The sequence below is a fragment of the Phaseolus vulgaris genome, chromosome 4 (assembly GCF_000499845.2).
Source record: "Phaseolus vulgaris cultivar G19833 chromosome 4, P. vulgaris v2.0, whole genome shotgun sequence".
Lineage (NCBI taxonomy): Eukaryota > Viridiplantae > Streptophyta > Magnoliopsida > Fabales > Fabaceae > Phaseolus > Phaseolus vulgaris.
In genome coordinates this window covers 6,496,672-6,640,850 of record NC_023756.2, presented here as the reverse complement: position 1 = coordinate 6,640,850, position 144,179 = coordinate 6,496,672, and the positions used below count along the sequence as shown (strand labels likewise).

At 36.7% G+C, this 144,179-nt stretch overlaps 7 protein-coding genes and 1 long non-coding RNA gene across 9 annotated transcripts; 3 read left to right on the top strand and 5 right to left on the bottom strand.

Annotated features, from left to right (window-relative positions):
* Positions 1-27,461: 27,461 nt before the first annotated feature.
* LOC137838223 (uncharacterized) lies at positions 27,462-27,806 on the bottom strand. Its single transcript, XM_068647478.1, has one exon. The coding sequence runs from the start codon at positions 27,804-27,806 to the stop codon at positions 27,462-27,464; it is 345 nt and encodes a 114-aa protein (XP_068503579.1).
* A 20,578-nt stretch (positions 27,807-48,384) lies between these two features.
* LOC137836402 (protein VAPYRIN-like) lies at positions 48,385-50,448 on the bottom strand. The gene is made up of 2 exons (XM_068645127.1): positions 49,448-50,448; positions 48,385-49,333 (listed from the first exon to the last, which is right to left on the bottom strand). Exons 1-2 carry the CDS (start codon positions 50,355-50,357, stop codon positions 48,639-48,641), a joined length of 1,605 nt encoding a protein of 534 aa, XP_068501228.1. The 5' UTR covers positions 50,358-50,448; the 3' UTR covers positions 48,385-48,638.
* Positions 50,449-64,901: 14,453 nt separating this feature from the next.
* On the bottom strand, positions 64,902-66,659 carry LOC137837100 (protein SRC1-like). Its single transcript, XM_068645955.1, has 2 exons — positions 65,922-66,659; positions 64,902-65,094 (listed from the first exon to the last, which is right to left on the bottom strand). Exon 1 carries the CDS (start codon positions 66,307-66,309, stop codon positions 65,950-65,952), a length of 360 nt encoding a protein of 119 aa, XP_068502056.1. The 5' UTR covers positions 66,310-66,659; the 3' UTR covers positions 64,902-65,094; positions 65,922-65,949.
* Positions 66,660-74,446: 7,787 nt separating this feature from the next.
* On the bottom strand, positions 74,447-112,180 carry LOC137837098 (cleavage stimulation factor subunit 77). Its single transcript, XM_068645954.1, has 23 exons — positions 112,028-112,180; positions 111,884-111,949; positions 111,747-111,809; positions 111,502-111,611; positions 110,658-110,758; positions 100,140-100,201; positions 99,902-100,042; positions 99,673-99,801; positions 98,960-99,006; positions 97,078-97,141; positions 92,670-92,790; positions 92,195-92,253; positions 91,920-91,988; positions 91,384-91,524; positions 90,617-90,681; positions 85,201-85,297; positions 84,105-84,164; positions 83,389-83,535; positions 82,004-82,070; positions 81,830-81,925; positions 79,739-79,831; positions 78,915-79,166; positions 74,447-75,110 (listed from the first exon to the last, which is right to left on the bottom strand). The coding sequence occupies exons 1-23, from the start codon at positions 112,028-112,030 to the stop codon at positions 74,947-74,949; spliced, it is 2,217 nt and encodes a 738-aa protein (XP_068502055.1). The 5' UTR covers positions 112,031-112,180; the 3' UTR covers positions 74,447-74,946.
* On the bottom strand, positions 89,755-90,420 carry LOC137837099 (uncharacterized). Its single transcript, XR_011085362.1, has 3 exons — positions 90,283-90,420; positions 89,923-89,987; positions 89,755-89,805 (listed from the first exon to the last, which is right to left on the bottom strand). It is a non-coding gene; the product is annotated as an uncharacterized lncRNA (long non-coding RNA).
* A 4,109-nt stretch (positions 112,181-116,289) lies between the features above and the next one.
* LOC137837096 (membrane steroid-binding protein 2-like) lies at positions 116,290-119,025 on the top strand. The gene is made up of 2 exons (XM_068645953.1): positions 116,290-116,794; positions 118,358-119,025. Exons 1-2 carry the CDS (start codon positions 116,475-116,477, stop codon positions 118,638-118,640), a joined length of 603 nt encoding a protein of 200 aa, XP_068502054.1. The 5' UTR covers positions 116,290-116,474; the 3' UTR covers positions 118,641-119,025.
* A 1,087-nt stretch (positions 119,026-120,112) lies between these two features.
* LOC137837095 (chaperone protein dnaJ 72) lies at positions 120,113-124,504 on the top strand. The gene is made up of 3 exons (XM_068645952.1): positions 120,113-120,693; positions 122,747-122,816; positions 124,172-124,504. Exons 1-3 carry the CDS (start codon positions 120,296-120,298, stop codon positions 124,247-124,249), a joined length of 546 nt encoding a protein of 181 aa, XP_068502053.1. The 5' UTR covers positions 120,113-120,295; the 3' UTR covers positions 124,250-124,504.
* A 3,024-nt stretch (positions 124,505-127,528) lies between these two features.
* On the top strand, positions 127,529-138,935 carry LOC137837094 (binding partner of ACD11 1-like). Of its 2 annotated transcripts, none has more exons than XM_068645951.1 (8): positions 127,529-127,691; positions 127,838-127,941; positions 128,422-128,497; positions 129,819-129,896; positions 129,975-130,037; positions 130,369-130,709; positions 138,167-138,290; positions 138,724-138,935. In XM_068645951.1, the coding sequence occupies exons 1-8, from the start codon at positions 127,686-127,688 to the stop codon at positions 138,742-138,744; spliced, it is 813 nt and encodes a 270-aa protein (XP_068502052.1). In that variant the 5' UTR covers positions 127,529-127,685; the 3' UTR covers positions 138,745-138,935. The 2 variants fall into 2 exon arrangements, with proteins under 2 accessions (XP_068502052.1, XP_068502051.1); XM_068645950.1 differs by having other exon boundaries at positions 138,164-138,290.
* Positions 138,936-144,179: the final 5,244 nt, after the last annotated feature.

Here is a 144,179-nt window from a genome sequence, read left to right as displayed (position 1 = left end):
GCCATCCCGATCTTGTTAAAGAATGTCTTCTCACGATGCTTCCTCCAGGGTCCGTCCCAAAGACTTGTACCCTTGGGCCTCGAGTGAACTTCTTGATGAGTGTTCATGCTTGCTCTCCACCAGGGTCGTACGGGAACACAAAGGGGAGTTATGTTCTTATGACCACCGGGCCTTCGCAAGGAGGCACGATGACGACATCGCTGTGCTCCCTTGCACTCTGGGGGAGCCAGTGTGTGGAGACGAACGGGCCAACGACGGGGTCCCTTTCTTTTACTTTTACCAGGTGGCGTTCAAGACCATCGGGGTGCGCTTACCCTTCTCCTGGTTCGAGAAGGAACTGCTGACGGAGATCAACGTTGCTCCGGCCCAGTTATACCCCAACAGCTGGGCCTTTGTCAAAGCCTTCGACGTTCTCTTCGGGTTTCTGGGTTGTGCACCCTCGGTTGACCTCTTTCTTCACTTCTTTGAGGTGAAGAGACAGAGACACAACCTCTGGGTAACTCTCAGTAACGTGCCCGGGAGGGTTCTCTTCACACCCTTCCAGAGCTCGTTCACCGGGTGGAAAGGCCGGTTCTTCAAGATCTGTCATACTGACCTTGTTCCCGACGCTCTGGATGGGTTTCCGCTGTACTGGGTGAGAGAGGAAAAGGCCCTCAAAGCCAAACCCCTCAAGAATCTGGCTCCAAGTGATCAAATAGCTTGTCGGATTCTTGCTGAGGCGGGAGGCTTTGACTCTGCTACGGTGATCAGCTTGGAGTTCAACGCTAGGACTCTTGAGAAGTACATATGTGAGAACCACTGCCTTGGGCAACTTCGGCCTTCGTTACTTTCTAACTGTGCCTGTCTTTCTTCAGGGTGTCTCTAATACATCTGTTCCCTTTGTGCAGGTTCGAAAATAAGCCAAGAAAAGAGGACACGACTTACTCGAGCGCTGCGGGCTGGGAAAGGGGCTTCGCCTTCCTCCAGTGATGACTCTGATGAGCGCTGAGAAGTGGCTTGTTTGTGTTTTTGCATTTTGTACTGAACATTGCTTGTAACAACAACTTTTCAATATCATAATTCTTTACAACGCCACTTTACTTTGCATATGCTTCATATACCGCGCGACTTCCTTTCGTCTCGTTCTGCCAACGATGCATGCTTTTACTTGGGCGACGCCTTCTTTCTGGGCGACGCCAAGACCTAGGCGACGCCTTCTTCCTTCGCGACACCATGGCCTAGGCGGCGCATCACATTACTTCTAACAAGGAAAGATAAAGGCTGAAAACCAAGGCACTTCTTTTTCTCAACTGGTTCTTCCATTTATTAGGGTGACCTCATTAAAAAACCCCCCGAAAGGGAAAAAGAGCGTCCCCTTCAACTAAATTGTTACATGCTGCTTACATAAGTCAACTGAAATAAAATTTTAAGTTGGCTGCATTCCAACTGCGTGGGATAGGCCTCCATCTAAAGTCTCCAGGTTGTACGAACCGTTGCCCTTAGCCTCAGTAACTCTGAAGGGCCCGGTCCACTTGGGAGACAGCTTATTCTCCAACTCGTATGGGTGAGCTTTCCTCATCACTAGGTCGCCCACCTGAAACTGTCGCGGCTTTACTTTAGAGCTATATTGCCGCTCCACTCTTCTCTTCATCGCTTCAGCTTTTATTCTAGCTTCTTCCCTGGCCTCTTCTAGCAGATCCAGGTTTACCCGTCTCTCCTCATTAGATTCCTCCACCACAAAGTTTTGAAAACGCGGTGAGCTTTCGTGTATTTCTACTGGAATCATCGCGTCCGACCCGTACACCAAACTGAAAGGCGTCTCCATAGTAGAGGATTGGGGCGTGGTGTGGTATGCCCATACAATCCTTGGCACCTCTTCCGCCCACGCCCCTTTGGCCTTCTCTAACCTTCTTTTTAACCCCCTCAGCAGAACTCTGTTTGCTGACTCTACTTGTCCATTGGTCTGGGGGTGTTCGACCGACGCGAACACTTGCTTGATTCCCACTTCAGCGCACAGATTTCTCAACTGCTGACTGGCGAACTGGGTCCCGTTGTCAGATATCAGGCACCTGGGTACGCCAAAGCGACACACGATGTTTCTCCACACAAAATGCTGTACCTTATGCGCAGTGATTTGTGCCACGGGCTCTGCCTCTATCCACTTAGTGAAGTATTCTATGGCGACGATCAGATACTTCATCTGCCTGATTGCCAGTGGGAAAGGGCCCAGGATGTCAATTCCCCATGTGTGGAAAGGCCACGGGCTGTATATGGACCGCAACTCTTCTGGCGGCGCCTTGTGCCAGTCGGCGTGCTTTTGGCATTGCTTACACCGCTGGGCGTGCCGTGCGCAATCCTCTTTCACTGTTGGCCAGAAGAAACCTGCGCGTATTACCTTGGAGGCTAAGGACCTTCCTCCTACATGGCTTCCGTAGATGCCTTCGTGTAGCTCCGCCATTATCCTGGTGCACTCATCGCCATTGACGCATGTTAGGATAGGGTGAGTGAAACCGTGCCTGAACAGCACCCCATCCACCAAAGTATATCTTGCGGCATTTCTTTTGATTTTCTTACCCTCTTCAGGGTCCACTGGAAGGGCCCCATCCGCCAGGTATCGTTTATAGGGCGTCATCCAGGTGTCTCCCTTGGACAGGACACAGACCTGCATCTGCTCTTCCTCAGACACACCCGCGTATATACTGATGCGGGGCGCCCTCTGCGTATCTTGGGTCAATGAGGAATGACTCCTCGGCCTTCCCCTTGATGCATAAATCTAGAGGACATCCACCCTGTTGTCTTCCACGAATCGACGCGGAGCTTTGAGAGTCTCCTGGATCACTGTCCTCTGTCTACCCCCCTTGCCTGAGTTGGCCAGCTTTGCGAGCAGGTTAGCTCTGGCATTCTGCTCCCTCGGGACGTGTATTAACTCAAGAGCGTTGAACGCCCCTCTCAACAACTGGACGTATTTTAGATACGCCGCCATCTGTGGGTCCTTCGCCTGGAACTCACCCGACACCTGCCCCGTAATCAACTGAGAGTCGCTCTTCACTAGGAGGTTCTGTGCGCCCATCTCCTTGGCCAAGAGCATTCCTGCAATCAGGGCTTCATATTCTGCTTGATTGTTACTTGCCTTGAAGGCAAAACGCAAGGCCTGCTCGATCAGTATGCCGTCGGGTCCTTCCAGCACTATTCCCGCACAACTCCCTTGTTGGTTTGAGGAGCCATCAACCGAGAGCAGCCACTGTGAACTCTCTTCCACCTCTTGCTCACCTCCGGGCGAAAGTTCCGCTACAAAATCCGCGTACACCTGCCCTTTGATGGGTCCTCTAGGCTCGTACTATATGTCGAATTCTGACAGCTCCACTGCCCAGCGTACCATCCTCCCTGCCACATCGGGTTTCTGCAGCACTTTCTGTATGGGGAGATTGGTCATCACTACCACCGTAAAACTGTGGAAGTAATGACGGAGCCTCCTAGCAGAAAACACTACCGCCAGCGCCGCCTTCTCCAGTGCTTGGTACCTTGTCTCAGCCCCCTGTAAGGCCTTGCTTACAAAGTAGACGGGCTTCTGACTCTGGTCCTGCTCTTGGACCAACACAGAACTGATGGCCCGCTCTGTTACAGTAAAATACAACCGGAGGGGCACGCCCGTTACCGGCTTGCAGAGAACCGGTGGCGTCGCCAGGTACTCCTTCAGCTTAATGAAAGCCGCTTCGCACTCATCAGTCCAGGCAAAGCGACTGTTTCTCTTGAGGCACTGGAAGTACGGGTACCCCTTTTCTCCTCTGGCGGAAACAAACCTCGAGAGCGCCGCCATCCGCCCTGTCAACTGTTGCACCTCCTTTACCGATGTCGGACTCCGCATGGCGATAATAGCCGCACATTTGTCGGGGTTCGCCTCTATTCCCCTCTCGGTGAGCAAAAAACCCAAGAACTTACCGGTCTCTACCCCGAAAACACACTTTTCGGGGTTCAACTTGAGGCGGTATTTGGATATTGTGTTGAACAACTCCTCGAGGTCTGCCATGTGCTGCACCCTACTCTGCGACGCCACCACCATGTCGTCGACATAAGCGTACACATTCCTCCCAAGCATTGGCGCCAGGACCTTATCCATTAGCCTCTGGTACGTGGCGCCCGCATTTTTCAGCCCGAAGGGCATCACCTTATAACAGTAACTGCATGTCTCCGTCATGAATGCAGTTTTGCTCTCGTCTCTTGGGTGCATCTTGATTTGGTTGTACCCTGAGAAGGCATCCAGGAAACTCAACACCTTGCTGCCGGACGCGCTGTCTACCAAGGCGTCGATGCTGGGCAGCGGATAGGAATCCTTTGGGCACGCCTTGTTCAGGTCCGTGAAGTCAACGCACATTCTCCACTTTCCGTTCGCCTTTTTCACCAAGACGACATTGGCGAGCCACTCAGGGTACTGAATCTCCCTAATGTGGCCAGCACTCAGCAGCTTCTGCGTTTCGTCTCTCACCACCTGTTGTCGTTCCTCATTGAACTTCCTCCTTCTCTGACGCACGGGGCGGACCGTGGCGTCCATGCTGAGGTGGTGACACAGGAAATCAGGGTCGATGCCTGGCATATCCGAGGCGGACCATGCGAAGGCATCCAGGTGGCGCGAAATCACTTCTACCACCCCTTCCTGTTCTTCTGGGCTTAGCGAGCTTCCTAACCTGAAAGCTTTGCCGCCAATCTCCCTTTCTATGGCGTTAGCTGCAGGCTGCTCCCTGCTATCATCTTCGACGGACGCCGCCTCTTCGACAGGCGCCGCCTCTTCTACGGGCGTCGCGTCGTCAGGGCCTTCCTCCATTGGCACACCTGCTTCGGGCCTCGCCCTCTCTGCTATGGCCGCTTCGGGCGTCAGCCCAACGGGCGTCGCCTCAACCATCGGCGTATCCGCTCTTGGCGGACGTTCATACACCATAAATACGCCTCTCTTCGTCTTCAGGCTGTTTTCATAGCATTTCCTCGCCTCCTCCTGGTCTGACCTGATGACTATCACCCGGCCACTGAGGTCCGGTAGCTTCATCTTCATGTGACGGGTGGAGGACACTGCACTCAGACGGTTTAACGCCGGTCTGCCCAGCAAAATATTGTAGGCAGAATTGGCGTTCACGACGAGGTACCGAATGCTCTCTATAATGGAGGCCTCTCCGTCTGTGAACGTAGTCCTCAACTCCAGGTACCCCCGGACCTCTACCTGGTTATCCCCAAACCCATACAAACATCCCGTATAGGGACTCAGCAGATCGGGGGACAACCGTAACTTATTAAAAGTCGACAGAAACATGACGTCTGCCGAGCTTCCTTGATCAACAAGCACTCTGTGGACCTTCCTTCCAGCTGTGACGACTGAGATGACAACGGGATCGTTGTCGTGGGGCACCACATCTCGGAGGTCTCTTCTTGTGAACACAATATCTGACTCCCAGGGCTCCCCCGAGAGCCTCTCTTCAATTGAATTCACCCCCCTCGCGTATTTCTTTCGCTGGGAGGCGATGGGTCCTCCGCCGGAAAAACCTCCAGCAATGGTGTGGACCTCGCCAAGCACAGGCATCTCGTGTGCTGGCTCATCTGCCGGCGGCGGCAAGGTGGCGGTCGTGGTGGAATCTGCGACATAATCTTTCAAAAACCCAGTCCTCACCAGCTCATCTAGCTGGTAGCCCAACGACAGGCAATTATCAATTTGGTGCCCGAAAGCCTCGTGAAATTCGCACCAAGAGTCTTTGCGGGGACCTAACACCTTGTCGGTCTTCGCCGGTCGCCTCAGCCTCTCGGCTATGTTGGGTATGGCGATCAAATCCTTCAACTCAACTACGAAGTTGTACCTCACCGGTCTTGCACTTTCTCTGGCGGGGCGTTCGCCTCCTGCTGGGCCCCGGGGCTGGGGCTTTCTGGCCTCGTAGGGGCGTCTCGCCTCTGGCTTCTTTCTCCCCGTCGTGGTCTCATTGACTCTGACGGGTTGAACTCGCGCCGGTCCCCTCGAGCGTGAGGGCACGGCGCTGGTGCGCTTCACACATACCTCCCCTTCCGAAGCAATATGCTCTACTGCTCTGCGCCGTAATTCAGCGAAAGTCCTAGGGCGATTACGGATAATGGATTCTCCGAAGGGGCCGGGGCATACGCCTTTCACAAACGCGTACACGATCATAGGCTCTTCTGTTGTGCCAACCTTCACGACCTGGGCCCCGAAGCGATTGATATACTCCTTCAGGGTCTCCCCCTGATATTGCTTCACGTCGAACAGGTCGTAGGAGACCGGCGGCGGGGCCTTGTTGGCTAAGTACTGTTCTCGGAATAACCGCGACAATTGGCGGAAGGATGTGATATGACCTTCTGGGAGGCTAATGAACCAGTCCATAGCCATCCCGGTCAGGGTGCTCATGAAGAGCTTGCACTTGGCAGCATCAGAACCGCCTATCAGGACCATCTGCGTGTGAAATGCAGCCAGGTGCGTCTCTGGGTCCTCCATCCCGGTGAAGATCACCTTGGGTCCCGCGAACGTGTTCGGGATTGCTGCGTCTAGGATCTCCTGTGAGAAAGGAGTGGAAAACTCCCTTGGTGGGGAATGGTTCTCCGTCTCGTCATGCCCAGGCCGCCTCCTATCGTTTCTCAGGCCCTAGCGCAACTCCTCATTCACACGGTGGAGCTCTTCGTTCCGCTCATGCGAGGCGTCAAGGTCTGCCTGCATGCACTCCTGCTCCATTTTCGAATCCGCCATGTCCTGCTGCAGCCCCCTCATTATTTCCCGGACCTGCTGCATGGATAGGTCTGCTGGGGCTGCGCGCGCTGCTCTTCGTCTGGTGGGGGCCATTGTCGCTCCAAACTCCTTCAACGTTACTGTAACTTGATAAACCTTCTCGAACTTGTGATGGGACTGATGTTTTATATCTGCCCCACGGTGGGCGCCAAATGCTCCGTCCGGTTGACCGGGACGTCTTCGTGCACGACCTCAACCGTCAGTTGGGGTCTCCTTCCCGCTGGTTGCCCGCGGATTCCTGCAAAAAAGGGGACAAAGAGGCACCCTAGCGGCCGTGTGCACTCCGACGCTCAAGTCAGCCAGCAAGAAACACCAAAAAACTGTCCACCCCCGTATCTGAGCACCGCGTGTGGCACTCTGAAGGTGGTAAAAGAACTGTGTATATGTGTGTGTGTTGTCTCCTTCAGGCAAAAATACTCTCCAGTCACTTGTACGCAATCTTAAAGCACGGGCAAGCAACCAGAGAGTTTCTCGTAAATTTGCCAAAGGTTCCAACCCTTTTTCCAACATTCTCCGCGCTATTTAAACTACCCTAGCATTTAAAGCGCCTTAAAGCGCTTTTAATCACAAACGTAACGCACTCATTAAAGCGCTTAATTAGAAAACGTAGCGCATTTAAGACGTTTGAAACGCTCGGGAGCCATTATAGTACCTGAATTCTCGAAAGGGAAACGGTATTGAATAACTTTTAATTACCTGGCACCTGACTAAAGGGTGTTTCTATTCTGGCATGGCTGTCGTACACGTGGAGGGCCTCACGACGCCATGACCCCATCTGGGGGCGCTTCGGCCCACCTGGGGACGTTTCTACGTGTGAGTCCTCCTGCTGGGAGTGCTATTGCGCTAGGGGTGGCTTTTTGGGTGCCAACTCATGCCCCCAAGTATCTAGCCACTTACTCTGAGAGCGTATATGCCTTCCTCTCGCAACCTGCACCCGGTTATCCTGGGCGTGACCTTCCTCTTGGGTCGTATCTGTCCCGAAGGCGTCTCTGGGGCGGCAGGGGTACTTCACGAGTCAGACTGCCCTTCACTGGTACTATCACTATGGCCTTGAAGCCACCTTTTCCTTCTCTTTAACACTTTCCCGAGATATCGGGTCCTGAGGCTTTCCCACGGCGTCGCTCCCTCCATGGTCTTGCCTACCCATGGGTATCGGGGAACCATACCGTGATTGCCTTACTTTTACACTGTTTGATCTGGCTACGCCCTGGTTGGGCGACGCCTCCACCCAGGCGACGCCTTGCCTTGGCGGCGCCTTGTCCTATCTTGGCGACGCTTCCTCTTGGCGTCTCTACACCTGGGCGACACCTTGAGTTGACTTTGACTTTCCAGTCGTTGACTTTGACTTAGTCATCGCCCTGATACGGGACAGTACAAATCCCTAGTGGTGAAATCCTACCCTTACTCAAAACTGAAAGGTTTAACTCACTAGTACAAAATATTTCATTAACGACACCCTTTAAAAAAGGTTTGGAAACAACCATCGTAATAAGTAAGGCGGTGGCAGTTTCGTAAATTTTTTGAATTGTTTTTTTCATTTTTAACGACGGTTTCTGCCTGAACCGTCGTTTCGGTGGGACCGTGAGGATACAACAACGGTTCGCACCAAAACCGTCGTTAAAAGTAAGGCTTCCACGAAGGTTCTCACAAAATCGTCGTTAAAGGTGGTGTTTTTTTTTATTTTTTCAGCACCAACACTTTACCTCCCCTTCATTTTGACACAGATCCCTCTTCATTCTCACAGATCCCTCTTCATTCTCACCGATCCCTCTTCTTTCCCTCCTCCTTGTGTTCCTGTTTGTTAACAAAGTTCTCGCTCGTACATCACCACATCCATGAGTAAGTCCTTATTTATTAAATAAGTTATACTAAATTTTTGACATAAGAGAAACTAATTGATTTGTTATATAGGTTTCATTGGCAACTATTGATCATATATGTTCAAGATCATACCGCTACATGGTCTTGCTCTTTGCATAAAAAACCCCCTACTTATTTTAAACACATTATAGATAGGTATGACAGTTTCATTTAACATTTATTATTACCTATATATTATATAATGTTATGTATTTTAACATGAAATCTTATTACTTTAGTGCTTACTCTGGATATAACATGTTGAGTGGGAGGAGAAGTGCAAACGCACAAAGGCTCACTAGGATGTACCGTAAGGTATTTAAAGTATATTTGTTCACTTAATTTAATATGTCTCACTCATTCATTTAATACATTTATTTTCACATGCAGTCCAACAAGCAGTCTGGAAGTTATGAGTGTGGTTATTATGTTATGCAGTGGATGTTGAATATTGTGCAAGCTGCAATTAATAAAGGTTGGGATCAGGTAATACTTCAATACAATAAACACTCTAAAATTTGGGGTTTGTTATTCATGTACTAATTCAAAAATATTCAAATGTACAGTTTTTCAACGACCAACACCCGCTAGATTCGTAAGCATTGGAGTATGTGAGAACAACATGATCAAAGTATTTTGTAATCATGTATAACACCTTAGAATAGATAAATCATTAAAATGACATACTTTTTCATATTTTAGGAAAACTTTTTGTAGAATGTTATAATTTGATGTATGTATTTTTCATATTTCAAATATGATTTTAAATGTTTTGATTTTCTGGAATTGGATATTTTATGCAGGTTTGAGGTTTTTTAAAAAACAAAATAATTTTTTTAAAACCCACATATAACGACGGTTCCCATGGGAACCGTCTTTAAATTTTTTTTAATTTTTTTTATTAATATTTAGCCTTCACTTATAAAGTCGATTAAATTATATAACAACATTTCAGCAATCGTCGTTAAAAATGATTACTTTATAACGACGCCCGCAATAACGAGGATATGGGATCATCTTTATATATCCTTTTTAACCGTCGTTAATGTACCTTTTTGTACTAGTAACTGTAGGAAAAATATTTGACTATAAAACAAGCATTCATGATATGGCAAGTAGTATTAGGGAGTTTGTTATAGAGTTTTGTTTGTACAGAGAACACACAAAACACACAATCTAACGCACGGGAAGACAACCACCGAAAGCAGAGCGACCAACCGAACAAACGGATGCACACCATACGATCCTTGCACCACACACAACCGCAACAAAGAACAGTAAGAGAAGAGCAAGAGCAAAGTGAAAGAAAAAGAACAGAACACGGAAGACGAAAAAGGTAGGTGAGCGGGAATAAAAAATTGTCCTCAAATTTTGATTTTGTAGTGTAATTGTCACGTCGTCCAACATAAGTCAGGTAAATCTATCTCTGACATGCCTCGTTGTAGTATGAAAAATGTGTGTTAGTTGATAGTGGATGTTAACATATTGTGATCCTTATATTGACGAGATTTAAAAATGTTTGAAAATATAACATTTCATTTAAACTATGAAAAGGGAAAAAATGTTTTTTTATTTTATTTTAATATATATTAATAGAAATAAAATTATCAGTATTCCTATGATCATAAATTATAATTAATATTACTATTATAAATAATTGAAATATTCACTTTCAACTTCTTTACTAACACAATATTTTTTTTTCTAATATTTACTCTACCAATTACTTTTTAGTCTACACTTTCCTTTCAAACAAAGAAACCCAGGAGATGAGATACAAGCAAGAAACATATTTCTAAGATTGGAAACAAATTCTTTTTAAAATTATAATAATATAAGTAAACATTTAATCAGGGTAATAAATTTACATAGTTATTTAAGTATAAATTATTATTTATAATAAATTAAAAAATTAATTTTATTTATAAATTTTTAGATCAATGGCCTTTAACTTTAAGACAATCATAAACTATATTAACTTTGCACACAAACTTTGGCTTGAATTTGTCATTTTTCACATTTAGGTCTTTCTTTCTTAAAAATGATGATGATTGAAATATGTAATTGTGAGGACAGAATAAAAAAAATTATTGTACCGCCCTGGTAGTCGGGAGTGATGACGTGGCATCCTGCTACAGTATAGGCGTGTTGGCAAAGCGCCAGGCTGGCAGAAGGGAAGGAAGTCGGGGGGCTCGTGAAGCCGCCAGTTATTAAGTTGGCGTGTTCCGATCTCCAGCATATCAGAATAGGTGATCACCGGGTTCGAGATGAAGTCGCCAGATGTGAACTCAGGCGGCCAAGCGATCGGAGATCGCCAGAGAAAGCACATCGCCGAAGATGAAGGAGAAGCAAATTATGAAGGCGGCCGGCGAGACCACAGGGAAGGTGTATGAGGACACCCTAACTCGCCAATTCCAGTAGAGATCGCACTCCCAAGTTAGTTATGCATTGGGCAGTACCATGCATAAGTAACTTAGCCAAAATGAGAGTAGAAGCAGCGCCAAGTCAAGGAGGCTCCAGATGATGGCACGTGTACGACTGGATGCGAGCCACGTGTCCAGGTCTGTAACTGCCAGGAGAGAGAAAACAACCAGGTATATAAGAGTTCTCAACAAACTTTCTGAGGTACGCACATTCAGTTTATACTTTTTACGCTTGCGAGTTATAGAGCTGACTGTGAGAGAGGATTTGCACGGTTCTTGTTCTCTTAGTATTTGGTGATTCGGTCACTGACTTGGGCGTTGGAGTGCGATCGGCCGCAGCGGCGCCGCTCTGTTTCTTTGCAGGTTCTTGAGGTGGATCTCGAAGAGGAACGGAGGTGTGAAGCGGTGTGCACGTCGATCCTTTGACGAGGCAGTTTCCAGCGTTCCGGTCAACAGGCAGGATCATCAGGCGCCCACCGTGGGGCCGTGTAAAACTTGCTCCCATCCACAGCGTGAGTTCTTGGAGGTTTTCGAAGTTTTCTGCGTGGTTGTGTGCTGGTGCAACCATCGCTCGCTGTTTGCTTGAGTTTCGTTCGGTGAATTCGCGTTTTATACCGTTCGTTTGGGTTTTCGATCGGTGGAGTGAGGTTTCCTGCTGTTTACGCGTAATTTGTTCGGTGGAGTTGAGTTCTTTCGCTCGATTAGTTATCCGTGGGAAGAGCAGTGGTTTCTTTGGAGGTTGCGGTGTTCTTGAATTTTCTTGCGGGATTTTGCACAGTTTTTTTTCGATTGATCGCTGAGTCGATCGTAGCTGAAGTAAGTGTTGCTTGCTGCATCCTGTGATTCGCTGAAGTTCATGAGAAAAATGAGAAACAATCGTTCAAGCCCCGTGGCGCCTGTCGCTGCTGAAGGCGACGCTGCCATGACCATGGCCCAGATGGCAGAGATGATGCGTTCGTTGCAGGCAACTGTGGAAGCCTCACGCGTAGAGCAGGCAAGAATGCATGAGGACCTGGTCGCCTCTCGCGCCAGGAACGAGGAGCTCAGCAAGGTGACTGAGGAGCTGCGTCAAGCTCTTCAGGAGCAGCAAGGGCGTTCTTCTGCTGAAGAGGTGGCGCCGTCGATGCCACCTCGTGTTTTCCCTATGCCTTTTGTTCAGGCGATTACTGACACGCCTATTCCCACGAGCGTGGTTCCGGTTAAGGCTGTCTTTACCGGCGTGGAGGATCCAGAGGCTCATCTAACCACGTTCCATACGCAGATGATGTTGTCGGGAGGGTCAGACGCCATCTACTGCAAGATGTTCGTGAGTACGCTCCAGGGAACGGCGATGGAGTGGTTTGTGAGCCTGCCTAACGGCCACATAACCAATTTTCAACAGTTCTCGAAGATTTTTGTCGAGCAGTACATCGTGAATAAGGCACCGCCCAGGGTGTCTTATGATCTGTTTGATATAAGGCAGTACCAGGGAGAGTCCCTCAGAGATTACCTGAATCGCTTTGGAGCGCAGATGGTCAGATCGTCGGTCAAGGATGAAGAAATGCTGGTCTATGCCTTCAAGAAGGGCGTGCAGCCAGGACCATTCTGCGAGGCCTTGATCAGGGCTCATCCCGCGACGTTTGCTGAAGTCAGGCGACTTGCGGTGGCTCACATCGCCGACGAGAGTGAAGTCGCCGAGAAGAGAGGAAGCGTGGCTCCCGCCAGGCCACGCGCCCAGACCAGGATCCAGCCGCAGAGGGTGCTGGAAACAGCGGCGGCGGCCAGGAAGGACCAGAGGACTCGCCATCCTTACGATAGGAGGAACAAGGGAAGGAGCCAGGGGCGCCAGCAACCAGCACGCCGGGAATACAATCGCCCGCCTAAGCACAAATTTGTCATGGGACTAGCGGACCTGATCGCCATTCCTAACATATCTGCTAGGTTGAAAGCGCCTGAGAAGGTGGGCGACAAGGTGCTGGGGTCAAAGCCGGATGCCTGGTGTGAGTTTCACCAGTGTTTTGGCCACACTTTGGACTCGTGTTTGTCCCTGGGATATCAGCTCGACGATCTGGTTAAGAGCGGGTTCCTAAATGACTATCTGTTGGACAGGAGGACGGTGGGAGCGTCGAGTTCCCAGCCAGCAGGTGGAGAAGCCCAGCAACACGAGATGCCTATCCACGGGGAGATCCACACCATTGCAGGGGGCTTCTCAGGTGGTGGATGCACCGCATCGCAGAGGAAGAAGTACGCGCGATCGATAATGACAGTGGATATGTTTGAAGATCACTCGCCGGAAGTGGACATTACGTTCACCAAGCAGGATCTTCGGGACGTTGTGCCTCATGACAACGATCCCATAGTCATTTCGTTGGTTACGGCGGGAAGGAAAGTCCACAGAGTTCTGGTGGACCAAGGAAGCTCGGCAGACGTGATGTTCTGGCCGACTTTCACGCAGCTGGAGTTGCCCCTTGACCAGCTAAGGCCCTATGGAGGGTGCCTATATGGGTTCGCTGGTGACCAGGTGGAGGTCAGGGGGTACATTGAGCTGAGAACCACGTTTACAGATGAGGCTAGGTCGAGGACGGAGAAAATCAAGTACCTCATCGTAAACGCTCCTTCAGCATATAACATCCTGTTGGGAAGGCCCATGCTTAACAGGATAGGCGCCATTCCGTCGACTCGGCACATGAAGGTAAAGTTGCCGTCCATGGAAGGGGTGGTGATCACGATCAAGTCTGATCAGAAAGAAGCGAAAAAGTGCTATGAGAATAGCCTGAAAAACAAAAGATCAGTGAGTTATGTAACAACCACCCCACCTCCCGGTGTGAAGCCCAGATCGACGGTAACAGAGGAGGCTGCCGGAAGAGATGTGGAGATGGTGGACACTGAGCTGGGGGAGAGGAATGTTGGTCTGGAGGAGGAAGAGGCGCGGAATCGCCCTGAGGAAGCGAGGGAACAGGGAATCGCCAGGGCGGTGATCGCCAAAGAATCCAGGCCAAAACCTGTCGAGCAGTGGCTCGAAAAGGAGATCGGAGGAAAGATCTTCAAGCTGGGAAGATCTCTGGAGGTCGAGCTCCAGGACCAGATCGCCAAGGTGATTGAGCGGCATCTGGACGCGTTTGCATGGTCCGCTTCGGACATGCCCGAGATTGATCCCGACTTCTTGTGCCATCATCTGGCGATGGACAATTTGGTGAGACCAGTGCGACAAAGGAGAAGAAAGTTCAACGAGGAGAGGAGGCAGGCGATCAGGGACGAAACACAAAAACTCCTCGCTGCAGGACACATCAGGGAAGTCCAGTACCCTGAATGGCTGGCAAATGTCATGCTGGTGAAGAAGAGTAACGGGAAATGGCGCATGTGCGTCGACTTCACCGACCTGAACAAAGCTTGCCCAAAGGATTCATATCCTTTACCAAGCATAGATGCCCTGGTCGATAGTGCTGCAGGGTTTAAGTTGCTGAGTTTCCTGGATGCCTTCTCGGGATATAATCAGATCAAGATGCATCCCATGGATGAAGAGAAGACAGCCTTCATGACGGAGAGATCATGCTATTGCTATAAGGTGATGTCGTTTGGGCTGAAGAACGCGGGGGCCACATACCAGAGGCTGATGGATCGAGTACTTGCACTGATGCTGGGAAGGAACGTGCAAGCGTACGTCGATGACATGGTCGTGACCTCGCCGGAAAAAAGCGAGCACGTTGCAGACCTGGAAGAATTGTTCACGACGATCGCCACGTTCAGGTTAAAACTCAATCCGGAGAAATGCATTTTCGGCGTTGAGGCTGGAAAGTTTTTGGGTTTCCTCTTGACTGAAAGAGGAATAGAAGCCAACCCAGACAAGTGTGCCGCCATCTTGGCGATGAGGAGCCCAGCTACGGTGAAAGAAGTCCAGCAGCTAACAGGTCGGATGGCAGCCCTATCTCGCTTCGTGTCAGCTAGCGGAGAAAAGGGGCATCCCTATTTTCAGTGTCTGCGGCGCAATAATAAGTTTGTTTGGACGAAAGAGTGCGAGGAAGCTTTCGTCAAGCTGAAGGAGTATCTGGCGAGCCCGCCGGTTCTATGCAAACCGCTGGTGGGAATCCCTCTCAGGTTGTATTTTGCTGTAACTGAGAGGGCTGTGAGTGCGGTGCTCGCCCAGGATCAAGATCAGGCTCAGAAGCCTATTTATTTTGTGAGCAAGGTGTTGCAGGGCCCAGAAACGAGATATTAGGCCCTGGAGAAGGCTGCGCTGGCTGTGGTATTTTCGGCGAGGAGGTTGCGCCACTACTTCCATAGTTTCACAATACTGGTGATGACTGACCTGCCCATCCAGAAGGTCTTGAAGAAACCTGACGTCGCGGGAAGGATGGTGAAGTGGGCAGTAGAGTTGTCAGAGTTTGATATTAAATATGAGCCCCGAGGCCCGATCAAGGGGCAAATCTTTGCAGATTTCGTGGTTGAGCTCTCATCAGAGGCGACGCGGGTTGAAGGAGACGATTTCCGTTGGGTACTTTCGGTGGATGGATCGTCGAACCAGCAGGGCAGCGGTGCTGGAGTCATATTGGAAGGACCCAACGGCGTGCTGATCGAACAATCTCTGAGGTTTGCCTTCAAAGCCAGTAACAATCAAGCAGAGTATGAGGCGCTGATCGCCGGAATTTTGCTGGCCAAGGAGATGGGAGCTAGGGTGCTGATGGCTAAGAGTGACTCGCTGCTAGTCACGGGGCAAGTAACAGGCGAGTTCCAGGCTAAAGATCCACAAATGGCGGCTTACTTGGCGTATGTGCAGGAATTGAAGAGTTCCTTTGCCTCTTTTGAAGTAGTACATGTACCCAGAGAGCAGAAATGCCCGAGCTGACTTTCTTGCTAAGCTCGCCAGCTCAGGCAAGGGGGGTAGGCAGAGGACGGTGATTCAAGAAACTCTGAAGACGCCGAGAGCATTTGTGGCAGATCACCTGGTTCTTCAGATCAGCAGGTCGACGGAGAAAGCCGCGAGAAGCCATAAGTCCCAGACGCAAGAAACTCTGAGATCGCCGAGAATTAGAGCATGTCGAGGAGAGAAGGTGAATGTGATGCAGGTCTGCGCTACCCATGAGCCAGACACTTGGATAACCCAGTACAAGCGGTGCCTGGCGGATGGCCTTCTCCCGCTGGATCCTACTGAGGCTAGGAAGGTAAAGAAGAATTCTAGCAAGTACACCCTGATTGATGGCGACCTGTACAGGTTCGGGTTCACTCACCCGCTCCTGGAGTGTATACACGGCGAGAAGTGCACGAGAATCATGGCGGAGCTCCACGAAGGTATATGCAGAAACCACGTTGGGGGTCGAGCTCTGGCCGCGAGGACTCTCCGTGCAGGATACTACTGGCCATCCATGAGAGAAGATTGCAAGAAGTATGCCCAATGTTGTAAACAATGCCAGCAGCACGCCGATTGGCATAAGGCGCCTCCCGAGGAGTTGAAGTCGAGTTATAGCCCTTGGCCATTTCATACCTGGGGAATCGACATCCTGGGACCTTTCCCGCTGGCGATCAGGCAGATGAAGTACTTGGTGATGGCGATTGAATATTTCACCAAGTGGATCGAAGCAGAACCAGTGGCCCAGATCACCGCACACAAGATCGAAGGTTTCGTGTGGAAGAACATCGTGTGCCGGTTTGGAGTGCCTAAACGCCTGGTGTCGGATAATGGGACTCAGTTTGCAAGCCACCTGTTGAAGAAGCTCTGCGAAGGGGTGGGAATTCAACAAGTGTTTGCATCCGTCGAGCACCCTCAGACAAATGGCCAGGTGGAGTCAGCTAATCGGGTGTTGTTGAGAGGTTTGAAGAGAAGGCTAGAAAAAGCCAAGGGAAGCTGGGCTGAGGAGGTGCCCCGTATAGTCTGGGCGTACCACACCACCGAGCAGTCAGGAATCCATGAGACCCCGTTCAGCCTAGTCTATGGATGTGATGCGATGATTCCAGTAGAGATCCAGGAGAGCTCGCCGAGATTCCAGAACTTTGTAGAGGAAGACTCGAATGAAGAGAGAAGGCTGAACCTGGATCTACTGGACGAGGTCAGGGAAGAGGCGAGATTAAAGGCTGAGGCGGTGAAGAGGAGGATCGAACGAAGATACAACTCGAAGGTGATGCCAAGGCAGTTTAGAGAGGGCGATCTGGTGATGAGGAAGGCCCACCAGTATGAGATGGAGAATAAACTGTCGCCCAAGTGGACTGGACCGTTCAGAATAACTGAGGCGCTCGGGAACAGCGCCTACCGCTTAGAGACGCTGGAAGGAGGGGCGATTCCTCGCACCTGGAACGCCACGCACCTGAAGTTGTACTATAGTTAAGAGCTTTGTAAGTAAAGACAAACACAAAAGTCATATTACAATGTCTCTGATGAAACAGTTTGAAGGGGGCACTCTTTTTTCCCTAAGGAGGGTTTTTAATGAGGCCACCCAATAAAAGAAGAGTTTTCGAAGTATAAGGCGTTTTCTGATTGCATGTTTGCTATTTTCCAAAAGCTTTGAAGAAAGACCTTGTCACTTGTACGTGATTTAAGGCAAGAAAAGATATATCGCATGCTTTCTAAAAAGTTTTTAAGTCCTCATCGTTTTTCGGCGATTGGAGGCGCCAGTTAAAGTTTTTAAGTCCTCATCGTTTTTCGGCGATTGGAGGCGCCAGTTAAAGTTTTTAAGTCCTCATCGTTTTTCGGCGATTGGAGGCACCAGTTAAATTTTTAAAGTCCTCATCGTTTTTCGGCGATCGGAGGCACCAGATGAAAGACCTCAACGCCCTCGCGCGTTCTGAGGCGAGATAAAGACCTCCTCGCCGTCGAGCGAGTGCAGGCGAGGAAGAGTAAAAAGTCCTCCGTGTTTCTGGGGGCGAGAAGATGTAACCCCTGGGGCAATGTAGAGGCACCAGTAAAAAGTCCTCCGTGTTTCTGGGGGCGAGAAGATGTAACCCCTGGGGCAATGTAGAGGCGAGTTAAAGACCTTCTCGTTGATAAGCGAGTTCAGGCAAGTTAAAGACCTTCTCGCCGATGAGCGAGTTCAGGCGAGTTAAAGACCTTCTCGCCGATGAGCGAGTTCAGGCGAGTTAAAGACCTTCTCGCCGATGAGCGAGCCTGGGCAAGATAAAATCCTTCTCGTCTCGAACGAGTTCAGGTATGGTGTAGAGGGTGGAAGAAGTTTGGAAGGTGGCTAGGGTAGGTTCGAAGAGAACGCCTAGTCACCCGATCTTTTGTTCTGAAGTTCAGGGAGGTAAAGAAGGATCCCAAAAGGCGTTTCTACCCCCAGACAAAGAAACAATGGCCAGAGCATGAGGCTAGAAAGAAGCTGATATTCCCAAGAGTCTGTGGCGATCAGGAAGAGTTCAAATAGCGGCGAGAAGGTTAAAACACCTGTTTGATGAAGCAGGTCGAGTGGAGCGGTGTTTAAACCAGTAACTGAGTTACAGTTCATTGCTTGAGGGATATTTTTACGATAAGGTTAATTGCCTTAAGATTACGAAATGTTAAGTGTTTGTTGCTTAAGGCTGAAGTGATCCGAAGCAGTTAAGTCAAAGGTTGTACCTACGGTTTTCCTAAGTCATTTCTTTGAAATTAAACAAGCAAGGAAAGTTGAAGCGAGTGAAGAAGTTATAAAAGGAAAAATGTAGCCTTTGTCATTAACAATTAACAGTTCAGAGCATATACACGAAGGGACATAAAGTTTATTACAAGTTATAACACAAGGGAAAGCACAAAGGTAGCAGATGAAGAAGAGTTGATTAGTCTTCAGCAGGAACGACTTTTCCATCCACCACTTTATTGTTCAGCGACACCATGCTGAGATCCAGATCGGGGAACAGGCAAGCGAATTGTTCCCGCGCAGCTTCGAATCCAGCAGCCAGAATTTGAGTAGAGTTCAGCTTGAGTTCTTCAATTTGCTTCTGAAGTTCCTCAATCCGCTTCTTGAGGTCTTCAGTTTGCTCTTTCAGCTCTTTATTCTGTTGCTTCAGCTCTTCAACCTGTTTCTTAAGTTGTTCATTGGTCTCTTGAGCCTGGAGAAGGTCTTCAGTAACCTTCTTGGATTCCGCTTGTGCTTGGGACAATTCAGCAACTGCCTTTCCCTTCTCTTCGTTGGCTTTGGCGAGATCAGCTATGGCGTCGTCCTTCGCCTTTTCCACCTGTCCAAGGAGGGTCTCTCGGTCGGCTGACCTTTTCTCTAGTTTTTGCACCTTGACGGCGTCGGCCTTCATGAGAGCCTCTAGGTCAACCACCCTGACGCGAAGAGGCACAATCTTGCTCTCCAGTTCGACCTTCTCTTGAGCAAGTTGATGCACCTTGTGGCGAAGGTCAGCGGCCTCCTTGCGCGCCAGCCTGAGCTCGGTGTTCATTGCATCCTCCACTCGGGAGTGTTCGATTTCTGCGAGCGTCAGGTTGAAAGACAACTTCTCCACCTCGACCCTCATGGTGCTGTTTTCGGTTTTGAGGTTGAAGAGGTCGTCTTGGAGCCTCCTGGTTGAGCTCTCCACAGCTCTGGTTATGATCGCCGGGATATCTTCTGCTATGGTCTTCAGCTTGGCAGTTAGAGGCTCCCACATCCTTGTGACCTCCAAAGGGAGGTTTGCTGCTTGGAGAGGCACCAAGTGAGCCTGTTGTGGGTTCTCGTCGCCACCTTCCTTAGCAGGTTCTTCAGTAGGTGCTTCTTGGCGTGGCGACGGAATCGGGGATTCGGTGATCAGAATCGGAGAGGTATGAGCAACCTCATCCCCGATTGGAGCGTCTTCTGCAGTTGAGGCATTTGAAGGGGGACCCCCTCCAGCTGACACATATGGTATAGAGGCGCTTGGGGGGTCCTCCATGAAGTTTGGCTCTTGGGCCTCAACTGCAGGTGGCGCAGTGGCCAGTGGGACCGCTTGGACTGGTGAGGCAAGAGCCTGTGGGGGTGGCGATGATGGAGGAGGAGCAGGCGTCGATGGACGTGTTGAGGTTGGAAGAGGGGGTGGAGCAGGCGGTGAAGAAGGTGCCACCCTCTTCCTCTTTGAGACCAAACCGTCTTCGGTGGCCTCGTCATCTTCTTCCTCTTCCTCGTGGATCACCCGAGGGGCTTTCCTTTTAGGTCTCTTGAGGACCAATTTCTTGCGTTGGGCAGGTTCCTTGGGTGGTGATCGCCCGTGGACGATGGCCGTCTCCACCACCGAGTTGGGCACCGTTTGAGAACCCATCGCCAACCCGTGGTTTCGGGCGAGCGCCTTTAGTTCAGCGAGCATGCCTTTGCCCAACATGTTATCTGCATGGAACGAAAATGCATGGGTCAACTCAAAGAAAAAAAATAAGTGCATAAGGTAGTACACAAGCAGATGATATGTGCAGGAAAGATAAAACCAAAGTCTTGCGCATAACGCGCAAGACGCCCAGAAACAGTTAAACAGAAGCAGTGTTAAAACACAGTTTTTAATGTTCTAACCTATTCGAATTTCTAGCTGGTCTTCGTAGAATTCGAAGCAGATCAAGGTGGTGGTAAGGAAAGTAATGTTGGCGTCCGCCACCCTTTTCCAGAAGAGACAGAGATCTCTGTCCAATGCTCCCATGCTGTCAGGACTTCTGGGTCTCCTGAAGCAGCTCTTGGACTCTTTCTTCCCCTTGTCCACCCAGTACAAGGGGAAGCCGTCGAGAAGGGAGGCGTCCTTGTCATTAGCGCGCACTTGGACGAACTTTCCCTTCCAGTCCTTGTAGGATTGCTGGAAGATAGCAAAGATGGACCTCCCAGCAATCGCGTTCAAGCTAACCCACAGGCGGTCTCCTGGGTGCTTGGCTTCGAAGAGAAATAGGAATACATCCACGGATGCGGGCAACCCCAGGTGGTCGCACATCACTTGAAAAGCTCGAACGAGCGCCCAGCTGTTGGGGTGAAGCTGGGCGGCGGCAATGTTGAGCTCGGTAAGGAGTTCCCTCTCGAATCGGGTGAAAGGGAACTTGAGCTTCACCTTCTTGAATAAGGTCGTGTAGACGAAGCAGAAGGGCCCGTCGGCGCACACCTTGTCATCGGCACAAACAGGCAGATCGGGGGGGCAAGGCAGCACCATCATCTTTTCGTCGTGCTCCTTATGAAACGATTGATGAGGCTCATCCCCCTTAGTCAGCCGCAAAACTGCTCCCGCAGTGTTCACAGAGGATGTCTCCCTCAGAAGGGTCGAGTTGGCCCAGGGATACAAGGTTTTGAAGTCTGGCAAGGGAACGGGAGCTCCTCCGGCGATGGGTGGAGTCGCCTGGGCCAGGACAGGACGGGAAGACGCAGGCCTCTCAGCCTGGGAAGATGAAGCGCCACGAACTCGTGGTGGATCGTGTGCTTGAGAAGGGGGGTTTCTTGATGAAGGAGGAGGATTCGGGGTGATCTTTGTGTGAGTCATGGTTGCAGCTGCAAAGGAAGAAGAAAAGGAAAAATGATCAGGGGTTACAGAGGCTGACTCGATCATAGAAGGAAGGTGAAAAACGAACGAATGTAGGTTCGTTGCGATGATTGACGAAGCCCTAGGTTACGCAGAAGGAGAAATGGAAAAGCAACCCACAGCGTATGCACCAGGCAGTTACAGGATGATGAGAATCGGTTAAAATGCAAGGAAAACCAGCAGAAGAAGGAAAGTAGGTACCTTTTGATGATCAGGAAGACGATGAAGGTTGATGGTGATTCAGAATGCTGGAGAGCGCTGAGAGTTTTCCGCAGAAGAAAGTTAGAGCGTTCGCGAATGCGAGGGAAAGTGATGGAACAGTGTTGAGTGAAAACGGGTTTAAGGGTTTTTTCGAAATGGGTTTAGGAAGCGCAAACGGCAACTGAAGAAAGCCGTTGATGAAGCCACGTGTCGAGCGATGAGTGAGGGGTTTGGTGGAGCGTCAGAGAAGCAAAAGGTACAACCGCTTGGAATTCTGCGTCAGTGCCATGTAGACCGGTGTTGACGTGACTCTTTCAGTCTTTTCGCTAGACAAGTCCTCGCTTAAGACTGGGGGGCTTGTGTACCGCCCTGGTAGTCGGGAGTGATGACGTGGCATCCTGCTACAGTATAGGCGTGTTGGCAAAGCGCCAGGCTGGCAGAAGGGAAGGAAGTCGGGGGGCTCGTGAAGCCGCCAGTTATTAAGTTGGCGTGTTCCGATCTCCAGCATATCAGAATAGGTGATCACCGGGTTCGAGATGAAGTCGCCAGATGTGAACTCAGGCGGCCAAGCGATCGGAGATCGCCAGAGAAAGCACATCGCCGAAGATGAAGGAGAAGCAAATTATGAAGGCGGCCGGCGAGACCACAGGGAAGGTGTATGAGGACACCCTAACTCGCCAATTCCAGTAGAGATCGCACTCCCAAGTTAGTTATGCACTGGGCAGTACCATGCATAAGTAACTTAGCCAAAATGAGAGTAGAAGCAGCCAAGTCAAGGAGGCTCCAGATGATGGCACGTGTACGACTGGATGCGAGCCACGTGTCCAGGTCTGTAACTGCCAGGAGAGAGAAAACAACCAGGTATATAAGAGTTCTCAACAAACTTTCTGAGGTACGCACATTCAGTTTATACTCTTTACGCTTGCGAGTTATAGAGCTGACTGTGAGAGAGGATTTGCACGGTTCTTGTTCTCTTAGTATTTGGTGATTCGGTCACTGACTTGGGCGTTGGAGTACGATCGGCCGCAGCGGCGCCGCTCTGTTTCTTTGCAGGTTCTTGAGGTGGATCTCGAAGAGGAACATAGGTGTGAAGCGGTGCGCACGTCGATCCTTTGACGAGGCAGTTTCCAGCGTTCCGGTCAACAGGCAGGATCAATTATAAAAAAAAACACAGATGATACATAGTTGTTAGGAAGAGAATAAATAAATTTTTAAAAAAAAAACAACTTTTCACACTTCCATATAAATAGATGTCAAGGTTCATTTCACAAAGACAAAGGAAAAACACAATTATTGTTAGATTTGATGGCTATAACAACAGTGGGTGAATTGTTTTCAAAACGTTTTCACAAATATTTTGCACAGGATGAATCTTTAACCATCAACTCATAAAAGCAATTCAGACAACCAACTCTTTAATACTTCAATACAGAAACTGATACAGATATTCAATCGGTTAAAATAGCGATTCAACCGGTTGTTTATGACAGCGGAAAACAGTTAATGAGAGAAGAGTTAGAGAGAATTACACACAGAGATTATACTGGTTCACTCAATCACAAAGTTGCATCCCTTCCTCAACTAAACCACTGAGTTTTCACTATGCAATCAATCACAGATTACACAAACACCACACACAAAGAGGTGACTTTGAATCCCACGAAGCCTACTCACCCTTCTTGCACACAACAACCACCTCAAGCCAGAATCCCACTGACTTTACAAGATTTTACACAGTTATACAGAATGTTGTAGGAACAATTACAAAAACTTGAACAGGATTAGAAAACACCTGGTAAAACACAATACACCAGCACCCTATTGATCATTTATTTGAACCACAGCAAAGCACAAAGCAATCTTGCTAAAACTTAGTGAAAAACCTTTTCACAAACAGTTTGTAATCTATCAAATCAATCTCAACTCAGAGTATCAAAAGTTTCTGTTTCATCAATCTTTTTAAATGTTTGAAACAACACTTTATTTATAACACGTGAAATGCTAACGTTGAAGCAAATCTAAACAACCAAATCAGTTAAAACAGATTTTCAAAAAGTTGTTACAAAGACATACATTTAATCGGTTAAAATCACGATTCAACCGGTTGAAAGCATTTATCAGTTATAAAACAGTTTCAAATAACAGTTTCAAACTCTTTTCCAGCTAAGTGACAAACAACCGATTATTTCGAAACTTTAATCGGTTGTTTTTCCCTTTGCATGGCAAAACACTTTAATCTTTTAAAGCTGATTGAAATGAGCTTTGTTCTGAATCAAAACTGATATTTACAAAGATTCTAAACCCCATACCAAAACCTAAACCTAAAACATCACACAGCTTCAGGCTTCATGAGGATTTGGCACATCAAAGATTCCCATCTTCAACAATCTCCCCCTATTTGATTGAGACAAATCCTTGGGATGCTTTTAGGAATGTTCTTTGTTTAGAATCTGTTGAATCCTGCAAACACTGAACAAACACAGTATAGTCTAGTCCAAACAAAATATGCACTATATATCAGTTTTTAAAATAAGTAGAACCATACAAGAACAATCAGTTATAATACAAAGATAACCGGTTGAAATTCTGCTAAAACAGAAATAACAACTAAACAATAAACTAGTTACAGTAGTTTATAAAAGCAAGCAATATAGCAATGTTCAAAAACAAATAGAGCAATATTAAGAACATTACAAATCCCAATACTTAAATCCCAATACTTCTCCCCCTAATTGTCTCATCAAATAGACAAATGGTAGGATTAAAAACAACATATATAAAAAAAACATTAAAGCTAAAAAGAAGGACTATTCTCCCTTTGAAATTGCAGTTCCAGAATCTGCATTTGGACTTCTTCAATCTGTTCATCCAAAGTAGAGAACCTTGTGTCCATTTTGTGAAACTTTGACTCGCACATTTCATAAAGGTTCCTTTGATATTCCGCAAATGTGTCCATTCTATTAATCATCAACCTTTCAAAAGGTGACATGGTAGTCATCATTTCTCCCAAGTGTATGTCATTGTGATCATCCTCTTAAGTTTCAGCAGCTGGATCATCTTGCGTTGCTGCCTCTTTAGGTTCATCATCATCAATTGTTCCACTTGGGCTAGCATGATCACCTTCTTTGCTTACCCATCTTCCACCAATCTTAGTAAATCCCATCTTACTTAGGGATCCACTATTGATTTCACTTGAGGGCTTGATAACTTCTAATAGTTCTCCTTCTATATCCACTTCAAAATAGTGAAGGAACTTAGAAATGAAAATGGCATAAGGATAATGAAAATCACATAACCTCATGGCTTTTTGCATGTGCTCTTTAATAGTGTGAATCCAAATGATCTTCACTTTGTTTATGATGTAGTAGATCATGAGAAGGTCTTCTTCAGAAAGAGTTGAATGGTTGCTCCCGCTAGGTGTGAGAATCCATGAGACTATGAAGGCCACAAGCCTTTCATCAAGCTTCAATCCTCCAACAGAAAAATTCCTCACTTTGGAGTGGGGATTCTTGATACAACCTTTGTAAATTTGGATTTTGTTGAAATCTTCCACTACTCCAAGGTTTCCTCTATTGATTCTTAGTCTCGAAGACTTCAGCCCGGTCACAACAGACCATACTTCACTTGTGATAATCATATCTACACCTTTGACATGAGAAACAAGTGAGTCGCCATCAAAATGAAGGTTAATGTAGAATACCTTTACTAAATCAGGATACATGTTCCCTGTGAGTTCTAGAAATTTCTTCAGCTTTTGTTCTTTGACCATACTCCTTACAGAATCCAAATTTTGTTGTTTCATCCAAGTGAAAGAAACCACTTTTGGTGTATTCACATTCTTTCTACTAGTCTCTAGTGGAAACTTGTTGATGAGATTGGTATCTCCAGCAAACCATCCTTCAAGCTTTCCAGAGCTTTTGACACCCCTGGACTTCATCCTTTTTGCAGATGGAGGAGTTCCAGACATTGCTTAAACCAGAAACACTTTCTCCAAAGAAATATTTTTAGAGAAAGATAGAAATAGTAGGTTTAGGTTAATCGGTTATTTTTTAGTGGAAACAACAGCTAAATGCATTGGGTTTTATAGCAGATAACTCCTAGTTGTATTCAACACAAAAACGAATCAAAACTGAACCATAAAGCTGACATAGTCAGTCAAATCAGAAAGTACATATTCACATGTGATATTTGACCAAGCATTTAAGACATATTTGATTTTCAAGATAGGTAGAGATCTGATCTATTAAAAGCAAATATACCATAGTTAAACTGTATTCAAACGTCAATTAAAGCATGTTTGACCATACACGTCACTAGGTTTAACTGAATCACAAACTACAATTAAAAAACAAAACACAGATTCATCCAGAGCTTATCAGATACGAAATAATCGGTTGTTTCGAAGAAACAATCGGTTAAATTTCTGAACTGAAGAAAAACACTTGTTTCAAATCAAAAGCACATGTTCCATGTGGTTATCATGTTTTCACATATTTCCAAGTTATAAAATATATGAATAGCAGATGGAGCACATAAAAATCACTCAAACAAACATAGAAAAAACATATTGAATTGAATTTTGTACATTGATAGTTCTCAACAAGGAATGATTGTTTAATTCTTAGATACACTGATTTTCTAATTACAGAGGTTCAAGACACCAGCACAAGATTCTGATATGTTGATATGTACAGAACATCCAGTCCTTGGTGAACCTTTCAAATGAAATTAGAAATCTACAAAACAAAAACTTTGTCAAATATTAAGATTTGATCCCTTAAAGAATTTGGGACCTTCAGTGTTAGATTTATCCTTCCTATTGTTAATACATCTTGGAATCCACTTATAAATGTCTTTAGGTACAAGAGATTTACGAAACCTGCAATACCTAACAGAATGACCTTTCTTCATGCAATAGAAGCATGTAACAACCGGTTGAAACGATACTTTAACCGATTGTTTTTTTAGAAAATTTGAAAAAGGTTTTGCAATCTTTTTTTCTTTGCTTTGAGGATAAAATCCCAAACCTGCTTTTCCAAAAACACATATCTGTGAGGCTAAAACATCTTCAAAGTTGGACTTTCCAGTTGTAAGTTTGTCCAAGGTTTTCAAAAGATAGCAAATCTTCTTTTCAAGAAGTTCACAATTTTCACAATTTGTTTTCTCACAACTGCAAGATGAATTCTTGTAGATTAATTCCAAATTTTCTAAATCTTCATTTGTTTTGCACAGCTCTTCTTTTAAATCCTTAACTTTCTTTTCTAACCAGTTATTTAATCCTTTCAACCAGTTGAGAGAAAGAGCCAATCGGTTGGCTTCATCATGAGTTTCATAAAATGCATTAAGTAATTGATCTTAGGTGGTACCTTTACTTGTTGAAGTTGAATCCACACTACTTGTTACTGATGCTAGAAGGCAAAGATTAGTTTCCTCATCATCTGAAGAGCTTGAGGATGAGACATCATTGTCATCCCATGCTATATATGCTTTCTTAGTTTTTCCCTTTTTCTCCTTTCTGAAGTCTCCCTTTTCCTTGACTTCATTGTTTGGGCATTCAGACTTAATATGTCCATGTTCACCACAGCCATACAAGTATATTTGTTAGAATTAAATTCACTAGACTTTTTCGAACCATACCTTTTAGAAGCTTGTTTCTTTCTCAAGAATTTGCTGAATTTTCTTGATAACAAACTTATGTTTTCTTCTTCACTTTCACTGGAAACGTGTTGTTGTTTGCTAGCTTTAAGTGCTATGCTCTTGTTGTGCTTGTCTTCACTTTCTTGAACAACAAGCCTTTGAATCTCAATTTCATGTTCTCTTAGTTTGCCAAAAAGAGATGCCACGGTCATTCAGGTGAGATCCTTTGATTCTGAAATGGTAGTGACCTTTGGTTGCCATGTTCTATCAAGACACTTCAGTACCTTGATGTTGAGTTCTTCTTCATAAAATTTCTTACTAAGACTCATGAGATGATTCACAATGTGAGAGAACCTCTTTTGCACATCACATATTGATTCTCCCTTCTGCATTCTAAAGAGCTCATATTCTTGGATTAGAGCATGCTTCCTAGCTCTCTTTACATCATTTGTGACTTCATGTGTGACCTCCAGGATGTCCCACATTTCTTTGGCCGAGTTGCATTGCGAAACCCTGAAAAATTCATCACTACTCAAAGCAGATGTTATAATGTCCATTCAAATTTAGCTTTCTTAGATTCTTCCTCTGTCCATTCAAATGAAGGTTTATCAACTAAAACATCATCTTTCTTTACTTGAGGTACAAAAGGACCATTTTCAATTGATTCCCAAATGCCTTTGTCGGTTGAGTGTATAAAGATCTTCATTCTAACTTTCCAAAACTGGTAATTAACTCCACAAAACAAAGGTGGCATGTTTATTGAGGCACCTTTCCCAAAGGGCATTTTATCAACCATCAAAAGATTTTCAAAAAACAGAAATCACAAAACTTGAATAACTTTCAAGAACCTTGCTCTTGATGCCAATTGTTAGATTTGATGGCTATAACAAGAGGGGGGTGAATTGTTTTCAAAAAAATTCACAAATATTTTGCTCAGAATGAATCTTTAACCATCAACTTATAAAAGCAATTCAGACAACCAATTCAAAAGCCAAACAGAAACTGATACAGATATTCAATCGGTTAAAATAGTGATTCAACTAGTTGTTTATGACAACGAAAAATACAAACTGTTAATGAGAGAAGAGTTTGAGAGAATTACACATAGAGATTATACTGGTTCACTCAATCACAAAGCTACATCCAATCCTCAGCCAAACCACTGAGTTTTCACTATGCAATCAATCACAAATTACACAAACACCACACAAAGAGGCGACTTTGAATCCCACAAAGCCTACTCACCCTCTTTGCACACAACAACCACCTCAAGCCAGAATCCCACTGACTTTACAAGATTTTACACAGTTATACAAAATGTTGTATGAACAATTAAAAGAACTTGAACAGGATTAGAAAACACCTGGTCAAACACAATACACCAGCACCCTATTGATCAGCTCTTTGAACCACAACAAAGCACAAAGAAATCTTGCTAAAACTTAGTGAAAAACCTTTTCACAAAAATTTTGTAATCTCTCAAATCAATCTCAACCCAGAGTGTCAAAAGTTTCTGTTTCATCAATCTTTTTAATGTTTGAATCAACACGTTATTTATAACACTTGAAATGCTAACATTGAAGCAAATCTAAACAACCAAAACAGTTAAAACAAATTATCAAAAAGTTGTTACAAAGACATAATTTCATCGGTTAAAACCATGATATAACCAGTTGAATCCTTTTCTCAGTTATAAAATAGTTTCAAATAACAGTTTCAAACCCTTTGCCAGCTAAGTGATAAACAACCGATTATTTCGAAACTTTAATCGGTTGTTTTTCCCTTTGCATGGAAAAACACTTTAATCTTTTAAAACTGATTGAAATGAGCTTTGTCTGTGAATCAAAACTGATCTTTACAAAGATTCTAAACCCCATACCAAAACCTAAACCTAAAACATCACATAGCTTCAGGTTTCATGAGGATTTGGCACATCAAAGCTTCCCATATTCAACAATTATATGGTGATTATGATGACAAATATGGTGCCAAATTGAATAAGCAACAAAGGAATTAAAGAGAAGATCGAATTGATTCAAAGAAGCAAAAACTAAGAACAGGTTTATGATTGAATGGAATGGAAATGGATTAATGGAAGAGATGATGAAAGAAGAACTTATGGATGTGGAGCTATGGTGTGTCACGCCACTTGATGGGATGGAATCACCAAGATAAGTGAAAGGAGGCCGACACTTGAGAGCATCATGAACCCAAGATATGACCAATTTAGGAGAAGACTCACTCACTCACAACTCACACAAAAAATGTGCAGAATTTCTTTACTATAATTTCAACTTGTAAAAGACACTAGGTAGACCTCCTATTTATATATGAAGGATCCTTGGAGAACAAGCTAAAGGGATATGATGAGAAAAGGGAAAAAACGGACAGCCTTAGGGTTTGACTAAGTCAATCCCGTATCCTTGGCTTGTACTTCTAGAAACTAGGTCAAAATACTTTCCAAATGGGCTAGGAACAAGCTAAAATTCTACCCACACCCCCTATTATGCTAAAGGCACTTTATTCTAGCTTATTTCTACTATTTAGACCTCTCAAATGAGCCCAACTTATTTACAACATTTTCTAAACATTTAAGAAGACCAGCAGGAAGAACTTCTGATATTCTGGTTTGTAGCTTCTTCTTTTATTGATGCTTCATCGAGGTTTGGTCGGGTCCGGTTTTGTATAATGAGATGACTGACCTTTTTGTTAGGTGCTCGATTTGTCCTTAGTCATTCTTTGTTTGCTTTGGTTTGTATCATGCCCCCCAGGTTGGAAAGAATTTGTCCTCGAATTTAGAACTCCTGCAAATAACTTAGTTAGTTTGTTCCAAGAGAAGAGATTTCTAAGTTGAGGTTGTGAAAAAAACTTATGTTCATGAAGCTTGGAGAGTTTACATGGGTGAATTCTAGATACAGGCCATGGTTGTAGAGAATGTCTAGGGAAGAGATGATTTGTTTGTGAAAATCCTTTTAAAAGTGGAGAACCTTTAGGAGGTTTTGGAAGATCATCCCTAAACTTCTTTAACAAAGATGTCTAGTATTTAGATTTATTGGGAAATGAAAAAGAGAAGGAAGAAATTTACCTAGGTGGTGCAGTGATTTTCGTAGGAGTCAACAAGATGAGACCCACTTTACTTTCCATCTTCTTTTTTATTATCTTTGTTAGCTTTTGTTTTAATTTGGTCTTGATTTTCTTTTTGTAACATGGTGGTTCTTTTATTTGGACAATTGGCAGCTATGTGCCCAAAACCTAAACATTTATAACATTTTGTGCTTGAACTTTTGGTGGGTGACTTAGGGGTAGAGGTAGAAGGATTGTGTTTAGAAACTTTTTGGTGAGAAAGTTGTGATTCCACCTTGATGGCTAGGTGGATCACTTTCTTTAAAGAAGAGTACTCATATAATTCTACAAGATCTTTAATTTCTCTTCTCAAACCACTTACAAACTTAGCTATCTTGGACTCTTCATTATCATGCATATTAATTCTAAACCTACAAATCGCGCGCGCATACATACTTTCAAATCATACCAAAAGACCATGGTTGGCCTCTTGTTTAGCCTAATTTCCATCACAGTTTGTTGTCACCATTGGTTGGCATAGTCTAAAAAATCTAGGGAAGCTAACCTAACCTTTTGGTCCTCGGCGACCTTATATACATTAAAGAGATGTTCAACCTTAACTTCCCAATCTAAATACAAAGAAGGGTCATTGGACCCACTAAAATTAGGTAACTTTACAAAATCAAAACAATAATGTGATTGGTGTTGATGGTGTCGTGCATCAAAATTGGGCAATCTTTATTCCTCCTTTTCTTCTTGATTTTTCCTTACTTGAGCTTCTTCTAGTCTTTGCAATCTTTGTGCAAATTGGCTTAGTTTCTCATTTTTGTGGACAAGTTGCTTCTTGACCTCCACAAGTTCTCCCAAAAGGTGGGCTTTGTGATAAGATTGAGGTTTGGAAGAAACACCACTTTAAATATGAGTCATAACAAACAAGAAACATAAGAAACAAACAAGTTAAAGAACAGAAGTTAGTGATAAATGTAAAGCTTGCGACAATTTGAATAAAAGCACTTTAAGCACTTAACAAACAAGAATTCCTCCTTTAGCAAAGGCTTTCTTGTGGATTAAGAAAGTCTCAGGTGAAAAATGCCAAAGCCTCAACACTTCCTCAAGGTAATTCACCACAAAACTTGAGGAAAGAAAGAAAATGCTAACCCAAATTTGAAGTAAAATAATGTGACAAAACTTTGAAAAAGATGACAAGTAAGAAAAGACTCACTAAACTTTTAACTATGAAACTTTTGTCATTAGAAAAATGCTAAAGCAAAATGATAAAAAAACTCCACAAAGTTGAAAACAATTTGTCAATCAAGTTGAATCCATATTTTTGGAAAATGATTTTCTTTACAAAGTAATAACCAAAGATGCCTTGTAAATTCTTTGTTGTTTTGTATTTTGCGGTATAGTAATGTACTTGAAGTATTAAGTATCGCCATAAACTATTAATTTGAAGAAGTATTAAAAATAAGGTATCACAATACACAATTATGAAATAGAAAATGATTTCATGATGTGCACTACAAGAAAATCATGAAATAGAAACTAATTTTAGAGATAAAAAATAATTAGTTGCAATAGTAACTAAATTAGAGACCATTTTAGAAACTAAAAAAAAATGGTTTCTAAATTAGTTTCTATTACTTTTAAATAGTTTCTAAATTGGTATCTAATTAGCTACGATGATTTTAACTACCAATTATTAAACTAATAACTTGCGTTTGCATAATAAGAATACATATGTGTTGGAAATGATCTTCATAACCATTCCTATTGAAGTGAACACATCATACCAACTCCCCTTCACTAGAATATAATTAGAAGCAAAAATAGTCCAACAAGAAAAGGTTTCTACATACCATTTTGAATCAAAGGAATCAATTGAAGCTAGCCTAGTTATGTGACCAGTTCCATCAGAAGATGTAGCGCCATCAAATTGTCTAACCGAAGCCGCAAAACCTTCTCCAATGTGAGAAGGACTCTATGATGAATCATGCACATCATCAACTGCTTGGACAGAGTCTACAAGTTTAAATTATACCATTCTTAGAAACTTTATGTTGATATATAATAAACCATTTTCAAACTTATTAATTTTGAAAGCAACCTGGGTTAATCTCAAAAACACTGTCTGAATTGGTTAATTGATTATCAAATTTAAAAGCTTATACTAATATTGAATTTAAACTAATTATGTAGTCCTTACTGATTCAATGAAAATAATTCTATAACAATAATAAAAATAGAGGGCTTATCTTTTAAAAATAGAGATAAGTATAGTAATAAAAGTCTATAAGTATTTAATATTCGAGATAAGATAAAGATTGAATGAGAAAAACTTGAGTCACCATAATAAGAATATTCTTATTATTAACAACCTCGGTTTTACATTGTCATTGGTTTTTCATAGATTAGATCAAATTGACTTGCGCTAACACATTGGGCCATAAAACAATAAAGTCATCCTTGGGCCATAAAACAATAAAGTCATCCTTGGGCCATTACACTTCCTGCACATACCCAGTGAAAATTTGAAGTGAGTGTTTGCGTTGGGCATGATGTGGGGAGAAAGTGTGTTAGATCAGGTCTTTAGAGGCCATGAGTGTAGGGCACTGTCAAGTGTGCACAAAATTCACTCAACTTAGAGAGTAGTTGATGGCATTTCATGTGTTCTTCTTGAATCAAAGTAGTGAAAAATGGGGCGGAAGCAATGGGTGAGTGAAACAAAGCCCTCCTAGGAGTTGTGATGGCTTTGAAGGTGCATGATGAGTAGGGATTAGAGAGGTTCGGCCAGCTCTATGAAGAAAGGTGAAGGGAGTGAAGTTTATAGCCTAGATTTCTAGGAGAAGTATAGCTAGTGCACAAAATGGGCAGCATAACAATACTCAAATAAACTTGAAAATACAAGGTGTAGGCTCCTCCTTTTATAGGCTAAGGAGGACCATAATGCAACCCTAATGCTAGCCAAATGAAATGTAAATGTGAAGCACATGGGTGCACATGGCACATGGGTGCACAAATGAGCACATGGGGAGGGGTGTGTCTAGTTTTTATGCTCACCCCCTCCATGGGCTTTTCTAGACCGGCCTTGGTAAATTTAGAGGTTTTTTTAGAAACTCTAAGTTTACCTAGGTTGGTGTTTTAGGTGCCAAAATTAATTCTAAGAAAATTACAAATAAAGTTCCTATGCTAATTTTGACAAGAAATTAAAGTCTACTCTACACTAGAGTTTATGGCATTTGAACATGTAAAAGAACGTCTTCTTGGATCCTCTTGGCCATAACTCTATGGTTGGCCCAAATCTACCCTTTGGTGGGCTTGCATGTGGGCTTGTGCTTGGGCCTCTTCCATCAGTAGTACTATGTGGTGACCCTAATAAGAATATGTGGTGACCCACATTAGACTTCCTGCACAGAGGTAGGGAAACATTTTTGGAAATTTGAAGTGAGTTTTTGTGTTTGTTGGGGTAAGGCATGAGGTGGGGAGAAAGTGACTTAAATCAGGTGTTCCTGCACACACATTTATAGAATACATTCTTTCTTCACTGGTTTATTTCTTTCATGGTTTATGGTTGAAAAGAAGTTAGTGAATTGTTGTTGTATTCGATGAATTGGTTGATATATTTTGTTTTGGAAAGTTTTGAAATAGCTTCTTCCAGTTCGATGGGAAAGTATGACAGTCAAAGGTTTGATCATGAAGGAAGGAGAATGAAGGTTTTATTTATATTATTACTACGTTGCTAATATTTAATTTTGAAAATTTGAAATTATATTCAATTTAAACATTTTCCTTTCATGGTTATTTTGTAGATTCGAGTAAGGCACAGAGTGCAGACTGAACATATTGTTCAAATCAATAGAAATTTGACATTGTTGCAGTTACAAGAAGAGTTGGACATATCAAGTCTCGTTCTTCGGGAACTGATTAGTAGGTGGAGTGTCGGTGATAATTGTTTTAGGATAAGACAACATTTAATGCCTTTTAAGCTTCTTGATGTGTGTTTTGTTGTGGGGTTGCCAGTGGTGGGTCAACAATTATCTTTGGAGGATGATGGTGGTGGGTTGGTGAATAAAGTGTTTGGAGGAGACGACATAAAATTAGATATTCTTATGGAAAAGTTGAGGAACCAAGTTTATAGGGAAAAAAATGTTGATGAATTCTATCGATTGTACATACTTCTTTTGTTATATGTTTTCTTTTTGCCTAGGACTTCTAGAACTTTTTCTTCTTTTCCTTTTAAGGTTTTAGATAATTTATATGCACTATAGACATACAATTGGGTCGGTGCAGTATATGACTTAATAGATTCGAGTTTAACACGGTCATCAGAGGTATATAACAACCAAATGAATGGTCGTGAAATATATTTGGTTGGTTGCATTCCTGTTTTGCAGATTAGTGGAAATGACTATGTACTTCAACTTTATTAAATTTGTGAAGTTTTGAATGACTAACATTCCTTTTTTGGCACCAGGTTTGGGTTATTCAACATCTTGGCATTGGCATCCCTGTTGTGGATAGAATATGTTTTCTGCGGTTTTTGTAGTGGTCCTGTGTAAAGATTCGATCAAGTAGTTTAAATGAAGCGTTCTGTGTTGTTGATGTATTTAATTGTGTGTTTAAGACCTTAAGGGACGTTGGTGTATTTTTATATCTTCATTAATTCAAAAAAGTTGTTATTGTAGATTGTATGGGATTGGGTAGTGACTGATGTGGAGGAAGAATTGAACATTGTTAAAGAAGCACTTGAAATTGGATAGGAACATCATGAATATAGTGGTTATTATTCTTTTAGTGAGTGTGAGAAAAGTTCATAACGAGCATAAATTGTGCAAAGACCTACTTTTATAGAATAACAAGAGGATACGTGATGTTCATAATCAATTAAGAGTGCTTCAAGAAGAGTTGCACAAAAAAAAAAACCATTGGTCATCTTCCACGGGTGTACCTAAGGATAGTACTAGGTCACGTCCTCGAAGGTCACCTCGTCCACACTCAAGTGGTGGGTGGAAGCCCACATCCTATTGACATGCTTAAGATGAATACAACATTGTGTTCGTTGGTCGAAATGGATAGAAACCGGTAAGATAATATTGTGAAGTACCATAAATTATTTATTTTTTGTATGGTGATGAATTTATCTTCTTCTTTTAGTGTTGTTTTTGACATTGAAGGCAACATATTGACCAGTTTGGACCTGCAGTCTTTATCTCCGGAAGTCAGAGTTGACAACATGGTATAATTAGAAGTAATAGTTATGTGTTGTATTTTGTAATTGTTTGAAAACTTATTTCATTGGAATATGTTTTTAGGTTATGTTGTTTGCAACGGGGTTGTTCATGGTTGATCAACTTCAAATGAATGGAAGGGTTCAACGTTTTTCCTTTAACCCTTTTTTTGCTGTGAGTGAATTGTCGATTTAAATTTTGTTTTGATATGTATAGTTTTTGTTAATAGCACTAAATTGTTTGCTTCTTAAAGGATCGTGTTATTCAAGAAATGAATACAATTTTGGAAAAGAAAGAATGGGACAAGAAGGATTATTGTTCATTTGCAAAAGATTTGATTCCATTTGAATCACTAGCACATTGTGATTTTGTAAGTTTGTATTATATAATTTTCTATGATGCTTAAGGGCATAACTTTTGATGTGTTCAATTAAGTTATAGTATTCACTTTTAGGTGTTCATCCCAATGGCGCACAATGATCATTGGTGGGTGTACGCTTTTAATTTTCATAGTAGGGAATTGTGTGTCTTGGATCCCCTCGGTCATAGAAGGGGACGACGCAACAAAATTGATAAAGTCATAGTAAAGACTACAACATGATGTTTAGTAAATAATGAATCCATGAATTTGGTATTTCCTTTGTGATGTTCTTGTATTGTATGTTGCAGGCTGTGCAAGTTGACCATTTGTACAAAATTCTTCAGATGTTTGGTGGAATGAATAGTCCCCCTATAAAAGTAGTGAAAGAAAAATTTCCTATGCAGCCAAACGGGTTAGTATTTCAATGAAAATTATTCTTATTTTGATGCATATGAATATGTAATTTATTTTCATGTGCCGTCATTTATGCAGTTATGATTGTGAAGTTTTGGTCTTGAAATATATTGAGCTTTGGAATGGTATGGTTGACTATCAGGGGAAGATGATGCCTGAATACAACACCATACGTATTTGTTCCCTTTACTATTGGACTAAAAGTTGTCAGTTTTATTGTTAATTGAAAATTTATTTTGACAATTTTTTCAGGTTGAACTTCAACAATTCTGTCAGGAAATGGTTTGCAATTAGGTGCTAGATGCACGTAATGCAGAATGCAAAAGTGTCTCGAAGCAATTCAACTTTCGTGGTAGTTCAGAATGACGATGGTTCAGAGTCCGCTGTATCTGAAGTTTCATGTCGTGCAATTGTGTACTTATTTGTTAGATGTCTTAGAGGATGTCAACATGTTTTTACATGTACTTTGTAATAAAATGTGTATGCAGTTGTTCAATGAATTTTTGTAAATGTTGTATGAAGTATGTATTAAAAGACGTAGTAAGGGTCCCATGAGCATTCAAAAATGTACAAACACGATGCCTTATATAGACTTGCATTCATTTGAACAATGTTACAAATTTTTAATGCCCAAAATGAAAATCAACATTGTTGTAGCATCACATGCAGCAGGGCTTCCAATTATAGTTAATATTACTTTCCATCATTTCCGATTATGATGACATGGTTTTCCACAAGTGGTTTTATTTGTATTGAACCCAAAGGGTCCATTAGCAGGTGTCATATACTTTGGAAGGTAACTGTTATGACCGTCCCTGATGAAGGATGCCTTCGTTCTGACTTCCTTGGACTGAGTGAAAATAAACTTATAAATATTTACATTTCCCCATTTTGTTGCACTATAATAATTGTAAAATGAAGAATATTAAGTTAAGGTAGAAAATTTGTTCCCTTTTTTACCAACTATTTGGCTAAGATATATACAACAAGGATCCAAGCGAGGAAGAAAAAAGTTAATGATACTATGCATAAGCCACATTGGATCCAAAAGTTGAACTTAATGTTTCTGAAAAATTAATCATATTTACAATTTAAAATAACAAACAGAACAAAATTGTTGTCAAGTGGTAGGAAATAAGTGGTAACCTCTAAAGGAAAATGTGGTGACCTGTCACAGTGTTTCTGCACACACACTACATTTTCGTATTTTGAGTGTAGTGCTTGAAAAGGGCGAAGCATGAGCATGATGTGGGTGTCAAGTGAGGGAGGAGTGGGCCACCTATATGGATGTGAACAATTAAAATCACAAATGTGTTAGAATATATGGCTTTAAACTAGAAGGGGTGAACGGTTTAAAGAGGGATTTCAAAAACTTTTAAGCCTTGAATGAAATTACTTCGAGAATATCTTGATTAAGAAATCAATTTTTTTTTAAACACGAAGCTAAAAGCACAACACCAGCAAAACAATTGGTTGTTTCGCAGAAACAATCGGTTGTTTATACCAGTTTACAAATATCAAAACTGAATTTAAAGAGTTAAGAGATAGAGAAAATGCACACAAAGATTTATACTGGTTCACTCTAAATCCAGAGCTACGTCCAGTCTTCTCAGAAACCACTAAGGAACACCACTAAGCAATCAAACCTAGATCACTTACAACACAACCAAGAAAGTGACCTTGATCCCCTCAAGACACACACTTCTCTTGGCCAACACACCAACACTAAGAATGCTGATCTTGATCCTCTCAATAACACACAGCACTTCTCAGCAAACACACAAAGATTCTTTTTCAACAGATACAAGGATTACACTTGTTACAGAAGCAAATCTGAAATCAATACAAGCAGAAATCCTATCTCACACACTTTGATCAATCTCAATCTCTAAGCAATCTCAACTCTTTGAAAACTCAAAACTTTTTGTTAAATCTTTTTCTCAAATCTGTTTTTCTGAATATATTCAAAGATGTTGTTTGTTATCAAATCTTCACAAACTTATTCATTGCATTTAAAGATTGGTCAAAGCATTAAAGACTGGAGCGTAATCAGTTAAAAACATTTAAAGCTCAGTCAAAACAAAAACCATTTTTCTGTTATGGTACCAAAACAAACAATCGTTTGTTTCCTCGAATCAATCGGTTGTTTTGGTTTTAACAGCTCAACCATTTGAAAAACAGTTTTCAATATTTTCTAAAAACACCTAAGTATAAAACAATCGGTTCTTTCGACAAAACAATCGGTTGTTTTTCACTTAGTTTGAAAAACACTTTTCTTTTAAAAAGATTGAGAATGCCTATGCTTTGGATTCGATCAAGGGTGAATTACAAAACTCAATCTACCCTAGATCCTATCTAAGACAACTCAGCAACAACAAGCACAGCCCTTCAACATCCTTCAAAGGGGTTTTGGATTCTTCAAAGCTTGAACACCACTTGGTTCAACAAGATGAACTTGGCTCATGTCAGACTTGGTGGTGACCTAGTAGGAAATAAGTGGTGACCTATGAAGGAAAATGTGGTCACCTGTGACAAAGTTTCTGCACACACACTACATTTTTGTATTTTGACCCACTGTGAAAAGTGGAGTGCTTTAGAAGGGTGATGCATGAGCATGATGTGGGTGTGAAGTGAGGGAACATGGGCCCACCTATATGGATGTGAAGAAGTGCAATCACAGATGGACTTGGCTCATGTCAGACATGGTGGTGACCTGGTAGGAAATAAGTGGACCTCTTTAGCAATTGACCATTTTCGCTTAATCCAAATAATTTCTTGCAAGCTAAATTGCACCTCTTCAGCACTGGACCATTTTCGCTTAATCCAAATTATTTCGTGCAAGCTAAATTGGACAACTTCAGCACTAGACCGTTTTCGCTTAATCCAAATTATTTCGTGCAAGCTAAATTCGACCCCTTCAGCACTAGACCGTTTTCGCTTAATCCAAATTATTTCATGCAAGCTAAATTCGACCCCTTCAGCACTTGACCGTTTTCGCTTAATCCAAATTATTTCGTGCAAGCTAAATTGGACCTCTTCAACACTAGACCATTTTCACTTAATCCAAATTATTTCGTGCAAGCTAAATTCGACCCCTTCAGCCCTTGACCGTTTTCGCTTAATCCAAATTATTTCGTGCAAGATAAATTAAACCTCTTCAGCATTGGACCATTTTCGCTTAATCCAAATATTTTCGTGCAAGCTAAATTGGACCCCTTCAGCACTGAACCGTTTTCGCTTAATCCAAATTATTTAGTGCATGCCAAAAAGCATTAGTGCTTAAATACAAGTAATGTTTGCCTTTGAGTATACTGAAATCAGGTGTCTCAAGGGAAAATGCATCATTGTTAAAACTACACACATAATACATCGATTTAGAATAAATTTACCGCATTTTGGGGATAACCATGTACACTATAATCTTACAAAATATTTTGAATACGGTCATACAAACATATACAACCAGTCATTGCATGTGGGTGGCTGAACATCTACCACAATTGTTCAAGATTACATAACAAAGCTGTACATATGTCATTTATAAACTCCATCCTTAATACATTGTCACATCCGTCAAAATTTACTGAGTACATTATTTTTTACCTGCAACGGAATAACAAACATGACTTCAAAACATCTTCATGTATAATAAATTTACTGAATAACACATTGGAATAAATTATAGTACAAATAACCAAATGACCTGATGTGCACTTCAGTGGTGTCAAATATTCAAATTACTATCTAGTCTCTTTCAATTATGACTAACAAATTTGTTTTTTTCCCCTTCCATACCTAGTCCATTGTGATTTCATCACAGCCGACTTCACACATTTCCTTGCTCTATGCTTCAATCGGGTGAATATGTTACTTTTTTCTTCTCCCCCATCTTGGTCTTCGGATACGTCTTGCTATAGGGGTACATCTTTCTCTTCGAGTACGTCTTGCCCTTCGGGTACGTCTTGTTGTTCGGGTACATGTTGCTCTTCGAGTATGCCTTGCTCATCAGGTATGCCTTGCTCTTCGGGTACGCCTTACTCTTCAGGTATGCCTTGTTCATCAAGTTTGTCTTTATCATTAACGTAAGACGTCTGCAGATGTCATTATATCGTACAAAACATAAAAATTCAACAATAAATACACTATTCAAAACCAAACAACAATTAAAGAACATCAATCTTTAAAAAATCAAACAGTTCACAGTTAATGTATTCTGTAAATGTGCTTCTGCAATAAACTGACTTTGGGTCAACACACGGAACATAAGAAGGACAAAAACCTTATATTATTCCCCACCCTACCCTAACTAATAACAAAACAAACCTAACATTTATAAAAAAAAAGTTACCCTGCCTCTGTCATAGAACTATAATGTGGGTATATTCCCTCTAGGGTCACCACATTCTGCAACTGTCTAAGTTGAGTGAATTTTGTGGTTAGTTCGCACTTTCCTACTCTCATGGGTTCTAAAGAACCCATTTAACCCACTTTCTCCCCACCTCATGGCCCACCCTTCACCAACACGAACACTCACTTCCCATATCGAGGAAAAAGTTTCCCTGGGTCTGTGCACGAAGTGTAATGTGGGTCACCACATATTCCATATAGGGTCACCATTTGATGATATTCTCTTAGTTGGGTGAATTTTGTGCCCACTTCACACTGCTCTAAACTCATGGCCTCTAAAACCTCAATTAAACCATTTTGTCCCCAACTCATGCCCCACTACAACCAAGACGAACAGTCACTTCCCATTTCTAAAAAACGTTTCCTTGGGTATGTGCAGGAAGTGATGTGGGTCACCACATATTCCCTATAGGGTCACCATTTGATTATATTCTCTTAGTTGAGTGAATTTTGTGCCCACTTCACACTACTATTCACACTGCTCTACACTCATGGGCTCTAAACACCTCAATTAAACTACTTTGTCCCCAACCCATGCCCCACTACAACCAACATGAACACTCACTTCCCATTTTCAGAAAAAGTTTCCCTGGTTATGTGCAGGAAGTGTAATATGGGTCACCACATATTCCCTATAGGGTCACTATTTGATGCTATTCTCTAAGTTTACTGGATTTCTGCTCACTTGACACTACCTTACACTCATGCCCTCTAAAGACCTGATCTAACACACTTACTCCCCACATCATACCCATTCCAACAAACATGAACACTCACTTCATATTTCCATAACAACTTTCACTTGGTTTGTGCAAGAAATGTAAAGTGGGTCACCACATATTCCCTGAAGGGTCACAACATATTGTCACTCTCTAACTTGACTGAATTTTTTGGTTAATTCACACGGTTCTACTCTCACAGCCTCTAAATAACTCATTTAACCCACTTTCTCCCCACCTTGTGTCCCTCCCTAACCAACACGAACACACATGACACTTCTAGAAAAAGTTCCCCTGTTAGGTCTGTGCACGAACTGTAATGTGGGTCACCACATACTCCTACTAGGGTCACCACATACCGCAACCCTCTAAGTTGACTGAATTTTTGCTCACTTCACACTGCTTTACACTCATGCCCTCTAAAGACCTGATCTAACACACTTACTCCCCACATCATTCCCATTCCAACAAACATGAACACTCACTTCAGATTCCCATAACAACTTTCATTGTGTTTGTGCAGGAAATGTAGAGTGGGTCACCACATATTCCCTGAAGGGTCACCACATACTGTCACTCTCTAACTTGACTGAATTTTTTAGTTAATTCACATGGTCCTACTCTCACAACCTCTAAATAACTCATTTAACCCACTTTCTCCCCACCTTGTGTCCCTCCCTAACCAACACGAACACACATGACACTTCTAGAAAAAGTTCCCCTGTTAGGTCTGTGCACGAACTGTAATGTGGGTCACCACATACTCCTACTAGGGTCACCACATACCGCAACCCTCTAAGTTGACTGAATTTTTGCTCACTTCACACTGCTTTACACTCATGCCCTCTAAAGACCTGATCTAACACACTTACACCCCACATCATTCCCATTCCAACAAACATGAACACTCACTTCAGATTCCCATAACAACTTTCATTGTGTTTGTGCAGGAAATGTAGAGTGGGTCACCACATATTCCCTGAAGGGTCACCACATACTGTCACTCTCTAACTTGACTGAATTTTTTGGTTAATTCACATGGTCCTACTCTCACAACCTCTAAATAACTCATTTAACCCACTTTCTCCCCACCTTGTGTCCCTCCCTAACCAACACGAACACACATGACACTTCTAGAAAAAGTTCCCCTGTTAGGTCTGTGCACGAACTGTAATGTGGGTCACCACATACTCCTACTAGGGTCACCACATACCGCAACCCTCTAAGTTGACTGAATTTTTGCTCACTTCACACTGCTTTACACTCATGCCCTCTAAAGACCTGATCTAACACACTTACTCCCCACATCATACCCATTCCAACAAACATGAACACTCACTTCATATTTCCATAACAACTTTCACTTGGTTTGTGCAGGAAATGTAAAGTGGGTCACCACATATTCCCTGAAGGGTCACAACATATTGTCACTCTCTAACTTGACTGAATTTTTTGGTTAATTCACACGGTCCTACTCTCACAGCCTCTAAATAACTCATTTAACCCACTTTCTCCCCACCTTGTGTCCCTCCCTAACCAACACGAACACACATGACACTTCTAGAAAAAGTTCCCCTGTTAGGTCTGTGCACGAACTGTAATGTGGGTCACCACATACTCCTACTAGGGTCACCACATACCGCAACCCTCTAAGTTGACTGAATTTTTGCTCACTTCACACTGCTTTACACTCATGCCCTCTAAAGACCTGATCTAACACACTTACTCCCCACATCATTCCCATTCCAACAAACATGAACACTCACTTCAGATTCCCATAACAACTTTCATTGTGTTTGTGCAGGAAATGTAGAGTGGGTCACCACATATTCCCTGAAGGGTCACCACATACTGTCACTCTCTAACTTGACTGAATTTTTTGGTTAATTCACACGGTCCTACTCTCACAACCTCTAAATAACTCATTTAACCCACTTTCTCCCCACCTTGTGTCCCTCCCTAACCAACACGAACACACATGACACTTCTAGAAAAAGTTCCCCTGTTAGGTCTGTGCACGAACTGTAATGTGGGTCACCACATACTCCTACTAGGGTCACCACATACCGCAACCCTCTAAGTTGACTGAATTTTTGCTCACTTCACACTGCTTTACACTCATGCCCTCTAAAGACCTGATCTAACACACTTACACCCCACATCATTCCCATTCCAACAAACATGAACACTCACTTCAGATTCCCATAACAACTTTCATTGTGTTTGTGCAGGAAATGTAGAGTGGGTCACCACATATTCCCTGAAGGGTCACCACATACTGTCACTCTCTAACTTGACTGAATTTTTTGGTTAATTCACATGGTCCTACTCTCACAGCCTCTAAATAACTCATTTAACCCACTTTCTCCCCACCTTGTGTCCCTCCCTAACCAACACGAACACACATGACACTTCTAGAAAAAGTTCCCCTGTTAGGTCTGTGCACGAACTGTAATGTGGGTCACCACATACTCCTACTAGGGTCACCACATACCGCAACCCTCTAAGTTGACTGAATTTTTGCTCACTTCACACTGCTTTACACTCATGCCCTCTAAAGACCTGATCTAACACACTTACTCCCCACATCATTCCCATTCCAACAAACATGAACACTCACTTCAGATTCCCATAACAACTTTCATTGTGTTTGTGCAGGAAATGTAGAGTGGGTCACCACATATTCCCTGAAGGGTCACCACATACTGTCACTCTCTAACTTGACTGAATTTTTTGGTTAATTCACACGGTCCTACTCTCACAACCTCTAAATAACTCATTTAACCCACTTTCTCCCCACCTTGTGTCCCTCCCTAACCAACACGAACACACATGACACTTCTAGAAAAAGTTCCCCTGTTAGGTCTGTGCACGAACTGTAATGTGGGTCACCACATACTCCTACTAGGGTCACCACATACCGCAACCCTCTAAGTTGACTGAATTTTTGCTCACTTCACACTGCTTTACACTCATGCCCTCTAAAGACCTGATCTAACACACTTACTCCCCACATCATTCCCATTCCAACAAACATGAACACTCACTTCAGATTCCCATAACAACTTTCATTGTGTTTGTGCAGGAAATGTAGAGTGGGTCACCACATATTCCCTGAAGGGTCACCACATACTGTCACTCTCTAACTTGACTGAATTTTTTGGTTAATTCACACGGTCCTACTCTCACAACCTCTAAATAACTCATTTAACCCACTTTCTCCCCACCTTGTGTCCCTCCCTAACCAACACGAACACACATGACACTTCTAGAAAAAGTTCCCCTGTTAGGTCTGTGCACGAACTGTAATGTGGGTCACCACATACTCCTACTAGGGTCACCACATACCGCAACCCTCTAAGTTGACTGAATTTTTGCTCACTTCACACTGCTTTACACTCATGCCCTCTAAAGACCTGATCTAACACACTTACACCCCACATCATTCCCATTCCAACAAACATGAACACTCACTTCAGATTCCCATAACAACTTTCATTGTGTTTGTGCAGGAAATGTAGAGTGGGTCACCACATATTCCCTGAAGGGTCACCACATACTGTCACTCTCTAACTTGACTGAATTTTTTGGTTAATTCACATGGTCCTACTCTCACAGCCTCTAAATAACTCATTTAACCCACTTTCTCCCCACCTTGTGTCCCTCCCTAACCAACACGAACACACATGACACTTCTAGAAAAAGTTCCCCTGTTAGGTCTGTGCACGAACTGTAATGTGGGTCACCACATACTCCTACTAGGGTCACCACATACCGCAACCCTCTAAGTTGACTGAATTTTTGCTCACTTCACACTGCTTTACACTCATGCCCTCTAAAGACCTGATCTAACACACTTACTCCCCACATCATTCCTATTCCAACAAACATGAACACTCACTTCATATTTCCATAACAACTTTCATTGTGTTTGTGCAGGAAATGTAGAGTGGGTCACCACATATTCCCTGAAGGGTCACCACATACTGTCACTCTCTAACTTGACTGAATTTTTTGGTTAATTCACACGGTCCTACTCTCACAGCCTCTAAATAACTCATTAAACCCACTTTCTCCCCACCTTGTGTCCCTCCCTAACCAACACGAACACACATGACACTTCTAGAAAAAGTTCCCCTGTTAGGTCTGTGCACGAACTGTAATGTGGGTCACCACATACTCCTACTAGGGTCACCACATACCGCAACCCTCTAAGTTGACTGAATTTTTGCTCACTTTACACTGCTTTACACTCATGCCTTCTAAATACCTAATCTAACACATTTTCTCCCCACATAATGCCTATCCCAACAAACATGAACACTCACTTCATATTTCCATAAAAAGTTTCCTTGTGTTTTTGCAAGAAGTGTAATTTGGGTCACAACATAATCCTACTAGGGTCACCACATACTGCAACCCTCTAAATTCAGTGAACATTGTGGTTACTTCACACTATCCTACTTTGATGGCCTATAAAAAACTGATTTAACCCGCTTTCTCCCCACCCCGTGCCCCTCCCCAACCAACATTAACACTAACAATAACACTAACACTAACACTTTCTTTTTATCTTTCTTATCCGTGTCAACATTATAGAATTTCCTTAAAATTTTATGGTACCTCATCAACCTAACATTCCAAAGAAACACTCTACATTATTTATACACCAAGACACATATTTCCAACAACAATATTTTCCACAAAAAATCAAGTCATACTCCAAAAAAATGGGTCCCGATTTTTGGACAACTCTAAATGAGTTGGTCCACCAATCCCTTTTCTTTGTGTATCCTAATTTGCTACTATGAAATAAAATACTACAATAACAGTGAAATACATACCCACAAAGTAAACCCAACATGAAATACGAATATACATTTATCTTAACAGTTTGTGCAAAAAATTAGTTTTGGCTCATACAAGGGTCACCACAGGACAAATAACAGGAATGACCCAACAACTAAAATCACACAACATCAATGTTTCACTTAATAAACAAATGAAAAAAAATAAATGTATTACCTTTGAAAAGAGGATGTCCAAGAGGAGAACGCCACTCAACCATCGTGAAAACAGGATGCCGAAGACGACACCGCCACCCAACCACCGTGAAAGGAGGATGTTGAAGAGGACACCGTCGTCAAACCACCCTGAAAACAGATGCACCTAGGACGACGACGAACGCCGTTGCACATAAAGGTTGCAGAGAACTTGAAATAAATAGTTTACGAAGAACTAGAAGACGAAGTGGAGGAGAAGAAGAAATCTAAATTCAGTCCCTTTCTTAAAATCTAATTTCAGATTCTAAAACACATAAACACTAAATGTTCAGATTTTTCCTATTTTTAGTGCCACGTTGACCATGTAACAACTCAGTTGTACAAAAATGGAACCCAATCTTTTAACTCTATGTATCAACATAAGTAAAGAATATGGTTATAGAAATGATTAGGGACGTCTCCATTTCACCTAATTGCCTAGAGGCCGAAATGCTTATCCAGCTAACATCAATCGTAGGTTGATCAACACATGATTGAAGAAGGCAAGCCCTACAACGTTCAAAACCATTGCAGTAGGTTGTCTTAGACGATTTGATCTAGTGGTTACCAACAAAATCACAAAAAATCTATATTGATACCAAATATCTTAGAAATAACATAACCCAGAAACATATAACCTTTTACAAAAATGTTTATTTGACTCTTATAACTCAATAAATATTAATATTTTAATTATTTATAAAAATTTATTAAAATTAATCATTTATAAAAATTTATAATTTTTTTAATTTTAAAATATTTTGTATTTTGCTTGTATTTTTATTGAGGAAGTTTTTTTTTAATTTTTTTATTATAAATATTAATATTTATTATGGATGTAGGATAGTTAGTTACACTAAACTAAATTAGATTTAGAAACTAAAAAAATTATTGATATATTAACTATCAAAGTTTTAACTGACAAATTTAAAATTTAAATAATTGATAGTTAAAACCTTAATAATTAATTAAAAATTAATTTAAAAATTATTTATTAATAATAAAAAAATAATTTAAATACTAATAATTTTTTCTAAAATAATATATAATTTAATAAATATAACAAATATATTTATATATTTTTACTTTCTAATGAAACATAACCTGAAACCTAGTCTAAAGCAAGCAACCAGCAACAGCACTGCAACAACAACAAAAATCATTCTGCATAATAAGGATCATTAATATTAACCAGTTTATAACATAAGAAAGAACATTTTGTCATAAGTTAACAATTTCATTGCCAAGCTAAAATCATAGCCATGCAATACCCAAAACCGATCTCAAAATGCTTCTCATTCTAACGAGCCAATGCCGAAAATCGGTTTCAATATTCCTTCTCATTCTAAGGTTTTTTGTTATGATGGGGTTATTTTTTTTTTGTTTTTATCAAAATGGGGTCTGTTTAAAAAAAATTACAAATATAAACAAGTCGTGCCAATTCGGCACGACTTCATATGCAGAAATCGTTCCAATTAGGCACGACTTCTGCCATGTCATACTGAAATCGTGCCAACTTGGCACGACTTCTGTCCCGTCATATTGAAGTCGTGTCAAGTTGGCACGACTTCTGTCATGTTATTTTTTTTTTTTAATTTTATTGTTTATATATTGGATAGTAAGTTATGTAATGTCAAAAATTAATTTGATACATAATTTTTTAAGAGTGTTAGTTTTAAGGAACAAAAAATTGGATAATCGTGTATGGATCATGTTTGACGGTAATGTAATATAATAACTTTTATTTGATTAATTAAAAATGAAGAAAATTGTTATTTAATTTGGAAATAAATAGATAAATGAAAAATTATTATATTTGAAAAATAAATAGATAATTATTGTTGTGAATTTGCAAAATAAATAGTTTGAGAAGTAATGATTTTACCGAACACTTAATGATGAGAAGAAATTAATTTTTAACATTACATAACTTACTACCTAATATATAAACAATGAAATTAAAAATAAAATAAAATATTATGACATAACAAAAATCGTGTCAAGTTGGCACGACTTCAATATGACAGGGTAGAAGTCGTTGCCTTTGTAACTTTTTTTAAAAGATTCCATTTTAGTAAAAACAAAAAAAAATAACCTATCATGATCATAAAACCTAATTCTAATGTACGAAATCACTATCAGCGCATCTCTGTCATTACAGCACAGCCAGAGCCACTGAACGACCAAAACCAGCACCATTATTCAACAATCTGTTATTACGTCTTTCACCACTCCTCCTCTTCTTCACTTCCGTTACCTTACTCCCAAACGCAACTGCACCAAACGCAGCCACTTTATCAGAATTTTCCCTACTAGCCCCACCGTTAACAAGAACCCTCGTGATCCCCACGTACTTCAACGACTCTGTTATCTGCAACGCGTTTACACCCTTACTGGTCCTCGCCTCAACATCCGCACCTTTCTTCACCAAAAACTCCGTCACGTCGACATGCCCCGCCTCCGCCGCACAGTGCAGTGCCGTGTACCCCTCTTCGTCCTTCGCGTCCACCTCCACCCCTCTCTCCACCAGAACCTTCACCACGTCCATTCGCCCTTTGAACGAGGCTCGGTGTAGCGCGGTCCAACCGTGCTGGTCCCTCCCGTTGAGGTCCGCGCCCTTCTCTAGAAGCTTCTGGATGGTTCTCACTTCGCCTTTCTTTGCAGCCGCGCACAGCTTGTCGCCCAGGCTCAGGGCGTCGAAGAGGCGCTCGTGGCCGTTCTCCACTGCGACGTCGTAGGCGGTTTTGCCTTGCGCGTTTCGAATGTCTTTGTTGGCACGGCCCTTTTGTAGGAGAAGCTTCACCATGCTCTCGTCTCCTGCTGCTGCTGCCATGTGCAAAGGGGTGTCACCTGTTACACATAACAATCATAACAAATTATAATATTAAAAGCTGAAGGGTTAGGTTCATAAGATAATAGTATATTCTTTATATATTTTTATAATCAATGATCTACATTAGTTACCTTCTGTTGTGTTCTTAAGGTCAGTTCTGGCACCGTTGGCTAGAAGGAGTCTAACACAGTCTCTTCTACGCTCCTCAACCGCAACGTGCAAAGCAGTGTTGCCATCTTTCGTGAGCGAGTCCACTTTGCCGCCTTTGAGCAAGAGCAGTCTCAGAACCTCCACGTGTCCTCCTCTAGCCGCGTGATGAATCGGCCCGAACACGGCCCATTCGGCTCGCTCCGTGTTGGCCCTGCGGGCCAGAAGAAGCTCCACGATCAATGTTTCGTTACACGATGCTGCAGCCTCAAGTGGGGTCAACCCAGAACGGTTCGTTGCCTCAGTATCAGCCTCGAACTCCAGAAGCAGTTGAACGAGATCAGGTCTTCCCTGCGCGATCGCCAAGTGGAGCAACGTGTTGCCACGTGGGTCGGTGCTGTTCACAATCCTCCATGAAGGGTCGCTTCTCTCTAGGGCTTCCCTGACCTCATTATTTTCCCCGAGCGAGACCAACTGGGCCAGAATGTGTGACCCTAAAAACATGACCTTTATGCCGCTGTCAATGAAGACTTGCTTTTTCTTGAACCAGTCGGAGGGGACGGCGTCGAACATGGAGGAGGGTTCCCTGATGGCGGCGCCGGGGACCAAGACGCTGTGTAGGAGGAAAGAGTCGTTGGAGTGGGGGAAGGAATGGGGGAGGGTGATGGTGGAGGTTATATGATAGGTGATTTCTAGGGTGAGTGTAGCTAAGGGGGAGATGATACCTGAGTGGGGTTTGACTAAGTAACGGGATTTGATGAGGGGTTGAAGCCAGAAGGCCACTGGCATTGTGTGCATAACGTTGTGTAAGGTGATTTTGCCTTGCCACTTTTGGCCTGGTTCTACTCTGATTATGACTGTGTTTGATGGCTCTAACCTTATGAGCCTGTCCATGTTGTGTTTCTTTGTTGTGGATTGGTGAGGAAGGAAAATCACAAGCAAGAGGAATTAAATGAAAGTGAAGGTTTGGTGGTAGGTTTTTTATTTATGGGGATAAAGGGTGTAGGAGGGGCCGGCTGAATTAGAGTATGCCAAGTGGTGGTGGAAAGAACAATGGGGACTTGTTCTATTCCCTGTTTGGACTCTATGTGACTCTCAAACATATAGTTGTTGAACAAGGAAAAGAATCATAGATCAGTATCTAAGTGTTCCCTCCCTTATTTTACATTATAAGGTATGGTTTAAACTCTATAAAAAAAAAAATATGTTAACGTATAACATTAATATATTAATATATTAATGATAATGACCACTCCACACTTTGGATTTTCTCTAAAGAAACAATCTTCTTCTATCTTATTTATAGCCTTTAAAGAAACAATCTTCTTCTGTCTTATTTATAGGCTTTAGGAAGCTCATTATGACCTTAAAACCCCACTAACAACATAATTAAAATCTCATTCACAACTTTTGAACTTTCTCATATGCAAACTCTCATTCTACTATTTTCTAGTAACTTCTAATTTTAAAGCCCATAAATTACATTTAAAGTTTATTCAACAAAACTCCCCCATAAACTTAAATGTTTCTACCATCCATCATGCCAATCATCTTCTTCTATTTTTCAAAAAGTACTTTCGGTAGCGGTTTTGTGAAGATATCCGCAACTTGATCCTGACTTGCCACATGCACCAATTCCACACTTCCTTTCTTCACATGATCACAGATAAAAACAAACATCAATGTGTTTGCTTCTTTCATGGTTCACTGGGTTCTTTGCCAACTCAATTGTTGTCAACTTGAATCACGGTTGCACCTAGTTGCTTTAGCTCCATCTTGCTCAAAAAGTTTCTAAGCCATATCACATGACATACACACCAAGATGTTGCCACATATTCAGCTTCACACGTCGATAGTGTCACAATCAATTGCTTCTTTGAAAGCCAAGAAAATGTTTGTTGCCTATAAAGAATACATATCCCAATGTACTTTTCCGATCATCTATGTCTCCACACCAATCGTTGTCAGAGTAACCCACCAACTTGTAATCTTATGCTTTCGAGTAGAACAACCTGAGTGATATAATACCTTGGATGTCCCGTAGGACTCGCTTCAACGCCTTCCAATATGAGTAAACCGGTTCCTCCATGAATCGACTTATGATGTCGACACTTAATGAAAGATCTGACCTCGTGCATGTGAGATAACGAAGGCTTCCTACCGAATTCCGGTATCTACTTGCATCGACACGTTCTCCTCCATCGAACTTTGAGAGTTTTGCACTTGGTTCCATTGGTATTGATACTGGGTTACAATTTTCCATCTTGTACTTCTTCAAAATCTCTTTTGCATATGTCTCCTGTGATACAAAAATACCTGTCTTTTCTTGTCTAACCTCCAAACCAAGGAAAAACTTCATCAATCCCAAATTTGTCACCTCAAATTCTCATCTCATTGTGCCCTTAAACTCTTCTATCATCTCATTATTGTAACTCATAAAAATGAGATCATCAACATAAAGAACAACAAATATCATGTTACCTCCACTGTTCTTTACGTAAAGAGCATACTCGTAAGGACATTGCTTGAACCCGTTCTCCTTGAAGTATGTATCGATACAAGTATTCCATGCCCGCGGTGCTTGCTTCAACCCGAAAAGTGCCTTCTTCAATTTTAGCACCTTCTTCTCTTCTCCGATTTTTATGTACCTGGGTGGTTGTTCGATGTAGACTTCTTCTTAAAGCACATCATTCAAGAAAGCCGACTTGACATCCATTTGAAATATCGGCCATTTAAATTGTGCCACTTCGAAAATGAGCAATCAAATTGTTTTCATTCTTACAACGGAAGCAAACACCTCATCGTAGTCGATTCCCTCCTTTTGTTTGTATCCCTTCGCAACGAGTTATGCCTTGTACCTCTCTATCTCTCCTTAAGCATTCATCTTTTTCTTGAATACCCACTTCGCACCAAATGGGCTTACTTCCCTCTAGCAATTCTGTTAGCTCCTATGTGTTATTGTGGTTAATCGCTTTAATCTCCTCATCCATGGCAGTTTGCCACTTCTTGTCTCGCATCACCTCTTCAAAGCTTATATTTTCAGCATCTGCCAAAAGACATACAAGGTGTACCTCATTCGTCGAACCATACAAATCTTGCAAACTTCGCATTTTGGGTTGTCGTGGTTCATCTTCATCATCGGTAGTTTCAAAATTTATACTTGTCAATGCAATGACGAATTATTCTCCAACTTCAATCATAACCTCTGAAGAATTGTTCCAATCCCACTCGCTTGCTTCATTTATTCTCACATCACGACTCACCATCACCTTCTTGCTTATCGGTTCAAGGAGCTTGTATCCTTTTGTCTTCTCATCATACCCAATAAAAATATACCTTTTGCTTTTGTCTTCGAGCTTCGTTTTTCGTTGATCTAGTACGTGTGCATAAGCCACACTACCAAACACTTTAAGATGAGAAACTATCGACTTTTGTCCGCTCCATGCCTCTTGTGGTATTTGATCATCTAACTTCACATGTGGAAATCGGTTTTGCACATGGATGGCACATTGCACAGCTTCCGTCCAAAATTCCTTTGGCATCTTTTTTCTCTTAAGCATTGATCGAACCACATCGAGAATGGTTCGGTTCTTCCTCTCAGCCACAACATTTTGTTGAGGAGTGTACGGTGTGGTTAGAAATCGCCTTATGCCTTGCTCCTTGCCATACTCCATTAAAGTCGTCGAAGTATACTCGCCACCTCTATCCTCTATCGGATCGTACAACTTTGATTTGTCTATCAGTTGCCTTCTCGACCATCACCTTGAGCTTTTTGAACACCTCGAATGCCTCGGATTTTTCCTTTAGAAACCAAAGTTTTTCGTGAGAAATCATCGATAAAAGTAATGAAATGCCTTTTACCGCTGAAGGATTCTGGAGTAATTGGTTCACATATGTTGGTATGAATCAATTCGAGAGGTTGCTTAGCTCAATATTGAGCCTTCTCTGGAAACGAGGTTCTCACATGCTTGTTGAGCACACATTCTTCACAAAATTTTCCCTCGTAGTCCATGTTGGGTAGCCCGTGCATCATATTATTCTTCCCCAACTCTTTTAGACCACCATGATGTAGGTGACCAAAACGGAGATGCCATAGCGATGCCTTATCTTCAATGTTGACTTGCAGACATTTTTCTCGTATGCTTCTTAAATTCAACTTGTACTTCCGATTTCTTGCCATCTCGATTCGAGCAACCAAACGCCCTTGATTGTTCTTCAGGTGCAGTAGTCGATCTTTCAAAAATATCGAGTAACCTTTCTTCGTGAATTGCCCCATACTCAAAATGTTGGTCTTGAGGTCTGGTACGTAATAAACATCTTGGAGTGACCCAATTAAGCCATCTTTTTGTAAGTAGCAAACTGTACCTCGTCCTTTGACCTCTACCTTTGATGCATTTCCAAATGACACACGACCCTCTTCAATATTTTGCATCTCTTTAAATAGGAACACATGACCACACATATGGTTGCTTGCTCCCGAGTTGAGGTACCACAAAGTGTCACTATTAATGTTGACTTCATCTTGAGCCATCAAGAGAACACCTTCATTCGTTTCGTCTTCCAAGGCTAGGTTGGTTGTCTCTTCTATCTTTATATCTAATCGACAATCTTTTGCAAAATGCCCCACTCTACCACAATTATAACATTTGTCGGAGTTGCAATCCTTCGCATAGTGACCATATTTGTGACATTTGTAGCACTCGATGTTGGAGTAATTTGATCGGTCGCCTCTTCCTTGACCATGTCCTCTTCCATGCCAATTTGGTTGGTTTGACTGTTCCTTCTCCTTATAGTACCCTTCATGACTGTTGCCTTTACCACCACAACCGTTTCCTCGATTTCCATGGCCACGCCTTCTACTTCGAGAATTTTGATGATAGAGTACCTTTTCTTCTTTGATTGATGCCTTGGTTTGAAGTGCTTGCTCGGGTGTTTCCTCCTCCTTCTTCTTCTTTCGTTGCTCGTGTGGCTCGAGAGAACCGGCGAGCTCGTCCATTGTGAGCGTTGTTAGGTCCTTTAACTCTTCTATTGCGCACACAATACTCTCAAAATTGTCAGTTAATGTTCTCAAAATCTTCTCCACAATTGTGCATCAGTCAACGTTTCACCGTTTCGGTTGAGTTGATTCACCATAGTCTGTACTCGCGTGATGTAGTTAGATACACTTTCCGTCTCCATCATCTTCATGCTCTCCAACTTGCCACGAAGAGTTTGTAGACACATTTGCTTGACTCGGTCAGCTCCTTTGAACACCTTTTTTAAGATGTCCCACGCTTCTTTTGAAGTAGTTGCACTGGAAATCTTCTTAAAGCCCGACCCATCAACCGCTCAGAACAACATGTATAGTGTTGTCTTATCCTTTGATCGCATCTCTTTTAATGCCTTGGTTTGAGTCGTCGTATAACTCGTGGTATCTGTTGGTTCTTCGAAACCTTCTTCGATCACCTCCCATGCATTTAGAACCGAGAAGACCTTTCATTTGAATACTCGAGTTATCATATATGGTCGCCTGCGTTAACCGTGGTAGCGATATTTGACCCGTCACATTTGCCATTGGCTCTTGATACCAAATTGAAAAACAGACAACCACTCACACTTGGATTTGCTCTAAAGAAACACTTTTCTTCTTGTATTTCTCTCTATTGTATTTCTTTTTGTGGTGCATATTACAATTGAGAGAGCATCCTATTTATAGGCTTTAGGAAGTTTTTCTAGAAAAAAGTTCATTATATATGGCCTTAAAACCCCACTAACAACATAATTAAAATCCCACTCACAACTTTTTACCTTTCACATATTCAAACTTTCATTCTACTATTTTCTAATAACTTCTAATTTTAAAACCCACAAATTACATTTACAGTTATTCAACACCACAAGTTATAGTATTTTCAATAGAGAAATGATAGACGTGTAACATCTTCTGTGTGGCTCCCCATCTTTTGTGTTAGTTCTGGCATCCTAGTGTTGCTCCCCGCCTCCTCTCCCACTATTCTCGATGTCTTTTTCCTCGAAAGTCTCGTGATTGACCTTGCCGTAAACGAGTCCACCTCCGGTAATGATCACACCTCCAATCATTAACAACATTTAAACCATTGAATTTAAAAAGCATTAAGTCAGTGATTAAAATAGTTTTAAAATGGTTAACCATGTAATATGATTAAATGGATACTTTCATTGAAACTCATAAGCATTGGGCTATAAATAACATAAGCTCTTAGGTCAAGATTTCTAGAGTCCATGGTGTAAGTCTGGTTGTTCTATGTGATTGTGGTTGGGAGTTGTCTTCCTCTTGAGTTTAGATGGTTAACAGAGTTTTAAATTATGGTTTTTAACCATGTTTAAAGAGTTAAATGATTATTATTTTCTTCAAACAAGTAATCATTGTATTAAGAAGGAACATGTACATTGCATTAGTGGTGCAAAACTGAATGGTTAAGTTATTTTTTATGATTGATAGTTTGTTTAGAGAACTGTGATTGATTTTATCAGTGAAGAGTGCCAACAAAATATTTGGTTAAATTAAGTATGAAGTACGGCTCATTGTGGCGTAGGATGTGTTAAATGAACTTAAGATCAATGGTTAAAGTCATGGTTACATGTGGTCAGAAGTTGGTTAAATGGTAGTTAGGTTTGGATATGATGTTGGTTGACCTATGAATGAGCATGAACACTGCATCATTGGTGCTAAAGTAAATGGTTAAGCTAAAACATTATCATATCTCCAAGAAGTGAATTTTTATATTACCAATTAAGTAACTTTGGAGGATAGTTATATCCATGAAGAAAAAAATGAATTTGTATGTTTTAGCCTATGATTTTATAAATTGTCATGGTATTTTGAAGATGAGTTATAAGTTTGGTAGACTAAAGGAATGAAATTTCATATTTGTGTTTTGTATAGCTTTGCATTAAGTTTCTAGTAATTATAAAAAAATTGAAATTGTGGCAATTGTGATTGATTCCATAGTGAAGATGGACAAAAAAGGTCTAGATAAATTGGTTGCAAAATGTGGTTAAGTGGATTTCATAATTGGTTAAATAACCTTCTCAGTTCCAGAATCACTATGAATGTCATGAATCAGTTGTCGATGCCTTCCTCGATGAATGATCCAACCCAATACGTCTCTTCATGGTTTTCAATGCATTGTCCCCGACCTAAATGGCAATTAGGTTTGTAAGGTGATGGTATCGTGAAGATGAGTTGTAAACCTTAAGTTGGTAAACCCTAAATCCTAAACCCTTTTTTATGTTACCGATTAAGTAACTTTGGAGGATAGTTATAACCATGAAAAAAAATGAATTTATATGTTTTAGCCTATGATTTTTTAAATTGTCATGGTATTCTAAAGATGAGTTGTAAGTTTGGTAGACTAAAGGAATGAAATTTCATATTTGTGTTTTGTATAACTTTGTATTAAGTTTCTAGCAAATATAAGCAAATTAAAATTGTGGCAATTGTGATTGATTCCATTGGTGAAGATGGAAAAAAATGTTTCGCTAAATTGGTTGAAAAATGTGGTTAAGTGGGTTTTGTAATTGGTTAAATGATATTATTAGTTATAGAATCATTATGAATGTCATGAATTCCTTGTTGATGCCTTCCTCGGTGAATGGTCTAGCCCAAATACATCTTTTCATGGTTTGCAGTATATTATTTTGTTCCTGACCTAAATGTTAGTTAGGTTTGGAAATCCTGTTTAGTGACCTAAGAATGAGCATCACTAAATCAATGGGGCTAAAGTGAATGGATAAGTTATTTTTTATGAGTGAAACCTTGGTTGGGAGGAGGATGATTGTTTTAATAATTGATTTTTGAACCTAAAAATTGATTGGTTAAAATGGTTTAGAAATGTGGCTAACTCTATTATGGGGTGGGTTAAATGTCATATGTTCTTATGAAGGTCATCAATCTCTTGGCCATGCGTTGCTTAGTCAATGATGCACTCCAATGTGTGTTTTGATGGTTTCATTGAATGAATATTTTTGTCCACACCCTTGGACTTCATTGTGACAACGGTGGTTAAATAGATGGTGAAATGTGGTTACATGTGGTCAGTAGTTGATTAAATGTGTGTTAGGTTTAGAAATCATGTTCAATGAAAAAATGAGCATGAGCATTGCATGAATGGGGAAAAAGTGAATGGATAAGGTATTTTTCATGGTTGACATCTTGGTTGGGGGAAATCTTATTGATTCCATGAATGATTTTGGACCTACAAATTGGTTAGTTAAAATGATTGAGAAATGTGGTTAAGTATGTTGTATGGTTGGTTAAATACACATATCAGTTGCAGAATCCTTATGAATGTCATCAACCCCATGGTCATGCCTTACTTAGTCACTGGTCTAGTTGAAGACATCCCTTTCTAGATTCCATTGCATAATTTTGTTATTCACGTCTTTAAACTTCATTGCCAATAATAATACATTGGTGGATAGATGTGATTACATGTGGTCACTAGTTTGTCAAATGTGTATTCACTGACCTAAGAATGAGCATAACCACTATATAATTGGGGCTAAATAAAGTGAATAAATATGTCATAGTTTTATGATTGGCACCATGGTTGTGGGAAAGGGTAATTGATTCACTGACTAATTTTAAACCTGCAAAATTGATTGGTTAAAATGGTTGAAAAATGTGGTTAACTATGTTATGAGGGTGGGCTAAACTCATGGTACAATGTGGTTAAATGTGGCCAATTGTTGATATGGTAGATGACGTCCCTTTATGACTTACATTGCATGATTTTGTTGATCACACAATTTACTCCCTTTCCAATCGCACATATGGGTTACTATTCCTCTTGATATGAGTTGGATTGAACATAGACACTTTTAAACTCTTGAACACAACATTATATGAGAATGAAAACAACAATTCAAGGATCAAAGAGTGCTTAAACAATGAAAACGAAATTACATCAACAAAACAACAAGCTGAAAACAGAAATGGAATCAAGGAAGCTTGAGGTGTCATCAATGGAGACATAGCCTTCCAACATGATGATCCAAACTCAATAAGAGTGTTATCTCCTTGTAAACATCCATAGAACAAGATACTAAACACAATTGAATTGAAAACAAAAGGTACCAAACAGAAAATGAAGAACAGCACAAGGAACACAAGAACAATCGGTGGAAAGGAGAAGAACACTAAAGAGATGATAAACTACCGAATGAAATTGCAAAAGAAGATGAAAGGAATGACACTTATGGAATGAAGCTCGGCTGGAATGAGAATTTGGAACTGCATCACGCCACTTGGAGTCCTTGTTCCAAGATAAGTGAAAGGAAGCCGCCACTTGAAGCTCTCCAATGGCACACAAGATAAGGCTATGGAAGAAGGAGAAACCAAAACTCACAATTCTCTCTCAATTTGAGTAGAGTTTCTCTATATTCAATTTCCAATTCTGAATTTTACAAGAGCTCACACCTCTATTTATAGTGTGAGGGTGCTGAAAAATAGGTGGGAAAATTCAAATGAACTCATTTAAAATTCCTACCAAAAACAAGTCATACTCTCCTAAGTCACATGGACAATGTGACTTTATTTTACATATTCACACTCCTTTATTTAATATCCACACCTCCTACAACTATACAAGAGTAATTTCAAATGATGCTCTTTTATTTAATGCTTGGCCTTGTCCCTCATGGGATGGACTTGGGCTTCTTGGGCTTGGGCCTTCTTGGGCTTGGGCTTGGGCTTTGGGCTTGGGCCTCATCTTTTGCAAAGACTAATAAGAAGAACTTTAAATGCTTTGGCCCTTGTCCATTTCTTCTATTGATAACATCTTTTTGATTCTCATCATACTCCCCAAGTTGGAGAGAATCCGTCCACGAATTCAGTACTCCTGCATAAAACAAAGTCAGTTTGCTATTAGATAATAGAATACAAGAAGAAATAGGCAAACATGACTTATCACTTTGAAATGTTGGGAGTTCAGAAAAAGATGTTCTATACACAGACCATGTTGGAAAAGATTGTTTAAAAATGATTTTATTTGGAAAACTAGAATGTATGAAAAAATCATCCTTAACATTCTTTATCCAATATGGTGTATAAGTAGGAACCTTGGGTAATGAAAAAGATAAGGAAGGAAAACACCTTGGAGGTAAAGGGATGAGGCCTAATTTATCTTGTCTTTCTCTTCTATTGATAACATCTTTTTGATTCTCATCACCTCTCCCCACCCCTACGCTTAACATTGCCCTCACCCTTTTGATGTTTTGTTGTTCCTCCTTCATTCTATTGTTCCTTAGTCTTCATTATCACTACAAGAAAAATCTAATTTATCTACGGAAAAATTTTCTAGGTACACTAGTGCAAAAAGAAGAAAATGATACTCTTTATTTAATGCGGCTTTTGTGCTACCCGCTTTCATAAAAAACGCTGACATTTTTTAAATTATTTTGATTTACGAATGCGGCTATCTGTATAGCCGCACTTGTAAATCAAAGAGTTTTGATTTACGAATGCGACTATTTGTATAGCCGCACTTGTAAATCAAAGAGTTTTGATTTACGAATGCGGCTATTTGTATAACCGCACTTGTAAATCAAAGCGCTTGATTTACGAATGCAGCTATTTGTATATTTAATATCATTATTTATATCATTATTTAAATCAAAAATTAATAACATTATTTATATATTTAATATCATTATTATTATTAATAAATATTATTAATATTATTATTAATGTTATTAATATTATTAATATTATTATTTTTATTTTTATTTTTATTATTAATATTAATATTATTAATATTATGAAATATTATTAATATTATTAATATTATGAAATATTATTAATATTATTAGTATTACTAAATATTATTAGTATTATTAAATATTATAAATAGTGTTAATATTATTAATATTTTTGTTAATAGTATTTATATTATTAATGTTACTATTACTAAAATAATTAATTTTTTTATATTATTAATATCATTATACTATTATTATTATTATTAATATTATTCATATTATTAATATAATACTAATTATATTATTTAAATTATTATTTTAATATTATTAATTTTATAATATTAATAATATTTATAATTATTAGTTATGATTATTATTATTTATAAATATTAATTATGATTTTATAATTCTTCATATTATAATAATATTTTTAATATTATGTATATAATTATTATGATAATAGTTAGTAGATAATAGAGATGCGTGAGTGATAGTTCGTAGGTAATAAAGATTCGTGGATAATAGTTGGTAGTTAATAGAGATTCGTAGGTAAAAGTTGGTAGATAATAAGATTTGTGGGTAATAGTTGGTACGTCATGCTAAATTTACCTACGGATTCAGAATCTGTGGGTAATGTCCGTAGGTAATGTTGTCCGTAGGTAATGCTGAATTTACCTACGGACTCAGATCCGTGGGTAAAAATCCATAAATAATACTGATTTATTTTGTAGTGTATGTCCATGTTGTTGCATTATGCCTTCCACTACTTTTCTTTCCTCTTTTTGGTTGATCTTCCTTTGTTGTCCCCGTCATTTGATGTTCGTCCACTCGTATTAGCCTTTGTGTCCTTCACCATTCACCTTCTTCCTTTTTCCTTTTGTTCATTGCCTCTTTCACAAACCTCCCACCTCTTTATTTCATAAGTCACCACTAATTACTCACCAATGACTCAAAATATTAGTCACCCTTCACTCATTTTAAAAAATTATTTTCAAGAGTCACATCATGGAGTAACAAGGATGTAAGTTAAGAGAGAATGTATGTGAAAGTTTTCCTTTTAAATATGTTTAGTTATGTTTGAAGTAACTCATTTGGGTATTTTCAATTGATTTTATAATAAAAAATTATGTTATATTGAATACTAAAAAAATTTATATTTTTCAATTAATCTAACAATAAAGATTAATTGAAAAATATAATTTTTTTTTAATATGGATGACGCGACTGTTAATTTTCATCTTCATTGTTTACGTGTCTCCAAAAAAAAATCAAACAACTTATTTAAATCCCTCTTATATTCGAATATTTTTAATTAAACCCTTATTAAAAAATTTGTTTTATTGAATGCACAAATTTTTTATATTTTTTAATTAAGTCTCTGTCGTCAATTGAAGTTGTTAGAATATATGGCCTTAAACAAAAGGGGGGTGAATTGTTTAAAAGGGGTTTTTGAAAAACATTTCAGGTTTAATGAAATTCTTTGTATAAATCCATAACAGAAATCAAGTTAGCCAAGAACTCAAACAATTATGCAGCAATATACAGAAAAACAATCGGTTGTTTATATCAGTTAAGCTTAAAACAGAACTAAAATGAATTCAGGGTAAGAGAGAATCACACAAACAGCTTATACTGGTTCACTCTTAAACCAAGAGCTACATCCAGTCCCCAAAATACCACTGGGTAATCCATTAAGCAATCAAACCATATTACAAAACACAAACCACCAGTAGTGACCTTGAACCCTTCAAGAAACACATTACCTTTGGCAAACCACACCAAGAGTATTGATCTTGAACACCTCAAGAACACACAATACTCCTTGACAACACCAGAAATACAGTGGGTTCAAAAAGGATTACACCTAATTAGAGTACAATCTGAATTGAATACAATTGCAATTCTATTCCACTCTCTCTTGAAAATCCAAAGCTTGATGTGAATCTTGAAATCTTAGAATCAAATCTGTCAAATTGAATTTCTCAAAGCTGTTTCTTACTTATTTGAAAACATAAACAAACCATTTATATTTTCCAAAGATTGATCAAAGCAATTAATGAAGGAGCGTATTCAGTTAGAAAACATTTAAAACAGATTCACCATTCAAAATTAAATTTTGTTAGGATTTTCAAAGAAACAATCGGTTGAAATCACGAAACAACCGATTGTTTTGGCTTGATAGTTAAGTTAACCAAACCAAACACCTTTCAACCTTTTTCAAAAAAACTTCTAAGAGTAAAAGAATCAGTTGATTCGACAAAACAAAAGGTTGTTTTTTTCACTTAGTTGGAAAAACACTTAATTTCAAAAAGATTTTAATTCACATCAGTTTTAGATTCAACAAAGTAGTGGATCACACTTTATTCTACCCAGATCCCACCCAAACACAGCAGCAACACCAGTCTTTCATCAAACACCTTGGATTTGGATTCTTCAAAGCACTTGATCACACTTGATCAACAAAAGTGACGCGACCTTTTGATTTGATAGTCTCAAGGATAACACCATGAACTTGGACAATAAGAAAATAAAGTTCTAGAACCTAATTATATTTATTAAAATTACATCGTTTCATTTTAAAAATTAAATACTAAAACAAAGATAGAATCTAATAGTCACATCACTCCATTTGACAACAAAGATTTGATTGGCTTGGGGTGTAGTAGTCAAGCCTAACTTTGCCACCATTCTCTTACTTGCCACACTGGTACAAATTCACCATCAATTATGACTAAACAAAGGCTTTTGTTAACTAAACATCTTATATGCTTTCTCTTAATATGTCCTCAAAATCTTTTTGGACATGCCATGGGAGATATCTAGTTATCAAAAGGTCTCATTTTCCTCTTTACTAGGAGCTTGTGAGCAAACCTAAGAAGAAACACTAATAAAATGCGAATAGGATACTGAGATACTTGAAGGGGATTGAGGATACTACAATTATCTTCAAGGGTGATTCACAATATCCTTTGGAAGGGTTTTTTAACTCTGACTTTGTTATGGATTTACACGTAAAATGATCCATTATAAAACTACACGTTCATGATTGATAGGTCTTTAGTTAGTTAGTTGAAAGCTACTTTCCAATGAACAGTGCCTGTGTGCCTTTGTCAACCACAAAGGAAGATTGTGTTGGTAAATGTGATTAAGGAAAGGATATGCTTGAAGGGTTTAATGATGCTTTGGTGTATGCTTAAGGGAAGACAATCATGCGATAGTATGAATGGAATATGTTTGGCTATGAATCATGTTCAACATGACAAGATAAAGTATATTGACATCATATATCACTTCCTTTAAACTGATAAGAGGACTGAAGTGAATAAGATCAACACTAAGGAGAATCCCATTGATATGTTCATGAAACTCATTCCCAAGAACAATTTCATGCATTTCTTGGACTTGTTAAATGTGGATTGATGGTAATTCCAGAAGAAAGATATTGTAGTCCAAGTTAAAGTTTGTAAATCTTATTGTACTAAACTCCTTATAGGATGGTGTGTTAATGGTTACAGACATCTTTTGCTAGTTAGAAAGGTCTTATGATTGTTTTGTAAAGATGTGTTTTTTATAAAGCATCTAATATACTACACTAACATCGTCTATTCATCTATCTATAACTAATACTACTCTTTTAGAATTTGAGGAGGAATACATGCTTGTGTTTTTTTACGTGATGGTATGCATTATATTAAACATTACCTAAATAGTCAATATGGTAATTAGGTACATGGTTAGTTGAGATATAGCCTTGGTTGTTAATAAAATTTACACTCAGAGTATGTTTGATGTGGATCTTTTCTACAAAGATGATATTTAGTGTACTTTTACAAAAATATTCAAATTTGAACTAAGCTAGTGATTTAGATGCAAGATGATCTATAAATTCAAATTTGGTTGAAAGTATGGAATTTACATAGGAGAACATTCTTAACTTGTCTTTTTTTTTCCATATCATCTCATGAAAAAAATAAGCATATTGACATATATTTCCTTTTTCTTTTAATGTTTGTTAGTCAGTTTAGTGATTAACATATTTCTATTTATTTCTTATTCTCTTATGCAATTATAATAAATATAATAATCTTTCCAAATCCAACACTTTACTTGAACTAAAAAATAAAAAGAAAGATTTTTTTCAAGTTTTTGTTATTTTATTTTCAATATGTTTTAAACGAAAGGAAATATAAATTAAAATACGAAATATATTTATTAATTATAAAACTATTAAAAATAATTATTACATTTTGAATATTTTTTAAATTAATAAAAATAATTCAAACAATTTATTAGTGTATTTCATGACAACGACAAAGAATTACCAAATAAAAATAGAATAGGAATGTAATTTATAAGGGTTTGTAATCTCTAGTAAACTTTTTATAGTGTAAAAAATCAGTATTTAAACTAAATGAGTCAAAAATCCTTTTCAATATATAATAATAATAATAATAAAAAATTCTGACCGTTACAAATTTCATTTCATTTGACTGTTTTTAATCATATTAGAATCTATAAAGAAGCAACATTGTTAAATTTAAATTTCTTGATGAGTTGTTCTTTTTTTAATTTTACATGTAAATATTTTAAATAATATCTTAAATTGAAATAAAATAATATGAAAATAAATAAATTTTATAAGCAAATATATGTTAAAATTTATTAAATTTAAAATCAATATATACATTAATATGTAGAATAATAAAATGACTGCAATAATTAAATAATAACTTATAAGATAATAATATGATAAAAATATATAACACATTGTTTTGCTTTTTGGCAAGTTTGATAGAAGGACCCTACCAAACCATAAAACAGCATCTACACACATAATTTTCTTTCTACAACAATTATTTCATTATTTCATGAAGGCTATCTTGCTCCTCACTACAGCCATGGTACCCTACACCTGCAAAGAAAAAGAAATGTTCTTACATTAAGTTATTTTTATTTGATATAAAATAATTAATAAATGTATGAAACGATGATTTAAAACCTAATAATATTTAGGATAAATATATCAAAATCCGAGATTTTTTACCAACTATTTGATTTTAATAATACCCTATATACAAAAAAAAAAATTACCAATCACTCTCCTTTTTTTTTAAAGAAGGGAATTTCAAATATAAAAAATCTACTATTTCGATAATTTTTATATAAACTAAATCATTTCATAGCTGAATATAGAATCTGTAAACAGTAATTCCTGAAGTTAAAAAACATTAGGTTAGTGTATGAAATAAAATAAAATAAAAAAATCTAATAAATAGAAATATGAGAGGAGAGTATCGATTTGGGTGTATAAATTGGTTTCAAAGGTATGCTTTAAAACTAATTGTATTTAAAAAAATTCAAATTTGAAGTTTAATACAACAACACATCTGACTTTCAAATATCTTCAGACAAAAAAATATGAATTTCAAATATAAATATTAAAACGACTGTTTCCTTAATTAATCCAAAAAGACTAAAAAATATTAAAATAAATTGTAATGGCCCTCATGTGATAGTCTTTTAATCCAGTTTTTAAATATATCCTTCTCAGCTTTAAATAAATCATCTCAAGATTTAATATAATTATATTGGCGCATCACTGATAAAGAGAAAACATTATATATAAATATAAAAAAGAAAATGTAATTTAAAAAATATTATTGTAATGTATTATAAATTTTGCAACACATAAATTGATGATTTTATTATGAAATTTAATAGGGCAAACACAAAGATTACCTTAACATATACATATATAGATATATATCTAATCACTGTCACTGCTGCTACTGTGACCATGGCCATGTTTTTCATGTCCATGCTCATGCTTCTTCTTCTTGTCCTTCTTCTTCTTCTTCTCACCCTTGTCATGTTCATCACCATGCAACTTGTCTTTCATCTTCTCCTTAAGCCCTTCTTCCTTGTGCTCTTCTTTGTGACCCTTATGATCATGCTCATCACCATGGAACTTGTCTTTCATCTTGTCCATAAACCCCTCTTGCTTGTGCTCTCCTTTGTGCTCCCCTTTGTGCTCACCATGGTGCTCCCCTTTGTGTTCCCCCTTGTGCTCTTCATCTTTCTTGTTCCCTCCGAAGGTTTCTTCAATCTTGTGGATGATTCCAGACATGGTTTCGTTCTCTCTCTTTTTTAGGTCTTTTGTTTGTTTGTGATCTGAGACAATGAAAAGAACGTGAAAAAAGTGTATTTATAAGCCTAGAAGTGAGGATAATGTCACAAGATTATCTGGTTTTGGCTGAAACTATGGAAATGTTCGCGTGAGCATGCTATTAATTAGAGGATTTTGGTTTTCAGAAGAAAAAAAAATGGTATTTATCTTGTTTGTGGGGAAAATGATCTTTGTGTTCGTTCTTTTCTGTGTGCGTGACACGTTTGTGGATGAAACTTGCCACATTGTTTTCTTGGGAAACTCGAACAGATAACTACAGGAAACTGTGAATTTGGGGTCAACTTGTTATGATGTGGCCATGGAATTATTATATAATTTATAATTTTAATAAAATATTTTTATGTACATTATTTTTGTATTTTAATCAATTATTTTTTATCTTAATTTTAAATAAATGTGTTGAATGTACAGTTTAATTGGATAAAAGTTAGAAAAATAACCAACAAAGAAAATTAAAGATTCTATCAAATTGTAATTTTTTTAATGTATAGACACTGTAATAATGAAAAATAATTGAGGAGACAAGAAACGGATCAGGAGTTAAAGAGAAGTAAATAATTTATTCTGATATTTATTATTTTAAATTTTAGAAAAAATATTTTTTATTTATTTATCATCTAAATATTAAATTGATTGATATTTATATTTTTAAAATTTTTAATGGATGTAATTTTTACTTTAAATAAAATTTTAATTAATCTTTTTCTTAATAAATATGTTTTCTGGGAAATAATATAAGAAGATATCCTTAGGTTTAATAGCTGAATTTAATTTTTATATTATAAGATTTGAAGGTTTGTAATAGTTTTTTTTAAGTAGATTATATCCTACATTTTGTAATTAATGAATACTTGATTGTGTAGTCATTCAGTATTTGAAATTGAGAATAAAGTCTAATATATTGCAATAGGTTGGATAATTTATAGAATAATTTTTCTCAATTACAGTACATATTTTTAATATTTTGCTGTTTTGCCAAGCTTTTATATTTCATAATGTACTTTATATGTTTAGTTGTTGTAATTCTTACAGATAGGTCAAAATTACAATATTAGTTGTATGTTACGAAATTATGTGTGATTCCACTCTATTGTGATATTGTGAAATTAGAGGTGTGTAGGTGTAGTTTTTTTTCTGACTTTCAAATCTCCTAATGTTCATTAGTATATAAGATTGTTTGACATTTCCAATTGGAATGCAAATGAATGCATTGCACTTTTAATTTTGTTTGGTTGGAATGTGTGGTTGTGAAAGTGTAGTGGTTCATTACGTGGAATTGTTAAGTATGTTCAACAAATTTTTTCTTTGTTGTTGAATCACATTCTCTTTAATAATGTTCCGTTGGATATCATGCACATGACCAAAATCTACAAACACATGCCGAATTCAACATGCTCGTGAACAAAGGTGGTATATGTCAAGAAGTGCTATGGAGGGATACAGACTTGGGATAAATGATGATGAAGTAGGTTTTGTTTTATAAGGATTTATATATTTTCGTCATTGTCATTTGCATGTTGGATGAGGATGTCATACTCATCGTCAGTGAAAGATTTTAAGGATGTATATTGAATTCCAACAACTTTTTTTTGTTGGTGACAGTGGCGGTGGCGGTGATGGTATGAAGGTGTAAAGTAAGAAGGAATTTTTGTGCAAAGTGATAGTGTTTGGGAAGGTCATTTGTGACATAAGACTTAGATAACCTTCACATGAGTTAATAGGTGACATTCAAGCTGTTATTATAAGGTTTTGACATTGGACTTGTCGTCATCTGATATATTATTTTTGTAGCTTAGTTATTGTGGTTTGGGAAAACAATTTTGTTCAGACCATGTGTCTTATTTAAGGGACATTTAATTTTATGATAAGAAACACAATTTGAATATTAAAGGGAAATACACAACTGGAAATTTGAAATTTGTGGTAGAGAACATCACTTCAATTTTAAACAATAGTTGAAAAAAATTTCCATTTCATAAAAAGTCATGGAAGATATTGGGTGTGTTGTGTTCACGGATATAAGTTATTGGCTCCACTTCCACATGCAACACTTTTTTTGTTGTCATTGAAAAAGATTTCTACATCTTCATTTCAATCAATCATGCATGAACGATATAAAGATATGTTGTCAGAGATGTATATAGTATAATGTAGTACAAGTTGACAACATACAACTTGTTTGTTAGACTATTGGATTGATTTATGATTGATTGCTTCATTTTTAATATCATCGTTGTATTAATGATCCTAACCCAAGCAGTGTGTGCACTGACATAATACGTAAACCATTTTTAGTTTGTCAATATCAACCTATTGTAATAGACCAACATAGTAAAAGTTGTAGAAATCATGTTTAGAACATCAACTATTGAGTGAATTGATTGGATGTTTCCTTGCAATACTGAGTGCTTACATGTATAGGAGATCATCAAGTTAGGCATGTGTTATGATAAATGAGTGGTATAAAATAGATTTTCGAAAGAAACAATCATTATTATAACAATCCAATTATTTGACAATCTTAAAGGAATCCAATACTGCTCCTGGATCCACTTGCAACCGTATGTGTATACTATGTTGAACATTGACCTATATAGAACATTTATGCAATGAAAAACCATATTCTGACTCATGAATTGAAGTTAATAAAAATTGTAATTGAAGTTACTAAGTGTGTTGAATTGAATTAACTCATGACATTATCAACCATCAATAAAGGTATTATAGTACTGTTTGTTATAGTTGATGAGAATTCCATGAAATTGATTTATGTTATTATTATGTTGTTTTTCTAAATGAAATTATGGAGTTGTAGCATTGTATGAAGGTCAAAATATGTTAAATTTTGATTTGAAAAATAACAATTATTATGTTGTAGTTTAATACACATTTTAGAGTTATTTTAAGAACTACCTATGTCATGTGCTAAATTTAAACTAACACAACTTTCTTACTCATTAATATCACAAATCATAAAGAAGCCGTACATATATTTTTCAAACTAGAAGGATAAAATTAATAATAATGACATAAGCATAAACTACTTAAAATCACCAAAGAAATTATTGCAATTAGTTCGTATATTATTTATTGGTCCATGCATAAGCAATATAGTTTCTTCAACAGACTTGCTAAATATAGTGGGAAGTATGTTTTGTTGAATATCTGGTCGATCTTTAAATTTCATGAGAGTATTGAAACAAAATTCAATATCTAATTATTCATATGGGATGAATTTGCATTAATTAGTATCCCACTAACATCATACATAATGATGACGATAATAATAACTTATTCAGTTTTGCATCACCATGAAGTTTGAAGGGTAGTGCATACCTTTTAAGTCAAAGTTAAAAATGAGTAATCATAAGAGATTCATACAACTTTAGGAGATGTGGATTGAAAGTATATGTCCTCTATTGTTTGTGTCATGCAAATGAAAAACTACAACAAATAAGTTATCACTAGCCAAACCATTTGATATTCTCATCTAGTCTTGCGGTAATAAAATGAACTATGTTTTGTAATTTGACATTTCAAGAACGAGTAATCATAACTTATGAGGTGTACAATTTATACATGAATATAATTATTTACACACTGAATGAGGACTTGTTCCCCCATTAATGTCCATTGTCAACCTTTTATAGAACACCACCTCATGAGAAATGTTACAGATGAAATCCATAACAATCAACACATGGAATTCACTCACACACTAAATGAAGACTTGTTTGCCATTACTATCCACTGTTAACATTTTTTATAATGACACAACACATTGATCTAAAACAGAGTTATGAACACATAATAGAGTGCCACCTCACATCCAACGATCTAGATTAATATGCTCGATTCAATGCAAAGAATTGAACACACAACAAATGAGAAATTGTTCCCAAAATGTCAATATATAGTCTCAACACTACAAGGAAAGTGAAAATTAGCTTCCAAAAAAAGTGTCGGTGAAGTAAGGGAAGTTACTAGCTTCCACTAAGCCTACACAAAGGAGACACAAAAATAAATATAAAGAATAGCGTCGACTAGAAAAAACGTTAAACTCATGCTAAAAATTATAAGAAGGAAAAAATAATAATGATAAGATAGTGTCCACATAAGGGACACAAGCTATGGATGCATGGAATAAAAAAGTAAGCATTAAGCGTAGGTTCAACCCACACTACAATTTGTTTAAAATTTAGAAATTAAATTAAGTGTCGTATATTTAGGTGGAGGCTTAGCTGATACAAATAAATTATATTTTATTTGGTTAGCATCGCTATGAGCTACACAATGTTAAAATGGATATTTATGTCAGCTTAGTTGCACTATCTTATTTAATGTAAAAAAAATGAAAAGGAGATTGTTCTGACCTCAAGTTCGAAAGATAGTATTGCTAGGGTCAATCACCACATCCGAGGTATTGTTGGCTTTGGAGGTCGGTGCTCCATCACGGTTTTTCCCTTAAAACTCGGAGGATTGTGGAAGGAAGGAGTTTGTAAACTGCCCTTAGCCTCGACTCCTGAGCAATGTGCACACTATATTGGCGTACCGGAATAAGTCCTTCAGTCGAGGTCTAAGGGGAGGATTCCCCCTAGTTGAAGGGTTAAGGAACCTTTTCGACCCATGGTGGGCGCCATTGTTTTGACCTCAAGTCCGAGAGATCAATCACCGCATCTGAGATATTGTCCGGTTTGGAGGTTGGTACTCCACCACGATTTTGTCCTTAAAAGGCGCATCGGCGAGTTGGAGGAGGAAAGAATTTATAAACTGTCCTTAGCCTCGACTTCTGAGCGACGTGAGACTATATTGACGTACTGGAACACAAATCATTTGAAATAAGTAATCAGAAGTATTTAACACAATTTTACACCCACAGAATCCCTAAATGAGACGTTCTTCTCCTCCAAATTCCTTCTCAAAAAGGTACATTCATCATCAATCTCTGGACTTTGTTGGTGTGAGTTTGAAACCTAACTTATAAGTATCCTCTATGCATCTTTGAATCGGTGAACCTATTATGCATAAATCAACTTCTACCCTATTATGCATGTTGGAATCAGGTGTGAGGTGGAATCAGGTGAATAATCTATGAGTTCCTAATGTTGTATTTTAAAGTATTGTGTTAAGTTTCTGTTGTTTTAATTTTCTGATTAGGCACATTGTCTAAAATTTTGAATTGGTTCTTTCTGATATAATTTTGGTCACTCCCTGTTGTTGTTGACGATGCTCCTACTTTTGTTGAGGTGGAGATTGAAACTGAGAGTGATGTAGAGCTTCAATTTGATCCTCCTCCTATGGCCAAAAATAATTGTTGTTAGACCACAAGGTATCAAAATAACATTGGAGCCATTAGACAATTGAGTCCAATGCTCCATTGGTTTAAAATGCTTTGTTTAATTTTTATTAGTTTGCACTAGCTCTTAAGGAGTAGTGTGCTTCAATCTTCACAACTTGTTTACGTTTTCTATTTCAATAAATACTGGATTTTCCTTTTTTATGGGTTACGTGATAAACTATGATGGTAGCAACAACATTAAAACTACAGAAGCAATGGATAGCTATTTAAAGTCTACTTTCCAATTTATTTCACTTTCTTACTCTTCTAACATTTCTCTAATCAAAATTCAAATAGTTTTCTTACAATTAGTTTATACAATTATACTATTCATTTCGCTAGCTGCCTCAGCATAGTAATTGCGTTGCTACATAAATAATAGTTTATGCCATTCATTCCAAAAGTTAACTATGACAGATAAAATATAAAATGCAAAGGAGTTACTTTCATTAATCAAATTTCTCATTACAGAAAATCACTAAATAGAAACCAATTTTAGAGACAAAAAATAAATAGAAACCAATTTTAGAGACAAAAAATAATTAGTTATTATAGTGATTAAATTAGAAATTATTCAAGAGACTAAAAAAATTGTTGATTTCTAAATTAATTTTTATTACTGATAAATAATTTCTAAATTAGTATCTAATTAGCTATCAAGATTTTAACTACCAATTATTTATATTCTAAATTTGGTAGTAAAAACATTGATAGCTAATTAGATACCAATGTAGGAATTATTTATCAATAATAGAAACTAATTTAAAAACCAATTTTTTTTTTAATTTCTAAAATAATTTTTAATTTAGTCAATATAGCAACTAATTTTTTTTTATTTCTAAAATTGGTTTCTATTTAATGATTTTCTTGTAGTGAGTGCGTTATTATTTTATTTGAATATTAAAAATCTCACTGTGATGGTCTCTTTCTCACCCTCTAATCTATAAAAACCTATGTAATGGAGCCTAATTTAGCACATTAAGTGCTTATGTAGCCAAGTAAATGCCTCTTAAGCATCCACATGGCAAATCTACCTAAGCAACAAAGTAGATTAACAGAAAGACTAATTTAGTGTTGTACAAATTTTTGAAGGAGTTAGGTAATGATAGTAAGTATTTTCAGGTTTGAAGCAAAAAGTTAATATTTTGAAGGTACCAAAGTGATAACATGTGGGATTTGGCTTGAATGTTTATGGGCAAAAGTGATTCATTGTGGTAAGCTGGACATTTGATGCTTGTATTGGGTTACTTCTGGTAGATTTTACCTTTGTTCTAGGCATGCATAACCATTATCATTATAATTTTGTTTTAGATATGTAACAATTATTTTTTGATAAAACTTGAATTTAAATCTGTCTGTTTTCATATAATCTCGACCTTTTTTTATTCTAAATCTTGTTTATTTGATTTAACTCGACCTAAACCTAGGTTCAATAAAGTGACTTTGGAGTAACTGTTTTGAAACCTAAAATAAAAACTTTTTGTAAAGCTTTTTGCATTGCTTATGAAAGGATGAACAGTTAGAAGGGAAGTTAAGAAATAAGTATATATATACATTCAATTTAGCTTAGATTATTGGATAGGTTACATTTTTAAATCATTTTCAGCTTATACTATACCTCTATACACTACTGTTTCTTTTCTATACAACAATGTCAAGAACTTGACATCTTTCTTTGGTATTTGCATTCATTAATGTACAAGGAAAAGTGTAAGCTTCAAGGATTGCTAGTGTTATGTCTCTTTTTAGGAAGTGCAGCTGATATGTTGAGAAGTCTAATTTGAATAATTGTGAATGTTGGTCTGACTACAGGATCAAGACTTCAGAAGAATGAAAAGTATTGAAAAATGAAATTAACCTTGAACATTATTTTAAAAAACAATGAAGTAGTTTGATCAATTGAGTAGATCTCTTTGATTTCGCATTTCGATTGGGCACAATCAAACATATATGCACTTGTCTGAATGTATTACTCAATAGTATGGATACAAAAAAAAAATACATCATTTGATTTGATTGAATATCCAACTACCTTCAAATGAGCAATTAGATACTTGATGGTTGCACTTTATCAAATGTCACACCATTATCTTCACGAATGAATGTTGGTGTTAAAGGTGAAGATAATGGAATCAAAGTGGAACATCAAGCTATGGTAAGTAGATTTCAACTAAATATTCATATGTAGGTTTGATATTTTGTATACTACCTAAGTATGAATATCCGGATTTAAATTTCTAAAACATTTCTGAATTCCGAAATACAATTCCAGATTTTGTGTTCTAAATTTTGTTTTATAAAAATACTTTTTTGCATTCTGGATAGAATTTTTTTAATGAGATTTTGATTTTCGAAATTTTGTGTTCTAAGTTTTGTTTTCTAAAAATACTTTTTTGCATTCTGGATTTACTTTTTTTAATTAGATTTTGATTTTTCGAATTGTATTTTTTGAATTCCGGAATTTTAAATCCAGAATTGAGGGTAATTTTGAAAATTTTGAAAGGTGATATAGGCTGCAAGTTCAAATTAGTATGGTGTAAGGGTACTTTCAAAAAAATAGGGGTGTAGAAAGAAAATAGCCGAATGGTGGAAGGATCCTATTTTAAATGGAGAATAATACAAGAAATTGCGTTTTAATCTTCAGCATCTCATCATGCTCTGTACAAAGAAAGAATTTCAAATCTATGGTCCTAATGAAATTGCAAGATGCAAGATTACAGTATGGTGCAAATCATGCTCTTAAAATAAATATAAATAAATTGTAATTAATAGATAACTGGCACAAATTCTAACACCAACAGATTCTAAAATCATGATACTAAAAGTTCAATCCTTGGGTCTGCAACCGCGTTACATACACCTCCAATAGTATAGCAAAATAAAAATGCATATAATAAATCTTACTTTGAAACATCTAGTTACATCCTGCATGGGAAACATAGTTTTAGAAGACCAATCTCTACTCTAGCAATTTAGAGACAAGTATCATTCTTCCATGCAAGTCCATGTTCTTTTCGAAGTATTAATCCTCCCAAAAGCTGAACTCATGCAAAGATTATAGTCCTTTTGCCTTCTCAGATAACTTTAGGAAACATGACAATGGACAAGGCATGAACCCTGAATATACATCATGTTAACAACTTATATATAAAGCTATAAGCAAAAGGATAGTGATATATGAGCTCATGGAAGGTCTTTTAATTTACAAGGGCCTCCAAGAAATGCTTAAAAATATTTTATCAACCAGTGCTGCCAGATAAATCGCCAGAAAATGCACTTCCATATGAAACTGATCCTGTTTGAGAAGCACTGCTGGCTCGAGCTTTCTGATACTGTCGTATCCGGAAAGCATCTCGTGGAAGTGGTTGACTTTGGACTGTAGTAGTATCATCATCCTCTTGCCCTAAACATTTTTACCATACCAAATATCAGCAGGAGGGAAACTTTGAAGTAAAAACATAAAGAGAGCTCTAAGAGTACAAGTATATACACATTAAAAAACTAAGGCAATGCAATTTTTAACAACCAGTATTTAGGTATTATTACTTCTTGGTGGTTTAGAGTTTACATCTACTGTGAACAATATACACTGTTAAATCTAGGCACAATAAAATAATGGCCAAAAAGATGGAGGATTATGTGTAAGCTCCTTAAATTTCTGTAAATCTTTCTATATGGTATCAAGAGCTTTGGCTGTCTTTCCCTTTGCTCTATTTTTTTCAATGCAGTCTGTCATCTTCTGTCTTTGTGAAAAAATTATCACGAACCAATGCAAATCCCTTTTGGACACTGCAGTGCCTCCTATTCTCTAGTGCGACTCTTCCAGGGACACATCACACTCTCTTATGACCCTCCAAGTGCTCCTCTTCTACCTCTTGTGAACCCCCCAATCTCGGTTTGGCTTCTTTCACATGCCTCCTTTAAGACCTCTTTTGACTGCAACGTTTACCAATGTCCTTCTGATTTTATGTGAAAAATTAACTGGATCAGCTAATTATACTGCACGGGCATCTGCAGTCCAGCTATGGTTAGGCACACAAGGTCGTGTTCACCATTTCACCAACTAGACAGTGAATGTTCTTGTTGAAGATGAAGACCGGTGGCAGCTAATTGATGCCTTTTTATTCACTGTTCTTTGGTTCTCTGTTCCGTCAACCATCAACTCAACATCAAGTTTTTCCAAAATGTTATGGGGTATGGAATAAAGCCAAGGAGGTCTACACCAACTATGTCAACCGCTTTTACAATATAGTGACCATTATGTTCTTCATCAAACTTGAGAATATGAACATCTCGATGTATCTAGGTAGGCTTCATAGTTTGATTGTTGATCATAAAAATCTGATGCTGAAACATACTGCCAATGTAACCAATTCTTCATGGTACATGTTCTTGTGGATCTTCCTCTAAACCTTGACCTGGTGCGTAACTAGATAAATTACGGCCTTATAGTTCCCACCTATGATATGATTAGTGAAAAAAATTGACTCTCCACATTGCATAGTTTTTGCCAACCCCTTGCCTCTTTTGTTCTTTTGTTATTGTTGAAAACCTAGCAAGGGTCCTGGTGGAAAAGAGTCATCCTCATAGAAATTATTGTAACCACTTTGTCCACATTGAAGTAGGATGTCACACTAAAGTTAGGGAACAATGAAAGACGACTAATGTTGCCCAAGTTGCAAAACCTTCTACGCCAACATTATTAACCACCATTGAGTATCATGATTTCCTCGGGTTATCTTGCCTCACCTATTACTATCTTCATTCAGTTTAGTAATCTCATAGCCTTTTGTCTCTCAATCTTCCTCCCTTGGACCCTAGATACTTATTTCTAGTGCCTCGAACCATATAACCGGTAACTAATCTTTTTCCTCTTAGTTATCTTTTTCCAATTACTTGCCTTTTGTTATTTGCAAAATTACTCTCAAATCCTTCTATGCTACTAGGGCAATGAAATTCTTACCTCCCATTACTTAATCAACTACATGCTCTAATTTGTCCTCCTCGTGCAACATGACTTTGTACCTATTTTGTACCTACAAACATGACCTCAATCCTGTTCATCTTAGTTTCTTCAATTTCACTTATTTTGTTCACGATCTTACTTCAAGATGACTTGTAAAAGAGTTTTCATATTTTTAAATTGTTGCGAAGTCCCACATTGCCAACCTCAAGTCTTGGAGTGCAGCTGAAATATCTGTTGGACAACTTCACTTAAAGCAAATTGATTATAAGATGAAATCTGACATGTTATGAAAGCCTATACCTCACCTTAGTGATAGCCTATTCTGGTGGGTTGCCTAGTTTGGCAAGTATCTGTGGAAGGGAAGTGTTGGAAAATCTCACATTACCTGCCTCAAGTTTTGGAGTAGTGATAGTCTATTCTGGTGTATTAGCAATATACACATTCAGTTTTTCAACTGAATGTTAGCTGTTAGTTTCAGTTTTTCTGTTATGGTTGTGTAACCTCTTTTTAGTCTATAGTTAGACTCTTTCTGTGTACCCTTTGTATGTTAAGAGTGAAATCATATTCAGTTCTTGTTTTTTAAAGTTTTCTCTGTTTTTACATATCTAATTCTGATACGGTATCAGAGCCAATAATTGATCCACAATGGTCAATTCAAGCTCCCTCCCATCCGCCTCCCAATATTTTTCAAATTGTATAGCTGAAAAACTTTATGATTCCAAGCTCACTTGATTTGGCAGACATGTGTAGTGGAAGTGTTGGGAAGTCCCACATGTTCTATTTCATGTATTAGAGTGTGACTCATATCTTTTGGGCAATTTCACTTAATGTTAAATGGTTTTAAGATGAAATTTTACATAAATTCTTCTGCAGTACAAAGTTATCCTCTAGAACAAGAAGTTCTTGTATTTTATTGTTGTATAGCCTAGACAAACATTATGTGCTTGTGCTTAAACTCACGGGGAGTTAAGTAGATACCTGTAGAGGCTTTTGTTAGAACAAAATCCAATAAACCCCAAGTTTGTTTTGATTAAATGCTTACAATAAAGTGTAAAACATGTCTTTTTAAACCACAAGATCAAAAGCAAAGTACCTTGTGTTTGTATAATTTCATCTAATAAGCGAAAAAGTTGGGCAAATGATCTAGATACGAAGTGTTAAGCATTCATAGTACATATTGAATGTTTTAATGTTTATTTTACATACACAAGCAATATTTGCTTCTTCATACTTTCAAGAGGATCTTGCTTTGAAATGTCAACACCGAGATCTCTTGAAGAACGTGTTTAAAGTTGTTCCACGCCAACAACACCTTCGATGTGTCAAGACGTCCGCTTTGAAAAGACTTCTAGACTCACATGGTCCTTACTTTTCTCCATTTTAGGAAAAAGCTACTTGACTCGGGTCTGGTAAGTGATGTCGTGTATTAAAGTGTTTCTTAAAGAAGAGATGTGCAATTAATTCTATGTAAAGGCATTTAATGCATCTCAAAGCTTAAAATGTGGTCAGGCAATAGTTGAAATTGAAAGAAGAATTGTTGTTTGTCTAACAACGTTCCAAAAGGATATGCAATGACTCTTTTCTTCTTAGCGTTGTATAAAGAAGATCTCTATGAAGAAGAAAGGTTGACGATGAGAATCATCACAACAAGAATGTTAAAGCTCTTGTACTCTTTAACAATCCTCTAGCCTTAGTGTGTGAGCGAGAACACTGTTTGTTTTCATAGCAACCTAAAAGAGTTTAATCATCTTGTATCTGTCTTAGGACGTTACCCTATTTTAGTTACTGACTTGTGATCTTTTAGATCACAACCTTTGTGGAAACAAAATGGTTTAGCCAATAGTGGTTGCGTTCCAAAGAATACTCAGTCTAAGTCAAGTGTGGTAGCGTTCTAAATAATACTATTCTTTAGCTAAAAGTAGGTGCATCCAAATAATACTTGTACCATTGGAGCATTGGTCTGCATTGGTGGAACCTTAATTGTCTATGTTGACCAAGAACTGGACGTAGCCTAGGTTATTAGATGAACCACTATAAAAATCCTTTGTGTAGTCTCTCTCAATCCTTATCTTTTCACATTGCATATTATTACTGCACTAATCTAAGGAGAAATTTCCAATAGTCCTGCTGCATGGCTCAAATACACACAACTCTAAATTAGTAAAATTGCACACATAAATTAAAATGAAAAAACAAGAATATATGTATAAGCATGAGATCCTAAATCGATGATGCACATACTTTCTGATTCCTTCCTTTTCCCATATTGTCTATTACTTCCTGGTTTCAAAGACACGCCACTTGGAACAGGGTGCGACTTGCTTGAACCAGAAAGTTCACTAGTAGCAGGAGCAGAACCTGCTGGCAACTGTGATGGAATCCCTCCTTTCCCAGTTTGCACTTGTGTTGAAATTCCTATTTTTGCACTTTGTCCTGTTGGTAGATCACTCTGCAAACAAATTGATAGCACAATATCCACATTTGGTGTTGGACCTGGAAAATTCAGAAACATTTTTCAACTGCATTCAGATACAAATAATAAAGAAACAGAAGTAGTTGTGGTGGGGTAAGCCCAGAAAAATGGTCAGTATATTTTTTTTTCCTTAACCAAGAACTAAACTTCTACCATTCTGCAATCCATCAAAACTATATTATTTTCTGAACCATTCAGACAAACTAAGAGAATTCAAACAAGATTCGTCAAAACTTATCAAATAAAATCCTCCAGGAAAAATTTCAGTGGCAGTTTCAGTAGATAGCATGTATTGACAATCTAAGAATGAAATGGTCCATGGTTGCAGAAACTCCAGAAATGCATTACTTAAACTCAATAATATTAATATTGTTAGGGAAATAGACACTACAGATGAAAGAAGAAATAAATTAAAGAACCAAAGAAGAAAAAAGGAGCATTAACATAAACTACCTCTCCATATTGGCTAGTCAATAAGTAAAGCTCATCCTAGTTGGCTTTTCACCAAATGTTGACAGATTGCATATAAAATTGCAGAAAATATATAAAGTAAAATGGATAAGAAATCAGTCAAAAAGAAATAGTAACTTACCTTCAACCGCTGGTAGATTTGCCAAAAATGCTACTAAAGCAGGTGGTGTAGCTTTCAGAATTTCATCAAATGCATTTGTTCCGGAACCTGTAACTGGAAATTGGATAAGACAAAGTCATCAGTCCAGGTGTAGTTGTACATATTAACTAGCTACCTTTTTCCATATTCGTCAGTGAGGAAAATGAAATAATATGAATTAAAACAAGAAACAATACTTTGAGGATTTTTCATTTAACTTCACTACATTCTCAGGTCTGTGTGTCCTTTACTTTCAAAAGTGGTTGTTAAGTCATTCAAGTGTAATCTATTTTAGTTTCCAAAGCATCATCGTGTCACACATTCTCCTTGTAATATCCTCATGATTTCCTTCATTCTGATGATGAGGATGTCCATCAAATTCTAGTACATCTCATACCAAATGGTTTGTCACTTTATTGATGATTGCACTCATGACAAGGATTTTCCTCATGAAAGAATCTAAGGTTTTTCTTATATTTCTAAAATTCAACCACATAATACATACACTATTAGGAAAGTTAATTAAAACATTTGTGTTTTGATAATTGGAGAGAATATGTAAACCCTAACATGTCTAAAGTCCATTCTGAAAAATGGTATTGTTGATGAACTCATTTGTGTCGATACACCACAACAAAATGACATTCTTGAAGGTAGTTTTGTAGTGAATAAAGGTCTGTTGTGTAGAAAGTGCGGAATTGTCCTAGAAAGAAGTTTAGTACACAAGATCCTACACCACAACAAAATGACATTCTTGAAGGTAATTTTGTAGTGAATAAAGGTCTTCTGTGTAGAAAGAGCGGAATTGTCCTAGAAAGAAGTTTAGTACACAAGATCATACAGGGTCAATATTAGAGAATTATGAGGAAACTCATTTACTTTTAGGGAAAATGTCTACTATCTAAAGTCCTATGGGGAGACATGGGTTATTACTACTAGACCTTTCTCATGTCAAGATTATCTTTTATGAAGTGCTTGTCAATATGTTTGTTCCTATCATGTGTTGGATTGTGGGTAGTGGTTATGGTAGACTTGTTATCATAGTACCTTGTTGGAGATCCTACTTGTCGCAGTGGTCGCGGATTGCAGGTAGTCGCGGTGCAGGTTGAAAGTAGACTCTTACGACCCTAAACCCTAAACCCACTACGAGTCGAGTTTATGTAGACTCGCGAGTTTGACAACCTTGCATCTTAGTATAACCAAAATTCATCATATGGTTCTCTGTTTTTCTCACAATTTAGCTTTTCAATGCGAGTCTTGTCAGGTAGAAAAACACACTCATCATACCTACGGTCCTCGAGTTAATAAAACTGGTTCTTCCCCTTTTGACTTGGTTCATTCAGATAGAAGATCCACTTTTGGATATTTTGTTCTTATCAAAGGAAGCTTGATGTCATGGAGAAGCAAGAAGCAAAACATAAGTGCTAGATCCAGTGCAAAAGCAGAATGTCGTGCTATGGCAGCATCAACTTGTGAGCTTATCTAGCTTAGGCAAACACTACAACAACTAAGAATTAGGAACATCCATGAAATGAAACTTATTTGTGACAATTAAGCTACACTTCCCATTGCATCAAACTTGGTCTTCCAAGAAAGAACCAAACAGGGATTGATTGTTACTTTGGGAGAGAAAAGGTGCTCTCTAGAGAAATCACAACTAATTTAGTCAATTATAGTGACCAATTGGCTGACATGTTGTTCACCAAGTCCCTTAGAGGTCCTCACGTTGAGTACATTTGTGACAAGCTACATGCATATGACATATGCTCTAGCTTGGGGGGGGGGGGGGGGGGTAGAATGTAATTAGTCATTAGCTATTACAAATTCCATGAAATTAGGATCATTGATTCCTGATTATTAGGGAAGAACTTATTATATTTGATTCTGTAAATTGGTATAAATACATAGTGTGGTCTGCATTAGACACACAACATTAAGATAACACTTTCTTAGATCTCTAATCATAAATAAATCAGCATGTGCGGGTGGGATTAAAGCCACATCATTCTCGTAAATTTATAAAAGGTTTATTACCAAAAAGTAATCCAATTTTGAATAGGATGAGTTATGTACCAGGAGTATGCTTCGGATCATAGATCACCATCTTTGAAGTATCAGGATAAACAATCTTTGGTGATGTACTTGAAATGTTTGACATAGATGTCTTATCTGCACTAACATTTTAGCATTCACCATATAATACGTAGAAATTAAATGTTTGAATGAATATAATAATATTATCAGTACCTATAACAATCGTTCCGTTAGCCAAAATACACTTCTCCACTCTCTTATTGATATTTTTGGTAAGCCACTGAAGATGTAGAAATGAAAATTGAATTACTGTATAGAACACAAAAACAAAAGAATTCAAGAGAGGCAGGCTAATTCTGGAAAAGAAGTAAAGGAAAATGGTAATGATTAGTGGTTTGATCAAGACTAATACAATCATGATATTAGAATCTTATCTTTTCAATCCATATTACACAAATTGCTACGACTGGGCAAGCCAATGAATTGTAAGTCAATTGTGATTTCACATCACAATACAAATTACAAAATTTAGCTTTTCGTTAAATTTTCTTTAGCCATTTAGAGTAAAAGAAATTGAAAAGTTACCGACATTAAAATATGAAAAGAAATTGAAGGAGTACAACTGAACACTTAATATCTCTATGTTCTAGTTTTATTCATTCCTCTAAAGAAAGCGGTTCAGTTTCACTCACTGATTCTGCACACTGCACTCTAGTTGGCTGATTCATTTCTCTTTTTTCAGTTCTCTAATATAGAAGCTTCACACAATCATTCATACATGATTCAGTTTTGTAAGACATAATGAGTTGTTTTTTCAATACCTAATTTAAAATTATCACTACTCATCATCATTTATTTGATAACCTCAAGTTACTTTTCAATTTTTTAATCCTACAATTACCAATTCATGATTTAAAATTTTTACTTGGTGATTCATGATTTGATGTCCTTGATGATCATGCAAATTATGAATATAGGAATTTTTACAGGTTGGTTCAATTTTAAAGGATCAAAGTACTTTAATTAAAATGCCTAGGTCGACCAGTTTCCCTTGGTAGACAATTTGCAACTAGCAAGTAAAACCATAGACCAGTCCTGGTTTCATAATATTGGCATATCCCACATTAACTACCAATATGAACGAAACAATGTATATAAAGGAACAACTATCACCTCATGAGCTACCTATTGGGATTTTCCAATATGGCAGAGAAGCCTGAGATCAGAACACATTAAAAACTCGTATCTCACAGAGAATATTCTCTTTAATTTTATTAAACTCACCAGGCATTTGGACATAAACATCCCATTTCTTATTCAAATGCATTAGTCCAAAATTTGCATTTGTATCTCGATACTTATAAACTTCCTCCAGGTCATTCCCGCCAGTTAACAAATTAAGAGCACTGTTTCAGACAATGCCACAGTATATGGTGGGCCTAGGTATTGTATACCCTTAAAGCTTAAAAGGTGTTTGAGTGATGAGCTATATTAGATATAAAACAATTTGAGTATTCACCTAACATCTTAAGCTTATTAGAGGGTTAGTGCATGACCACAAGCTTATTTATCTCAAAAAATATACAATTGAGTTGTACCTCTTGCCGAGCTAAATGATCAAGATCATTAGAAGAACACGGCCACAGATCCATGAAACTGTACCGTGATACAATGTCTTGCAGAGAACTCTCTAATGATGTTCCATCTTCAGCTCCAGAAAGTGCTTCTTTCCTTCTTTGCTCAACCTATATAGTTTGACAAGGATAAATCATAAATTACAAGATGATTACAGCCCTTCCATGTTTGGTCCATTCAACAGTCATAAGCAACTACAAGTGTACACTCATTAGAATTTTTTTTAAAAAAGGTACATATCATGGACATGATTTTAATAGCATTTTCTTGCCACCCTCGAGAACTTATTTCTAGATGTGTTATAGAACCAAAGTCTATGTTGTTACAATGGCAAAGAAGTTTTGTTAGACACAGTTATAGAGCATTGATTTGGAAAACAAAAAGAAAATAACACCAACTTTTATTCTTTGAAACGATCTTCGCTCCTTTACTCAAGCAGTCCCGATGTGGCACCTAACAGTGGGATGTTAGACCAAATGCCTATTCGGTTAATGTTAGCTAATTGTCAATCCATGAATAACAGGTAACAAAGTCTACATTTCGTTCAAGGCTATTCTTTAAAATGATTAGGGGTTACAAGGTAGCAACAATAGGATAAGCCTAATCATGAACATGACACACTGAAGAAACAACTAGTGATGGCAAAGAGAATACTGTATAATAACATATTTGAAGAAACCTTCAGCATGCTAGCAAGATCCCCGTAAGTTTGCTCAAACTGGGTGAACTTTTTCCAGACCTACACTGACAATAATTACATACAAATTAGAAACTAGTAAACAACAATCTCTAGAATTATCCTACTGAATGAGTACAGAAACTATAAGCAAAATTAACATAGAATTAAACAAGTTGAATAATATGGGAAATTATGCATTTCAATCTAAAAATGTACTACAATATTCATTGGTTTTCTACTTAGCCTCTCTTAGGGTTTTGGCTCATAGATTTCGTTTGAATCTTATAAATATAAGCTAACATTGAATATTAGGATTAATTGATTGATTCTATATTTATATGTTGGAGATCCTACATCCACAAAAGATATGGTCAAATTATAATATATAAGTAGGGGCAAATATCACCTTATCAAGCAGGTTTTGTAAGGTTGAATTAGACTCAAAATTTACTTTCTAAGATTATGTTATTACCTGGTAACTAAATATTTTGTAATTATGTTTTCTCCCTAATAAATTCAGTAGCGATATTATGTCACGAAATACATCCTATGATCTATTGTTCTCTCTCTCTCTCTCTCTCTCTCTCTCTCTCTCTCTCTCTCTCTCTCTCTCTCTCTCTCTCTCTCTCTCTCTCTCTCTCTCTCTCTCTCTCTCTCTCTCTCTCTCAACATGGTATCCTATCCTTCCACTATTCATCAAAAACTCAATTTTTTCCATCATTGTTCTAGCAACATTGTTCCGACATTAATATTCTCATCGCCATCGTCATTGGTCTTTTTTTACCAGAAAACACATCATCGGCATCATCTCCTGAGGACCAGCCTAGTGCCACCAATCCAACAACCACCAAAGGCCACATGTGCCCGTACATGCTACTTCTCTCTTTGTTTCTCTCTCTCTCTCTTAACATGGTATCCTATCCATCCAATGTTCATCAAAAACTAAATAAATATATTCTTCCCTAAAGATCTAAAATCTAGTATCACGTACCTGATTTAAGCAGAAATATAACCCTTCAAGTTAATTTATTAAATTTCTACTAAGGTTCCAAGAAAGAAAAAATCAAAGAGTAAAACAATAAGAAGCAAGGCCTACCTCAAGTGATTCTTCAGGTGGAAGTGAACTTAATGCCCTCTCAAATAAAGCTCGTATATTTTGGTCATCATTCATTCGTATCAAGAAATCAGCATATCTGATATATCATGAAAATAACCAATATCCTTTTTGGCATGAATGAAATTATAATTAATCAAAATGAGGATGTCACACCTAAGATACAATTTAGACGGCTAAACTGGAGGAAGGCATTAGAGTTATTTGTGTCACAAAGTACCTAATGAACTTACGCAAGATTTATAGTACTGTTCTACATGATAATAAAAAGTGGACTTTAAAGAAATAAGATGAGAGTAGCAAAATGAGAATATTGAGAAATGCATGGCCACACAAAAAAGTACAAGATACAAAATAATTATACACAGGATTGGTCTACCACTAATGAGGAAAAATAACATAAAATCAAGATGGATGGTTTGGACGCATGAGAGGAAAGACACAGGGATTTAGTTTTAACCAACTGAAGAAATTGAAGAATCACACATTTACATTTTCAAACCTACCACTGTTTTAAATTCCTTTTACATTTCACTATCTATCACATTTATTCAATCTACATGCCAAAAACAATCTACTTACAGTTTTATCTCTTTTATCTCCTCTTCATTATTCTTATCTTTTATTTATATCTTTATATTTATCTTTTACCTTTATTATATTTGTTGGAGATCACACATCGACTAGAGATTAGAGCCTTTCATAGTATATAAGTAGGTGCAAACCTCACTCCCATGAACCGGTTTTTATGGGGTTGAGTTAGGCTTAAAGTTCACTTTATAATAATATTCTATCTCGTTATCTTTTATCTCTCAATTTTATCTTTTACTTTTATCTTCTATCTCCGTCTTTTACAGATTCTTTTATTTTTATCTCTTATTGTTTATTTTATCCTTTTATCATTTATAGTTTATTCTATCTGTATTTCTATATTTATCTCTTGTGGTTTATTTTATCTTTCTATCTTTTATGGTTTATTTTATCTTCACTTTTACTTTAATCCATTATCTTTTATTATTACTTTATCTCTTTATCTTTTAGTATTTGTTTTAATTTTAATTGAAACAAAACACAAATATTTATATTTCAAACTTAAATTAATACCCAAACAATCTTTACATAAGTATTGTGTTGTCCTCTAGAATCCGATAGCTCGACTATAAAATTCATTTCAGTACTTATATTCATGTTCTCAGGTGATGAAGATTGCTGAGAAAGAAAAGTAATGAATAAGCCAGAAACCGTTTCACAATGAGACACCAAAGCTAGTTTTATAGAAATATTGAATGAATCAGAGACAAATATAAGATATTCAATTTCCTTTTATAACTAATATCAAATCAGTCTGCACTAAATACACAATAACACACTCTAACATTGCAAAAGCAATTATCTGTGTATGGACCCCACAAACCAAATCTAAGCAACTAGACCCTAATAGTGTGTTTTCAAAGGGAATTTCACAATTTAAAAAAAATATATATTGAATTTGAACAATTCTCAATTCAAATTGTTGCATTTTTTAAATGTTGTTTGTAAATAGCAAACTATTAGACTAAAGGATACCAAACTCGAGAGTCTGTGTAAACTCATGGAAGCTCTATAAACTCGTAAGAATTTACTTCACATAAAAAAATATTCAATAATGTAGTAGTTAAAACAAATAAGTCTACTATACTAAAATTGTTTGTTATTTAGATGTTGATGGGGCAAGATCTCCTTTTAATAGAAGATTCACTTTTGGATATTATGTCTCCACTGATAATTACTTGGTCTTTTGGAAGAGCAAGAAACTAAATGTTGTAGCGAGATCTAGTGTAGAAGCAGAATATAGAACAGTGGCCTCGGTTACTTGTGAACTTATTTTGCTTAAATAGCTACTTAAAGAGTTGCAATTGGAGTGGTCACTCAAATGACACATATGTGACAATCAACCTGCTCTTCATAATAGCTCTAATCATGTCCTTTATGAAAGAACAAAACATATTGAGATTGATTGTCATTTTTATTTGAGAAAATATTGTATTTGTCGACATCAAGACTGAGTTTGTTAATTCAAATGATCAATTAGCAGATATTTTTACTAAATCCTTACGAAGACCTAGAATTGATTATATTTGTAATAAGCTTGGTACGTACTATTTATATGCACCAAGGGGAGTGTTAAATGTTATTGTCAATGTAATGGGCTTTACCCATATTTTTTGTACAAATAATCTCTATATAAACATAACCCTATGTGTTTATTATGCACAAGGGGAATTAATCCTATAACTAGTTTTCTTCTATTTACACAGTTACAACCCATGTCCCCACAAGACTTCATGTAACGAACTTTTTCACCAAAACCCTAAACCCTAAATCCCTAACTCGTGCATGGGACTTATATATAATAGTGGCCCGATAGTGGGTGACCTAATAAGCCCAACAAACACTCGATAAGATAGGCTCGAAATAACTTTGATATCATATTAAGAAGTGGATTTTAAGCATAACTCAACCTTATAAAACCGGCTTGTAAGGTGAGGTTTGCACTCACTTATATACTATGAAATTCATATTAAAATAAAATAAAATAAAAGAATAGGATAAATCCCTTCGAGTACACTTGCTAATAAACTTCATTGCAGTGTGTCAATCTCCACAAACACGCAAGTTCTTCATCACTCTAATAGGTCGCTCCTAAGGAAAGTAATAAGTCCAAACGCAATGGCCAACCTTTCACTATAATACCTTATAGTTTGACTCTTCTCATCTCCATCCACTACTTCCAACACAAAAGACGTGTCTGCAACATACCCAGCTTTCGCCAGTTTCTCTCCCGGCTCCTCCAACTTCTCATATATTTCCTTGGTCTTCCCATCAGACCTATCCCCAGCAGCAAATGTATAAATCCTATTAAGAAGTGAACTTTAAGTCTAACTCAACTTTATAAAATCGGTTTATAAGGTGATGTTTTCACCCACTTAACGTGTTATGAAATGTCCTAATTTTTTAGTTGATGTAGGATCTCCAACAATTACAAAAAAAATGGTGAGAATGTAGTTGTGTAATTCTGATCAATAAAATAATTATGTATTTCCTTCCCTAGTTCAAGGTTTTGTTTGGCTAAGACAACTCAAAATTATTAAATTTTAATTTTCTTGTTTGGATACACTATTTCTACCACCGAACAAATATTTATTTCAATATTAAACAATATTTAATAATTCAAAAATATCAATTAGTGATATTTTTAAGACAAATTATCCCATTGAGATAGGGTAAACTCATACAACGATAGAGTCATCATCAGCTCAAAGTTTCACTATTATACAATAATGCATTGAACGTGCTTACTATCACTATTCTATCCACATCTTATGCTAATCCCTACCTAGGAGACTTTAAGAAATAGAATCTTTAATTGAAGCTAACTTTCGGCCAATGTTTGCCAAAAAAATTTGGTTGACGTAAACAAGGTTTTTTCATGACTGGTATTAGCATACACCATTTTTAGCCAATGTGTATCACAATTATATTGCCTCACTCAAGTCAAGTAATTTTTTCAATCTTGTAGGTTAAGACTAGATTTTTGACCGACATCAGCTGAAAAGTCTCCAACTGACATTGGCCAAAAACAATTCTATTGAAAGTTACATGAAAGTTTCTTCATCCAGTGTAAAATAAAAATCTTAACTGACTTTGAACAAAAAATAACACTAATGACCTTGATTGTGAAACCCCTGCAAATATCAAGAACAAAAATAACCCTAATAGACGACAACAAATAAAAAATCATGGATGAAATCAATTGAAAACAAAACTACAAATTGGCCAAGAAAATCCTGACTAACATTGATCAAGAATTAGGACCTAGCTTAAATCAAGAAATAAATTAATCCTAACAGTGTCAACTCAAAAGTAAGCCTTATCAACATTGTAAGAAAAACCTTGACTAAAACCAGTCAAGAAAAAATCCCACCAACATCAATTAAAAACCTTGACTAACATAGGTTAAACATTGGTCAGGAAAAATCAAACTACCGTTTAACGAGAAGTAACATCGACCTACGTTTGCTAAAAAATAACTTTGGTCAACATCGATTGAAAAAGAACCCTTACTGACTTCAACAAAAACTAACCCCAAAACAATGATAACCGAAAAATAACATGATCAACTTTGTATTGAATGAAATTGTGTCAACATCACATAAAAAATGATGTTAAGACAATGAACCCCCGACCAAAGTCAAATGAATGACATCCAGGTCAAGGTAGAATTAACAACATCCTAAACGAGATCAAACTGAGGAGCTGCAAACACGAACATTCCACACGATACAAACACTATGACACTTGCAATCTTCAAAATGCAAGAGACATCAACACAAATATATATATATTGAATATTGTTTTGAATTGTTTAAATTGAAAATCAACATTTATATATTGAAAATCATTTAAAAAAACCTAGTCAAATAGAACAATTTGAACACATTGTTGCCTAAAACCAAAAGAAGTTCCATTTGTCCAGAAGTCAATGAACAACCAACCACTTGGTTTGCAAGCAATGGAAGTCCTCTCAAGAATGAAAAATGAAGAAACCTACAAGAACGATGGAAGTCAAGAACTGAGAAGAGTTGAGAGAAGTTGCAAGCAATGAATGACCCGAAAAACCACACTAGACAGAAAGAATTAGGCAAAATACTAGTGAGTACTAACCTTGACTGATTCTTATCCTAGCTCCACTAATTTCAAAACCATCAATGTTGAACTTCAACCTAGTCCTAAAATTCAATTAGTAATAGATTTAGTACCAAAATCAGGAGCAAAGCCTGAATTTGAATCCAATATTTCACCTAGTACATTAATTGAAGATGAATCCAATGCTATAGAGATAAAGAATTGTGACTCTACTCAAGAAAGAAAAAACCCAAAAATACGCAGAAAACTACACTCTTCAAAAGCAAAACCAAGGTTTTGACAAATATTAAGAACTTAATAAATATTCACAATACACCCTTTCTTGGCTCCTTCAAATTTTATAATATGATATTTCAAACTTTAATGACTTGGAGATACCTATTTTCCTTGAGGAAAGGGGTTAGGTCATGAATCCAACAAGCAATTGGAAATCATTTCCGTTTTGAAAGGTCGCCGAAGGGCTTTTCTCATCACCTCGGACATTAGCACTCAGTAGTGGTAGACTTTAAGTCACAAAGACATTACCTCTCAAGGACTTGAGTATAATAACGAGTGACTTGGTCTCAACTCAAATACTAAGTGTTTCTGCACACGCATATTGAAAATACTATTTGTTTGTGGCATAAAAAGGATAAAGTATCAAGCAAATATAGGTGTGCATCCACATAACAAGGAAGCATAAGAGTTATAAGAATTAGGAGGTAGAACTCACTCGAGAATATAAACAGGCTCATGCATAAAGCGTTTTAGTCCTGCTTCAAAAACATTATGAGCCATCTGCATGGATAATCCGATAAAGAAATTATACTTATTATTACTTATCAAAACAGAGAAGGAAATATTGAATTTCTCCATTCCTTTTCAATGATACAGACCCTGATTTATGGACAAAATTAGTCTCCAAGAAGAAACCAAATCTGCCACAATCAGGGAGAAAAATCAGGAAGCAATAAATAGCCTATTACCAATGATCTTATCATAATTCAAATTTTATTAAATCTCATCCTGGACAGATGTATTGCAAAATCAATTCAAGGCATAATTAGGAAACAATTGATATAAAATTAATGACAAACTTGCAAGAGTATTTATAAAGTATTGAGCCATTTTATTAGCTAGAAGTAAAAACTTTAAAATATAGGACTCAAAAGATATTTACGTTATTTTGTTAAATCTCAATGGATCGAATGGGCAAGAAAGGCAACTCTTGGCCATTTTCCTTATTGTAAGATAATTACTTCATTTTGAGAGCCAATCACACTAACAACAAAAGGCATTTTGTTATCTAAGTATACCTACAAACGCTTGCACTTCCATATATGTAGATCAACATATTCAACCATTCCAAACACAAAATACATTTCAAGGTATACATCTAGCAGAATCATTAGTATCAAACAAGATTGTATGTTAATAAATAATTGTACTACCTGTCTAAAATACATTTGTCAACAAAAATAAAAAGGGAATAGTATGAACCTTTGGATCCTTGTCAAGACAAAATGCCATTGTAGCGTAAGCAACATAAACATGATAAGTACAGCTTGGGGATTTTCGAGCATCCAGAAAGTACTTCCTAGCAGCTTCAACACCTTCAGTTCTTCTAAGAAAACGTATGAACTGTAGAATGAAAAAGATGTCACCTTTTTTTGCAAGAAAATTTATCAAAAAAGCATTAAAATCTGTACAAATCCCTTAACATTGTCAACTAAGGAAGCTAAAGCGGAGAGAAAAATAAAAATTTATGTTTTCTACAGACGTGATTTCCATGGATGAATGTCTATTCAGGATAAAATACAATAGAAAAAAATATATAAGCAACTGTAAACTTTCAAAGAATCAGACCAAGAATTTGAACAAGCAAAGCATTTAAATTCCTGACAATGTCATGCAGCCGTACTTTATGACTTGTTCAATGATTTTCAAAACATAATATCAGAAGACAAATTGATTAACATATATCCATGTACGAAGTATCCAACACTACTATTGAGCACTAAAAGCATAAGATGTACTTGAATATGAGCAAGTGTGGTTGCATTGACACCATCTCCCAAAAGGCTTTCATATATTTTCTTTGCAGCCTGACATAAAACAAAAAAACAAGGAAATAATTTAGTTAAAGATTTAAAAGCCAAGAAAAATAATAAACAAATAAATTTTACATCAACAAGAACAATACGAAGAATTAAACTATGTACAATGTGACTCAATCTTTGCAATGATTCATAACCTCCAATAATACTCAATGACATTAATCACTGTACGTTTTGCAACACACATACAATACCTGAATTGCGCCACGAGACTCCTCTAGCTCTGCATAAGCATATCGCAGCATTTCTGAATCTGTTCACAAATAAAATGATTGAGCAAAGATATGCAAGAAAAAAATACCATTAAAGTCTAAAGTAAGGCATGTTATTGCATAGTTAAGAGTTACATACTACCCAAAAGAAACATATAAGCCTTAATTAAGATAAAGTTTGCACCAGATATCAAGATAACTCAACACAAGAAATGTTCAGAATCCAAGGATAAGTATCAGGAAATAAATAAAAAAATCTGAATTTCATTGGTAAACATGGAATTTCACACTATAGATGACAAATTTCTTTATTGTGAGTGTATCATATCATGACTTAACTATTTTCCGACAGAAGAAAATCAAAAGAATGTTCCGAACACAAAATATAATATACATTCACTTACAAGTTACAATAACTGAAAATTCAGCAGAGCTAGCGAAAGAAAACACTACAAACCAGGGAGAGCCTTCAGAGCCCTTTGAAATACTTTGATTGCAGCATCTATGGAACCACCTTTTGCATGCCATGTAGCATAGTCATACCATATATCAGGATAATGGTACATATACATCAGACACTGAATAAAATAGCAATAGTAAGATATTTCATAAACAATAGAACAAATAAATGCAGCAAGGTATTCCATATTAGCTTCTCCAAAATCTTACTTTTAACTCATGCATATGCTAATTTTAAGAAATGGAAAAATTAATTTCATTTTTCCTTCTTGTTTTTCTCTCTATAAGTGTTTGTGAAAAAAGTTCCCTCAAATAGGCCGGGATGAATTTACTACATATGAATTTAATAAAAAGATATTGATGTCTCTTGACAGGACAATCCTTAATGGTTTGCTTCACTAATCCAGCAAATATTTTAGTATGGCAAACAAGCCAATACTATTTAAAATTGTTAGAATAGGCTTGGAAAAGGATTTATTGAAAAGCTATTTTGAGTTGTACCTAGGGTTCTAGAGGTTCCTCTCCTTGTTTACTACTCTTTTCTCGCTTCATTGTATCTCATGAGTCAAAAGTTTCTATATACATATGAGAACCTAACAGAGACTTTAGGCAACCTCTCCAAAATATATTTTCTCTCTTTCTATATTTCTCAAGTTGGTATCAGAGAGTGGTTTATCCTGCTCTACTTGTCCTTGTCTTGTTCGGTGAAGAAAACATTGACCGGCAACCGTCCACCACATTCGTTGTTTGCTTTGGTGACGACTGAATCTGGAGTCTCTCTCTGAACAATGGCCAACCCCACTGATCCTAAAGGCAGAAACTACTTTGGAACTAATTCATTTGTTTCTTGTTCTGCATAATCGCTTTTACATAATCGCTAGGGTCAACCTCACTTGTCAGATGTGTTTACTATATGTTGATGACATAGATATAAAAAAAATGATGCTTCTAGAATCTCTTAGCTAAAAGAACTTGTGTGGGTAAAACAGTTCCTCCAAGAACTAATATTTTGTGAGATTCTGCAAATGATGTATTGGGATAATCAAGCAGCTTTCCACATTGCTTCCAATCCTGTGTTGCATGAGAGGACCAAACACTAAGAAATTGACTATCATTTTACTCAAGAAAAGTTGTGCTTCAAGGAAATTTATCATAACTTTGTCAAATCCTTGAGACGACCTTGGATTGAATTTATTCGTTCCAAGTTTGGAACCTTCAATCTCCATGTTCTACCTTGAGCAGGATTGTCAAAATAGGCTAAGAATAGCCTTAGAATAGGCTTACTAAGAAGTTGTTTTGAATTGTATTTATCCCTAACTAAGGTCCTAGAGGTGTCTTGTTTTCTACTCTTTTCTCATATTCATTGAATCTTAGATTAATCTACAATTTCTATATAAATATGATAACCTAAGAGAGACTTTGTACAAGCTCTCGAATAAATTTTCTCTTATTTTTTATCAAGTAAAACTAACTACGTTATTCTGCACAAAAAAGTAAAATTATAATATTAAAGGTGTTGCATAATCAGGAGAATTATTCCGTAATTAATACTGGTTGTGGTAACATCCACCTTCAACCTTCCTTTCCTTTAAAAAATGTGTTTCACGTTCCTAAACTATCTAATAACCTCTTATCTATTCATAAGATTACCTAAGATTTAAATCGTGCAGTGGTATTTTTTCATTCCCATTGTGTTTTCCAAGATCTTACCAAGGGGAGGACAATTGGAATTGCTAAAGAGCAGAGTGGGTTATATTACTTACAGTAGGAAGAAAATAAAAAGTGTGTTAGACTGCAGGCACACACTTCTAATCTTCAACAAGGCCCTAAATCTTGGACATCCTCTCAAATATGACTTCAACACAGACGTCTTGGTCATCCTCCTTTTATCACCCTAAAGTCCTTATTTCCTATTTTATTTACAAAATTATCGGTTGAGTCTTTTCATCGTGATGTTTGTTAGTTTGCTAAACACCATAGAACAACTTTTCTTCTGAATAATAATAGAAGTTCTAAACCTTTCGATCTTATTCATTATGTGTAGGGACCTTCACCTATCGTAATATCTCGGGTGCAAAATAGTTTGTTTCATTTATTGATGACTGTACTCGGGTTACCTGGATGTTCATCATGAAAGATAAGTATGAAGTTTTTCACTTGTTTGTAAATTTTTATTGAAGGGTTCAAACACAATTTGAAAGTCCAATTAAGAGATTGCGTTCAGATAATGGAAGAGAATATGTGAACCAAAACCTTTTCAAGTTCCTTAAGGAAAATGGAGTTGTTCATGAATTAACTTGTGTGGACACTCCTCAACAAAATGGGGTTGCTGAAAGGAAAAATCGTCATCTCCATGAGGTTACTAGAGCTTTACTCTTCCAAACGTTTGTTCCTAGATCTTATCGGGGAAGCAGTCCTAACTGCCACTTATTTGATCAATAGATTACCCTTTTGGGTTCTAGAGGGTGTTATCCATGTTCAGATTATGACCACATTCTATCCTTATATTCCCATTATGACTAGTCTTCAAAGTCGTGTCTTTGGTTGTCCTATTTTTGTCCATGTTCATAGTCCTTATTGGGGTAAGTTAGACCCTCGAGCCATCAAATGTGTCTTCATCGGTTATGCCTCCAACAAAAAGGGGTACAAATGTTATCACCCTCAAAGTCGTAAAGTCTATGTTTCTAAAGATGTCACCTTCCATGAAACAAAGTCTTTCTTTCCTAGTTCTCATCTTCAGAGGGAAAGTATTCAAGAAGCTGAGGTCCTTGAGTTGTCACCTTTTCCTTTGTTGCAGGATTTCATTCTTAGGATGGTTTCAAAAGGATACACTCAAACCTATGGGATCGATTATGAAGAGACTTTTGCTCCAGTGGCAAAAATGAATACAGTCAGAATTCTCCTCTCCCTGGCAACGCACTTTGGTTGGGAGATGCATCAATTTGATGTTAAAAATGTCTTCTTGCATGGAGATTCCACCTGGTTATGGTGCTATTAATGAAGGGAAATAAGGTGTGCAGACTTAAGAAGGGCCTATATGGTCTTAAACAATCACATCATGCTTGGTTTGGAAGGTTTACTCAAGCTATGGTATCTTTGGGTACCAACAAAGCCAAGGTGACCATACTCTGTTTATAAAACATTCTCAAAATAGTAAACTCATTCTACTTTTGGTCTATGTAGATGATATGATTATTGCAGGTGATGATAAGATTGAAAAACAAACTTTGAGGGAGAGACTGGCTGCTCAATTTGAGATGAAGGATCTTGGAAAGTTGAAGTACATCCTTGGGATAGAGGTTGTTTACTCTAGACAAGGCATCTTTATTTCTCAAAGGAAATACATCTTTGATCTTCTAAAAGAGACTGGTAAGTTGGGTGGTAAGACCACTAGAGTGCTAATAGAGAAAAATCATAGGATTGGGAATGATGAGGAAAACCCAAAGGTGGAGAAGACACAATATCAAAGACTTGTGGAAAAACTCATTTATCTATCACATAGTAGGCCAAACATAGCCTATGCAGTCAGTGTGGCTAGCCAATTTATGCATAATCCAAGAGAAAGACACTTGCAGGCAGTAAATAGAATTATTCAGTACTTAAAAGCCTCTCCAGGGAAAGGATTGTTATTCAAAAAAGGAGAAAACTTATCCATGAAAGTATATATGGATGCTGACTATGCAGGATCAATTGTTGATAGGAGATCCACTATAGGCTATTGCATGTTCTTGGGTGGAAATCTGGAGACATGGAGGAGCAAGAAACAAAATGTAGTTGCAATATCCAGTGCAAAGGCAGAATTTAAAGTCATGGCTCAAGGGGTTTGTGAACTATTATGGATGAAGATCATACTTGATGACCTCAAAATAAAATATGAAGCTCCTATGAGTTTGGCGAGTGATAATACGTCTGCCATCAATATTGCACACAATCCAGTACAACATGATCGAACAAAGCATGTAGAGATAGACCGACACTTCATTAAGGAGAAGTTGGATAATGGTCTTATAGTCACCGAGTAGTAGTACATCCCTTCAAGACTCCAATTGGCAAATATCTTTACTAAGGGACTTCCCACAAAACAATTCAAAGATCTTACTTGCAAGCTGGGAATGATAGATATACATTCACCAGCTTGGGGGAGTGTTGCATAATCAGGAGAATTATTCCGTAATTAAGTGTAGATTTCATTCTCTATTTATTAGGACAGATTTGATATCTTTTAGTTATTTGATTTGATTTGTATAGCTTTAATTAACTATTATTTCTTTCCTTAATTAGGTCGTAAATAGTGTATAAATTCAAATATAATCACAATTGTAAACACATCTCAAAAATACAATCCATCTATTTCTTTCAACTAAAGGATAAGAAATTAAAAAACAATAAAATATATTTCCTGATACCTGCTCATAAGTAAATATAATTCGTTTGTTGGAGGAAGCGGTATCTATTCTCTGTGGATTTCCTCTGAAATAAAAATAACGATTAAGTTAGATAGAAAATACTAATTAAGCATCATAACATATACCAAGAAGAGGATATAAAGACATAATGACCAAAGGCACTATATCCATGTTGCCGTCATTCCAAATCATAAGTTTGGCCAAAGATGACACCTAGAAGCTTATAACATTTAAATCCTAAATGGAGTCTAAAGAATGGTTTTACATCTTTATTTTATAACAAATGCATTTAAAACTTTTGATCAAGAGAATAGAAATGAAATATTTAGTTAACATACAAGACCATTCTAGAAGCCCCACTTAACAAGTTAAGCTTTATGATCGTTGGCATGATATTAGAGCCTTTTTTTATCTTTGGCATGATATTTGTCTCGGCACAAGTGCGTCGTGAGTTGTTAGAAATTGTAGGAAGATTCTAGAGATCTCTATATATAGAGGTTGATATAATGTTTCAAATAATTCAATTGAATAAAAAAATCTTCTTTCATTAAGATTAATCCTTTCAAGTCACATGTGGCAACATACTCATCATGAGGCAAGCATAAAAGACTAAAGCATAAAAAAGTACTGCATCAATAGCCTTCTTTACATTTGGAGCACATTAAGTAGCATACTCGAGGCAAGCATACAGGGGTAAAGTCATAAAAAAAGTAATGTAGTTCTCAAGTTCCTTCTTCATATCTAAAGCTCATTAACATCATGTAAGGCAACATGAATTTGCCCAAGACAATAGACATGGGTCATCAAATCGTCGTGGAGCAAACAATGTCAAAATTTCTTGGCATACACTATAAAGACATTGGGTGTCATCGGTATAGAAGGCATGAGCCTCACTCCAAACTAATGCACATGTCTTATGAGGAAGGAAAATAAGTTTGAATGAGTTGTGGATAGTGCATTTGAAACATAGCACCATTGAACATTAATCTATATCCATTGTTAACATTCATTTGCTGGTATGGATTCATCATAGGTGGTGAGATGGGATTTGTGAGCTATTCAGTTACAGTTGTGTTTCCCGTCTATTAACCCATACATACACTCTCTTAACCACTGGTCTACTATCATAATTACAATATGAATTATACGTTACAACAACAAAAAGTTTTATGCACATCACATGTTTCTCCTACATTCGTATAGGTGTAATCATACAAGTATGAGCATGCACAAAGGAAAAACTGTAACAAATCATTTACAATGAAAATTTCAATAGACAAAACAAAAGAAATAATTTTCTTATATAGTGATTATGTAAGTTGAAAGAAAAAGATTGAATGTATTTCTGAATGTCTATACAAATGTGATTAGAGTCTAAATTTATAGACTATTTACAACCTAATTAAGGAAAGAAATAATAGGCAATTGAAGCATGAAATAATAGGTAATTAAAGTATATCAATCAAATCTAATCTCCAAAAGATATTAAATCTGTCCTAATAAATAGAAAACAGAAACTGCACTAATTATGGAATAATTATCTCCTAATTATGCAACAGTATAAATTCAATACTTTGTCTAAATTGCTTCTTCAGTTTGATCAAATATCAGGCGGCAAAGATCTAATAAAAAAAAATTATCAGTGAAAATGCACATTAAATAGAAAGCAATCAAGCGGCAAAGATCTAATAAAAAAATTTATCAGTGAAAATGCAGATTAAATAAAAGCAAATTGCTGCAAAAGAAACCCTAAATCCTAGATAAATTCAGTACTTTGCCTCAATCTCTTCATCAGTTTGATCTAATAAAAAAAATTAGTGAAAATGTTTATATAATACAAGCCAATTGCTGAAAAAGAAAAAAAAAAAAACATGCTTCTTACTTTTCAAAAGATAAAAGCCTCTTCCATGCAATCCACTGCATTTCTTCCTGTCAGAAGTAACTCAGAATTAAAACTAATCATGATTTTAGACACATAACAAGCATAGATCATGTATGTAGCTTCACTTAACACCTTGTTTTAGAATAGTTAGTTCATGGAATGATCTAAGATACTTTCTAACCAAGTGGTCTAGAACTAAATCCTTATCACCTCTGTTCTTCGAAATAAAATTGAATTTCAGCACAAGACAGGCCTATATGTCAATGATTGAAACTCAAACACACCCAACTACTGCAGACAGGACCATGAAATCAATATCAAAAGACAAAAAGAACATCAAGTTGCTATTTTATCAACATTTCAAAAGGCAAAGCCCTCTTTCCTATACTTTCATCACCCAAATTACATATTTTAGAGATCCATAGTTGCATGCTTTAATATGGGAAATTATCCTAGTTGAAAGAAAAAGATTGTATGTATTTCTGAATGTTTTTACAAATGTGAAAGTCTGAATTTATAGGTTATTTACAAACCTAATTAAGAAAATAAATAATAGGTAATTAAAGCTAAACAAAATCACCTCAAATCTCCAAAAGATATCAAATTTGTCCCAATAAATAGAAAACAGAATCTGCACTAATTATGGAATAATTATTTCCTTAATTACGCAACAATCCTGCAACAATTATTGCTGATAAGAAAAAGAAAGTTACCTTGTAGGATCCACTTGGTGGTACAGCAAGCATATTCCAATCAATTTCATCAACATACTTCTTCCTCTCCCGGTAAACTGCCCTAGCACTATTATATTTGGGTTGATATTCAGATATTAGTCCTTTAGCCTGCAGAACACCTCATCAAATTGCATGCAACCAAAGAAGAACTAAAGACTAATTAATACAAATTAGCAGAGCAAGCATTTTACCATAATCAATATCTTACCAACTGACGACTAACAGAATTTTCAAAGTTTTCATAGTCCTTCCAAAGTTGTTCAATGTGATGTGTAGGAGTAACAATAGCCTTCTGATAGACTTTCCTCACAGTAGTCATCCGGTGTGACTCTTCTTGACCGTTTATAGCCTGAAAGAGATCATTGAATTTGACCCCAAAATATATAAAATAATACCTAATTATGCACCAAGAATTGCAGAAAACACAAAAGGTTAACCAAACAAACCGGCAATGATTTTAGAAAGGCTATGTACTCCATCCACACCGGACCAGATGCTATGTCTGCTCCTGTTATCACATCATTAAGTGTCAAGGTATATATGTATATATATAAAGAATAGATACATTTATTCATACATATATATAACAGACATCCTCCCCTTTCCCTCGAAATTAACAAATAACATCAACTGAAAATAGTGAATTTTAGCATTAATAGTGAGTTCTGGCAAAAAATTTAGTAGCAGAAGGCTTTCAAACATAAAATATAAGTGAAATCTAAGTCAGAAGGTTAAGCATTAACTAGGACACAACTATTTATATAAGAAATTGGCTTCAACTAGACTAAAGAATTTAAAATTTCTAGTGAATAGATCTACCAAATGGTTCATCAAATTACACAAGAAATTTACAATTATAGTATTCTTATTAAGAAAAATTATAAAATTAACAATAATTTCTTAAAATTCAAAATTTATGCAATTCCCCAATAGCCCCATGCCTACATCAGACCAGTTAAACTTCAATCAATCTTTTAAGATTCATATTTTCTTTTACTTTGAACTCTGCAATAAATAGGATTTCAGACATGCACCGATCAGTAAAAACACAAAAGCCACTGACATATTCAACAATACATTTAACATTCAAAAGCAGCAACAAAGCCTTATCTGATAAGGTGGAATATGCAACACAGATTTGTCATTGCCAATAGGCTCTGACATGAACCAATCAACTCATATTAAAGTCGTTACTCTAAACAACAAGAAGCCTTTTTATGTACTATTCTTCACAAGTAGTCATGTGTCTTTCGAGAGCTTATGGCACATGTCTTCTGAGTTTATATATCAAATCAATATTTTTCCCCTTAATTATCTATTCAACCAAGAAAGATTTTTAGTTTCCTTAATACTCAAATTTCTTTCAGTCAACATTAAAATGAAATATTTGCACACAAAAAATAATACACTTGTACAGATGAGAGAACTGAAAGAAATAGTGTATTCAACCTACAATGTTGGACTTTTATTGATGCATATATAGGATACAAAGAAAAGGCAAGGCATCCCTAACCCTAATGTTGGGTACACAAGAAAAATAATCAACAATAACATTATATTCCAACACTTCCCCTCAAACTCAGCATATAGATCATATGCATTGGAACATATAAATTGAATCTTAGGTCCTCTTACAGATTTAATTAGAATGTTTGCAAGTTGCTCATTAGAGCTAACAAACTCAATAATAAGATCCTTGGACAGCAGCTTCCCTCTAACAAAATGCTAATCAATATCTATATGTTTAGTTCTCTCATGAAACACCATATTGAAGGCAACATGAAGAGCTGCCTGGTTGTCACAATACAACTTCATTTGCTCATTTTCACAAAATTTCAACTCTTGAAGGAGTTGCTTATTCCACACATGTTCACATGTAGAGGGCCATAGATTGATATTCAACTTTTGCACTAGATCGAGCAATTACACTTTATTTCTTACTTTTCCAAGATACAAGGTTCCCTTCAACTAATAGACAATATCTTGTGGTAGATCTCCGATCAATGGGACAATTAGCCCATTCTACATCACAATACCCTAAGACTTGAGTACTTCACTTGTTCTCATATAACATTCCATGTCCCGAGTTCCCTTTTACAACTTTGAGAATGTGAATCACAACATGCCAGTGATCAATGTGGGGATTTGCATAAATTGACTCACAACTCCCATTGAATAAGAAAGATCAAGTCTTGTTATAGTAAGATAGTTTTCCAACCAACCTTCTATATCTCTCTGGATTTGAGAAAAGTTTACCTTGGTCTCTCATTAACTTATGATTTGAGTCCATAGGACTATCAATAGGCTTGCAATTTTCCATGCATGGCTCCTCCAAAATATCAAGAACATATTTCTTTGTGAAATGATAACACCTTTTTCTGATTGTGTGACTTAAATACCAAGGAAATCTTTTAGATAGCCCATATCTTTGGTCTGAAAGTGATTGAATAAATGCTTTTTTAATTGACTAATTCTAAGGATATCATTTACTATAATGACAATATCCTCAACATAGACCATAAGACAAACACACTTTCCATAAGAAGTACAATGATCTGCCTCACTCTATTTCAATCCAAAAATCTGCACAGTATGACTAGATTTACCAAACTAGGCTTGAGGTGATTGCTTCAAGTCATAGAGAGACCGATGTAATTTACAAACTAAACCAGACTCCCCCTAAGCAACAAATCCAAGAGGTTGCTCCATGTAAATCTCCCCCTCCATATCACCTTGAAGAAAGGCATTCTTAATGTTAAGCTAGTGTAGAGGCCAGTGGCAAATGGAGCCATAGCAAGAAAAACACGAACATTATTGATCTTAGACACAAGAGAAAAAGTATCACAACAGTTTGAGACCATAAATCTAAGTGTATCCCTAGGTTACTAGACAAGCTTTGAGACGATCTACTTCACTAGTATGACCTACCTAAACAACATAAACCCATCTACAACCCACAAGCTTTGTACCAGGAGGAAGAGGTACAGGCTCCCAAGTACCACTTTGTTCTAGTGCATGCATTTCATCAATCACCCCTTGTCACCATCCAGTGTAATCAAGTGCCTTCTTTGTGAACACAAGAATAATATTGTTAGGAACAATAATGGTGGACAGGGAGAAAACACAAGAGGAATACGGAAGAGACAAACGATTACAAGTAAAGCAAATAGATTTTCTAAGAGCATCAAACCAAATATGATCACAATCAAGAGAAGGTGATGAGGATGAAGGATCAATGGTATGGGAATCTAGTGGTGGAGGATCTAAGTCACGGGTATCTTCAAGCAAGGATGGAGTGATTTGTGCCCGACGCTGGTATGAGATGAGGTGTTGGAAGAATGTCATCTACACTATGACCTTATGTTTGAGAGGAAGAAGAAATAATCAATGGATCACAGGAAGGACCACTAAAAAGAGGAAGAATATCCCAAGAAGACACACTTAACGGCCTTTGCAGAAAGCTTATCAAGACTTGGAGAGACATTATGAACAAAAACAAGTATACCCAAACATACGGGGAGAGACATCATATAGCGGTTCATTTAGAAAAATTATAGAGTGAGGAACATTATTTTCAATAGAGGCACAAGGCATCCTATTGATTAGGAAAAATGCAGGGAAAACTGCATCTCGCCAATTATGAACAAGAACATCAGTGTTCAACATTAGAAAGCATGCAAGTTCAACATTAGTATTCCCTCGGACGATAAGAATGAAGAAAACGCACCATAAAAATATTCTTTAACATTATTAATTGAGAGAATTTTAATTGTCTTCCCAAATTGGATTTTAATTCCATTGAAGAAAGACATAAATATGAATAATAATTTCATATTTGTCTTTCATTAAATAAACCCAAGTACATCAAGAGAATTCATCAAAAAGGCTACAAAATAATTTAAACCAAAAGAATGAGACGACTTGTCCCCAAATATCATAATGAATATTAGAAAGAAAACAAAATTACATCATGTTTCAGACTCTTTAAGAAAAGAAGACCTAACATGTTTTCCTAACTGACAAGATTCACAATCGAAAGCTTGAATGTGTTTGAAACTAGGAATCATGATCTTCAATTTTGACAAACTTGGGTGACCTAAACAATCATGCAAAAGTTTTGGGGCTAGAGTTGCAAAACAAGATATTGAAAGACTCACGTTTTAAATAATAAAGACCACGTGAATCATGTCCTTCTCCAATCAAACGACCCATATCATGTTCCTTTATAACAAAGGAATTAGTAGTACAGGTCACAAAATAGCTTAAAGAAAGAGTCACTTGACTCAAAGAAATTAAATTGTAAGGACAATGAGGAACTAACAAGACAGAATTTAAATTTAGAGAAGGAGATAAAGAAACTTAGCCAACTCCTTGAGATGCCTCTTTGGATCCACTGGCAACAATAACAAGATGAGGAAATTTTCGGTAAGAAATAGAAGAAAATGAAGATATGGTATGAGGCACCTGAATCAAGAATCCATAGATTATGACCCTCCACAGATTGAGAAAAGCATGCAATTGACACACTTAGCATTGAATACGGTTGACCTTGATTGATTGATTTCTCAAACTTTTACCTCAAAAATTCTTGGTACTCTATCAAAATGTTTAGATTATGATTTTTCAGATTTAGACACATGAGTAGCTTTATGTTGCATAATCAGGAGAATTATGTTATAATTAAGTGCAGATTCCATTTTATATTTATTAGGACAGATTTGTTAGTGATTTGATTTTATTTGATTTGTACAGCTTTAAACACTCATTATTTCTGGCTTTCATTGCCTATTATTTCTTTCTTTAATTAGGTTGTAAAACAGTCTATAAATAGAGACTGTAATCACATTTGTAAGAAATCTCAGAAATATATTTCATCTATTTCTTTCCACTTGGTATCAGAGCTCCTGATCTAGGAGACTCTGCTTCTGCAATTTTTTTTTAGCCTTCATTGCTGTAATCATTTTCCTTGACAGCCTTCATTGCTGTAATCATTTTCCTTGACAGCCTTCATTGCTGCAATTATTTTTTTTTTTTGGACAGCCTTCATTGCTGCAACTTTTTATTTTCCTTATCCTTTCTCCATTAACCACCACCACCACCTTGCACCATTGACCGTTACTGCCACCGCCATTGACCACCGCCGACCACCACTGTCGTCGCTCGCCGGAAACTGCACCGCTCGCCGGAACTGCCACTGCTCGCCGGAAACCGCCGCCGGCCGCCGGAAACCGCCACCGGAAAATTTTTCCGGTGAACAGGATCAAATTTTGCCAATCTGAAAAAAGTTGGTTTTGAACTCTCATGGACTCCCTTAGTAAGCCATCTAGCTATTGTTCCTTTACTATGAGTGGTAAGAGTTCTAGTTTTTTATCCTTTAATGCTTCTAGTACTGAAAATATCTGGATTATAGACTCTGGTGCTACTGATCATATGACACCTCATTCCTCTTTTTTTTCATCCTACACTACATTACTGTTGCTGATGGTTCCACTACCCCCACTAATGGTTGTGGTAACATTCACCTTCAACCTTCATTTCCTTTAAAAAATGTGCTTCATGTTCCCAAACTATCCAATAACCTCTTGTCTATTCAAAAGATTACCCAAGATTTAAATTGTGCAGTGGTATTTTTCCCTTCCCATTGTGTTTTTCAGGATCTTGCCACGGGGAAGACTATTGGAATTGCTAAAGAGCAGGGCGGGTTATATTATTTACAGCATGAAGAAAGTAAAAAGGCTGCTAGACTACAGGCACACACTTCTAATCTTCAGCAAGGTCGTGAATCTTGGTCATCCTCTCAGATATGGCTTCAACACAGACGTCTTGGTCATCCTCCATTTAGTACCCTAAAGTCCTTATTTCCTGTTTTATTTACAAAAGTGTCTGCTGAGTCATTTCATTGTGATGTTTGTCAGTTTGCTAAACACCATCGGACAACTTTTCCTCCCAATGGTAATATCTCGGGTGCAAAATGGTTTGTTTCATTTATTGATGATTGTACTCGGGTTACTTGGATATTCCTCATGAAAGATAAGTCTGAAGTTTTTCACTTGTTTGTAAAGTTTTACAGAATGATTCAAACAAAATTTGAAAGTCCAATTAAGAGATTGTGTTCTGATAATGGAAGAGAATATGTGAACCAAAACCTTTCCAAGTTCCTTGAGGAAAATGGAGTTGTTCATGAATTCACCTGTGTGGACACTCCTCAACAAAATGGAGTTGCTGAAAGGAAAAATCGTCATCTCCTTGAGGTTACTCGAGCTTTACTTTTCCAAACATCTGTTCCTAGATCTTACTGGGGGAAGCAGTCCTGACTGCCACTTATTTGATTAATAAATTACCCTCTCGGGTTTTAGAGGGTGTTACTCCTATTCAGGTTATGACCACATTCTATCCTTCTATTCCCATGTTGAATAGTCTTCAGAATCGTGTCTTTAGTTGTCCTGCTTTTGTCCATGTTCATAGTCCTTATCGGGGGTAAGTTAGATCCTCGTGCCATCAAATGTGTCTTCGTCGGTTATGCCCCCAACAAAAAGGGGTACAAATGTTATCATCCTCAAAGTCGTAAAGTGTATATTTCCAAAGATGTCACCTTCCACGAAACAGAGTCTTTCTTTCCTAGTTCTCAGCTTCAGGGGGAGAGTATTCAAGAAGCTGAGGACCTTGAGTTGCCACCTTTTCCTTTGTTGCAGGATTTCGTTCTTAGGGAGGATGACAAAGACCCTGCACCAACATCATTACCAGAGAAGAATAATGAAGACAAATATTTTGGAAAACAATATCAGCGAAGGCAACAAGAACCCGTCCTGGTCGAACAGCAACTTCAATTGTCTGAACCGGAGGTAAGAACTCATACCAGTGAGACTCTTGAGGACACCTTAAATACTGCTTTTGAACCTACCCTGAATGATTTACCTATTGCCTTGAGGAAAGAAAAAAGATCTTGTGCCAAATATCCTATATCCCAATTTGTGTCTACAGAAAAACTTTCTATGCAGCACCAGAGTTTTCTTTCAGCTATTGATTCTATCAAAATCCCTTCATCGGTACAAGAAGCCTTAAAAGATGAGAACTGGATTCGAGCCATGAATGAAGAAATGAGCGCGTTAGAAAGGAATGAGACTTGGGAGATTGTAGAGAGACCAAAAGATAAGAAAGCAGTGGGTTGTAGGTGGATATACACAGTTAAGTATAAGTCTGATGGCACACTCGATCGGTATAAAGCAAGGTTGGTTGCAAAAGGGTACACTCAAACCTATGGGATCGATTATGAGGAGACTTTTGCTCCAGTGGCAAAAATGAATACCGTCAGGATTATTCTCTCCCTGGCAGCACACTTTGGTTGGGCAATGCATCAATTTGATGTTAAAAATGCCTTCTTGCATGGAAGCTTGGAGGAAGAAGTAGACATGGAGATTCCACCTGGTTATGGTATTATTAATGAAGGGAATAAGGCGTGCAGACTTAAGAAGGCCCTATATGGTCTTAAACAATCACCTCGTGCTTGGTTTGGAAGGTTTACTCAAGCTATGGTATCTTTGGGGTACCGACAAAGCCAAGGTGACCATACTCTGTTTATAAAACATTCTCATAATGGTAAACTCACTCTACTTTTGGTCTATGTAGATGATATGATTATTACAGGTGATGATGAGATTGAAAAACAAAATTTGAGGGAGAGACTAGCTGCTCAATTTGAAATGAAGGATCTTGGGAAGCTGAAGTACTTCCTTGGGATAGAGGTTGCTTACTCAAGACAGGACATCTTTATTTCTCAAAGGAAACACATCCTTGATCTTCTCAAAGAGATTGGTAAGTTGGGTTGTAAGCCCACTAGAGTGCCAATAGAGCAAAATCATAGGATTGGGAATGATGAGGAAAACCCAAAAGTGGAGAAGACACAATATCAAAGACTTGTGGGAAAACTCATTTATCTTTCACACACTAGGCCAGATATAGCCTATGCAGTTAGTGTGGTTAGTCAATTTATGCATGATCCAAGAGAAAGACACTTGCAGGCAGTAGATAAAATTATTCAGTACTTAAAAGCCTCTCCAGGAAAAGGATTGCTATTCAAAAAGGGGGAAAACTTATCCATGAAAGTATATACTGATGCTGACTATGCAGGATCGATTGTTGATAGGAGATCCACCACAGGCTACTGCATGTTCTTGGGTGGAAATCTGGTGACATGGAGGAGCACGAAGCAAAATGTAGTTGCAAGATCAAGTGCAGAGGCAGAATTTAGAGCCATGGCTCAAGGGGTGTGTGAACTCTTATGGATGACGATCATACTTGATGACCTAAAAATAAAATATGAAGCTCCTATGGGTTTGGCATGTGATAATAAGTCCACTATCAGTATTGCACACAATCCGGTTCAACATGATCGAACAAAGCACGTAGAGATAGACCGACACTTTATTAAAGAGAAGTTGGATGATGGTCTTATAGCCACTGAGTACATCCCTTCAAGACTCCAATTGGCAGATATGTTTACTAAGGGACTTCCCACAAAACAATTCAAAGATCTTACTTGCAAGTTGGGAATGATAGATATACATTCACCAACTTGAGGGGGAGTGTTGCATAATCAGGAGAATTATGTTATAATTAAGTGCAGATTCCATTTTATATTTATTAGAACAGATTTGTTAGTGATTTGATTTTATTTGATTTGTACAGCTTTAAACACTCATTATTTCGGCTTTCATTGCCTATTATTTCTTTCTTTAATTAGGTTGTAAAAGAGTCTATAAATAGAGACTGTAATCACATTTGTAAGAGATCTCAGAAATATATTTCATCTATTTCTTTCCACTTGAGTAGCTTTATCTAGAAAACCATGGAAGCAAAAACAATGAGTAGCTTTATCTAGAAAACCATGGAAGCAAAAACAAAATTTTTAGGTATGACCCATTCTCTTGCAATATGAGCATTGAGGACACCCACTTCTACCACCACGTCCTCCTCGTATAGTCCAACCAACTCCTCCTTTTCCACAAGGGACTGCCATTGCAGACTTTCAATAAGTTCAATTTGATTGTCATCTTTCTTCAGATTAGGCACTAGAAAAACTTTAGTCATTAAACCATCCAAAGAAGGGATTTGGTCACCAACTATAACTTGATCATGAAGGTGATCAAAATCTGAATGTAAGCTTCTCACAATCAAAACCATATAATATCTATCCAGTTTCTTGTTAAGATCCTCTAATGAGTCTGTCACTAGGAATCTTTCAACTTCTACTGCAACCCTAGCCTTTGCCAAATGTGAGATCATATTATGGTTGGTCTAGTTGATAGAAGTTACTCTTTCAATTGCATCAAAGAGACATTGATATCGTTAGCAAAAATTTCTTGTACATTCTTCCGAAAAGGGAAACGTATTTTGACGGATTGTGCATCTCTAAAACATCATACTCAACTGATCGCCATAAAACAGCACATAGTTGGAAATCAATATTTTGCCACTGGGATCTGTCTGCCTCAGAAATAGTGCTAATTTTTGTTTCTAAGTAATCATGGTATCCTTGACCAATAAACCATAATTCTACGGCGGCAAACCAAGACAAATAATTCTTCCAATTAAGCCTTGCACTTGTAATGGTCGGAGTAGCCGAGAAGAAAGGACCAGAACCTATTGAAGCCATTTCAAAGAGGAAGAACAATGACCAAACCTGAGATAAAGAAGAGAAACCCTAAAAATTGTGAGAGTGCATGTGCCCCAACACAAAGGCACATTAGAACCGTAAAAGGAAGTCAGAAACAAATACAAAAGAGTTAGATGAATCAAACGAAGGTGTCGTTGAGAGACTCTGATGATTGGAAGACAGCATGTGGAGGACACACGCCACAAACAGGATACTTGTGCATCGGCACATGGCTGATCGGTTGGTAGCACAACTACTGAGGTTGGGTCGCACTCCTTGAGCAGCGAAGAAGACAGAGCAGGATCGTACTCATTCTGATACCAACTTGAACAGATGAGACGACTAAAAAATTAGTGTATTAAACCTACATTGTTGGACTTTTATTGATGTATATATAGTATACAAAGAAGAGGCAAGGCATTTGCCTAAAACCCAACCCTAAAGTTGAGTACACAAAAGAAAAATAATCAAAAATAACATTACATTTTAACAAATACAAATAATATTTCACCAATAAAACAATCTTCCATTAAATATTTTTTAAAACTTCTATTTTCATAGTTTCCTATATTTAAATATATATATATATATATGCAATCTACATATAATTTCCAGTTATCACAAAAGCATATGTCATGGCTTCAAGGCACATAAATGGTTTCCTATGTAACACTCCTCGTACAAAGCCCCTTAGGCTTGAATTGCAGACAATAAACAGCCCAACCCTACATTGAAATCCACATACAAAATGAATAGAGGTAACAAGTATCAAATTCTAGACCACACAACCATTGAAGCCCTAATACAATGTCAAACAACAACTCTTTGACCTTGAAGCATGGGCAATGCATGGACTAACCCTACTATGTGCTGAAATCCAAGTTTAATTTAGTAGAATGGGCGCAACAATGATTGAACTATAGATATTTGGTATAGAACTCTAATATCAAGTTAGAAACCAATTACCTAACAGCTTAAATTATTGGATGATGACAGACAAGTGGGTTTATATCAAAGAAGCTCCACTAGAAAGCATGTTTCCAATCAAACAACTAAAAGCAATATATTTGTGTATTTGTGTCTCCAAATATCTTTTGTCTTTCTCTACCCATCCAACAGACCAATTTTAGTGTCCACTTCTCCAACTAGGGGCCTTTATTTCTAATCAATCTTCTTTTCACCAAAGTCTTCACTAGTTGCTTCTCGGATGAACAAATCATCTTGTGAGTTTCCCTCATTTCCGAAATAGTTGCTACTTCAATCCAACAAAACAACTAAGATAATTCGCACAGGACAAAGAAAAACAACTTACCAACACAGTTAAGCATAAACTCAAAAGCTTTTCTTGTCTCTTCCTGACCCTCCATGCCCTTCTTGTCATTGACCTTTCTAATGAAACGAATGTAGCACCGCCTATATACCAAAGGATAGATTGAAACAAAAACATCATTTGCATGTACCAAAAGACCAGCCAAATAAACAGGCTGCTTCATCCATTTTCACAAGAAAAGCAATCTTATACAAATTTAACATCAAACATAACTTAGGATAGAGAAGATGGGTCACATTCAGAGAATTGAGTATTTTTCAAGACCTTCTATGATTTAACTATTTCTGTGTGAATACTGTATTCGAAGAGCAGTTATTCACTATCTCTTGGGCACTCAGTTGTTAGCAAAGTAGTTAAGTCAGTTACACATACGCTGTTAAGTCAGTTACTCAACTAACTACAGCTGTCACTATGACAATGTACTGATCCTATAAATATTGCAGTGTAACCTCTGATCTTTAAGAAATAAAATCAGATTACTTTTCTTCCTGAAAACTCTCTTCTACTTTGAACAATTTCTAACTGTTATAAGTAAAATGTCCCATATTTTAAAGATACCCTTGCAAGAATATCTATGAATAACAATTGGATAGGTGCCCTCAAGTAAGCAAACCAATAAAACCTTACAAGATACCCATCTGAAAATAAGTTTACTAATATTAGTTGATGAAACAGAAATGCAGCTATACAAAAGCAGTAATTTCGTAGCCTGTACACTTCCCAGAAACCTCTCTATCCCCACCCCCAGCTGAAAATCATCCAAAAGAGACAGTAAAAAAAAAGTACATAAGCCAATGCCATAAACAAGATTAAGCAAATAATATACCATAGAGGAATCTGAAGACAATGCAACAAACACCGACTAAATATCTGTTTTGTAGCATCATCATTATTAGTAGCCATATGTGCCTCCACATATTGCCTCCAAAACTTGGCCTGGGCACAAACAAGTATCAGCAAAAATCAGTCCCATAGCACAGAAGAAGCGACATAATTTAAATCACAATACACAATCAAAACCATAAATTGATTCCAATAACAACCACCAAAGTACTCAATAAGAACACTTACAGCAGTTGGAAACAATAGCAGAAGCTGCTCGTATATGGGTGTGGCCTCCGCAACCGGTAAATGCTGAACAGCACAGAAACAAGATGAATGAGCTAAAGGGTATGCAAAAAATATGAACTTGGGAATTGCATCCGAACCTGAGCCTCGTTTGCCAAGATTTCCGCGGTTTCAATGTTGTACTTGTCTCCGCCACTGATTTTATCCTAAAAATTAAAATTAAATAAAAAAATGTCAATTTTTTATGCGCATCAACAACGTAGGAGGAAAGAATGAAGGTGTACCATGTTGGAGGTCAGAAAGAAAAAACTCCAGGGACAGTTACGCTTTCATGTGGCCCAATTTTGAAAAGGGTAGAAAAGGGGAAGAAGAACAAGAACAAGAATAACCGGGTATTTTATTTTTGGACAAAATGATGATTAATTGAAAATTGTTTCGATGTGGGGAATTTTGCCTTATTTGTTTATACTGGTTAATTAACAGCTAGGTTATTCAAACAATCAAATTAATTTAAAAAAAAATAGATAAAAGTTACGGATAGAGGAATAATTCTATAGTATTTTTCCTTGTTATTTTTGTTCGTAATTATATTTTAAAATTTAATACTTTTAATCCTAAAACTATTGTTATATTACATAGAATAATTGACATATACCTACTACCCACTTAAAATATAAAAATAATATATATATATAATTTATAATCTATAATTGTATAATATAAGATATAATGGGATATCCAATTTTGTATACACGTCTCATGTTATTATTTTTATCTTTTAATTATATTTTAAAATTTCAATACTTTTAAACTCAAAACTACTGTCATGTTAAATATATAATAATAAAAAAAATTAGTAGAGAAAAACTATTCACTCAGTAAAAATAAAATCATACACCATTACTCAACAATACAATTACACTTTTTTTTCTATTCCTCTTTCATGAAAATATGCAATTTATATTGTTTCTCTAAAATTATTCAAATGAAACACATCAAATATAGAAAATAATAACACAGATATTTATATTTAAATATATATATATAATATATAATAAAAATACTCACATTTTGTTACACATTATGTTATTATTTTCTTCACTAATGGTATTTTAATATTTTTAACCTCTAAATTATTATAATATTATGTATTGTTTTTATAGAAATAATGTTGTATTTTCCATGTGGAAAGAATAATACCTTTAGGGTATCGAATTGATCTTTTAGATGAACGAAGGTCGAGTTTGTTTGAAATATCGAGTAGAAATTTAGATGGAGAAGATGTTATAATGTTCATGTTAATGAGAATTTTATGAAAATATCAATTTATCAATGTATTGAATTAAAAAAAGTTAAGAGAGTATTTTTTTGTGTGTATTATATATTTATAAACTTTTGGATCCCTAAAATAAAAACCTAATGATCAAAAGATATAAATAGTTGGATAAATATTTTATATCAATCCAGTACTCATTTGTTTGTTAATTATGAATAAACAATCACATATAGTTATTAGTTGTTTATTTAAGCTAGTTGGACATAGTTAAATATTTTGTCAACCATATTATGTGAAGATTATATCTCTAAATATCTCGAGTATGAGTACATTAGTCCTTCAAACTCGAAATTCGTAAATGTAATTATGCAGATGAGTCAATTTGTAGAATGAACGAGTTTTATTGTATCTACCAATTATAGGTTGACCTAATGTACTTAATTGCAAGGCTAAATTCTTTTTTATTTTGTCTAACATTTTTGTTCAACCTTTAGTTGACGACTTTTAATCAATTTATTTCTAATCATTTACCTATGCCAAATATCTTTTATCCAATGTTTAATCGATTATTTTGAATAACTTTAGTTTTTCATCGAATATCTTTGATCCAATGTTTAACTATTTACTTTTGAATGACTCAATTAAACTCATTGAATATCTTTGATCCAATGTTTTGGCAATTTAGTTTTGAATGACTTAATTATTCACACCGAATAAATTTGATCAAATATTTTATTCGTTTACTTTAAACTAAATGGCTTAATTATATACACCAAATAATTTTGATTCGATATTTTTAATACTTTGAATGACCTAATTAAATTCATCAAATATCTTTTGATTCAAAGTTAGGACACTTACTTTAAATGATAGGATTGCACTTGTTGGATATCATTCATTCACTCTGATAACTTGAGATTTCTAAAAAATTGTAGTTTATTTCAAGAATGTGTCTCATTAAAACCTTGTTAGGAAAATCTATCTTAGGAATAAAAAGCATGCTGAGAAAAACACAATAGATCATTCCATTACAACAATTTGAATAAACTATAACATATCTTTAAGTTGTATTATATCTTATTGAGTGATAAAAAAAACTTCGGAGTTTGATGTAGAGCACAACATGGTTATGGTGCATATCGGCATCAATATATACCCCTTGGGGTTTGAAGTAGACCAAAACAAGGTAGACTATGTCAATCATGTTACTAACAACCTTGAGTTACTACCTCTCAATCCTTAAAAGTTTGAGACTTTTGATGAATATCGCATCATGGAGAAAAAAGATGTATGTGGAAGAACAATAGAATATTGTGAAAAACAATAAAAACACAAGAAGGAATGGTTGAATTTTATTTTAATTAAATTTGTAAAAAAAATTGTAAATATCGTTTGATGGGAGACATCTAGACAATAGTTTTGTATGTTAAAGTGATCCTATTGTATATCTTACATCTGATGAAGTTTAACAAATGCAACTATGTAATTCAACCAATCACTTGGCTAATGCATTTTCTAATTTATTTCATCAAGTGATCAGACTATAGTTCTTGTGTCTGTTAGATTACTACAAACTCAGTGTAAGGACTTAATCAAAATAGTTGAATAAAATGTTTTTTATTTTTAACTTCACAATAATTCTCTTTCCTAGGTTAGTGCAGATGATAATACCAAAAATGTAAATGAGATAGGGAAGAAAGAAAATCACACAAAATTTTATATTGGTTCATTTATCACAACAAACTACATCAAGTTCTAAAAAACTTATTAAGTTTCACTAGGCACACTAATGCTACGAAGTACACTTTGAGTATTCTTTTGGCTTGTAGACACTCCTAACTAATTTCTTCAATATTATTTCCACAAGTTATTCCTAACTTAACGGGTATTCCTTCAAATTGCAACCACTCTTGGTTGGCCTCGTTGAATATTCTTTCCAAAGTCACTTTTGGCTCAACGAGTATTCTGCCGGACTACATAAACTCTTTGTTGACCTCAATAAAGAATATTCTTTTCCAAGCCACTTTTTGCTCGACTAAGTATTATTTCTCAAACCACTATTGACTTTAACGAGTATTGTTTGTCAAACAACCACTCTTGGAGAAGGTAGAAAGGTTAAGTGTTTGCATGATCAACAGATAATTAGGTATGCGTATTAGGAAGTGTTGCATCTTATGATGAGTACAAGGTTTGAAGTTTTCTCTCCTAGTTCAGATCATTAAGTAACATTTTTAGGGAGGGATTGCGTCTTTTGACAAAATATAAGGCTTAAACGTTCTCTCTTATCTAGCTAGATAAACACTTATATCGTTCTCTGATGTGATTTGAAAATAGAAATAAATGTGTATTTTCCTTTTGTTTTTCGTGTAGTAAGAATAAACTAGTTATCCCTAGTTTTATATATTTTGTGTTTTGTTTGGACATAAGGCTAGGGAATGAAAGTGTTTTTCTAATCCCCTTCCAACCACACTCTTTTATATAAGGAGATTTATTGTACTCATTTTGATAATTTTGGATCAATAAAAATATGAGTTTTTATCTTAAGTGTGTCATATCTCAAGTGGCAAACCACTCCCTCCTTTACTTATCCTAGAGTGGTTCTTTCTGGCTTATCTCTTGTGTGACGTATTGGGAGTTCATCCAAGTTTGAGAAGTAAAAAGTATCCGTGAAGTGTCCAATTTAAAAAATATTTGTGAAATTTTTAACACAATTTTAAAAATGAGAAATACATTAATTTTCTAAAAATTCAAATTTATTATATAATTTTTTATTATGATTGTAAAAAAAAAGAAACAAATCATTCCGAATCAGTCATGAGAAATAACTTTATGTTACAAAAAAAATTAAAACATATTTATGCACATAAATCTTTATTTTCAATATATAATATATATATTCGTGGTGTCCTATATTTTAGAGATTATACATATCTCCACATCCATATCTATATCATATTAGTGCTCGTTTCAATATACCTGCTACATAGGACATAATACACACATCTTTTCACCTCAAAGGAAAAAGACTTTTTAAAGAAAATATTATTTGAATTTTTGATATTATAACTATACAAATCCTTAAAAAAAAACTATACAAATCCAAATGAATAATAATAACAAAATAACCAATCTAGTTATAATCTAGATTGTCACCCTCTCAATAAATATGACTATATTAGTTTATTCTAAATGAAACTAAAATTAAATTAATAACTTTAAAGATATTGAGATTAAAATTTAAATAAGAAACCAAAAGTTGTTTACAAGAATGAATTGGAAAATCAACACGTGTATTTATTCCGCCACATGAGATGTGTGCACTGATAAGCTTCCAAAATCCACAGAACGAAACCCAAACGACCAAATTTCACAGTTAGGTGACTTCATTTCCAATTTCACCTACCAACGTGCACTACTCTTCCTTCTCAGAAGCCATTTGAGAGAAGAGTTCAGAAATGGGTTTCTACACGAGCTTGATGGAAGAGATAACGTTCTACACGGGGCTGTCTCCCACCGCGTTTTTCACCGTTTTGGCTATGATGGTCGTCGTTTACAGAACCGTGAGCTCCATGTTTGTGTCCCCCGAAGACTACAACAAACCGCCCGTTGTTTCGGCCAGAGCTCACCCGCAGTTCGACCACCCCGAACCACCTCGCCAACCGGTCCAGTTGGGTCAAGTAACGGACAGGGAATTGCGAGCCTACGATGGTTCCGACCCCAATAAACCCCTTTTGATGGCCATCAAAGGCCAGATCTATGACGTGTCCACCGGCAGGTACAGCTTTATGAGAAAGTCACTTTTGTTTTTTGATTAGAAATAACTTATATTGAAATTAAAAAATGTATTTCCATAAATTTAAGATATTGTTTAAGAGATTTAGGATTAAAAAAGTGAAAAAAATGGAGTTTGAGAATTAAGGGAGGAATAACTTTGACTGCTACTTGGAAAAGGGAATAAGAAAGAAAAGAAATAAAATGGTTTAGAAAGTAGAATGTGAAAAAAAAAATTCTATAATTATGGAAATCTGTTTATGTATTGGTTATTGATTATAGAAATCTCTTAATATACATTTATTATGGATTATAGATGATGTGAATGTTCTATATGGTCATTGCTCGAGAATAACTCGTCATATGCTCATATATCTGAGCAGTGGATTGTTCTTATTCTAGGAATATCTTGTTAAATTTTAGAAAACTGTAAATCCTATCTTGTTAAGTCATGGGATTGATGGCTACTAGTTACCGTATTAAGATCAAAATTTGAGTTCTTATAACTCAAAACTCTATAAAGTTCTCACAAAGAGACAAAATTAATTTTCTTTCAAAATTTTATACACCCCTCATTGCATGTCTATAATTGAAATAATGCCCGTGCTCTCAACTCTTTAACCTGCTGAATCATCTCCTTCCTAATTAACCCCATTCGGTAAAACCAAATCAGTACTTAAGCAGATAAGATAGACAAATTTATTGTGATCAAAGAAACATTACCAATATAAACCTTCAGTCTATAACTTGAAATTCTAGCTTAAGGATAGAGGGATTTCAAATATTATATCCAATCTTTCCAACTTCTCAGAGATTTTGAATTTCGTCTCATCCAAGTACTCAACCTTTTTATACTAGGCTTGTGTTCAAGGATTTTGTGTCCAATACAAGAGAAAGCCTTTTAACAAATTGGGATTATTATACACGGGGGCTTAAATTTTGAGAAACTTCTCTTATTTTCTTTATATTGGTCTCCCTAATAATATCTGGCCTAGCCCAAGAATATAAAGTATAATAGTCCATTCCACAACAGTGGAAAAGAAAGAACAGAAAAATGAAGGGAAGAAAATGGAGAAACTATTTACCTTGAAGGGACGTTGGAAGTGATTGTGAAAAAGCTAGACTCTAAAAATGAGAAGAAAGAGGATGAAGTGAATAAAGTGCGGTAAGGAGTCATAAAGAAAACAAAACAAGCAGTTTTTTTATATGTGTAACCACCAATGTTTGAAACTTGCATATCAGAGAAAGACGTGGCATGTGAGGGTTACAGGGTAGACGATGGCATAAAAGTGGAAAAAAAAGTGAGGACAAACAATTTAATGCTTGAGTTAAACAAAGAGAAACGTCTAGAACAAGCTAACAAGTGGTTACTTGGATTGTGACGAGTTAAAACACTGACCTAGCCTTGAGACTCTATGCTTGCCTTCGAGCCTTACTGAAAAAATGATTTGTTACTTGTCATATGTCATCTTGTGATACATTTCACTCACCTCTTGAAACATTGAGTGTGTGCTTACTTGGTTTGAGTGACGACACTGACAGACTTTACTTGATTATGAACATGCAGGAATTTTTATGGTCCCGGAGGACCTTATGCAATGTTTGCAGGAAAAGAGTGTAGTAGAGCCCTTTCACTTCTGTCTTTTAAACCTGAAGACATTAATGGGGACCTTGAAGGTTTAGGTGAGTCAGAGCTTACAATTTTAGAGGACTGGGAATTTAAATTCATAGAAAAGTATCCAAAGGTTGGTGTGCTCATTCCAGAACAAAGAACACAGCAAAATGAGCTCACAGAACAAGTTCAAGACAATTTGGAGAATCCTAATGAATACAAGGATGAGACAAAATAGAAACCGTTATATTGTATAGGTTGGTTTGTAACCAAGGGATTTCTATAGGACTCCTGAATCACTGATAGTTCCAAAGTACTGCTTGGTAAGTAGTAAGAACACATTGCAATGCATATTTGTCCAGTGGATGGTGGTCATTATTTCAACATAAACCTCTTGCAATGGATCAAATACATGTTGCATTTGGCCATATTTACACATCTCCCAAACTCATAAATGTAACTGGATATCGAAAAGGAAATCTAGTTATATTATGGCTTGTTGTACTCACTATTCTGCCTTTGTAATTACCACTTTTTGGTCGTTTTTGTAAAACTTGGTCCCAAATTTGCGTGTAAGACTGAGTTTGTTTAATAGTTGGCTGCACTCTTCATATTTTGGTGTTTATTGCTGTCCCATCTTCTTAGCAAAGAGTAAGGCACATCCCTTTTCCCCTCTTTACATTATTATTCTATTTTCTAGAATTATTTTCTTTAGAATATTATTTCTGGATAGATTTAAAGTATGTTTAGTTAAAATTTAATATTTGTTTCCAAATTTTAAATGTTTAATAGTGAAAAAATAAGAACAGAAATATAATAAATGAAATATAAAACGACTTAACATATATACTTGTAAAACTAACGGAACCTGATCCTCTCATGCTAGCTTTTTCTCCAACCCTCTTTTGTGTATCTATAAGGTTGGATCAAATCTAAAACACAAGTAACATATTCCCTATGACTATAACAATGGAGAATATGTAGGAATATAACCTTTTAATAATATTTTTTTTATTAATTAATAGGAGAAATGACTAGACATTGTCTTTCACTTTTATTTATGAATTTAATAAATTATAAATATTATGAAAAATATATGTTAATAGTAATTTTCACTTAATATAAAAACATAAGAATGCCACTTTGTTTAGAAGTGAATATTGTGTCATGATATACACGGCAAATATAGAAGTGTTAACTTTTTAAGTTTGGAATATTCCAATTACTTTGCAAGTTTTAACTCAAAGATGTCAATTTTTTTTTCTCCCAATGTGATTTAACATCAAATTAATCCACAAAGATTAGTGTTCTAGATTTTTTAAAATTCGTAATTTTTTTTAATATAAATCCTTTAGTTTTTCTAAAATATTTGATACGTAAATATAAACTTTTTTCTTCTATTTAATATAGATGGACTTATATATAAGGCGTTGAATTTTTCAAACACTAACCGAGATAAAAAAAATGTAATCAAGTACATATGGAACAACACAGTCATATTTTCATTCATTTTGTTTAAAAATATGAATAATAAAACTAATTTGACATTTATTTTCTAAAAAAAACGATTCCAATTTTATTCAAATACTTTTTATTAAAAAAATAATATTCACTCCCAATAATTTGATTATTCTCGTTTATTAATTTTATAATAATTTAAATTTTAAGAAAAGCATTTAAACTTATACCTATAAAAGAAAGCAGCGGGCACAGCACTGCCACGATTGCGATGAATAACCAAATTGTGAATGTGCGGAAGAACTTGTTCCTTTACTTCTTCTTCTTCTTCCTCATTTTGCCGAGAAGATTTTCTGAAGAAAGGGTTGGAAAATTCCACAAAGCGTAGCAATCAACGAAACCAAAACAAATTCAATTCCAATCCGGTCCAGCGAAATGGATCATTACAAGGTTCTCGGCTTGCACCGAACCGCGAGCAAAGAGGAAATCAAAACCGCTTTCAAAACACTAGCGTTTCAGTTCCATCCGGACAAGCATTCCCAATCTCCGAGGGCGATTAGGGAAAACGCCACAATTCGATTCAAACAGGTATCGGAGGCCTACGAGGTCCTCATGGACGACCAAAAGCGCGCCGACTACAATTTCCGGCGGAGCTCGGGCGCCCGCGGCGGAAACAACCACTATTCTCAGTATAGCTACGGATACAGTAGGAGCGGGAGCGGGAACGAGTACAAACCTAGGTCTGGTGGCGGCGGCGGCTTAGCTTCCAATTTCGAAATGGCTCTTCGGATTTTGACGGCGCGGTCTTCACTGCTCTATCTCGGCTTCGCAGCGTAATGCACTTTCCTTTCCTTGTGATTTTGGTTGTGAATTGCTGTTCGTTCGAGTTAAAATTTGATGCTAGGAAGATCTACGAGATGGAGGAGATTGTGCTTGTTAATTGATTCAGAATTTGATTGTTAAATATACTACCGTGGCTTCTTACATGCGTAGGTTTTATGTACTTTTTTGTGTTTATTTTATCTAAAATGGTTATCGGCTGAATAAGTTTAATATGCATGCGTGTCCATGTAAAATCTTTTACATTGCATACCAATTGGACATAATTTTTCTTATGACTTTTAATAGTTTTTTTGAGTCAACAAACTTGTTATAAGCATGGAAGTAAGTAATTGGATATCAGTATAACTTTTACACTTTCGGGGTATTTACTATTTTCTCTTACTGAATTCATGAGGAACAACATTCTCTGCACATTCTAACACTTTATATTATTGATTAAAGTTTATTGAAAACTCTTATGGACAAAAGTACCTCAGTATGATTCCTACGGTTTCTAGCTAGAGCTTTCAGAATCAAGTTTGTTTATTTATAGAGAGATGTATTTTATAAGCCCTAGTTAGTTGTTCTGTTATTTTTTCAAATTTTAACTAATATGTAATCCTGGAAGTTTGTATTTTCATCAACCGATCTCGAGTACCACCAACAAATATTTCCTTGATTTTTACCTAAGATTCTAGGCAGTTTTATTGAATCTCTTACATTCCCTTTTAATAACATTAGACTAATTAACGGTATACAACCCCTCAGGCTCAAGCCTTTTAAGGCAAAGAGCCTAATTATACTCGGGTTTTTAACGAATTAAGGGTTAAAAGTTAAAAGTTTGTTAAGTCAAACAATATCGGGTCATAGCTGACTAGTTTATTTTAAACAAGGAATAGATAGATAACAACCATTCTAAAATGACTTGATGTTTCAAAACAACGTGTTTTAGAAAACTAAACGTCACTCCTTTATGTACATGACACATAAGTTTCTCGAAGAACACCTAGGCTCGTAGTCACATAGGTTTATGGAAGAGTCACCTTTCTCGGAGTATGTTCGAAAAAGTGTATTTGAGGATCTGCTACTTGTATTTTTTTCTTTGGATATAGTTACACCTATTGTATTTTGTGACTTCTTCATGGTTGTTCCAATTCTACCTATTCCGTATTGTTTATAGGCTTATATAAATATGATTTTCGAATTTAATTGTTACTATAATTGAGTGATAGTGGTTTTGAGTGACTCTCTTGCTTATCCAACCTTGTATGATGATTTATAGTCCATTGAGAGTGAGTTGATTTCCTTACAAACTATTTCTTCATCAAACACATGACATCTTGGTTGAAAACAACCTATCTTTTATTTATTTTTATTTTCTTTATGTATGCATTTCATTATTTCTTGGCTTCTCTATTTCATCTCTTCATCAATTACAAATAAAATTTGCTTAGAAAATTCCAAGATTTGCTTGATCACATTCCCTATTTATCTGCAAATTCACGAGTAAGATTCTGCACACACACACACACACACACACATATATATATATATATATATATATATATAATGGTTGTTTCAAGTTTAGATATTTCATGCATTTCATCTTTAAATAATAAATCAAGGTACATCTTATTGAAAGTAACTTAATCTCTTGATCTACACTCCCTAAAATTTTAATTATTTTGAATATATTATGCTTATCTTTCATTACTTTAACTATTTTTTTTGTGATATATAGTTGCCTATACCTGGATATTGGATATTTGAATGAGATACATGATGACAGAACACCTAAATAATGTTGATGTGATACTTTGGCACCTCATGATACTCAAGTTCCTATTAGTCTGAACATAAATGAGCTGTATCTAGATATATGCATGATTGAGGATAGATAATTCAAAAAGGATATTTTAAGGGATGTGACATAAGTGCTAAATCAAATTTGCTTAAATCTCTACATGTTATCGTCTTTTTTTTATTTGTGAATAACTATCAAGTGTTAAGATTCATTTAGTATAAAAATATCTTTCCAAGAACCTAATGTTAGTTTTTTCCTAGGGCTATATTAGGTGGGATAGTTGTCATTGATTCAAGCGGAGAATCCTTGTGGAGAATGCAAAATTCTGGGGTAAGATTTTAATTTTCTTAGCCATCCAATTTTGCTATACAATATCACAGCTTAACCATGGCCTTTGTTTCATTTTTCTATCCTGGTTTGTTATGTAAGTTCTTATTGAAGCAATCACCTCAAGCTTGGTTTGGTAAATTTAGTCATATTGTACTAACTTTTGGATTGAAACTGAACGAGACAGATCATTCAGTGTTTTATTGTCATTCTTCTTCTAGGAAGTGTGTTTATCTTATGGTCTATATTAATTATATTGTTATTATAGTAAATGATATCCCTATAATTGCTCCGTTAAAAAAACATTTATTTAGCCACTTTCAGACAGAAGATCTGGGTCATCTAAAATATTTTCTTGGTTTTGAAGTCACACAATCAAAAGGTGTCATCATTTCACAAAGAAAATATACTTTTGATATTTTGGAAGAGTCAGACGTGACAAATTGCAAGCCCTTTGATAGTCATACTCATATGGACTCAAACTAGAAGTATATGAGAGACCAAGGTGACTTTTTTCAAACCCACACAGATATAGAAGGTTGGTGATAAGACCTGATCTTTCTTATCTAGAAGGAGTTGAGTCAATTTGTGTAGAACCCTCACATTGATCATTGGAATGTTGTGATTCACATTCTTAGATATGTAAAAGGGAACTTAGGACATGGATGGTTGTATGAGAACAAGGGAGATACTTAAGTCTTTGGGCATTGTGAGGCAGATAGGGCTGGTTGTCCCATTGACAAAAGATCTACCACATTATATTGTGTATTACTTGGAAGGAACCTTGTATCTTGGAAAAACAAGAAACAAAGTGTTGTTGCTTGATTTAGTGCAGAAGTTGAGTATAGATGTATGGCCCTATCTACATGTGAAGTTGTGTGGATTAAACAAGTCCTTCCAAGAGTTGAAATTTTGTAAAAATGAGTAGATGAAGTTGTATTGTGATAACCTGACAGCTCTTCAAATTACCTTCAATCTGGTGTTCCACAAGAGAACTAAACATATAAATATTGATTGTTATTTTGTTAAATAGAAGCTGTTGAAGGATCTTATTAGAGTTTGTAAGCTCTAATGAACAACTCAAACATTCTGGCTAAATCTCTAAGAGGATCTAAGATTCAGTTTATATGTTCCAAGCTTAGTGCGTATGACCTATATGCTCAAGTTTGAGGGCAAGAGTGTTAAATTTATATGTACCCAGCTTTAGGATTAGAGTTTTAGACAAAATGTCTTGCTTCTTTCTGTATCTTATATATTTACATTAATAAGAAATACAGCAGCGTAAGAATATACACTGTTTTTCTATACATCTTATTTGTTCAAGTGGTCCTTTGCACTAAAATTTATTTTGTACTCAGAAATCTTTTGAAGATGCCATGAAGTCCGTTGAGAAAGCGAAAGCGTATAGAGAAGATAACATGAAGGAACGTCCTTGATTGAATCTGTTTCTCATTTCATTTGTCACCTGAAAGCTTCTTCTTGTTTAATGAATGATTGTTGCAAAGAGTATTTTAGTGCTATTTTTAATGTGACTGTTCCATTTGTTGACTCCAGCTACATTTCATATTTATTGCTCAGGAATTTACTATGTAATTACTTGTTTAGCATATGCCTGATACTTTGTAACGTACGAAATTCTTGTAAATAGAGCATTACACCAGTATATACATGGGGCTTGATAGTGACTGGGAGATCATTGGCACTTTAGCATGTTTATCATTTTTTTTAATCTAAAATACGTCATTTTTTTCTATTGTTTACAAAATATTTATGCATTTTACATATTTTTGTTAGGTAAATTGTCATTTTATATTATATTATAATCAAAAAAGTAAATGCTCAATTATGACGTTGTAAGTGTTGGTTAGTTATGGGTATGTTTAGAAAATAGTAGTAGTAAACTGAACAGTATATAAAATAGACTAAAAGTCACTTATTTAGAAATTAAAAATGGGATGGGACTGGGACATTTTTCATTATTGATGTAATATAAAAAGAAATCGAAATTTCATTACTGTCAATTAAATTTCATTATAGATCATTAAATTTTAAACCTTTCAATCACCATTTTGATTTTAAAGTCACTGCTAACTACTTGTGCTTATAATTTTAATGATTAAAACGAAAAGCTTTTCTACGTTACAAAATCTACCGTTCAATATAATGAATTTTTTACAGAGCAATATAACACATAATATCCCTAATAGCTCAGAGTAGAAACGATTTATAAAACGGAAAAATATGTTTGATAGAAAATTGTTCTAAACACTCTACCGAGTTAGCATGTATCTTATTCAATTTACCCTGCCCTTAGATATACTTAAGTGACTTAAGATCTGTATGATAAACACTTTAGTTAGTAAGTAATGTTCTTAAGTGGGACACAAATGAGAGAGCATAATGTCCTTTATCATAAATGGAATATTTTAAGGTGGTTTTGAGCTTTTAACTAAAATATGAAATAAGATTACCATCTTGAACCAATCCTAAAGGCATCACACACTAGTTTGGAAGATTTCGAAAAATTTGAAAGAACTAAAATAGAGACATATGTTAACTTATCTTTTAGGGTTTAAAAATATTTTTCTTGTTATAAAAATTACTTAGCCTATGGAAGCTATGGAGTTCTCCTACATTTTTGATGGTGAACCATTCTTGATTGTCTCTATGTTTTTATTTTCTCAAGGTCTACATGGACACTATCTTTATCTAAAATAGTACGAGTTGTTTTAACAAGATATTTATTTCCGTGCTCAACTACCATTTTTTGTTGAGGTGTATAAGCACATGAAGTTTGATGAAGAATATCATGAGAAGACATAATTTTTTAAGAAAATGAGAAAGATGCTCATGTCCATTATCACTGCGCAAAATTCAAAGAGAAATTCCAAATTGATCCTTAATTTCATTCTAAAAGATTTGAAATATAGAAAATAATACACTGCTAGGAAAAGAAATATGAACGTGTTTCTCTAACTCACATTACTCACACGATAAACTTGATAAACTAGACAAACATAAAATAAATTGTTGCATTTTGGTAAGACTAGGATGATCCAACCGAGCATGAATGAGAGATGGAGAATTCATAATCGAGCCAACATGTGCAGAGATCTATAGGTGATAAAGACCATGAGACTTACATCCAGTGCTAATTATCTATCCCAGACTCTGGTCATGTAAACAAACAAAATCTTTGGTGAAGAAATAACACAACCAAGGGAACAAGTTAGACGACTAACAGATAATAACTTGAAGGAAGACCCAAAAACATAAAGAACATTATCAATAGATAAAGAATGAAGGAGATGAAAAATACCAACACCTTGGATGAGAGACCCTTGAGCCATTGACCATGACAACAGATAGTAAATAACTGGAGGTAGACAGAGAAGAGAACAAAATTTATTACCAACAATGTGATTTGTGGCACGAGTTGAGAATCCAATGACCAATAGAATAAGAGTGAGTGAGGTTGGAAAAAGATGTACTTGAATGTGAGAGTTCTGACAATCATATCATTTAAGAAATTCATGAAAAATAGCAGGTTGGGTTAGGGTATCTGATGAAGTAGGATCCACAGTAAAAGGTTGCACAGGAACTGTTTGGGTAACCACAACAAATCTAGGAGGACAACTGATGGAGGATCATCCAAGGCACCATACACAAGAATAAAGACAGAAGAATTGTTTGTATAAATAGTACAACACTCATATATATGACTTTTATTTTGAATTACTTTTAAAAATATTTTGTAGATGAATCAAAGACACTATAGAAATCATCACTTGTCACACAAACAAGGGTCTCTAGAATATATTTAGAGGATATACACGACCCTCCTTAAGTCACCAAACCTCACCATATTTAAGCTTGCTTAACTAGGGTTATGGTAGCTTAAAGAGCAAGCTACCTTCACTCTCTTCATCTATAAATAGCTCAAATAAACCTCATGTATTCAATTGCATTAATTGAATGAAGTATTTAGAATTGAAACTCATTCTCTCCCAAATCTTCTTTCTTAGAGAGCCTTCCAGGCCTAGTGAAACCTTAAGAAAGTTGGCCACACCTCTTTCTTCTTCATAGCACCTCAAACGCTCTCAAAACCTCACCATTTCCTCTCCTTTTCGATGCAAACTTCCAACCAATTTTGTTGCCACTCCATGACTTCATCCAACCACAAGCTTGTATTGTATCAATAACCATGTAAGGCATGCCACGTTACACCTGTCAATTTTATGGTCATGTTTGTCACAATGGTCACACTTCTGACGCCCTTTGCATTGATGATAATTGACATAATTAATATAAATAGATAGATCATGCATAATGGTACTGGAAGAAGCCATAGATGACAATGACAAATCTAGTCACCGGCCAATTGGCGACAATAATGACGATTACTCCAACGAGGCTCCGACAACGACTTCGACGAGGCTCAAACAAGGTGGTGGGACGACGACTAAAAAACACCAATAAACAATGAGTTCACAACATATTGAACCCTAACACTATATTAAAATATAAAAAAAATATATAGAATAAATCGCCTTATGTACAGTAAATAATTATATTTATATATAAAAAACATAGAGAAAATATAAACTAGGCTAGATAGATACACAGGTAAAAATATCTAATAAATTTGAACATTAAATTTGAATTTTTTTAATTGGATCTTTCCATTTAATAATTTCTAAAAGTAATTGTTGCTTATTCATACATCATCTCATTTTCTCATGGAACCACACATAGCTTTTGTGACACTCTCTCCAACCGGTCTTCTTCCACAACTCGTCCTCTCTCTCTACCACCAATATTTCAGAATTCAGAATACAAACACCTCCTGCAACACAAAATACTATTACTACAATGCAGGTTAGTTACTTTCTACTGAATTTCAATCGCCTTCAAGTTCTTACTTTTTTTTTTTTTTTTTTCATTTTTGCTATTCACATTTTGATCCTTATTCTGTTTTCCTCTTCCGGGTCTCTCTCATTTGGGACTTTTCTTCCTTATTCCAGACAAGAACGGTAAAAGTGAAGCAACTTTCAGATCTCGCCGGTGAAAGGGAAATTCACGAGTTCTTCTCCTTTTCTGGAGAAATCGAGCACATTGAGATTCGAAGGTGGTTTTCTTTTTTACATGTCCAAATTTCTTAATTTCTAATTTTTATTTTTCAATTTATGAAACTCAATATATGTTAGTTCTAATGTAATTATTGGTAGCTAAAAGAGGGCAAATTAAGGGGTCCTCTTGGTTTTGATTCTCTGTGTGGCAGTGTGAGAAATGTAATTTTTTTATTTATACACACACTATGCACTAAAGTAAAAAAAAAAAGTAGAAAAGGATAGGTTTAACTATTATTGTACTGTAATGTATGTGCTTTGCTACAGTTCAGTCATCGAAATTGCTTTTTATATCTTATCGTTCTTGGTGATTCTAGCTTAGCAAATGTGACTACAGATGAAGTGAATGCTTGCGGTAGGAAACGGCTATGTTTCATTGCTTTGGATTTAGATGTCGCAAGTCTTTAACTTCATTTCTTGATGCTTGCTGTTAGCAATCAAGTTTCTTATGGTTGGATGCTTGTGTCTGTTTGTTGCAGTGTATTGGGGAAATCAAAGACAGCTTTTGTCACATTTAAAGACCCAAAAGCGCTTGAAATAGCATTACTGTTATCGGTATGTCTCTTATCTTTGTTGGTGTGTTAAATTTGATTTGTAATAATTTCATCTTGACTGAGAGAAAGGAGGGAAATTGGTTTTCTCAGCTTCTGTTGGTGTTTAATTCATTTGTGTGTCAAGTTTTGAAAGATGTTTTTTACAATTTTGGGAAGGATAATTAGACACTGAACTGAGTTCTTTGAACTTTTAACTTTTGAGTTTGGATTTAAGTTATAGGTACAACAACAACATTTTTTCCACTAGATGGGGTTGGCTATCTGGATCAAATAATGACATAATGTTCTATTGTAATTCATGTCTGCATAGTTAAATTGAATCTTACTGTAAATAATGTCCGTAGTGGCTTTTCCTATTTTTTTATTTGTGCCCTTTGCCTGTAAATATTGGACTACCCTTTATCTGAACTACTCCCCTTATTGGGTGCTTTCCTGCAGGTCTTCTAAACACATGTCCAAACCACCCAATGCTGTATTTTATCATCTTTTCCTCAATAGGTGCTGTGCTACCCAATTCTCCATCCAAACTTTACATTTTACGATGTCTTGCATGTCCACTTGTTCATAGTAATGTTCTCATCTTTTCGAGATCATTCTTAAGTTGTTGCTGGCTGTATGTCACCCAATCAGTCCCATATGACATCACAGTTCTTATGGTTATACCTCCCTTTACTTTCTTGACATCTTGTATGATGGATCTAAGTGACTGAAATCATGTTAGTTTCAGTATGGCATGGCATCAATTTTCACCTCTAAGCTAGAATTAACATACCTCTTGCTAATCTGACCTTTCGTATATACTCCATTTTACTTGTGCTAAATGAATGGTGGTTGTATTTGTCAAGTGAAATTGTTAAGGATTTCTTGTAAATGGCATGTGCTTAATTGAGGTTCCAGTTGGATGAGATTGAAATCCTCAAGATGTCATTTTATGGCTTCTGTTACGTAGAGAGTAAGCATAAAATTTGTCTGATTTTGTACATAAAACTGGATCAAAATAAAAGTTATATGATGTTTATAGAACCGTAAGCTTTGTGCTCGTTTTATCATTTGCAGTGCAGTGACAAATTTCTTGCAACTGCCATTCAGGAAGTATGATGTCACTTTAGAAGAGCAGGGCTTATTTTCTTAATACTTAACAATGTATATTTTATTGCATTTTTTATTTAATATTTTGGTTTCAATGCCTTTCCTCTGTGGGTATTTTTTTTGTCTTTTTGTCGCGATCATATTTTAGTTTGTGTTGAGTTGGGAACTTACTTTACTTAGATAAACTTTTGCGCTTGGTGATGTGTAAGAGTAAAATTTCTGTTGTCTGTCAGGGAGCAACAATAGTGGACCAGATTGTGAGTATAACTCCAGTTGAGAACTACATACCAATACATGAGAATGAGATGCAGGTCAATATGTGAAGAACTCCTGTATCATGTATCAGTATTGCTAAGAAATTCAGAACTGATTGATTGCAATTTATGCAGGAAGTAAGGATGCTAGAAAATACTATAAATGTAGCTCCTGACAATGTTTCCCCAAATATTGAGGTAAAATTAAGATCTAATGTTTTGCATGATGTATTTTTCCCGATGTGATGTTCTTCATGGAATTTAAGGTTAGATAAAAAGGTGTGGAAACATATTATTAGTGTTATAATCTAAGGGCTTTCCATATGCATCTTCCTGTACTTTAATATACCATAATACTTTGACATTGCCATTATTAATTTTAAAGTAATTTATATTTATACCAGTATCAAAAATATTTTGGGTTTCTCATATTGTGTTAGGGAAATATTACAGGCACCCTGTTTACTTAATGCTAATAATTTTTTCTTTTATAAATTGATCTTATGATTTGATGTACTACATCTCTCAGGAGGACAAAGCTAGCCCCACCAATGGAAGAATATACATTAATAGAGCACAAGATGTAGTTTCTAGTATGCTGGCAAAAGGTTCAGCAATAAGACAAGATGCTTTGAACAAAGCTAAAGCATTTGATGAAAAGCATCAGTTAACTGCAAACGCATCTGCAAAGGTCATTTCTTTTGACAAAAGAGTTGGACTGACTGATAAATTAACAGTTGGCATCTCTGTCATGAATGAGAAAGTGAGATCTGTTGATGAGAGGCTTCATGTTTCAGATAAAACTATGGCAGCAATATTTGCTGCTGAGAGAAAACTGAATGATACTGGATCAGCTGTCAAAACAAGCAGGTTAGTCAGGTCTTTTATAATAAATACAATGTCATGTAATTTATACATATAGGGTGGTGGATGTTTACTTTTTACGATGAGTCTTATCTACTCCTATAAAATAATTTTCTTATGAAAGTTGAGATCCATTAACACAGGTGCATGCTCGGTTCAAAGAAAATAATCTCGTGTTTTTACCAATTTTTATGTGAGAGCTTTTGAAAAATAAGCCATTATTTCTCTTGAAAAAAGCTTTACATGGCACATGAAAGTTTTCAATAAGATCAAGTTCATAAAATATAAAACTTAGGTGATTCTTAATGAAACTACTTTACTTACCTATGACATGAGTTGAAAAGAGTTTAGATATATGAGAAAAAATATTTGTTTCTATTAATTTGATTGTAAGCCAGCGTAAGAGGGTTTATATAGAGCTCTACATCCCTAGAATAATGATTACAATATCCCTTTTAGTATCCTACACTATCTTAGATGTAGTGATCACAAAGATTGATAATATCTCCTTGTAACTCAACAATAAGTTTTCAAAATTCAACACTCTCCTTCAAGCTGGTGAAGGAATATCTATCATTCCTAACATGCATGTAAGATCATGAAACCGTTATGTGGGAAGACCCTATCACGATGTGTTTTCTTATCATATTGAACTCGAATACTAATACCTAATTTATTATCACAATAAAGGGTCATTCATTTTTCACACTTCACTTTAAGATCATTCAAAATAATGTTTAACCATAACAATTCACACAGACCTTGTTCTATATCACAAAATTCAGTCGCCTAGACCTTGAAACTACATTTTTTTTACTTCTCCTAGTCACCAACTTTCCACCCAAGAACATGCAATATTTTGAGGTGGACCTCCTATTAGTAATAGAACCTGTATAATTTGCATCAGTATATATTTCCATATTTAATTTTCCATCTTTCTTGAACAACAATATCTTTTTTGGACTTGTCTTCATATATTTAAGGATTCTATTCATAGTCTATAAGTGGTGCTTTCTAAGCTCGTGCATGAACTGATTGATCACACTAACAACATAAGCTATGTTTGGTATGGTGTAGGCTAAGTATACAAGCTTCCTTACAAGCTTCTAATATTGGCCATTATTTACTGCAAAGTTATCTTCATCGCTTCCAATTCTATGGTTGTGTTCTATAGGAACTCTAGTGTCCTTACAATCAATTTTCCATGTTTCTTTGAGAAGATCTATAACATATTTTCTTTGAGAGATAAAGATGCCTTTTCACGAGTAGGAAACTTCCATTCCAAGGAAGTACTTTAATCTTTCGATCCTTCATCTCGACTAAGAAGGAAGCTTCCCTTTCAAGATCAGTTTTTCATGTTCATCATATCTTGCAACAATCATGTCATCTACATAGACTAAGAGAAGAGTAAGTTTCCCTTCTAAGGAATGCTTGATGAATAGGGTATTACCTTGACTCTGTCAATACCCTAAGGAAATCATAGCTTGAATTAGTATCCCAAACCAAGCATGGGGCACTGTTTGAGTCCATACAAGGCTTTCCTCAACCTATATAGTGTATTCTTTTCCTCAATAGACCCAAAACCATGAAGAATCTCCATGTAGACTCCTCTCTAGATGCCCATGCAAAACGACATTTTTCACATCGAACTGTTGTGACTCCCAACCAAAAGGTGTTGCTAATGAGAGAATGATTTTGATAGTATTCATCTTTGCTACTAGAGTGAATTTCTCCTCATGATCAACACCGTCAAACCAATATTTCATTGTGTAATTCCACTTGCATCTCACTACCTTTTTATCTTCTGGCTTGCTGACAACCTCCCAAGTATGATTTTGTCCTATTAGAATAGGTATTAAATAAGGGTATAAAGTAGTTGTATTGGAAAACTACTATATGCTATACGTATGAGCTGTATTTAGGACTATAGTTTTGATCTTTGATCTTCCATGTAATTGTATCAGACGTCTACCAATATAAATATGAGCACAATATAAATATGAGCACATATGAGAGGAGTGATCAAGCTCTCTAAAATATAGTCTCTTTTATTTATCCCACTCTATTGGTCTTAGTCTTAAGAGAAATATTCACTGTCCTCCATCACCACCACCGTCCGCCGACACAAATCTATCGGAAACCACCAAATCTGAAGCACCTCTCTAGGCGATGGCCAACCTTGTCGGTCCCCGAAGCTGAAATAACTCCACGCTCCGCCACACACTCACTTTTCTCCACTGTTGCTAGGTGCGTGACATCCACACACCGTCTTCCTCTCATCGGAGTGACGTTACACCTCCTTGTCTTTGTCTTGATCGTTGGTTGAGGTTGAAGGTCTAATCCAGGGTCCTCCTTTTGTCTCTTATTGGTTGTTTTCTCCTCTGCCAACAAAAATGGCTTCTGAACCTGCTGTCTCCTTCTTCGGAGCTCCTATCACTACCTTTTAAAAAACTAAATGGAAAAAGTTATCTCTCTTGGTTGGCCTCAATCGAACTTTGGTTCCTTGGCCAAGGTTTCCACAATCACCTTGAACAAGATGGGAGTAATGTAAGGTTTGATCAAGTTGAATATTGGAAGAGAACTGATTTTCAGTTGTTATTGTGGCAATTCGTGGAACCTAACTTATTGGGTACTCTTAGGTCGTTTAAAACGTGCCATTCCTTTTGAAAAAAGGCTCAAAATATATTTGTAAATGATATACAACGCCTTTACAATTCTGCCAATAGGCTTGCTTCCCTTAAACAAAGAGACCATGACATGATGTCTTTTGTGAGTGAAGCCCAATCTGCTGTTGAAGAATAAAAAATGTTCCTAGAGGTTGAGTCATTGGACGAGATCAAGAAGAAGCTAGATAAATTCTATATGTTGATGATTTTCCGTGCCATGCATCCAAACTTTGAACATGTTAAAGATCAAGTTTTAACGGGTCATGAAGTCTCATCCAAGGAAGACTTGACGACACGACTCCATCGGGTTCCAACTCTTCAAAGTAGGAATGTTCAAGAACCTGTAGAATCTTTTGTCATGGTTTCTGCACATGGAAGGGAAGGATGTAATGCTAGACACGAATGTAGTGGTAGGGGACGTCCTCAATGATCTTACTATAAGAGAATGGGTCTTGTTCAAGAGAATTGCTTCTCTCCGCATGACTTTTCTTACAAGACATCCAATATCTATAAAACCGAAGTTGCTGAACCCAGATTCTCTGATGAAGAATATCAAAAGTATGAGGTTGAAATCTAATAACTTGGCACAATCATCTACAAATCCTAACTTGTCAACAACTTACATCTCACAATCCATGGAAAGTCAAAGCCCATGGATAATTGACTCTTGTGCTTCTGATTACACTTTTGGTAATACCTCTTTGTTCTCTTCCCTTTCTTTTCTAGAAAACCTTATTCATAACCTTAACTAATGGATATAAAATTTCCTCCTAGGGAGTTGGTTAAAATTCCCTTTCTTCTTTCTTAAATCTAAAATTTGTTCTTTTGTTCCTGCTTGCCCTTTCAATCTTATCTCTTTAAGTCAATTAACCAAGTCTTTAAATTGTTTAGTAACCTTTGATGTCAATTCCTTTGTTATACAAGAATGTGGTACTAGGTGGTTAAGTTTCCCTTCTTCTTAAATCTAAAATTTGTTCCTTTGTTTCTGCTTTTCCCTTTCAATCTTATCCCTTTAAGTCAATTAACCAAGTATTTAAATTGTTTAGTAACCTTTGATGTAAATTCCTTTGTTATACAAGAACGTTGTACTAGGTGCCTGATTGGAGAAGGACATGAATCTAGAGGTTTATACTATTTTGGAACTAATCCACATGTGTCTTGTTTTGCATCTTCATTTGCTAAACTTTTACATGATCGTCTGGGCCATCCTCGCTTGTGAAGATTTTTAAAAAAATGGTCCCTGGTCTAAGTAATTTTTAAACGTTAGAATATGAGGCATGTCAACTAGGAAGACATGCTAGATCTTTTTTTTTTTCTAAAAAGTTTGAATCAAGATGCAATTCTGTTTTTTCTATCATCCATTTCGATATTTGGGGACCAAGTTGTGTCTCAACTTTTGGTATTTTGTTACTTTCATTGATGAATATTCCAGATGTACTTGGGTTTACATTATGAAAGATCGTTTTGAACTTTTGTCTATCTTTACATCCTTTTTTAATGAAATAAAACATCAATTTGGCCAAGTAATTAAAACTTTATGGAGTGATGATGCCAAAGAGTACTTTTCCTCTAATTTCTATGCAATTTTAAGTTCACATGGCATTTTACACCTATCTACTTATCCTAAGACACCTTAATAAAATGGTATTATAGAGAGGAAAAATAGATACTTGGTTAAGACTACTCGTATCTTATTGCTTGGTGCCAATATACCAATCCATCATTGGGACGATGCTATCTTAACTGCTTGTTTTCTTATTAATAGAATGTCGTCCTCATCTCTCAACAATAATGTTCCTTATCCCATTATTTTTCCAAATGATCATCTCTTTCATGTTTCCCCCCAATGTTTGGTTGTGTATGTTTTGTTCATGATTTATCTCCAAGGTTGAATAAACTCTACGCCCGTGCTGTTAAATGTGTCTTCTTGGGTTATTCTCGGCTTCAAAAATGGTATCGTTGTTACTCTCCCGAACCAAGTACTACATGTTTGCTAATGTCACCTTTAAACAGATTCCCTTCTCTTCGTATGTCCAAGGTGTTTCTTCCATTAGTTGAATCTAGTGTTTCTCGTACTCCTGACAATCTTGAACCTATTCAAAATCCTCCCGAACCATCGTCACCTCCTCTTATCACCTATTGATGAAGGAACCAAATGGCTAGTCCAATGCTTCAAGGTGAATCCTCTTCATCAAGTTCTCCATCGTCACTCAATACCACGACTCCTAGTAATTATGATTCAACATGACCTATTGCCCTCTTGAAAGGTACTCGTTCTACTCATAATCAATATCCAATTTATAATTTTCTTAGCTATCACAGGTTGTCTCCTTCCTATTGTTCTTTTATATCATCTGTGTCTTCTATTACTATTCCCAAAAATATGAATGAAGCAGTTGATCATACTAGATGGAGACAAATGATTGCAGAGATGTAGGCTCTTGACTAGAATAGCACATGGGAGTTGGTTCCTCTTCCACCTGGGGAGAAGACAATTGGATGTCGATGGTGAACTTGATTGTCTCAAAACACACTTACTTGCCAAAGGATACACTCAAATGTATGGCCTTAATTATAGTAATACTTTTTCTCTAGTGGCCAAAATGACTACTGTTCTTCTTTTCTTTGCCATGGCAGCTATTCTTCATTGGCCATTTCATCAATTGGATATTAAAAAAGCTTTTCTCCATGGAGATCTAGAAGAGGAGATTTATGTGGGAACAGCCCCCTGGGTTTGTTGCTCAAGGGGAGCCTAGATTAGTTTATAAGTTGTGTTGCTCCCTCTATGGTCTCAAGCAATCACAACGTGCTTGGTTTGGAATATTTAGCCACATTGTTCAAACCTTTGGGCTAAAACGAAGTGAAGCAGATCATTCAATTTTTTACTGTCATTCCTCCTTTTGCAAATGTGTCTACTTAATAATGTATGTTGATTATATGGTCATTACAGGAAATGATGTTGCTAGAATATCTCAGTGAAAAGGAACACGTGTAAAATTTTTCAAACCAAGGGTCTTGGAAGCCTAAAGTATTTCTTAGGTATTGAAGTAGCTCAATCAAAAGAGTGTGTTGTAATCTCTCAAAGAATAAAGCTCTAGATATCCTAAAAGAGACAAGTATGTAGACTAGTGGGTAGTCCAATGGAACCAAATAAGAAATTAATGTGAGCTCAAGCTGAATCTTTCTCTCAGCCGGAAAGATATAGAAGAATGGTTGGAAAACTTATTTATCTTACTATTACTAGACCTGATTTGTCTTTTGTAGTTGGTTTGTTAGTGAGTTCATGTAGGCTCCTTGTACTCCTATATGAAGATAAAGGGAACACCCAAATCTCTGGGTATTGTGATGCTGACTAGGCAGGATCCCCTACTAGGATATTGTGTTTTCCTTGGAGGAAATATTTTTCTTGGAAAACTAAAGCAAAATGTAGTTACCCGATTAACTGCTGAAGCTGAATATAGGACAATGAAATTTCTTACTTATGAACTTATATGGGTAAAAAATTCCTTCAAGAACTTAACTTTTGTGAGATTAAAAAAGGCTAGGAAGTAGTTGTATTGGAAAATTACTATATGTTGGACGTATGAGTTGTACCTAGGACTCTAGTTTTGATCTTTGATCTTCCTTGTAATTGTGTCATAATTATACCAATATAAATATGAGAACATATTAGAGGAGTGATTTAGTTCTCTTAAATAAAGTCTCTTTTACTTATCTTAACTTTTTCTAAGGCACTCATGCCTTCTTTCATGACTTGAACCCAATTTTTAACCTTTAATGCATCTTGAACTAATGTAGAGATTCTAACAGCATCAGTAGCAGAGAGAATACTTTGGTGTTGCATAGAAAGGTGTCTAGTGAACTCAAATTGAGAAATGAGATACTAGGTATAAGATTAGTTTCCTTTTCTTAAGGCAATAAGTAGGTCATCAAGGTTAGGTTCACAATTATTATTGAAGGGATTTTTTAAAGGTTCAAAAGTATTAAGAATTACCTCTAGCTCAGAAGATTGGAATTGTTTTGGACTAGGTTAGGTTTATGCGTTCTCTTTGATATTGTATACGAAGAGACTTTTGGTGTTGATCCTCACTTAGGACTAGATTTGCCCTTATTAGAAGTAGCCTAAAAAATATCCTTGCAAGTCAGGGGTAGTATCAGTGTAAGAAGATTCCTTCAACAAAGTGACAAAGGTTTACTCAGATGACACAAAGAACTTAGCTTCTACAGAAGGATTAAGTTTCACGAAAAGTGACATCCATAGAGGTATAAATTCTTCAACTTAGAAGATGGTAACAAAAGTATCCCTTTTTATCATAGGCATAAGCAATGAATATGCACTTATTAGCTCTGGGATCTAATTTCCCATGAAATTGACTAAGAACATGGACAAACACAACACACCCAAAAACATGACTTTGGGGGATAGAAAAAGACACAACAAATGGAAAAGAAAGATGATAGAGACTCAACAACACTAAGACCATCCAGAACACAAGAGGGTAATCGATTTATAAGGTAGGCAGCAGTAAGGACAACCTATGTAAGGACCCATAATTTTTAAATATTAAATTAAGTTTATGTAAATATATCTAGATAAGTTAAAATATGCTCTTGTTAGAAGTTTTCAAAATTAACCTATGCAAATTTTAATTTTAACTTATAGAGAAACATTTCAATTTTGTCTTCTTTTTCTTTCCCTATAGGTGTGTATACAAGTTTATTTGAAAGTGCCATTAATTTGACTTGGGCTGTATGTTATTAGTTGCTAATGGCCTTCCTGTCCTTGGTTCTCAGCAGATATTTGACAGCTGGAACAGCGTGGTTTAATGGTGCTTTCAGTAAGGTGGCAAAAGTTGGCCAAGTTGCTGGCACTAAAACTAGAGAAAAGTTCCATTTGGCTGTATCAAACTTGACAGCAAAGGTGGGTTGGGTGCTTGTTATGTCACCAGATCAAATAATAACAATAATAGTAAATTACAAATTTTGAGATTGCACATGACATTTCTTGGCTTTTCTAAGTCCTGAAGTAATCTCCCTTAATTTGTCTGGAATAATTTAACTTGACACCCTTGTTACCCATAAAACATGTTACATCGTGTACTCATGTAAGGAAAGTTCTAAGTGGAATTATTGTAAACATTGAAAAAAACAAAAGTATCATGTGTAATTTAAGAACATGAGGTATCAGCGTAATTTAGCCTACTAATAGTTATTTGTATTGTTCTTTTATTTCAGCATGTTTGAGTGAAACTAGTTATTCTATCAAAAGAGGAATTGGATTTGTGCTCCAGTTTTTAATCTTTAACTTCTCTTGCCAATTCTTCTTAGTTGCATCTTGTGATCCACTCATGCAGGAACCAGCAGTTGCTGCATAAACCAGAATTTTGTCATTTGTGGTCAACCTTTGATGAAGCTTTCAGCATAAATGGTTTTGAATTTGATTGTAGAAATTTGAGTTATTGAGAGACTCTTGATTTGGACAAGAGCTGCTTTCTCTGTCCTTTAACAGTGGCTTGTAGCAAATATTGTGATTCAATTTATTCATATTTTTTATATTCTTTGTTTATCCTTGTTTGACTGTGATGTATCAAGTTCTTTTATTTTCTTCTCCCCATCTGTTGAAGTATTTAGCTGTGATCAAGCTTCAAAGAATTACAGAACGAGTTATTATCTTGAAGGTTACAGTATATTATTTAAATTATTGCTTATTAGTTACTTTAAATCTAGAAGATTAGCTTCACAACTCATTCCTTCATTTTCTTGATTCCCTTGTATGCTGTTTAATGTCTCATCATCTATGACCCTTTATCCATTTTTTTAAGTCTTCATAACATTTGTCAGCATTGAAATTGGTACAAAAATAGATAATAATAATAGTAATAATAATAATAATAATAATTGTTATTATTATATTTAACTGTAAAAAAAATCATATTAACTGACTAATAATTGATATAATATAATTCTATATACTAGTTCTTTATTTTTAATTTCAAATTTTATTTAGAATTTCGTATTATTCTCAATTCTTTTGTAAATGTGGTTATACATATGTTAATTATTTAACATGATAATGAACGGATAACAAAATGATTTCAGAATCGATAATAAGAAAAGTCAATCATAAAATACTTTTGAAAAGCAAAGCAAAGCAATTTATATATACTTTTAAATAACGACAAGAAATCTTAATAATATAAAGCCACAAGCCAATTATACAGGATTTTTGCAATCAATTTTCCTAAAAAGAATTATTTGTCTTTTATGTGAATTGCTAAGTCATTATATCTAATTATTTTCTATTATTAAAGGAAAAAGAAAGAATAGGATAAATCCCTTGTGTATATTAAACATATAGGATTATGTTTATATATAAAAAAAACATATAGACTAAGTCCATTACATAAATAGAAATATCTAACAATATATCATAATATCTAATAATATCTAAGACTCCCCTCAAGCTGGTGCATATAGATCATATGCGCCCAGCTTGTTACAAATGTAATCAATCTTAGACTCTCGTAAGGGTTTAGTAAAAATATCTGCTAATTGATTATTTGAATTAACAAACTCAGTCTTGATATTTCTCGATATAATCTTTTCTCGATGAAATGACAATCAATCTCAATATGTTTGGTCCTTTCATGAAAAACTTGATTTGAGCTAATATGAAGAGCAACCTGATTATCACATATAAGTGTCATTTGAGTGACCTCTCCAAATTACAATTCTTTAAGTAACTGTTTAAGCCAAATAAGCTTACAAGTAGTCGAGACCATAACTTTATATTATGCTTATGCACTAGATCTCGCCACAACACTTTGTTTCTTGCTCTTCCAAGAGATCAAATTATCACCAATGGAGACACAATAACCAGAAGTTGATCTTCTATCAAATGGACATCCTGCCCAATCAACATCGGAATAACAAATGAATTTAGTATGGTTATTATGACCATATAACAAACCTTTTCCAGGAGAGCCTTTAATGTACTTCAGTATATGAATGATTGCATTCCAATGATCTTCACATGGAGAATTAAGAAATTGACTCACCACACTAATTGCAAAGGAAATATCAGGACGAGTAACAGTGAGATAGTTCAATTTTCCAACTAATCTCCTGTACTTCTCAGGATCTGAAAGAGGCTCCCCCTGATTGGGTAGAAGTTTGACATTGGGATCCATGGGAGTATCAACAAATTTTGAATTCATCAACCAAATTTCCTCAAAAATATCCAATGCATATTTTCTTTGATAGATAACAATACCAGTATTGGATTGTGCTACCTCAATCCCTTAGAAATATATGAGTTTGCCAAGATCTTTGGTCTGAAAGTGTTGACAAAGGTGTTGTTTCACTTGTGATATGTCATGGTGATCACGACCTGTAAGAACAATGTCATCAACATATACTACAAGATAAATACACCCAACACTTAAGTGACGATAAAAAAACTGAATGATCTGCTTCACTGCGAGTCACACTAAACTGTTGAAAAACATTGCCAAAATTTCCAAACCAGACCCTAGGAGACTGCTTGAGGCCATATAAGGATTTGCAAAGACGATATGCCAATCCAGAAGACTCCCCCTGAGCAAAAAAAGCGGGAGGTTGCTCCATATAAATTTCTTCCTGCAAATCCCCATTAAGAAAGACATTTTTGACATCCAATTGATAAAGAGGCCATTTTTGAAGAGCACCCATGGCTATGAATAAGCGAACAGAAGCCATCTTTGCCACTAGAGAAAAAGTATCATCATAGTCTAAACAAAAAATTTGGGTATATCCCTTAGCTACAAGACGAGCTTTGAGACGATCAATAGTAGCATCAGGACCAACTTTGATAGCAAAACTTGCAACCAACAACAGATTTCCTAGATGGTAAAGGAACAAGTTCCCAAGTTCTATTATTATGAAGCGCATTCATTTCATCAACCACGGCCTGACGCCAACCAGGATGAGCTAAGGCATCATCTACAGATTTTGGAATGGATATAGAAGAAATAGATGAAAGGCAGGTATAAAAGGGTTGAGATAGTCTATGATAACTCAAAGCAGTATAATGTGGAGAGGGATTACATGTAGAATGTATAACTTTACAGATAGCAATAGGAACATTAGGTTCAACTATCAGAGAGGGGGATAAGGTGTTGGCACTAGAAGAGTGAAAAAAAATAACGGTTTAGAGAAGGTGACAAACATTTATATCCTTTTTGTGATCTAGTGAACCCTAAAAAGACACATTTGGGTGACTTAGGAGATAATTTATCAAGACTAGGACTAAAATTATGAACAAAGCATGTGCACCCAAAAACTTTGGGAGGTAAAGAATGGAGAGGGTCATGTGGAAATAAAATAGAATGAAGAATTTTGTCATCTAAAATTGAAGATGACATGCAATTAATGAGATAACATGCACTAAGAACAACATGACCCCAAAAACGTTGAGGAACATCACCATAGATTAAAATAGTATGAGATGTTTTAATAAGATGTCTATTCTTGCAGCTACCACATTTTGTTGAGGTGTATAAGCACATGAAGTTTGATGAAGAATACCACGATAAACGATAAATTTTTAAAAGAATGAGAAAGATATTTACGTCCATTATCACTGCACAAAATTCGAATGGAAATTCCATAATTTTTAATTACATTGTAAAATATTTGAAATATAGAAAACAACTCAAAACGATTTTTTCATTAAAAACACTCAAGTACAGCTAGAATAATCATCAATAAAAGTAACAAAATACTGAAATCCTAAATTAGACTTAATATGATTTGGTCCCCAAATGTTAGAGTGAACTAAGGCAAAAGGAGATGAAGCACATTGTGAGACAATACTAGGAAAAGAACTACGAATGTGCTTCCCTAACTGACACGAATCACACGATAAACTAAATACATTAGACAAACTTGGAACAAGCTGTTGCATCTTGGCAAGACTAGGATGACCCAAACGAGAATGAATGAGAGATGGAGAATCCATAATCGTGCCAACATGTACAAATATTTGTAGTTGATAAAGTCCATGAGACTCACATCCGGTGCCAATCATTCGTCTCAAACTTCGGTCCTATAAAGAAACAAAATCTTTGGTAAAAGAAATAACACAATCAAGAGAATGAGTGAGACGACTAATGGATAATAAGTTAAATGGAGACCGAGGGACATAAAGAACATTATCAATAGATAAAAAAGGAAGAAAATTAATAGTACCAACACCATGTGATGGTACCTTAAATCCATTGGCCGTGGTAATCGAAGGTAAAGAACCCGTAGTAGATAGGGAAGAGAAAAAAGATTGATTACCGGTAATGTGATATGTGGCACCTAAATCTAGAACCCGGGGGCCAAGGGAAGTAAAGTGAGTGAGGCCAACAAAAGATGTACCTAAATGTGCAACATAAGTAGTGGAAGTAGGGTTCTGACGATCCTCATACCATTTAAGAAATTCATTGAAAATAGCAGGCTGGCCTGGGGTATCAAATGAAGATGAAGTATAGTCCACAATAGAAGGTTGCACAAGAGCAATGTGTGATGGCATTTTCATGAAGGTCTTCTTGAATCATGTAAGAAAATGGTGCGGAAGCTATGAAGGTGTGTGTGCAAGATCCTCCTAAGAGTGATGTTGATCTTGAAGGTGCATGATAGGTATGAACATAGGGAGGTTCGGCCAGCCCAAGGAAAGGTGAAGGATGTGAAGTTTAGAGCCTAGAGTTCTAGGGAGAAGCAAAGCTTGGCACAAAATGGCAGCATAACTTTACTCACAATAAACTTGCAAATACAAGGTGTAGGCCTTCCTATTTATAAGCTAAATGGCCGTAAGTTTTAAGCTAATGTCTAATGAAATGAAAGCCAAATTAAATGCAATTCACAAAGCACATGTGCCATGTGCTCATGACCGGCCAAACCTAGAGAGTTTCTAGAATGTTTCACTCAAATATGCTTTCTACACTACTCTAATTACTAAGCATCCCTAATGGGCCTTTATGCAACATGTACAAAGCTTTCTCTCTTCCATCCGTGGCTTCTTTCAATTGGGCTTGAATATGCTTAGCCATTGACCTTGTGATAGGCCATAGACGGTCTAGGTCTCCTCCTAGACGCTCCATGGGTAGCCTTTCCTCTTCACGTCCTAGACACTCCTTCCTTCTAGCTAGACGCTCATCATGGTCTAGACGCTCTTCATGATCTAGTGTTGGGCTTTGGCTTTCATGGCTAGATGTGCTTGGCCCTCCTCCATCAATGTGGGCAACCACAATAGATTTAGGAGGACAACCATGTAAGGCATAACATCTGTCAATTTTGTGACCAAGTTTGCCACAATGGCCACACTTGTGTTGCCCTTTGCCCGACTTGTGAGGACGAGTACGATCATTATGCTGAGAGACTAAAGCAGAAGAGTCATCAACATGAGGCGTTATATCAATGGTGTGTTTACTTGGCACACACAAAAGGGTAGAACAAGTGAAAGTAAAATTGGACACGATAGGAGATTCCAAAATTTGATCACTGAGAATAATCATCAGGAAGGTCATGTAAACCCAATAACATGAAGAACTTGGACCTTTGTTCTAGTTCTTGAGAAAGATTGTGGGCAGGAGGTAATAACTCATTAAAATCATGAAGAAGAGCATGAAGTTTACCCAGATATTCCGACATTGTACCTTCAAGACGTTTGGGAGCAACAACTATAAGGAGATTTTGGCACACACCATAATGGCGTTGAGTATCATTGGTGTATAATAATTTTGCTTGTTCCCAAACTTCTGAACATGTCTCATAGGTACGAAAAATT

Coding starts and splice junctions, on each gene's coding strand:
- LOC137838223 (XM_068647478.1), bottom strand. CDS start 27,806: ATGGACATTATAACATCTGCTTTGAGTAGTGATGAATTTTTCAGGGTT.
- LOC137836402 (XM_068645127.1), bottom strand. CDS start 50,357: ATGGACAGGCTCATAAGGTTAGAGCCATCAAACACAGTCATAATCAGA. Junction 49,334..49,447: donor CCTTAAGAACACAACAGAAG/GTAACTAATGTA, acceptor TATGTGTAACAG/GTGACACCCCTTTGCACATG.
- LOC137837100 (XM_068645955.1), bottom strand. CDS start 66,309: ATGTCTGGAATCATCCACAAGATTGAAGAAACCTTCGGAGGGAACAAG.
- LOC137837098 (XM_068645954.1), bottom strand. Junction 83,536..84,104: donor ATCTTGCTAGCATGCTGAAG/GTTTCTTCAAAT, acceptor CAAACTATATAG/GTTGAGCAAAGAAGGAAAGA. Junction 81,926..82,003: donor TAACGGAACGATTGTTATAG/GTACTGATAATA, acceptor ATGTTAGTGCAG/ATAAGACATCTATGTCAAAC.
- LOC137837096 (XM_068645953.1), top strand. CDS start 116,475: ATGGGTTTCTACACGAGCTTGATGGAAGAGATAACGTTCTACACGGGG. Junction 116,795..118,357: donor TATGACGTGTCCACCGGCAG/GTACAGCTTTAT, acceptor ATGAACATGCAG/GAATTTTTATGGTCCCGGAG.
- LOC137837095 (XM_068645952.1), top strand. CDS start 120,296: ATGGATCATTACAAGGTTCTCGGCTTGCACCGAACCGCGAGCAAAGAG. Junction 120,694..122,746: donor CTCTATCTCGGCTTCGCAGC/GTAATGCACTTT, acceptor GTTTTTTCCTAG/GGCTATATTAGGTGGGATAG. Junction 122,817..124,171: donor GGAGAATGCAAAATTCTGGG/GTAAGATTTTAA, acceptor TTTTGTACTCAG/AAATCTTTTGAAGATGCCAT.
- LOC137837094 (XM_068645950.1), top strand. Junction 127,942..128,421: donor GAGCACATTGAGATTCGAAG/GTGGTTTTCTTT, acceptor TGTTTGTTGCAG/TGTATTGGGGAAATCAAAGA. Junction 129,897..129,974: donor TACATGAGAATGAGATGCAG/GTCAATATGTGA, acceptor CAATTTATGCAG/GAAGTAAGGATGCTAGAAAA.